Here is a 144,179-nt window from a genome sequence, read left to right as displayed (position 1 = left end):
AATTTTGGAAACAAAAATTTTGGTTAAAAAAAAACACAATTTTGAAGTCAGAAAATAGAAAAGAGGAATTTTTAATCACAAAATGATAAAGTTTCGACATTACACTTCTAAATTCATTCAATATTTTGTAACTTTTGACTTCCTTATTTAATCTTTATTATTTGTTATTTCTTTCTATCGCACAGCCCACTTACGCATTTTATTTTCTTAAAATCTACCAAAATATATCTTAAAGGAGAATGTGAAAAGTGTTTTAGAAGCGCTTATTGTTGTAGAAATTCTATGCTATTTGTGAAAAGACAGAAATTCGGCAGTATAGGTGTTTCTTAAAGCTGTAATTGTGTTCTCATTTGTATCTTGTTATTTTATTTTGGAGTTATTATTAAAGCCTTGTGGGCTGATATTAAAAAATATTTCTTTCTTATTTGAAGCCATAATTTTAATATTTAATTTTTATTCTACTTGAAATCTTAACTCAATAAAAAAGAATTGTGCGTAGGTTCATAAATTTACCAAAAACGTTTTAAAATACCAACCATTTCCCAAAAGAAATACAAAAAAAATCTTTTCCTCTAACCGAAAAAATCTTTCATGATTAAGAATAATTATAATTATTTCAGCACTTATGTCAGTTTGTCAATCTCAAACCAAGCAAGCAAATGCTTTTTTCTTTCCCTTAAGGAACTAACCTCATTCCATAACCCAGTTGTGTGTATTTAGTTTTGTGGTTGAAAAGAGAATAAATTATTTCGATGACTTGGTTGGTATATGAGTACCTACCTAAGTATAGTGATGGAAGTCATAATGAATAGAGAACATCCTCGCTCTAGTTGTGAAGTGTTTCTTTGGGGCAATGCCCATCTGTAGTTTGCAACAAAAAAAAATAAAATGTCCTTTCAAATGCAAGATGTAAAGAATTAAGGACACTGAGGGATAAAACAACGAATGCAATAGTTGTCCTGGTGGAGATACAAAAGTCAGAATATGCTAAGTTTCTTTTGCAGTTGAGTAGGCTCAGTGTTTTGAATGATGCACTAAAAAATATATTTAAATGTATATTATGCCAAAAACCTTGACTTCATGTTTACAAAAATAAAAAATAAAAAGGTACTCGAGAAACTGAAAAATTAGAACACAGAAAGTGGTTTTGAGTTGAAATTTTACTTTTTTTCATTTTAATGAAGTAAATTTTTGGGCCAAGGATTATTTTTGTTGAAAATGTCATTTTTGTAAAAAAAAAAAACACAAGCTGTTAGGTAGGCATGCAAATGAGCTCCTCAGAAACTTGGTATCAATTGAATGCTGGGATAAATAGTTCAATCAATAGGGACATAGGGAGTTGTCTTAACGTTTTTGAGCAGGGTCAAGTACCTAATATTTTAAATTTACTACTTAGACGATCAAGTAGACGCTTAAATTTAAAAAATCTTCAAAAACTACCAGAACTTTCCAATTTTGCTAGCCTTAAAAAACTATTTTTAAGTTCAAACGATTCTTAACTTTTTCAACATCGACAATTTTCTTTCCTCTTTATGAGTAATATCTAAAGAGATAATCAATTTAACTTTTTTATTCAATTTAACAAACCAAAAATAGCATAATTTTTGCTTTTATGTTAAAAGTAGCTCTTATCTCAGAGTTATTTATAAAAAATAAAAATAAATAAAAAAATATAAAAATAAAAAACATTTTGAAAATCATAAATTGGTATGTCATTTTGAAGAAATAATTAATTAACACTCTTAAAAACGAAATTTCGAAGTGCTTTTCAACATAAGAAATAAAAAGAAAAATGCCACTATTATTTTTAGTCATAAAAGTTTTAGCTTATGTTCAAGCTTGATATTAGCCATTCAAACAAGTTTATATTTACACCGAAAAAAAAAACCAATATCAATTTAACATTTTTTAAATATCAAATTAACATTTCTTAAATATCAGCCAAAAATGCTCTATAAAATGTGTTTAATGATATTTAAAATGTTAAAACAACATTTTTATTATCAGGATGATATTTAAATGTCACATTTTGGAATTTTTTTTTGATATTTTATTATCATTTTTTCATATCAATTTCTCATTCCAAATTATTGAAAAATATTAAATACAAAATTCTTAATGTGTACTAATTTAAAGGCGCGTTGTGTTTTTTCGAAGTAAAATGTATGATTTACTGATAAAATTTGATCGGCACTAAGATTTTACTTCACATAGTTTGGGAGAAAATAACAAAACAATTATATCACCTATAATAGAAAAAATAATATGATCATTATTTTGTAAAGAATATTCCCTTTCAGTAATGTTTTGAAAAAAGAAAGAAAATTCTTTTAATAATAAAAATAATAAAAAAGAAAAAGAAAGAAATAGGTTTCATTATAATAAACTAAAACGTAAAATCTAGTCAACATTGATATTTTAATTGTCAAAGTGAAATTTTCACTGTCCACTTAAACGTAAAAAAATGTCAAAATGATATTTTAATTGTCAAAGTGAAATTTTCACCATCCCATCTGAAATTAAAAAATGTGAAAATGATATGATAAAATATCAAAATTGATATTTTAATTGTTGGACGACTTTTGTCACTGAAAAATGTTAATTTGATAGCTGTTATTATCAATTTTTTTTTTCGGTGTACAATCAGAGTTGTAAAAAAATATTTTTTTTTAGGTATTTGTTTTCTATTACAAATTAAAAAGAAATAATATTTATTGAATTTAAAAAAAAATTTGCATTAAAAAAAATTGTACTACATCTGAAAAATATTTGCATTGCAAATTCAATTTTTTATTGCAAATAAAAATATTTTACATAAAAAAAAATTTATTGCAAATAAAAAATTTTCAAAAATTTGGACTAAAAAAAACCGAAAAATATTTGCATTGCAAATTAAATTTTTTATTGCAAATAAAAACATTTTGCATACAAAAAAATGTATTGCAAATAAAAAATTTTCAAAAATTTGCATTAAGAAAAATTGTATTACAACTGAAAAATATTTGCATTGCAAATTAAATTTTTTATTACAAATAAAAATATTTTGCATAAAAAAAAATTTATTGCAAACAAAAAATTTTTAAACAAAAATTATATTACAACTGAAAAATATTTGCATTGCAAATTAAATTTTTTATTGCAAATTAAATTTTTTATTGCAAATAAAAATATTTTGCATAAGCAAAAAAATTTATTGCAAATAAAAAATTTTCTACATTGAAATTTTTAATTCAAAATGTGTGTGAATATTCGTTGAATTTAGTTTAAATTTTGACTCTTGAAATATAATAAAAATAAAACATATGTACATAAATATGTACAAAAATTTGCATTTAAAAAAAATTGTATTAAATCTGAAAAATATTTGCATTGCAAATTAAATTGTTTATTGCAAATTAAATTTTTTATTGCAAATAAAAATATTTTGCATAAGCAAAAAAATTTATTGCAAATAAAAAATTTTCTACATTGAAATTTTTAATTCAAAATGTGTGTGAATATTCGTTGAATTTAGTTTAAATTTTGACTCTTGAAATATAATAAAAATAAAACATATGTACATATAAATAAAATATTTTTGGTTTTTTTTTTTTCAAAGCAAACATTTCAAAAAAATATGTTTTTGGATTTCAATTGATATTTTGACAACCCTGCTTACAATTTTGTCTGTATTCCAAGGAGCATTTGATCTATTCGAAATTGAATATTCACTAAAAATCTACAGCACAGGGGGATACTTTAATACAATTTTTCAAAACCCGTTTTCAAATTTAGTCATGTGTACCAAGTGAACACAAGCCTTTTTCTCACGGGGCTTGATTAAATTACTTTGTTATCGCTTTAATTGTAGCTCCACCTGCACGACTGTACAGGACCAAAAAAACAATCTTCCATTATTTTTACGTTAAGGTCTAAATCATTCAAGTGTAGTAGGTTTCCTGAATCCTGATAGTTGTTGGCATTATATTCGACTGCGGAGAAAAATAAGAATTGGAATTATTTAGTCTTTGAATTAATTTAAAATCTCTTCTTTTTCATTTCCCACCCGTGACATAAAAAAAATACAGTTTCTATTTTTAAAACTATATTTATTCTGCCATATAGTACGTATTACGAAAGTCAATGTTTATTTTGTACTTAGAATTATGTTTATAATTTAAAAGAGTAACAATAAATTCAATGAACAAGCATCACTTGGGTAACAAAAAAAACCCGTCACGATGGAATACCTGTACTCAAAAACATAGAAATATTGATTTTTAAATGTTGTTTCTGAGCTTAGGAAGTATAATAAAGCGTTGAGTGTCCACTATTTTAAGTCTTTACCCAGTCTATTTTTACAAAACTCACAAAAAAAAAAAAAACTAAAAAAAACTTATAAATTTGTATCTGCATCCAAAAACTATTACAAGGTTACATTATACATTTTTAGGCATATACAACTTTGCACTTTTTTATATTGTATTTCAACAATCACTTAACCCCAAAACCTTTATCGTCATGTGCATCAACCCATTCGAAAAAATCCATTCCACTGCAATAATCTCTCAATGCCATATTGCATAGACAAGAAAAAGAATATTGACACTTGCTGTGGCTATGAATAGAATACTGCATTTAGCGGCAGAAAAACGAGTCAATGCCTAAAAAACTTCAATACATATATATCTTAACAAAAAAAAATGCCACATTCTCACGAAACTATGTACAAACCTATGAATGTATATAGCGATTTTGCCAACCTGTTCAAAGCCTTAACTCTTACTTTTTTTTACTATTTTCTTTTTATAAAAATTTCTATAAATAATTTAAAACGAAAAAAAAAATACAATGCAAATAAAATGATAGCGCAAAAGAGTAAAGTGGAAGCGCTAATGTCCTTGCTCCGGTTATTTTGTATAGAAATCACTAGAAAAGAATTCACCGTTTCATTATTCTCATCCTCAATTCGCAATCTAAAGTGGAATGGGTGCGGTGTTTTCTGTGTGTTTTTTTTTTTATTTTTCTGAAATGCGCTTTTCCACTTTGTGGAACATAATATGACGTCATTGTCAGGACGCAAAAATCTATTTTTAACCCAAATAAAGTTCGTCGAACTATTTAACTATTTTCTTACCCGGTTTTTCTATCTCATTCTTTCATTCACTATAATATAGCCTTCATATATTTACACATACATATTCAATTCACACCGACACAACACAACTGCAATGAACTAATTTCAAGGATGCACTACTATGCGGCAAAAAGGATGTGTCAATAAACTTTAACGCCGTTGCTCTGATGGTTGGCTTGGTGCATTGCATCAAATACATTTTACACATATATAAACAGTACATACAGATAAATATACATATGTATTTATATGTATATAAATTTGCCGGTATTTCGGGCGCAACACCGAGATGCAGGATTGTAGATAAAATAGCTTCTAGCACCGGTACAAGGACATTATGTTCGTTCGTTCTATCATCTTTATCATCATCACCCAAAATCGATTGAAGGATATGAACTAGTTTTTTTCATATTTTTATAAAGCTGCAAGTATGTATTCCTTTATGGAAGGATTTTCGTACAAAGCTCAAACAATAATTAATATGCATTTTGAAAAGAAATTGATTGGAATTGGAATTCCTCTCTACCTATACATTATGATTAATTTGGAACTTTTCAATTCATCTATTTTCAATATCATTTTGATGCTCTAGAAAGATTCTATAGTCTCTTTGTTTCATTTCTATTTGAAAATGCTATAAGAAGGATATAAGCAACGTCACACTTTGAACCACTAGTGTCGAAAGACTTCATTGAGAGTGATAGACATTGTATATGCATACTAAAATAGTTCATTGTATGATACTTTAGTCAGCAGAAGATAAGTCTTCATTGCTTTCAAAAATGTTACCTTATTTAACCTTTTACGTCATTTTAGATCCTCGAAAATTTGGATTTCAAAACAATTATTTTAAGCTAAGGCCTTTTCTTAAAAATCAAACCTGAATGAAATCCGGGTGGGCTAGTGATTATCAGATTTGTTGCTGTAAATTTTACAGGAACAAATCCGATAATAAATCTTCCGTATGAACTTTAGTATTAGGAATTGCACTTCGACCTTAAGTTCTTTTGTTTCTAACAAAATGAGTTAATGGAAATTTCCTTTTACAACTCAATTTTGAAGTGAGTTTAATTTAAAAATCCATGTAAGCCTCAAGTGTACCTATTCTGCTATGGATGTTTAATCTCTCCAATTGGTATCACTACGTCTCGACTCTCGAGGTCATGACCAACACCCCTCCACCAAGAACACAAGATTGACGTAATTAATTTAAAAAATTTTAAATTTTAAAAACGCAAAGCTTAGTTTTTTTTTTTAAGTAGGTTGATTTGAAAAAGTTCAATTTTTGAAACCCAAAAAAAGAATGAAAAACTATTACAATTTTTATCTGTTTAACATTTTTATCCAGTTCAAAAAAATGCATATATTTTCCATGTGGCACAATGGTACTATTTCAAAACTGTTCTTTCTTACTTAAAAAAAGAACAACCTTTAACCCAAAATATTTTGATGCGCATATTTTATTATTGTTTTCTTTGGTACCTACATAATCGCCTATACAACATTTTATAAGCCTACATCTTGCCTATACTTTTCTGAAGGTTTTTGGGTTGCTTAACTCGAATCCGCAATCAGAATTCTATTAGCTTCCGTTCTTGAAATATAACCGTTATAAAAAAAAACCTCTTTTTTTGCATTTTAAAAACCTTTAGAAAAGTACATTTTGGTTCTTGTGGCAAAAAAAGTTTAATTTGGTTGGTCAGTGCTGTTTCTGAGTCAAAGACCACTCATTAAATTTTAAATATCTCGGGCAGTAAAAGAGATATCGGAAAGATTAAAATATTGGAAGAGTAAAACCAGTTCTTATAGGCACTGTTACAAATTTTTTTCATAACCTCGAAAACAGCCAAAATGACGTTTTTCGACATTTTCTATTTCAAAAACGGAGGCCAATAAAAATAAGATCAGCACATCGAAAACATATAGAAAAGTATATTTTGGTTCTTGTGGCAAAAACCTTGTTGACTCTGGCTCTTTAAATAAAAGTCTCTTCATAAAAAGTCTAATAAGTTTTGACTTGATGTCAAGTCAACTCTGGCTCTTTAAATAAAAGTCTCTTCATAAAAAGTCTAATAAGTTTTGACTTGATGTCAAGTCATTTTGGTTTTAATTTTATTAGATCGAACATTAAAAAATACCTTGAAATCATGTATAATGTTTATAAAAATGTTTCATTATCTAAACTATTAATGCAACAAAGTGAGAGTGCAACATAGGAAAACTATTGTATCTTCCATTTCGGATGGAATTCAAGGTAACTCAAAATAACTCTTAGGTATATTGATTACCTTCTACCAATGAAAATTTCACGCTTTTATTACAAAGTGCAAGATTTTGTTGCTAAGGCGTATCATTATATAAAAAAAATAATATAGAAATAAATATTTAAAATCGTAAGAGTTGTTGTAAATTTTTTTTTGTATATTTCTTTAAAAAAAAATTAATATTCTATTCAAAAATAGTTGAAATAGTTGATACCAAGTTTCAAAAAATTTCATAGGCTCATTTTCAACACACTGATTAAAAAAATCAAATTGATTTTAAAAATCGAAGTGTACGATCCGTTTTTGAGAAAAATAATATTTTTTTAGAAAATTCGAACTACAAGTACATGTTGTTGAATTGTTAATTATAATAAGATTTTCTTGTTTTTTTTTTTTTTTGTTGTTTATCAATGGATTCTTATTTGAAACATAGTTTTCTAATATTTTTTTCTTTTTTTTTTTATTGAAATTTTTATTGGTAAATGTCCAGGTTATTATCCCGGGCCTCAAAAGGATTAATGTACCAATATATTTTTTTTTATAAGAAACTTAAAAGCATGTTTTTAAACCATTATCACAGTGAGCCTGAACAAGTTTAAGGTTGACCTAAAATGACGACAAAAACTAAAAATGAGGCTTTGTACCTGAAGGCCTCAGCTCTAGTACGATAACTTGGGCGCCGAGAATTGAAAACGGTTTTTTGTATAGAGGTATTCAATACAATCATTTTTTGTTATGGGAGGGGGGGTCTATATCACCCCTTTAGGCTGGAGGGGCAATTTTCTAAAAAAATAATTTAAAAAAATATTAAAAAACAACGGCAACACTTACAGTTATCAATACCTTTTTCAAAAGCTAGAATTACAATTAATTTGAGCTTTTAAATCAAGTTAATTTAATTAGTTGTTTTCGAAATAATCGATTTCAAAGTCAACATTTGTGAAAAATAAGTATGAACAAATACATGGAATACTATTTTTGTCAAGATTATGGATTTCAAAACGGTTAAAATCGATAATGCAAACTACCTCAATTAATTCCTTATCAAATACTGAAAACCATATGTTCTTATGCCTTCCTTCTAGTTTTTGAGAAAATTAAAAAATAGGAAAACTACTTATTTTCGCGTAACGTACGTTCCATACAAATTTTCCCATTCTTTTTTAAAAAAAATAATTTTTTTTTACATTTCTTTATTAAAATAAATTTCAATTATTCCTTTATGAATTTTTAACCTCCAAAGTTTTAAAATTCTAAACAACTCTAACAATTACTTGCTTTCATTATTAGACGTGGAACTAAGTCGTGCATTTTATTATTTAAATTTAAATGGAACGTAAATACGTAATGGAACGTAAGTAAGTAAGTAAGTAAATACGTAATACTACCACATTAAATTTATATATAAAATATCACGTTCTCTAAAACCAAAACACTCAATTAGTAAGTTTTATAATACTTCTTTTGAAGCAATTATTTTCATTTCATCTATTTATATAAAAAGAGTCATTCAAAATTTATAAAAAGGTTATTCAAAACAAAAGGTTAACATACCTACCCAAAAAAAATCATTTTATTTAAAGGTCAATGGTCATTAAATCACTATGATAGCCTGATGGGAGCCTTTTTGTCGTAATTACCATCACCATCACATTCGTGTATATAATTAAAAAAATTGATTCCGGTACAACAACTAGCTAATTAGTAACTACGCATCATTCATTAATTTTTCATCCCCAATTATTTTTTAACAATTACTCCCAACATCGGCGACATCATAGCAAAGAAAGGAGCATTGTTGAAATCGCTTAGGTATTAAAGGTCATTGTCTGATGCCTGACCACAAAATTAAAGAAAGTGTAGAAATGTATTAAATAAAAATTTAAGCATTTGTCTACAAGATTGTAAATAAAATTAACCGATTTTTTTGGAATTATTGTGTCAATAAAAGGATTTTATATTTAAACATTCTTTTGCATTGCTATAACTAGGACTTAATTTTAACACTATTTTCATATTCTGTCCAAAAATAAAAATATTCACATCCTTGCACTTCAATCGTGCACATTTCTTTTAAATTATTATCTTAAATAGACAAAATGCCTACACACAGCCTAAAGTCTACTTTTGCAAGGTTGAATTAAAAACCTTGACATTGCTGCCAAGAAATTATTATGAATTAAAATGAATAAAAAAAGAAACGTGACTTCTTAAACCCTTTTAACGTTATCGCTCCAGTCACATTTTTTTTGACAAAGAAATCACAATTCAAGAAAACATCATCACGACAAAGTTATTTTCCACTCAATGTGTTTCCACAGTCAGACAATGTGTGTTGAAAAATTCTTGGAAAAAAAATAAGATTTAATTCTTAACCTTTGACGTCATTGCACAACCAACTATGAAGTACGCCTACTATCAATACGGTGTACATTTATTAATAAAACCTATAAAATCCAAGTCAGCGTGATGCATGTTCTTCACTTACACATACCTATTATAACTCTCAGGAAATTCTTTCCTTGGTGGCTTAATGCAACCATGGCAAAAGAAAAGATTCTTTATTTAGATTTAAAGCTACACGCTTTTAAGAAACACTTAAGTGTACACCAATTTTGAAAAGTTCCCCATTTCACCGATAACTTGATCATAGGTAAATATTAACTTCTACTAAACTTGACAAAAAGTTTGATTTTGGGATAACCAAGGATCAAAAAAGTCAATTAAAAAATTGTGTAAAAAGGTGTTTTTTCGCGGAAAAGAGGGAGGGGATGAATGTCAAAAATACAGTGAAAATGTTTTTAAGGTATTTTTTTTATGCTGAATCTAATGACATACAAATAAAGTCAACAGGTAAAATATAATCGAACCTCATTTTAGAAACATGTTACACTGATTTTTTAGGTGTTGAATTATGGTATCATAACAGCTGACATTAATTTTGTTAATTTTTTAAACTTGTTGAAAAAGTTTTGTCTGTTATAAGAACTGAGAATCTATATAGTCTAAAAAATTATCTTTAGTGAAAGGGTGTTTTTTTTTTTAAGAACATAAAAACCACAAAAACTGGAAAAAATGTTACCCCAATGAAAACTCGTTCAAATATTTCATTTAAACAGAAACCAAGAATCTAAGCAGTCAGTCTATAAAAAAGTTTAGGTAAAAGGGTGTTTTTTTAGAATTAAGAAAAATCCACGAAATTTATTAAAAATGTTTTGTTTTATTTCCCATGGGAACTACGAATGATATAAGTTCATACATATTTTTTCTTTTCATTTGGAAGGGTTTTTTTTAAGTGTAGAGAAAATGTGTTAATATTGGAAAAACTAAATTATAATAGTGAATCCCTATTGAAATTCAACAATCACGTTACTTTTGTGATTGGAAAGAAGAATTCAAACTTATAGGACATGTAGGTTTTGGCCTTATGCATACATGTGCAAAAAATTGGAATCGTTTAGTGAGTTTTGACTGAATAATGGAAGAAACAAGTTTTTAAAAAACACCGTTTTTAACCGATTTTCATCGTTTTTTCTTTTTTTTTTTCATGACCATGACCACGACTAAATGTGTGCGAAGTTTCAATCATTTTCGTATACACAATTTTGAGATAACGGTAAAATAAAATTTTAGAATTCAACAGGTTATAACTTTTGACCAAGAGCAGATAGAAATTTTATTAAACTTTTATGAAAATATTGATACAATTACCTTTCATTTGGTATATAACACATAACGGTAGACTAACTACAAGCTAGACAATGTTAAATCAAGAAACTTGCGAAAAACCTCAAAACACCAGTGGAGATCTGTTGCCCCCCGAACAGCAGCCGCCAGTGTGGGAAGTACTGTAATCTCAGTCTGGAAATTCGACATGGTTGACTTTAAAAAATTCTAACTTCTCTTGTAGGCATCTTTGACATGAGATTGATACGTCATATGAAAGGTGAAATAATAAGCTTTCACATGGTATACAATTTTTTATAGGCTGTCAAACAAAAAAAATTGATTCCATAGCGTGAGAACATAAAAATAAATGTTTTTTGCTTTTTTTTAATGAAATTTGATCGAGTTAGCTCTTTTTGTAGATGTCTCATATACCTGATCAATATATATATTTTGAGCTAAGACAATAAGCTTTCAAATGGTATAAAATTTTGTATAGGTTGTTAGGGAAAAAAATGGAATTAATGACGTGAGAAGATAAAAATTCATGTTTTTTTTGCTTTTTTTTGATGAAAATGATTGTTTTCAATAAATTATTTTTATACTTTTTGCGCATTGTAAAAATTTAAAAATGGTTTTATTCTTAAGAAGAAATACTTGGCTTTTAATTTGCATAATTTTTTTTTGTGAGCTTATAAAATAAAAAAAATTAATATAATGAGAAAATAAAAAAGGTATTTTTTTTTTTTAGCTTTTTCTTGTAAATTATGATTGTTTGAAAAAAGTAAACGCTTCAATTGACTTATTTTAAACAAAAGCACACAACCTGTTTTCTGACGACGTTATCACGTAAAATCATCGTCCGTAAACCGGCTTTACAGACAACCCCTTTTTTTAGCGAAAACAAAATTGATTGATCAACCTAATGAAATTTGAAATTTTCATTCGGGATAGAAAGCAAGAATAAAGAATTTTTATAAAAACAAAATTAGGTGAAAGGGTGTTTTTTCGAAGAGACAGTAAAAACTGTACCTAATTGGTCCCAAAAAACAATGAATCGTGTAAAACGTCTAAGAACTTAAGTATAAACGTTCATCGAAACCAAAATTAAAATTAATCATTGCCTTTTGAGGCATATTTTACTGTCTCTTAAAAAAAAAAAAACACCCTGCAACCGATTTTTTTTATTAACTTTTTTGATCCTATTTTCAATTTCCAATTTTTTTGTATTTGCTGATTTTTTTGGCTATTTTACCTGTACCCTCTATTCTTAAATGTAAAAATGTAATTTTTCAGATCTGAAACACTGATAAACTGACATTATGTTATAATTGTCCTGCTGCAACTGGAAAATGACACCGTCTTACCCGAACATATTTTTTCAAATAAAATTTATCGACTTATATTACATGAGGACAGGACTAACAGACAAAGTAAATGCCAATTATTGAAATCAATCGGATTTACTGTGGGTTTTTGTAATTGAGTTGATTTATCATTTTGATATATTATGTTCATGGCTTATAATTCGTATCCATCTGGACGTCAGCACACATATGAAAGTAATCACCTGTTAAAACTGTCATCAATAGTATACTCCATGACGTCGAACTCATAACCAAAATATTTTGCTTCTTTATCTATTATTCATATCCAGACATAAAACTAATTGAAATGGAACTGTTAGTTGCTTAGCAATTGAAGCCATTGACTTGGATGTAACTTGTATATGCATATTCTTCGGGGATTAAAATTGAAGGTTATAGTAATTTTTTCTCTAGCTTTATAACTTAAACTCATTTAACCTGTTGAACTATAGCAATCCCGATTTGACTCTTCCCACATATTATGAACTAGAGTTTCCCTAAGAAATCCTTCAAACTGAATAACTACATACATCCAAACTAAAAAGAAAAAAAAAAACTTTTCAAAAGAAAATTCTATTCAAAAAGTGAAATGAAATTATTACAAAGTATAAACAAACTATGAAAACGAAACTACCAAGTATAGGGATACCTTTGGGATATTTTAAAAATTTTTTTAACAAAAAAAATTATGGATTTCATTTATGAAACAAATCAAAATATAAACGATAGAGTTATTGTCCAACTACCATTTCAATTTCTATAAGATCTTCTTAAAGTTATTTCGGTAAAGTTTCGATAAGGTTTCTTTCTAATAAAGCACATTTACAAGGTTCAGTCTTATTAAGGTCTTTAAGAAGCTATAGGAATTTTTGTATAAAGCTGATAGAGAGCTGTCAAAGAATTCTTCGGGAGCGGGTCATAATTCTGCTTGTCAAAATTCTGTACGACAAAATTCTGTGGGGTCAAAATACTGTAATACCATATTTCTGTACGTCATTATACTGTAAATACAAAATTCTGTACGTCAAAATACTGTATCAACAAAATACTGACATGCAAAATTCTGTTTTGTAAAATTCTGTACGGCAAAATACTGTATATCAAAATTCTGTAAAAATGCTGTAAAAAATATCGTTTTGATAATGTAAAAAAGTGCGCGCGCACTTTTTTACATTATCAAAACGATATCTATAAAGCTGACAGAAGGGGAGCGGGTCATAATTCTGCTTGTCAAAATTCTGTACGACAAAATTCTGTGGGGTCAAAATACTGTAATACCATAATTCTGTACGCCATTATACTGTAAATACAAAATTCTGTACGTCAAAATACTGTATGAACAAAATACTGACATGCAAAATTCTGTTTTGTAAAATACTGTATATCAAAATTCTGTAAAAATGCTGTAAAAAAATATCGTTTTGACAATGTAAAAAAGTGCGCACGCACTTTTTTACATTATCAAAACGATATTTTTTTACAGCATTTTTACCGAATTTTGATTTACAGAATTTTGATGGACAGAATTTTGAAATACAGTATTTTGACCAAATAGAATTTTGCTACACAGAATTTTGTTCCTACAGCATTTTGCACATACAGAATTTTGACATACAGTATTTTGGCATACAGTATTTTGAATACAGAATTTTGCAACATACAGAATTTCGACCCCAACCCTGACAGAAGGCTTTTAAGGAAATCTTTCCGAAGTTCCTACTTACACTTACTTTTATTAGCTTACTTAACATAGCTCTATCGAAGTTCGATAAGTATTTTTAAAATTAAGTTAGCCTTATAAAAGCTATAACTTCCTAGTATACACCTGGGTATGTCTGTCGATTTTCTACACTGACAGACAGATAACAATCGATTCCCTTTTCAATATCGGAAGTATGTACTTAAAAATTAATTTAAAGACTTCATTTTACCGAAGGTCACTAATATAATTCACATAGTAGTTATTTTTTTAACAATAATAAAGACTAAATTGCATAGTTATAGCTGTTTAAATCAATATCGATTCAAGTTCCAACCTTCCTCAATCGAAAATTCGGTGCCGTGAAATAACGCCGAGCGAAATAACGCCGAATTCCAATATTCGGCGTTATTTCACTTTACAAGAGCGAAATAACGCCGAATTTCAACATTCGGCTTTATTTCACAATGACAAAGTGAAATTACGCCGATTCGGCATTATTTCACTTTTTTAGTGGGGCAAATCCTGCTAAGTGGAAAAATTTCAATGTAACCACGTGTAGTCAGTTTGGTATTGATATGCCATATTCTTGGCAAAGGGACATAAGGACCATGGACTTTTTATTTGTGGGACTTAAGTCCGAATTGAGTAAGACATAAGTTCCAAATTAATTGTGGGCCTTATGTCAAAATCAGGTTGGACATAACCCCCACAAATAAAAGATGGGCGTTATGTCCCACTAACGAACAATTCACAAATTTTAAAATTATCTCCCAACTGGATTTGGGATAGTTACAAAATTCGATTTTGCACTTATGTCCCACCCTATTGGCACATACGCCTATCCAATAGTGTATCCAAAGCAGGACAGCATCTCCCCAGCCTCTAAACATACTTCACTGTTTATACGCCTAAGTCCTGGGTATTATTATTGTATTTATGTGTATACCAAACAACAAAGATATGTTTGTGTTATAATTTAGCAAACGCGAAGCGGAAAAAAATTTGCTTACATGAGAATCTATTTAATTTTCAGAACCCAAACGCGAAGCGGAAAAAAATTTTGCCCACGGGAGAATCAATTTTGAGGTTTGAAAATAAAAATTCGCGCGAATTTTTATTTTCACACCTCAAAATTGATTCTCCCGTGGGCAAAATTTTTTTCCGCTTCGCGTTTGGGTTCTGAAAATTAAATAGATTCTCATGTAAGCAAATTTTTTTCCGCTTTGCCTTCCACCATAATTAAAACAGGTGGGATTTATTTGTTTCTTATCTTTGTATTGTGATTAATTTGACCGCCCTATTCGCGAGATAATTTTTTTATGTCCCACTCAAGTGGGATTTAATTCTTAAATATAAATGTCGGACCACTCAAGTGGAACATAACTCCCATAAATAAAAAGTGCGCGTTATGTCCTTGGGCCTTATGTCCCTGCGCCACGTTTTTATCACATCTTGAAACTAATCTAGGAAAATGAATAATTAAGACGCACATAAGAGCCAAAACTTTTTGGAACCTATACCTCGATGGGATGGACATAAGTCCCAAATTGGTATTGGAGCCATTGTGCCCTAATAAATTTGGGCCGTATATGCCTTTGAAAATAAGAAAAAGGGGAACATACCCTTTAACTTGCGTTTGCTTTTATGCTCACTTTTCTAACATTCGGCCTTATTTCTCAGTTGGGACTCGGCGTTATTTCACTTTGACTAAGTGCAATAAGGCCGAATGTTGAAATTCGGCGTTATTTCTCTTTTGTAAAGTGAAATAACGCCGAATTTTGGAATTCGGCGTTATTTCGCTCGGCGTTATTTCACGGCACCGAAAATTCCATTTAAGAATCCCCACCTATATATTTTGACATCAGACTCTCCCCCAAAAGCACTGTGTTCTGAGACTAAATATTTTTCTTTTTTTTCTTTTCTGAAATTTCTCAGAGGTAACCCTGACAAAATTGTATTTATTTGTAAAATTTTTTGAATATAAATATAATTAACATTTGACCTCGAATTCTTCACAATACGAGTATATATTTGAAGTTAATTATGTGGAAATTTTCTGGAAAAATGTTTCTTTTGAACAAACAGCAAGAAATTGTCTGTTTTTTTTTTTTTATTGAAAAGAGAACAGTTGAACAAAATTTTAAATAAGGAAATTCCATGGAGACGCTTAACAGAAAAAGAAAAGTCACCATAATGTACATATACATAAACATGGGTAATATGATAATATGATTTTATTTGTTATAAGAATAGGTAGGTAGGTATATGTATATGTATAATACATTTATGTTAGGTATGTATTGTACGAGTACATAATGTATAAAATTTTATTTATTTTTGTTAAGAAAAATCAAACTCAAATTCCATGTAACGATGGAAAAATGGAAGTTAAAAATGTTATGCTCAATTGTTCAACACATACTAGGAGCGAGGTTTTGTACATATTTTTTGTATACAAATTCAAAAAGTGACATAAAAGTCTGAGAAAATGCCTTTTGTCCAAGGTTTTAATTATAGTATTTAATACCTATTAGGTTACGAGCACAAAAAACTCAAAGTGAACATTTTGCAATGCAATAATCTTAATACTTTGGCACTAATGTTTTCATCAAGACAAAAGTAAAATCCAGATTATTATCTGGAGTTAGCATTCCGACTACGGTAACGATATCGATACGAGATGCTAAATGCGACAAATTAAGTGTATCACTTCGTTTCGTATCTCATATATCGGATGATTTAGTATTGAAATTGGAATGGGGTCGTTACTCGTATGTTTCGTATCTCGTATGTTTCGTTACTTCAGTACCCAGGAACGAAACATACGAGTAACGATACTGTTTAGAAAGTAACGTTTTCGTTACTCGTCACTGAAGCAAATGCCCGCATTTTAGTAACGAATACATACGATTTGCTACAGCTCTATTGGTGTACCAAAACAGTAAAATTATGTTTTAATATAACACTTTTTACCCGACTGTTGCAGTTATGTGTTTGACCGGTATGAATGTATGTTCATGTTCATCTGTGACCTCACAACTTCTGAACTACTTATCGTAACTTGACAAATGAGATATCATTGGAAGTGTGCTGTTTGTTCGCTAGTTATAGGCTATGTGACGTTTAATGCCCTCTGGCGGAAAAAGTCATAGACTATTAAGTAAATAAAAATTTTTTAAACATTTTTAATGAGAAATTTTATTGCGACTTTTCGACATTTTTAAGAACTGCTGGAACATAACTGCATTTAAATTGAAATTAATTAAAAAGTGATTTTGAAAGATGGTTGAATTATCTAATCGACCTGTTTTTGGATTTTTTTGTAAAAATTTTTTTTCGTGCTTTTTTAGGACTTTCAAAAATTGAGCTTTTTTTCTTCATAAAAATGTTCAAATAAAACTGATTTATACTTTATGTAAGAAAATTTTTTTTTAAAAATTTGTATAAGGCCCATTTTCGGCGAGCTTTTCCAAAAATTTTTTTTCATATTTCTTCTAATTAGACCAAAAACAGATAGTGTGCTTATGTTTCTAAGTCTACTGGAACTGGTAACCACCGGAAACGAGTTAACAAATTCCATAAAATAATAACGCTTTTTAGAAGAGAAGCAATAGAAAAAAACACCTTGAGTTCGCCTGCAAGATTTAAAAGAAAATCGCCTTATCTCAGAGACAGGTATTGTAAAATCATGGAAAATCATGCATGACTTTCAGGAATTTATACTCCCTCGTAAATGGGAAGGGAAAAATCCTTTTTGTTATAGAAAAGAACAACTTCTTTAGCAACATATTTAATATAAAAAATCAACATTGTTAAGTTCATCTAAAATTTTTTTAACCGAATTTCGGGTTACGCATTTTGATACCATTTCATTGTTATATTTAGTTATTTTTTTATTACTTTATTGATTATACAGTAGCATTGAAATGCTATTGCGTCTAAAAAAATAAACCGCAATTGACGCAATGATAAAATACATAGACCAAATCGATGTAGGTTGGATATTAACCTTCTTCAACGTAATATTGTTCTCTTCTCTACGAAATTACAATATTTAGCATAGCATAATTTTTACTATCAAAGGTATGCCACTATAATACTTATGTGTGTTTATGATTTCCTATTTTCTAGTACCAATAATATTATGTAAGTTTGTTAGGTATGGCAAGAATACTTATTCAGAGGTTATCGTAACCAACAAGCAGCTTAAATTCCTAAATATCATGACTCCATCTCTCTATAGCTACCAAGTTGTTCTTTTGAACATATCAGAATGTAATTAGTCATGTAACTCATTATGAAATACGTACATTGCATACTTGATGAGATAAATTCATCAAAAATTACCTGAAACGCAATGATTTACCCGTTTTCCGAGTAGAAATAAAAACAAATTACATTTAGATTCACTCGTATAGTCAAAGGATTCAGGTCTTCAACCTCAAAATTTCACATAGAAATGCTAATCCCTTCCTTAATTTTACATCGTCATTCATAACGATAATGTCGAAGTTCAATTCCCTTTCAGTGTTATCTTAATCCTCTGAGACTTGAGAAAACCAATACCAAAACAATTTTGAATTTCTTAAATCGCAAAAAGCTAAATAGACAGCTAAAATCCATCTTATCATCTTGAAACTTAAATTCTCCAACATTAAATAATGATAAGAACCCATACCTCTTCTCTGTTCTATTTATAGCCTATCAAAAACCAATATTTGTTCCGATCTAAAACTGAAAACCAAATTATTGTTTACAAAACACAAAAAGGCGATGATTTCGTATTTAATACATAAGCAAGTAGCCTTTTGCATTATAAATTTCAAAAACAACCGTAGGCAGAAAAGTAGGTAAATGCGTGCTTATTTAATAATCTTCTTATCTTTAAACCTTGCTTTTTGATTCAACTTAAAGGAAATTCCTACCTAGAATGAATAAAAATAACTATTTTTGTGTGTTACTGTGTTATCAGTATTTTTGATGGTTCATTTAATGAAATGTGGGACAAATCTTGACAAAATAAAACAACAAATAATCACTCCAACGCTTGTTGCATATATGAATTGTTTTAATGTAACATCATAAAGTAGTTAAGTTCCGGGCTGGATCTTAGGACATTCACAAGTAAAACATAAAAAAAGGGCGCTAGTTACTTTGTGAGTTTGTCAGTTTGTAAGTTTGTTAGTTTGTTAGTTTTTTAGTTTGTTAGTTTGTTAGTTTGTTAGTTTGTTAGTTTGTTAGTTTGTTAGTTTGTTAGTTTGTTAGTTTGTTAGTTTGTTAGTTTGTTAGTTTGTTAGTTTGTTAGTTTGTTAGTTTGTTAGTTTGTTAGTTTGTTAGTTTGTTAGTTTGTTAGTTTGTTAGTTTGTTAGTTTGTTAGTTTGTTAGTTTGTTAGTTTGTTAGTTTGTTAGTTTGTTAGTTTGTTAGTTTGTTAGTTTGTTATTTTGTTATTTTGTTAGTTTGTTAGTTTGTTAGTTTGTTAGTTTATTAGTTTGTTAGTTTGTTAATTTTTTAGTTTGTTAGTTCGTCTGCTACAAGTAAAGCTAATAAGAGTGTTTTAAAAAAGAGTCCTTTCCTATTTCGTTCAACTTTTTTTTTTTGCGAACCATCCCTGATTTGTAACTTTCCAACATACATATCTAAACCCGTTTGTTTCCTGAAAAATTATTATCTACAAACAAAAAAGTGTTTATTATTGCTGAATATTTTTAGAAAGAATTTCGACACTTTTCGCCGATATCGCATCAAAAATATTCGTGCGTCGCGTCGTTACCATTGACTTTGTGTGGAGGTTGAATATTATTTTGTATACGTTTATAGCTAATGAACCCAAAGTAAATGTATTTATTTTCACTGCCGGTTTCAAGACATTGTAACTACATAAAGATGGCAAAAAAAATATTTCCATAATAGCTCATAACTTTTTTTTTTCCTTTAGCTTTTATCAATAATTAATATTCTCAAATGACAATTTTATGTTCGTTTGTTAGAAACAGAAGCTTGTAGGTGGTAGTGCGTTAAATTTAAGGACTTGTGGACTTTTTTTTTGGGGGGGGGGGGGGTTTGATGATGCTAATGATGAGGAATTGGAAAGTGGCTAAAAATAATTATTAGGGATATTCAAGTATAGGCTGTATGTTTGCCAAGAAAGCACTTAAAAAATTATTTTTTGGGGTTTGTACAATACACGCAGTATTTTTTCTTATTTTATTGAAATGGAATTCTTAAACACGCTTAAATAAAATGACGTACAATGGGTGCAGAAAAAAAAAACTCCTTGGGGATGATGGAAATGCGAGGCAGCACTTTGTTTTATACGCATATTGCCAATAAAAATGCTCTTATCTTTTGGAAATCATTTGTGTTTATTGTATATAGATATTAGATAAGGGAATAAAAATTTTGAAATATTTCTTCTTTTAAAAGGTTTGACTCCTACACAAATTAATGAGCTGACGACTTTTGAACTTAAATCGAAATGTGCACTCAAATGTGTTTAATGCTTTTCGTATTATAATAAATGTATTCTTTTTTACGCAGGGTACAAACATATGCACGAGCAGGCAAATAAAATTGAAATATTATTTTTATTTAAAAAAAAAAATGTTTTGTGAGAAAAAAAACGTGCTTGAAAAAACACCTAAACACAGTTTTTGTTGACAATTTCATCTTCTTGGTTCCTCATACAATACATAAAGAATTAATAAATAAAAAAGATAGAGTATTCTTCGATTTTTTAAAAGGCTCAAGGGTTGTAAAAAATAATTTTTCTATGCATTTGTTTCCATTTACAAATTAAAAAAACAAATAAAAAATTTTTTTACAAAAAAAAATATTTATTGCAATTGCAACTCACAAAAAATTGCATTAAACAAAATTTTTTGCTAAAAAAAATTATTTACATTGAAAATAAGGACATTGAAAATAAAATTTGTATTACAAAAATTAGCAAAAATATTTTTCATTAAAAAAATGTTAAATTGATTTTCTGCATTGAAATAAAAATTCAATGCAAAATACATTAAAATACTTTTTTTTAATATTTGTCATTCTTTCAATTTTAACTATTTTTGTCCTAACATTAGGTTCAATATTATTAAAAAAAATATTTAATGTAGGTACACATTTTGCTTTAATATATTTTTTTTTATAAGAATATTTTTTTTAATGGAAAATATTTTAATTGGCAACACATATTTTTGTTTTGCAATAAACATGTTTTAAATTTTTTTTTATTTCAAATGCATTTTATGAATTAATATTTTGACAACACTGGTCCAGTCTTAGTCTTAAGATTTGATTTTCTTAAAATTTATAATCATTTTTGAAAAAAATTGGATTTATTTCGTTTTTACTAATTCAGAACATTGAAACTATCGACCAATTAATATAATGGAATGCAAAGATAGCGATGCAATGTCAGCGATATTCTTTAAGCAAAGTACTTCAAAGCTTTGGATGATCCCTTGAGGCCCTTGAGGGGAAATTGAAAATGGTACCTGTCACGTAACCGTTTTTTAATTGAAATATAGGTACAAGTATGTGGCAACTGGCAAGTTTAGGACTAGGAAAAAAAATTGAACTCGAGATAACAATCAACCAAAAAAATTTGAAAATTTTTTTAAAATCAAAACTAACGGTAGATACCTGCCGTATAACGGAAATAGAAAAGTAATTTTTTTTTTTCAAAAACGGCTGATTAAAATTTTTGTGTGTAATCTTACAGATAAGTTCCAACTTTTAAAATTAAAAAAATATTCATAGAACCGTTACCTACTAACGTTACCTCCCATAGAACCGTTTTTTTAGTTTCTGATTATCTCTAACAAGACTTACCCGATTTCAACAAAAGCTATTAAGAGCTGTTTTCTGAAACAAAAATTAAGAAATAAGGTTCTTATGTGACAGTTTACGCAGAGGAAAAAGGAAGAAAAATGATTTTATGTTCTACTTTAATATTTTAGTTTTCGTTTCAGCAAATGGGTCTAATTAATCGTAGTATTAAAATTTTAGAAAATTTTTCAAAAAACACATTTTTGGATTTAAAAAAAGATTACTTTCGAAAACGGGTTAGTGAAATTTCATTTTTTAGTGTAAAATATAATTATTTCTTTAAAATGGCATACCTAACAACTTTTATTTTTGAAAAAATGTTTTTATAAAAAAAATATTATTACAAAAAAAAAAAACGGCTCTAACTATCCGTTGGAATTCTTCGTCTTGTGATCAAAACACTTAAAAACCGTATTTTATTAATTATAAAAACAGATTTTATATAGTTTTTTACATTATCAGAAATATGCTTCAGTACCTAAATTCAAATTATAATTGTCCCTAGTTTTTTTTTTCATAAAAAGCTTTAAGATAAGAGCTACTTTTACCATTAGAGCAATTACGTGCGACACAGTCGGGCACTTTATTGTCTTTAAATTTCTCTTAAGCAATTAACCCAATTTCAACGAAAATTTCTATACAAAGTACTAAAATTTTCAAAAGAAAACAAATTTTTTAAATATTTCAAAGTTCTCATAAATTTTATTTTTTAAGTGGCTGTATAAAAAAAGAGGTGATTATGTTTTATTTGCATCTCAACAACCTGTATCGCACATAAAACCAATTACAAATTTATTGTTTACAAACAAAGATTAAGATTCGATATGAATTGTTCTTGTGTTGCCTCATCAACAAAAATCGAGTGCATTGTTTTGAATGACGACTACCGATGGATGTGCACAAAGTCAACTAAAACAAGCTTTTTCACAAGAGAACAAAAATACGTCTCGATGTACCCGCACCTTTGCGTTCGTCTTCGTCGGCAGACGTGAATTTATTCATTAGTTTCGAACTTGACACTGAGTATAACATAGTAAACCTAAATAAAATAAATTAATTAATAAAAACAATGACAAATGAAAGACCAATTATCGGAATCCTTTGCATAGATGTGGCAACAAAACTTTACGAATTATATGGGCCAACAGTCAAAAGTTACATTGCAGCTTCTTATGTGAAATTTTTAGAATGTTCTGGCGCCCGAGTTGTGCCTATTTGGTAAGAATAACATAAAACTTTTACAAATTATATTAATTTGTTGTTATTCAATTCTGTGTGCAGAAATTTTATAAACAAATTACACACTCGGTGTTTGCATCTTTTGCTAAAAGTTATTTTAAGAATTTTATTTTAAGTGACGTTTTGTTTTGTCAATTTTCTCTTTGAGTATTTTGACATAAGAAGAACTTTTACTTTCACAAAAGCTTTTTCTCTTTTTAAAAGCCAAAATGCTATAAAATCGTTTAGAAAGCATAGGTATTAAAAAAGCTAAGAGAAAGGTACCAATTTTTCAGTTTAAAAAGGATATAATTTAAATTTTTAAACTTATATTGTTTTTTTTTTCAGGATTGGAAAGGATGAACAATACTACAGGGACATCATGAAAAACATTAATGGGTATACCTTCTTGATTTATTTTCTTTTCAAAAATTGCTTATGAAAAACATATATTTATTTTTATTTTAAGGATTTTATTGCCCGGTGGAGCAGTATATTTTGAAAAACTAGAAAATCAAAAACCTGAACAAACAAACGAATGCGTGCGAAGTTCTGAGTTTATTTATCGGATTGCAGTAGAAATTAATAATGACGGAGTTTATTTTCCATTATGGGGAATATGTTTGGGATATGAATTGTTACTATATCATTCATCAGAAAGAAAACTAAACCGGCAAAATTGTACCAAAATGAATAAATCGATGGTATTGGAATTGGAAAAAGGTATGTACGTAAAGTCTAACTAGACCCTTTTTTCTTATCTATTTTTAATCCGTAACTTTTATTTTTTGGGCATTGTTAATTAAGTGGAAATCTATTATCTCCTGCAATAATGTTCGACACTCAAAATGGCTGAGAAACATAGAATATATGGCAATTTATTAAAAAAAATTAGAAATAATTTGTGTCGAAAACTGAAAAATTCATCTTCCAATGAATTACACTGGGCAACAAAAAGGTTTTGTTCTACGAAGTTTAATGAACTTTTTTGAAGGTTTTTGGGGTGCTGAACTCAAACCCAAAGTCAAAAATTTGTTACCAGTCGTGTTTTCGAGATATTCCCATTATAAAATATCGATTATCGATTTTTTACTTTTTCTTTTTTATGCATTTCCCCAGCTTATAGTTGTTTTGTTTCAGGAACAAAACAAAATTTTTCTAAATGTTTTGAGCTTGTTAAACTCGAATCCGAAATCAAAATTTTTCTATCAGCTCGATTTTTTGAGATTATTCCCGTTATAAAATCTCAATAATCGATGCCTTATAGTAAAAAGCTAGCTTTTTTTTCACTTTTGACTAGTACATAGACAATTACGGAGTTTGATTACTTCTACAATATGATGGTTACAATAACGGTTGAGAATTACCCAAACAAATCAAAAGTTTGTCATATGTATAAAAAAAATGTCATTTTGTCCCAAACTTGCGAGACAAACCCGCACTTTGACCAACTATAAAATTTTATTTAGGTAATCAACTCATGGAATTGTTTTGTATATCATTTTTTAAATAATTTTATTGTTAATTACCTTACTTTACCTTTGTCATATTTTGTTAAAACGAACAACAATCAATCCAATCATCCCAACACATTCCATGAAAAAAATGTTGTAGTCCCGCGAAAAATGCGATTTATTTTACTCATTTGCCTGGGCTATTCGTATTTTCTAAATCTCTTTTCTTTTTTTTTAACTGACATGTTGAGTACTTTTGTTTTTTATTAAATTTAACATTTTTTGGATACCTTACTTCTATTTAAGAAAATTTACCATGACTAGTCATAGTTATTCAAGTAACAAATCTTCGGTCACTGTGGCGTATGCGTAACATTTAATTTCTATAGAAAAACTGAAATAGTTGATTATAAAATTTCTATCGCTGACTGATCAGATAATTTAATCAAATCAATTTTAATGACAATTTTCTCATTTATTAAAACAAAAGCAATGTGGATCTAGTGCTTGAATGCTAATCTAGAAATATGTGTCCGAGTCCTACCTTAAGTTTATCCGCCAAATTCAACTGGGCTCATTCCGTGAAAAATAGCCATCTTATTCTCAATGCACTGTAACAACAACAAAAATTTCCTGTCTTTCTATTACTCCTTACTAGTTGTATAGTAGTTAATTTAAAAAACCTACAGGAACCTAATGTCCGCTGCGGTCAGAAGTCAGATCTATTTTTTTGCCAATGATGTAATTCGGAACAACCAGATAAATTTGTTAAAATTACCTTAGAAGGGTACATTATGTATGTAATTATTTTTATTTCATTTTTAAAAATTTCATTTTGTTACATGATTAATTTGTTGTAGTAAGGCGGCTTAGCATTAAAAAACAGTTCATTTGTGCGCTTTGTGATAAAAGCATGAAATTAACAAAAAAGTAGAAAACTGCAACTGATAAATCTTTCAATTTTTTCAGATTTTCTGAACTCCAAACTTTTTCAAAGTTTACCAAGGGAAATGGAAAGCATCTTGCGTACGGAAACATTTGCCTTTCATTTCCACCAATTTTGTATTACTAAAAATGTAAATACTCATTAATGGTTATTGAGAAGAAAAATATTATTAACTATCAGTTTTTAATTTACAGGATCTTTGTGAGTTTGAAATCAATGACCAATGGAAAGTTACTTCTGTAAATCGTGACGAAAATGGCTTGGAGTTTATTTCTACCATCGAACATGTTAAGTAAGTTTTTTTTTTTATATAAAATATTCAAATATATCTATATTTTTATTTTTTCTCTTAGATATCCATTTTATGGTGTTCAATTCCATCCTGAAAAAGTCATATTCGAATGGAGTCTAAGTGATAGTATAAATCATACAGAAAATTCTGTAAAATGTGCTCAATATTTGTCTAATTTCTTCGTATCAGAATGTAGAAAAAATTTAAATAGTTTTTCAAATAAACAAGAGGAAGATCGTCATCTTATTTATAAATTTCCTGTTGAATTTACAGGAATTAAAAATTCAAAATGGATGCAATGTTATTTGTTTAGTGATAAAAGCAACTATGACTGTATTTAAACTGGCTTAACAAAATTAAGTTTGTTTTAAAATTATTTATTATTCTTAAATTTAAATATTATTTATTTATTATACTAATGTATTTTGTGATATAACTGTGATACATAGTATCAATAAACTCATTTCATCGTATTCCTCGAGTATTTAATTTGAGGAACTTTTTTCCAGATTCCAGTGTTTTAAAATACCAGATCAATAATTCTTCATACATTTAAAATACAATCTCTCTTCTGAGTGATTGGTAAGAATCTGATAAAATAAATTTCTTTTGAATTCAGCACAAAAAACACAAACTTTAACCTTTATAGAATTAGCCTTCAAAATATGATTATTCTTATTAGCTTTGTCACCCTTACAATAAAATATATATTAAATAACCCAATAAGGCAGTAGAAAAGTGGTTGACCCTGATTTTCAATGAAAAAAAAAAAAAAGTATATTTGAAATGATAACCTATTCATCTTCAAAGTCCTTGCTCATATTATCATTCTACCAAAGACTTTCAATAACGTTCGACTCACCTCGATTTCAAGTCTTATTTTCTTAGAAATTTTGTATACAATTCAACAAAATCAACAACAAAAAATATTGCAAAACACAATAATAAATGGATAAACCTTTTGTAAATTCACCTTCAGATTTTGTTTTTTCTCAAAAAAATCTGTTATTGGGCGATTCAAACTACATACTGGGTCTTACATAAGATTTAAAGTAAAAGAGAGTTTTTTTTTCTTACCTTTTTTTCATATTCACCACGTTATTTTGCCACGTGAAATTTATACTTTTCTGCAGAAATTCTAAGAAATCTAAGAAGACTTTTCTGATGCAATTACCATATATTGGTATCGAATATGTGGGCTGAAATATCAGTTATATGAGCTGAGGTCGAAAATACAATTCATGGAATTTAGACACAACAGTCCAATAGGGATATAAGAATCTTTGAAAGTGCTTCTTTCTTTTATCCGAGTTATTTTTTGAAATAACGCAATCTTTTTAATAACATCGATTGAACTTAAAAAAGTCTGTAATTTTGTTTTTGAAGTCGTAAATAAAGTTTATTTTATTTAAGAGATAGTTTTCTTATACTATCTAGTGTTCCTAATATCCGTAAATAACTGTAGGTATATATTATTAATTTCAAATCACATATGAAATAATGCATATTTGATATTGATATGATTTTAAAGAATCTTTAAGTTAAGACTATAGAAAATTGAATAATATTGAAAATTAAAACAAAATTTTAATGTACCTAAATATTAGTAATGGGAACTATCGAATAAAAACACTATCAAACTATCGATAGTTGTAAAATATTCATTCATTCTATAGTTTTAAATCATTCATTCATTCTTTCATTTAGTTACTATTTTTTTCATTCGAATAGTTTTTTCATTCGAATAGTTTTTTTATTCGATAGTTCTTATTCGATAGTTTGTATTCGATAGTTTTATTCGATAGTTTTTATTCGAATGAATGAATGAATAAACTATTCGATAGTTCAAATCATTCAGTTACTAACTATACATAGTTCAAATCATTCGATAGTTCCCATCACTACTAAATATACATAGATGCAAGTTTGGCTATGATAATTGTATTGACTCTGCCCTTAAAAAATATTACTTACATAATTTAACGACCAACAAATGATAGGTACATCAGGGGCCCCAAAAAAAAATAAGTGGGCGTATACGTACTTTTTATTTGTTCTTATTTCTATATCAAAGGACCCCCAAAAATTTAGTCTTGCCCCGGGGCCCCGACAACTCAACGTACGCATCTGGTAGTGTGGATTATATCTTTAAAAAAAAATATTTAATGACGAATATATCAAGCCCATCAATGGACCAATGGACAATATTCATCACAGGTAACATGTCATGAAGATAAATATTGTTAGAGTAAAATAAAAATAACAACCATCAAAAAGTGTCCCTTTCTAAAGGATAAACATTCAAGTAACATGGATTAAAAATTAATTTATTCCAATTGAACTTTATGATAACTTTTCTCATGATGAGTTGTTTTATTATGATTTTTGCAGTGATATGTTCGGTTGATCCTCCTGAGTTTTATGTTTAAACTGATGAATGGGGACTATAATAGTATTCCTTCATTATAATATTTTCCATTTTACAAGCAATTTTTAGAAACTATTTTTGTAATCTTTATTTCGATATCAATTACCTCTTCTTCCTTTAAAAAAAATTCTTAATTCTTCTTGAGCAAGTGATTCTTAAATCTTCATGAAAACCTTTTTTATACAATAGTCAAAAATAATATTTCTCCTGTTAATGTGACATTTTTCAAAAAATTGTTATTTGAAAATATTTTTCTAATACCAAAAACTACGGTATCTACAACAACATAATGTACATATTTTCAAAAGTAATGTTCTCAAAAACCATTTTTTTAATTTTTTTTTTTTCATGCTACTCATAATAGACCAGGGTCGATAATTTTTGAAACCAAAAAAAATCATAGTAGAATGAAACCCATTGGAAAAGGAGGTGAATATGATGAAAAATAAAGGAAAAATAAATTACGGGCGAGCCGAGTTCGGGAAGTGGGTGGGTTGAGTTTTTAATGGTAAAAAATGGTATATCTCGATTTCCGGCTAAACTACAAATCCTATAGAAAAAAGTTGTATAGCAGAGTTGTAGGTAATAAAAAGATCTACAACTTTTGTATCAACAATTTTTTCAAATAACCTCAAAATTTATGTGAAAAATTCAAAAAACCGAGTTTTTGGTTTTTTATTTTTATCTTTTTCAAAAACAAAAATTTTTCTACAAAATTTGGTGAAAATTTACCTTATTATGTCCCAAATATACTGTAATTTATTTTATTTAAAATATTAATTTGTTCACCTTATTTTGACTTAATACCAAAAAAACACCCTTATTTTCAAACGAAAATTCACGTGTCAAAATATCAGCTTTTTTCAAAAAGTCGGTGGGTATTTCGTTCTTTAAAATGTCTATTTTCTGATGGTGTAAAAAAAATTTTACATTAGTATACTATAGAACATGTTTTAGTAAAATTCAAAAAATGAAAAAAAGCTTGAATTCGAAAAAAAATTTTTATCATTGTTTACAATTTTGGCCTATTTATTCAAATTTACACTTTAATTACTCAAAAAACGTAAGATTTCATGTAACATTGATTAATCTAATCTACCTACGACTTTGCTATACAACTTTTTTCTATAAGATTTGTAGTTTTGCCGGAAATCGAGATATACCATTTTTTACCATTAAAAACTCAACCCACCCACTTCCCGAACTCGGCTCGCCCGTAATTTATTTTTCCTTTCATTCTTATCATATTCCCCTTCTTTTCCAATGGGTTTCATCCTACTATGATTTTTTTGTACTTTTTAATGTTTTTGAAGGCATCGGCACTGGTCTATAATAAGCTTGTTTTAATAAAACAAGCTTGGTTTAATAAACCCAAAAAAAGACATGCATGTCCTGGCTAAACCCCTAGTCCTAGAAAAATGGTTTATACCTTTTTGAAAAGGGTGTTTAATGTAGACAAGAACCTCATCAAAAAAATTTACACAAAGGCTATATTTAATAAAATGGCCTCATAAGTCAACATATACCTATTTTAAATGAGAAAAAACTTTAACCCTCTTGGGGCGCCATTTAACGTCAAAATAAAAGTCTGAAAAAATTAGGGGATTTTTTTTTTTTATTATTTAGAAACAGTTTTTCCACTTAGGAACTTGATTCTCGAAAAAAAAAACCTATATAACGAACGTTCTAATATACATACAGTGCTGCTAAAAACATTCCGGATTTTTTTGTCATTTTCATCAATGGAAATTTTATAACTCAAAACTGGAACCAAATATTGTTTTAATATTTTTTCTAGGTCGCTTATATATCAGTTACGCAATTTCAACAAAAAATAATGATCTTTAATACATACAAAAATTTTAAAAATTGAAAAATGAAGTAGAGTCAGAATTTCGGCTGTGGAAAACTAACCGGATTTTTCAAGGATTTCGATTCTCAGTATTGAGATAACGGTTTTAAGTATCACTTTAGTAAAATTTTTGTTTGCAAAGACAAACAAAGTTGTTAGCTTTGTGAATTGAATCAAATATTAAATGTAATACGAAAAATAACGCGTTATAGACATCCAATTCGTTACGAAGTCTTAAAACAGTTTCAAGTCGAAATAAAACAAAATGTTATCCATTTGGGATGTTGCAAATTGCAACGTCAAGTGAGTATTATATCAACAAACAGTAAAAAGGCAAAAAGTCTGTTGAATCAGATCACTTTGGTAGGTCCCATCACAAAATAGCGCTAAAAACTGATAGGCGAATAAAGAGTTTTTTGATAAAATATCCTTTTGTGACTTCTTAAACGATTGGTGAGGAGCTTAACCTGCCTTAATCTGTACTTCAACATCAATTACAGTAAGAAAGGGTGTGAGAAATTTTGATCTTTATGTCTTTCGGTTCGGAAAAACACCATTCCATAATAGTAAGCATTGCCTAAAAAGGGAGGCATTGAAAGGATCTTAAGAAACACTTTAAATATTAAAATGAAAACACTTAATCTGATTGGATTTACAAGAAATCATCTGAATTGCTCGAAAACAAAACGGAAAAGTATCCTTTTCAGTGATAAAAGCAATTTTTAATTGTTTTATTCCGAGTGTGAAATGGAAGCCAAACATGCACATGTTTGAAACCAAAAAAATATACTCCCTAGCATGAACACAGCGGAGGATCAGTGATGGTTTGGGTTTTTTTTTTCAACTGCAGGCTCTGGCCGTACACGAAATTAACGGAATAATGCATCATTTAATGAATAGAGAGATTTTAAAGTCGATAATGACTCCATAAAAGCAGATAGAAGCGTCTTTATATTGGCTCTTCCTGCTAGTTATGATGTCAAAAATTCTTAAAAGCCCGTAAAATAGTAGTTTGGGGCAGACAATACTCCTGGCTTAGAATAGCAGTAACAATTATCCGACTTGAACCCGATTGAAAATTTGAGGGCTATCTTTAAGTGACGAGTAGTGAAAAGAAAGCAGACCTCAGAAACTAACGTGCTTGTGGCTTTGAAAAATGACTGGGTGCATATTTCTTGTCTATTTTATTTAATTTGACCGACTCCAATTCTCGTTGGTGCCGAGCAGTCTTCAACAACAAAGGTTACTGAACAAAATATTAATTTTGAACACTAACATTAAAAAATCCGGTTAGTTTTTCACAGCCGATATTCTGACTCTCATTAATTTTTCAATTTTTAAAATTTTTGTAGGATTAAAGTTCAATATTTTCTGTTGGAATTTTCTAACTGATATATTTACGACCTAGAAAAAATATTAAAACAATATTTGGTTCCAGTTTTAAGTTTTAAAATTTCAATTGATGAAAATGACAAAAAAATCCGGAATGTTTTTAGCAGCACTGTATGTACAAAAAAATGTAATGCACGTATTTTTATTTTCATAAAAAACAACATAAAATCCCTTCATCAAACCAAAAAAAAAAACGTATTTTAAGTGAATTGAGCTCAAAAGAAGTATTCATTCTTATTTTTTTTTATTTATTTTAAATTAAGAAAACCTAGGTTTCCAAAAAATACTCTTTTCATCAAAAAAAAAAATATATCTTGCTTAAGGGGTTATATCTAGTTGTAAGTGCAAAAAAAAACCTTCTTTTTTGTGGATTTTTTGTGAAGAGGCATTTAATTATATAAACATAAAGAATACATAACCTTATAGCAAATTTTAAAAAATATTGGGTTCCGTTATTTTTGTAGTAGATCTTCTAGACGACCTCCAAAAAAAAGGTGTCTGGCGGTGAGCAAAATTTCTCCGAAACGGCTGGAGTATTCGGCTTGAAATTTTTATACAATTTTTTTAGATACTTTTGCCAGGTAATCAACGAAGAAAAAAGATTTTTGACAATAATTCGATTTTTTAAGTCACTTTAAAATGTAAATTTTCGTGAAAAAAATGATTTTTTTCTTTGGGAAGCCGCCATTTTGTCAAAAGTCAAAATTTTGACTATTCCTTCGTTCATTACCTGCATTCGTCTATACTGAAAATTAATCTTTTGGTTTTTTTAATTTTGAGCGACTTGGATCAGAGATATCTTGCTCACCGCCAGACACCTTTTTTTTAAGTTGTCTAGGAGATCTACTAAAAAATAACGGAACCCAATATTTTTTTAAATACACAGCGAATTCTTTTAATGCATTAAATTTGCTATATGGATATGTATTCTTTATGTTTATATAATTAAATGCCTCTTCACAAAAAATCCACAAAAAAGAAGTTTTTTTTGCACTTACAACTAGATATAACCCCTTAAAAAGTTTAACATATTAGAATTTTTTCATAAAAATCCTTTGGGCCGTTAAATAATTCAACTATTCCAAAATTGGTAAATGCGAGGTGCCGTTTTTTTTTTTTTTTTTTTGTCTTAATCCTAATACCCAGATGAAATAAAACGAAATTTTCCATATAAAAATAGCAGTATGCAAACTTGAACGAAAAATTTCGATATGCTTTTCTTTTTTCAGTACGCAGCACAGTTGGTATAGAAAAATTCCACATTAACATTAAGTGGAGAGTTTTCATTGATTTGTCAGTGACTTCTTATTGTCCTGGAAATTATTCTTACTAAGAAGAGTTGACGGTTTTTTTCATTTTTAATTTATTTATTTCTTCTTTAAAAACTTATTTTCTGTTGTTTTTTTTATATTAATACATACATAAATTGGATTTTTTTTATTTTGACTTTGACATAATACTCTATTCTATTTTTTCGTTTAAGAGAAGAAGCGTAAACTATGCTTAAAAAATTAATATCAATAATCATTTTTATCAAAAAAACTAAACCGACTTCCATGGCTTTATGGGTTTTATGGTTTTTCTAATAGTTCCTATGGCCAGAACTGAACGAAATTAAAATGGGACCACATTGCACCAGCCACCAGCTATCCTATTCAAAAATAATTATCAAAATTAATTCACTCAGTCCAAAGTTATGAGGTAACAAACACAAAAAAAAATACAGACGAATAGAATACCTCCTCCTTTTTGGAAGTCGGTAAAAACTCATCTGGAAAGTCTAAAAAAAAAAGCTATATTCTAAGTTTGATGTTAACCCTTGCATCCATTTAGGCTGTAGCTCCTATACAGATAGACAGATAGAGTGACATACAGACAGACGGATTTGTAGGGCCCACTTTTGTTTGCACTCTCTTTTTACGAATGTATAACTTGTGTTAGCATCTTCCCCTTATCGTTAGTAAAAAAACAATTAACAACACTTATATATAATTTTTACATTTTTATTTCACTTATAATTTTTGGCACACAATTAATCAAATATCATTAGAATCTTGAGATCGCTGGGAAGACCGATTTTTCTTAGCCAAACTTATTCGTCGACTCATTGGACGGTATCCAAATCCAGGGATTGGTACTGCAAAATATCATTAATAAATTTAAAATTTTGAACAAAGTTGAAACTTAGGAAAATTCTAATTGGCAAGAAAGTTTTTGCGAAAAAAAAGAGTTAAGGTTATTCAGCAAGAGCCGTTTGATTGCATTAAAAACATTCAATACAAGCATAATACAAGCATTATAATAGAAAAATGTATAAAAAGAAGTATGAGTTGATGGTTAGTTAATATGATTATAAAATTAGAATTAGTTTATGTTAAAGCAGAAATATATTTTAAAGGATCCATGATTTGTTAATTTTTCAAAGACCATAAAAGCTCACAAAGATAGAAATCAACCATAGAACTGTCATACTAAAGAAAGAAAAGCTGATTGAATTTGAACTACTTGTCGACCTACTTGCTGTTTTATCACCCTCAAATAGGTATTGTTGCATAAACGAGGATCCATTCTTTCCTGTATACACAGGGTCGAAATTATATATCAAACTGTTTTCTTCCTCTTTGGGATCCGTGTACTTGTTCATATTTTTTCGTGTCTCAGCGACAAAGAAATAAGCAAAATATTGTGATGTAAGTATGCCTTCTAACATATGTGGGATGCCACGATTTCGAATGAATTCATAGAGATTTTTCTCAGGATGAAATTGAACACCATAAAAGGGATACCTGGAAAATGTAAATAAATATTAAGATTATCATAATGAAGAATACAAACAAAAAATAAAATATGAAACTCACCTTTTATGTTCGATGGAAGAAATAAATTCAAAACCATCCCAATCGTGGTTGATACTTAGGATGTTATAATTTTTGTCAAAGCCATATTCGTGGAAAATCTGTTCAAATTGAAAAGGAATTCGGGAGAATTATTATTAAATGATAAGCTATGTTTACGAGATTTTTAAAAGCATATTAATAAAGCACGTGTAGGTATATTTTTTCTATTTTTGTCAAAAGTTATTACGACTAACGATAGATAGACCATAAATAAATATAGAAAACAAGATTTTTGAAGACGCCATCAAGTCTGTATATCTGCATACCAAAAATATACAGACTAGGAAGTTGTCTTAATAATGCAGAGATAACAACTCGTGTTGATGTTTCTTACCAATGCTGTATCTTTGCGTAACCTAAACAAATTTCTGGAATGAGGTGAGCTCATTTGCCGAATTAAGGCAGTCAAAATCAATCCGAAAAAAAATTGAGTTACAAAAACTTATTTTGAATAACCCTTTCATTCTTTCTCATGCATTTAGATATTTATTCACAGGGTGTTTCGGCACTAGATCCATATTCTATTGTTTTCCTTTAAATGTTCCATTTCAGTCAAAATGCGGAATTAGATTTTCTTGTTTCTTTGTTGATGTGAGAAATGAAACTACAATACCAAAATTTTTTAGATTAGAATTTTTTCAAATGGGATTTCCCTTTCCAATGGCACAATGATTAAAAATATCCCAAAACCAAAATTGTCACAATTTTTTTTGTTTTTATTTGCCTTCATAAGAAAGTGGGAAATTTTTTTTTTTTTTATAGTTATTTCTGGCTTTTTTTTTGTCTCTGTGTAGTGGATAACAAAATTGTTTTGTTTAACTATTTCTCTTTTCGAATTTTTTGAAACGGAACAACGACACAGAACCTCGAAATTGTGTTCATCATTTTATATAGAGAATTTCGGGAATGTCCTGCTAAAATTTAGATGTCTGCTAGCCCTACTCCTTGGACTTTCACCATTTCACCTACCCATAGAGAACGATAACTTGACAACAACGCAACCTATTGTAAATGATCACAGACTTAAGCTATAATAAAACCTTTTTACCAAGGCTGGTTTAGATTCTAGTATAATTTCAATAGATTCAATAGTCAAATATATCACTGGTCAACAAATTTGTACCTTTATTATGTTTTATGAAGTTTTTTAACTGATTTGTCTTTTATACTAACTTGGCATGCCTGATTAAAATCTGCCCTCAGTTTTTTTCTAGCAGCTCCAGTTTTGTTGATACAGGTACAGATATAGAAAAAAATCGATTATTGAGATTTTATAATAATTGGAATATCACGAAAACTCGAGCTGATAGAAAAATTTTCATTTCGGATTCAAGTTCAACAAACTCAAAATATTAAGAAAAATATTGTTTTGTTCGTGAAAACAAACTACTGTAAGCTAGGGTAATGGTTAAAAAGTACATTGCAAGAAATCGGTCGAAATCGATTTAATAACGGGAATATCTCAAAAACGTGAGCTGATTGCAAAAATTCTGATTTCAGATTCGAGTTCAACACACTCAAGACTTTTTGAAAAGTTTTATTTTTTTTTTAAGCTAGAAAATGTATACAAAGTAGTAAAAAATCGATTATTGAGATTTTGTAACGGAAATATCTCGCAAACGCGGGCTGGTAGAAAATTTTTGACTTTGTATTCAAATTCAGCACCTTTCGGAAAAAATCATCAAACTTTATAAAACAAAACCCTTGTTGCCCTGTGTATTAAATTATTTTATAGCAGGTTGACCCCTATATTTTCTATTTCTATCTGACATTGAAAACGAAGTTTCTTATTAGCACCTTCAAAAAATTAGTGTCTTTATTCAGAGTGTCTACATATTAATGTAAACCTACATCAACACGTGCTTATAAACCTATGAACTTTTTTTTCTTATAATTCATCTTATATTTTATTTAAAAGCTCCAATTACCTTTTTAGTGATGCAAAACTGATGGAAATTTGCAGTAACATTCTTCTTCTTAAGCATAGATATAACCTCTGTAGGTGCACTGCCAAACAATCTACTCGTATTGTATCCTTCAAGAAAAAAAAAATATTCACATCAAATTTCTTCGAATCACATTTAAATCAGCAGTATTATCTACCTTCAACAAACTCTAATGGCAATGGTTGACGATTAGATGAACATATAGCTCTATGTTCCGTTCGGTTAGATTCAATATAAGCAATAAGTTCAAATCCAAGGCACACTCCCCAAAGAGGAAAATATGTTCCTTTTTCATTTAATTCAATAGCTGCATTGTAAATGTGATAACCTGCATCTGCATATCCTTGTGAATTATTAAAATAAGTTGCTCCACCAGGTAAAACGACACTATATAAAATTATTTTATCAATTTTGGATATAAAAGCTTTCTCTCAGATACACGTGTGTATGTGACTTTATAAAACTTACCCATTTATTTTAGTTACAATATCCTTATAATATTCAGGTGACTTGCCAATCCTGTGTACAAAAAAAAAATCAAAAGAAAAAATGCAACTTTATTTAATATTCCAAGAAAATGATTTTAATTTCACACCTTTCATATTAATTGCAACGTGAGATGCGTGTTCTATGAGTGAAAGTTTGAATGATGGAAATTTTAAATAAATGTGATTTTCTTGCGAGAATGAAAAATGTGTTTTTCTGTTGAATTAAAAATATTCTTGGATTTCTTCGGATTGTAATCACATAACAATATAAAACGTGTGCTATGGAATAAAAGTTTTGTAAATTCACATGGATTTTGTATGAAAAAGAAAATATTTCAACTTGTATTGTTCAATAAACGTTGCCAATTCTAGGCCAATCAAAATAGCCAAATAGAAAAAGTGATAATATTCGCATATCGGACTGAATTTTGGTACAGATCTTTGGTTTTAATTTCTTTTTTTTTTAAGAAACCCAGCAGCGTCATATTGCCTTTGTTTTTTACTTGCTCTATAGTGCAAGTCAGCGATGCAAACTGAGGCATAATTATGTCTTTTAGGCATAATTTTATTAGCTAAGGCATTGAGGCTTATTTTTTGCCAAAAAGGCATAATTTTTTTCTTTCTCCTCTTGATTTATATTTTAAAACTTTCTTATAATTTTTTAAATATTTTGATAAAAAGACTAAAAACTTATATTTTCTATATCTTTTAAATAAAAGTTGTTCGAAATTTTATATACAGAATTTGTTTTTACCATTTAGCTCTTGGTAGTGTTTAATTTTTCGAAGAATTTTGTTCACACTAATCACTTTTACTAGAAAAGAATCTAATTTTGTTGCTGTAAAAAGGTCTAAAACGCTTGCAAATAGGCTAATATTTTTTATTGGTGAAAAAAATTGGCCGCTAATTTCTTCAAATTATATGAAGCAACGTCTTGAAATATTCTTTTCGAAGAAAAAAAGCTCCGTTACGTGAAAAATAAGTTGCCTTTTCAATCGTCAGTTAGGCCCATTTGCTGAAACGAGTCTTAAATATTTATGTGAAACATAAACCCTTAAGTTCTTCATAGCGGTTTGCAAGAACTTCAAATTGTGTCATAAATTCCTCTAAGTTTAACATAACTTAGGGGGAAGAAATAGTAGAACTTAAGGATTTTATGTTACTTTTAAGCATTATTAATTGAGAAAAAAAGAAGTAATATTCCTTAAAAAATTATCTTGGTTGCAAAATAAAGAGCAATTTATTAGTCTTATAATAATTAACTTATTTTCATACCCCCTTATCATCAGAAAATGGTTTAATTTCCCGCACAAAATTTTTAAGCACTATTCATCATTTTTTTTTTTCATATTTTCAAAACATATTTTGACACACAAACACATTTACAGATCAAATACATTCACATGAACACATTTTTTAGAATCAGATTTATCACATATTTTTGGTCACTTTCTCTATTTTAGGCAATAAAATTCCACAAATGTTAAAATATAAAAAAAATGTATTCTAACTGCTAAATTGCTCAAAAACTGATTTAATTAATTGACATTTATTTCGATGTGACAATTAAATTTGAAGTTCTCAGCTATTTATATCATGAAAGTATATCATTGCTAGGATCAACATAAATATTTTTTAGAAACGTAGAATAAACTAAGTAGAACTAAAGAACTATGTTCGACCTAGCTAAGATTAGAATTTATGACTAGTATGAACAAATGGGCCTTAGACTATCAGAAGAATAATTTTCAATATAAAAAATTTTATTCCTAGGAATAATCTCTATCTGAAAAATTGGTCCTTAATGTATAAATTGATTAAATAAACATTTCGTTTTGTCTACTTGTGTACTTTTTGTATATAATTTTTAAGCATAAACTAAGAAATTTAAATTGAGGCATAATTTATTTGAAAAGGCATAATTTTTTTTCAAGTGAGGCATAATTTTGACTGAATGGGTTGGCAACGCTGGTGCAAGTATTGGTTTCGTGTCAAAAAAAAATTCGAGGTTTTAATCAAAACTGGAGAAGTCCGAAAAAGTGGTTTTCGTCATGACGTCCGTCGATCTGTGCGTCGCGACCGTTTGGTCTGCTAAATGAAAACTATCAAGTCAATGAATGAAAACGAGTGAATTTGGTGCGTATACACCCATTAGCTTCTTCAAGAAGGCTATTATACATGTGAGCTTAATTTTACGGTTTTTTTTTTTATTTTTAACACAAAATTATAATTATTTGCAAAGCCAATAATATGAACTTTTATTGTGCCAAATTTGAACTTTTTAAATTCAAAATTGCAAAAGTAATAGATTTTTAAAGCTCAGAATAAATAAAAAATAAATTCTCTCATTATTCAATTTCGCTTGTAAAACGAAAAAGGATGAAAATGGGAAATTTTTTATTTTTGTTTCATAATCTACAACAAAAATAGAATACAAAACAGTCATTAACTCAGCGGAGGCAGCCGGAGCCAACATAGAAAACTCTAGTTGAAAACGAAATAATGAGAAAAAAATTCACCACACTCAATTTTTTTTTTTAAGTTTACTGTTCCATTTAATACAAAAAATTCTTATAGTTTTGGAAAGAAGAGATTACAAGCTTTACAAAAATATATAACATTAATAAAGTTTATTAAAAAACTAACGAAATATCTGAGTTCAAAATGTCTCTTTTCAAAAATAGCAAAATATAAAATAACAAAATGCGGTGTTTGAAGGTTGTTTTAAGTACCTAGAATAAATATTATGTAGAATAAATATACTGTATCGCAAAGAGCTCTATTTCTATATAATAACCCCATCATTAGATTTTTGAAATTGCGAAATTCGTGAAAACCATTTTTGAGACGCTCAACCCCATTTCGTCCCATTGTGCGTCGGTGCGTCTGTGCGTCGTCAAAAAAAGCTGTACATGAAGCTGCAGCCTAAACGGGTGGACGGATTTTCTTGAAATTTGGTACAGATGATTTTTTCGTAATTTCCAAGGTTGATTTTTTTTTTGTTTTTTAATATCTCGCTTAGAACATATACCTCCCATACAAAGTGTTTGAGGTATTGCAATTTTCTCGAAAACGGCTCTAACGATTTTGATTAAATTTGACCCACGTAATACTGTACCTACGTAATTCTAATAAAACTGCATTTTTAGTTTTTCTCAAAAAATACGTATAGTGAAAATATGATAATAAAATTTTTTTTTAATCGCTGATGGCGGCTCTTCCCGTACATCGTGATTGAGTTATTACAACTTTCTCGGAAACGGCTCCAACGATTAAGATTAAATTTAACATACATAATGCTGTAAGTGATTTTAATATAATTGCGTTTTTTGTTTTTCTCAAAAAATACGGGTAACGGAAATATGGCGTAAGAAATTATAAAAAAATAATTACATATTTTTGCATTTCTTATGAAATTCCTTAAAAAATCAAATTATAACTAATTCAAAATATTTTTCCAAAAAAGCTTTGACATAAAAGGTACTTTTATCATAAGAGCAAGTACGTGCGACCCCACTCGTGCATTTTATTTATGTAGGCAAATGAGATTTGACGAAACAAATTTTGACTTCAAGATTGCCAGTTTTTCTTTTGCTTATTTTGTAGTATGCACGTCACGAAAATTTCATGTTTCGGTCCCCTGGTCCTAGAAAATGGTTCATACCTTTTTGAAAACGTTGTTTTTTTTATGTTTGGGGTGTAAGATGTTGTTTAATATAGACAAGAACATCATAAAAAAAATAATTAGGGACCAAAAGTATTTTTCGGCAATATACTTTTGGTCTCTAATTTTTTTTTTTTTTTTCGAAAACTATGATCAACAAAAGAGCCATATAAATGGTCAAAAAATAAATGGGAAAAAATTAAAACACTGATAAGAAAGGAAAAAAAAAACAGAGCTTTTATTATTCTCTTCTATTTTTTTTCTGTGAAATGGATTTTGTGATACTCAACAAAATTTATGACTTCCCAGGTCGTAGCACTACTTTTTCATTGTATACAGGATATCAGATTTATAAACGACATCAGTGTTATTTATATACGAGTTGATCACAAAATAAAAGACACTTTAAAACTGGATTTTAACGACCCAGAAATTGTTAAATGACTAATATCGAATACAAAATTTACAAAGAATACAGTATTTATCAGCCTCTTTAATTTACTAATAAAAAATCACGACATAGACGATTATTATGTCTACAACATAAAAATCTATACCTAATAATTATATTTTGATTTACCTAAATAAAAAGATATTAAGATATTGTCATCAGGCAAACACAATCCACTTAACTCTCACTCTTAATTACTATCAAAATATTATATTTTGAAAATTGACACTATCTGATGCTTAAACATGAGAAGGTCAATTCAATTGGGAATCCCCCAGCAAATACGATTGTTATATAGCTTTTAGCTGTATTGTTGCTGTTGGAATTTTATTTATTTATCAATATGCATTTCTTATTTGTTAATTAAACTCGTTCCAAATATGTATGATATATGGATATCGGCTCGATCATTTTGTTTTGTTTGTTTTTTAATTAAATCTTTTAGTTATAACAATTTAAAAGATAACACAAATATAAAATATGTATGATAAATCATTTGATTTTTTAATTTTCTAATTAACTTTCAATTTTATTTTTTAATCGAATGTCAAAAGAAAATGTTAAACCTTATCGAATTTGTTCTTCATCTTAGCATTGTGACTTCAAGAAATTCATTCAAAGTTAAGTAACATCATAGGGTTTAGATGAATTAATTCTTTGCCGCCGGGTACAAAGGGGTTAAGTTATAATTGATAGTTTGCCTGAAAATGTGAAGTTGAGCTAATCGATGAACTTTTGAGCATTGATTCTCTTATTTTTATAGAAAAGAGTTGTTCTAAATGTATGTTTTTGATACCAAATAAAAGAGAAAAAAGAGGTTATTCTTATTTCATCGAAACCCGCAAAGTGCAATTTTGTGACTTAACCCCTTTGTACCCGGCGGCAAAGAATTGTTATCACAAATAAGATTCTGTAATTGAAATTTCTCCAATAGTGTTTTATAATCGATTAAGATTCTTTAATTAAATAAATTTAAAAAAAAATCCCCTCCTAGGAGTAATTTTGTTTTCAGGAAGGTTTCTGAGTAGCTTTTCAAAAAAACCACATCTCCACCTGCATTGTTAAATGTTAGGGATTTCATATCATCAGCCCCTACTAACAATTTTGCTTCTATAATGCTTTACAGAAGCAACAATTGCATCTGTAAAGCTTTATAGAACCAAAATTGTTTGTCGGGGCTTGCACTTTTTATTGCAGACTTAAATTCCAACAGAATTGTCACTAGAAACAATAACGTTAAGAAAGTGTGGTTTTTTATGTTGAACCAAATATTATTATTAAACAACAAAAGTTAGAAGCTAAAACATAGTAAAACAGTTGAAGTTGCTTTATAGCTCAGGGAAATTAGTCAAAATATGGGCATGAAATCGCATTTTTCGCGGGACAAAATTTTTTTCATGAAATGTGTTCGGGTGGTTGTCCTTATCATAAAAGTCAATTTGTTGGGATAATTGGAGGTTGGGAACAGCCGCCATCTTGGAAAAGAGATTGGTATCGTTTTTATTGAATAGCTCCATTGTTATTCATTTTAACAGAAAATGACAAAGGTAGGACTTATTAACAATAAAATTATCTAACAAATGATATACAAAACAATTCCGTGAGTTGATTAAATAAAATTTTATAGTTGCTCAAAGTGCGGGTTTGTATCGCAAGGTTGGGACAAAATGACATTTTTTCATATATCTGACGAACTTTTGATTTGTTTGGATAATTCTTCAAGAATGAATTGTAGTACTTATAATTACCTATAAAATGAGCCCACAATCGTTATTGTCACCATCGTATTGTAGAAGTAATCTAACTCCGAAACTCTCCATGTACTAGTCAAAAGTAAGAAAAAAGCTGTTTTTTTGCTAGTATGCCGAGAAAATTTTGGGAGTAGAGGTATAACCAAAATATAAGTACGCAGTTTTGCAGCCATACGCGTGTTAATGTCGATTTCGAAGGTCTGACAACTCTAATTTTGTACTTTATACGGTTTTTGGGGGGTTAAATAACGTAAGTTTTCCAGTTAATGTGAATGGGCTAAATTTATACTATTTGAAATTATAAATATACAAGCTGATGCTCTATTATTTTTCCTAAATCTGGACACCTCAATCTCGGCTATGGGGTTAATAGAACTCACGATATAAGCTTTTTTAACTAACCATATCAGGCTTTTCAATTAAAATAAACAAACAAAAATCTAAACAAAAAAGCTTCTAAAACATAATCGTATAAACGGCTTATATATAGGTAGTTCTATTGGTCACATCCTCAAGATTGGGGTGTTCAGATTTAGGAAAAATAATAGAGCATCAGCTTATATATTTATAATTTCAAATAGTATAAATTTAGCCCATTCACATTAACTGGAAAACTTACGTTATTTAACCCCCCAAAAACCGTATAAAGTACAAAATTAGAGTTGTCAGACCTTCGAAATCGACATTAACACGCGTATGGCTGCAAAACTGCGTACTTATATTTTGGTTATACCTCTACTCCCAAAATTTTCTCGGCATACTAGCAAAAAAACAGCTTTTTTCTTACTTTTGACTAGTACATGGAGAGTTTCGGAGGTAGATTACTTCTACAATACGATGGTGACAATAACGATTGTGGGCTCATTTTATAGGTAATTATAAGTACTACAATTCATTCTTGAAGAATTATCCAAACAAATCAAAAGTTCGTCAGATATATGAAAAAATGTCATTTTGTCCCAACCTTGCGATACAAACCCGCACTTTGAGCAACTATAAAATTTTATTTAATCAACTCACGGAATTGTTTTGTATATCATTTGTTAGATAATTTTATTCTTAATAAGTCTTACCTTTGTCATTTTTTGTTAAAATGAATAACAATGGAGCTATTCAATAAAAACGATACCAATCTCTTTTCCAAGATGGCGGCTGTTCCCAACCTCCAATTATCCCAACAAATTGACTTTTATGATAAGGACAACCACCCGAACACATTCCATGAAAAAAATTTTGTCCCGCGAAAAATGCGATTTAAATTACTAATTTCCCTGGGCTATTAAGTATGTATTTGAATTTAAATTCAAACGAATATTTATTGATTCAAATGTTCTAATATTAGTTTGAAGGGTTGATGAATCATGTTTAATTAATTTAAACACGAAAACAATAATGAATTGATTTATAAAAACAACATTTAAATTTTTCTGGGGGACACACAATACATCTGTTTGTTGTTGCATAATCAGTATCAGTAGATACAAATTCCAAAAACATTTGAATAAATAATTTCTTTAAATTTTAACTCAAATACAAAATCAACGTCATTAATGTATTGATTATGTAGTTTAACTTCTTACATTTGTTGTTTATTTATTTATTTTTTTGCAAACAAAAAGACAACAGCACATTTGCCATCTTTTTGAAAACAAACTTGAAAAATAAATATAATGAGGTGTTGTTTATTCATACGGTCTGCAGGCATGTAAAATGAGACTCAGAAGTTAAATCCCTTAAAAATAAAATGCACGACTGGGGTCGCACGTACTTGCTCTTGCAGTCGAAAGCACTTTTATGTTAGTTTACTTGTAGCTTTTAAAAGCTGGCTCTATATAAACTAAAAAAATTGATATTGGGGGAGAGCCGACATTTAGGGCAAAATTTTGTTAATTAATAAAAATTAAATGCACGAATGGGTATGGGTAGCACGAAACTTGCTCTTAGAGTTAAAGTTGCTTAAATTTTTAAGACTCTTTATATAAAAATTTGGAAAAAAAAAATAAAAAAAAATTTTAAATCAAATTGCCCTCCAAAACAAGTATGCAGTTTTGATTGATATATTCAGATGCATTTTTAGAAAAAAATTTCAAAATCGGTAAAGCCGTTTTTTAAAAAACTAATTTTTTATAAATAATTTTTTGGAAAAAAAGCTTTAAAATAAAATTGGTATGCCATTTTGTAGAATTCACTAATCAGCATCTAAAAACAAAATTTCAAAAAATTCAATATTCCGTTTTCGAAAATTTGATTTAAAAAAAAAAAATTTCAATTTTTTTTTTTAATTTATATTTAAATTATATAAATGCTTCTTCACAAAAAGTTTCGTTGAAATCGAATAAGCAGTTTCGGAGATAATCAGATTTGAAAAAAAAAACGGTTCTATGGCAGGTACCGTTAATAATGATTTTCAAATTTTTTTACATTAAAAGATATACATACCTTAGCTTAAAACTAATATTTGAATTTTTTAAACAAAATCGTTGGAGCCGTTTTCTTGATATTTCAATTTTACTAAAATCGGTATATGACAAGTACCGTTATTTTTGGTCAAAAAAAAATAATTCCAAAAACCTCTCTGGAGAGTCGCCAAATAACGCTACATAAATCGGTTTATCCGTTTAGGTTGTAGATTCGTTTACAGACAGACGGACTTCCGGGACCCACTTTTTTGGCATTTTCTACCATCGTAATGTCATGGAAAAATGTTATCTCAACTTTTTTTTCTGTACCAATGCATAACTTGATATAGTACCTACATATATCGCAAGTAAAAAATAAATGACGGCTCGAAGCGACTTTAGGCACCAGAAATTGTATCTATTGGGGTAATGCAATATTATATTTCAGTAATATAATATGACTGTTTTTTAATTGTTTTAGAACCGTGTTTCCAAAAATCTTCATATTTTATAGTCTGTATTACATTATCTGGATTATTAGTTCGATTCATAAGTTTCTTTAATGTAAGGCATTTTTGGATAGGATCGTGTCCTAGAATACTAAAAACAGACAGCGTGAAATTCTAAATCATTCACTTTGAAATTGTGACCATTTTTCTAGTTTGTATTTGCCTACAATGCAATGTAAACGAAACATTTTTGAAATTAAGTTTTAGTGACCCAGATTGATTTTAAAATATTACCTATCGGCAAAAAAAAAAACATTACTAAAACTGGCATTCCCTAAATGACGATAAATTGATTAAAGTAGCGTACACTTTAATCTTTTATTGAAAGCCAATTAAATTATTGCTTTAATTTCTTATCCGAGAAATTCAATGACATAGCAAAAAGTCCATCAATAATGATTATAACTTTGATATTTAAGACATTTTGGTACAATACCCGTCATTTTATTGTGGCTAATATTAGTTAAAATAGATATTATGATTTTTATTCAATTTTTTTAATATGTAGTGGCTAAATATTGTAATAGCATAACGTCAAATTAATTCGGGAACGCTGCTTTGACACATTAAATTTAATTATATGAAAATGAAAACATTCTTAAAATACTAATTACCTACACCGGCCCACACAAAAAAAATGGTCAATACTTTTTACTGGGCCTACAAATCTTTTTATATATATCTAATCTATCTTTAATTCGAATCTGATGTGAATTGGCCAATTAACACTCAAAATTTAAGTGAATTGCAAAAAAACGAATCGCCATAAAATCGTGATGATTTTTGGCAATTTATCAAAATTTTGAGTATGTTTTGGGCAAAACTGCTATCAAATTCGGATTCAGCGCGTCTGGTAAAAAGTATTTATCACTTTTTTTGTGGACCTGTGTTATTTTTATGAGAAGGCTCTCATTGAATGTTGTTTTGACTAAAAATAAATCCTGGAATTCAAATTAACCACCTCCGAGACAAAACAAAAGTTATTCATTGGAAATTAAAATTTTTGGCAAAGTTGTCAGGAGAAAAAAGAAAAAAAAAAATTAATTTTATAAAATTTTTTTTGCAAAACTTTTTTTAGCCCAGGGAAATTAGTAATTTAAATCGCATTTTTCGCGGGACAACATTTTTTTCATGGAATGTGTTCGGGTGGTTGTCCTTATCATAAAAGTCAATTTGTTGGGAAAATTGGAGGTTGGGAACAGCCGCCATCTTGGAAAAGAGATTGGTATCGTTTTTATTGAATAGCTCTATTGTTATTCATTTTAACAGAAAATGACAAAGGTAGGACTTATTAACAATAAAATTATCTAAACAATGATATACAAAACAATTCCGTGAGTTGATTAAATAAAATTTTATAGTTGGTCAAAGTGCGGCTTTGTATCGCAAGGTTGGGACAAAATGACATTTTTTTATATATCTGACGAACTTTTGATTTTTTTGTATAATTCTTCAAGAATGAATTATAGTACTTATAATTACCTATAAAATGAGCCCACAATCGTTATTGTAACCATCGTATTGTAGAAGTAATCTAACTCTCGGCTATGGGGTTAATAGAACCAACTAACCATATCAGGCTTTTCAATTCAAATAAACAAACAAAAATCAAAACAAAAAAGCCTCTAAAACATAATCGTATAAACGGCTTATATCTTGAGTTCTATTGGTCACATCCTCAAGATTGGGGTGTCTAGATTTAGGAAAAATGATAGAGCATCAGCTTGTATATTTATAATTTCAAATAGTATAAATTTAGCCCATTCACGTTAGCTGGAAAACTTACGTTATTTAACCCCCCAAAAAACGTATAAAGCCCAAAATTAGAGTTTTCAGACCTTTGAAATCGACATTAACACGAGTATGGCAGCAAAACTGCGAACTTATATTTTGGTTATACCTCTACTCCCAAAATTTTCTCGGCCTACTAGCAAAAAACTAGCTTTTTTCTCACTTTTGACTAGTACATGGAGAGTTTCGGAGTTAGATTACTTCTACAATACGATGGTTACAATAACGATTGTGGGCTCATTTTATAGGTAATTATAAGTACTATAATTCATTCTTGAAGAATTATACAAAAAAATCAAAAGTTCGTCAGATATATGAAAAAATGTCATTTTGTCCCAACCTTGCGATACAAAGCCGCACTTTGACCAACTATAAAATTTTATTTAATCAACTCACGGAATTGTTTTGTATATCATTGTTTAGATAATTTTATTGTTAATAAGTCCTACCTTTGTCATTTTCTGTTAAAATGAATAACAATGGAGCTATTCAATAAAAACGATACCAATCTCTTTTCCAAGATGGCGGCTGTTCCCAACCTCCAATTTTCCCAACAAATTGACTTTTATGATAAGGACAACCACCCGAACACATTCCATGAAAAAAATTTTGTCCCGCGAAAAATGCGATTTCATGCCCATATTTTGACTAATTTCCCTGAGCTATTTTGAAAGTTTCAATAAATTTTTGAAAATGATCAAAAAATATGTATGTCTTTAAATTTTGAAAGAAATCGGTTTAAAATTTGACAAAATGTCCGAATATGTTAATTTTTGCAAAAATCGGCAACTTCATATTTCCGTTTTACGATTTAAAAAAAAAAAAAACTAAACACAAATTTCCATTGTTATTAGTAAGACAATTACATATACTTAATTTGATCGAAATCGTTGCATCCGTTTTAGAAAAAAAAACAAAAAAGAAGATATTGAAAAAAATAAAAAAAACAGCCTTGGAAATGACGTACCTACAATTACGGCATGACGAAAATCACTTTTTCAAACTTTTGATTAAAAGCTCGAAATTTGTTTTTTTTTTTCACCAGAAAGGAACCTACTTGTCGTATAGGGTATAGAGCAAGTGAAATTCGCTGAATAAATATAAAAAATAATAAATATTTATTATTTGATGTATTTCTTAAACTATTTTGCTCATGAATAAGTTACGAAAAGAGGGTTTTTACACTCAGAGAAAAATAATTTAAAATCAGGATTAATATTTTAAATAGTCGTTTAACTAATAAAATAGTCACATAATAACTATTTTAATAGTTACTTCGTTACTTCGATTAACTATTAAAAATTCACAAATAACCATTTTTAAACTATTTGATATAGGTACTTATCCCGATTTTAAGGTTTTAATTGAAGGAAAAAAACTTCCATTGTTATTTAGCGGATTAACCTATGCTATTGACCAGCAGTGTACCTATATGTGTGTCAACCTCTTCAAACAAATTCTAAAATTCACAACCAAAACAGATAAGTATCTTGAACACTCTTTTCAAGTGAGAGCTATCTCTCGTATTGCAATTCGTGAAGTCCAAAATAAAAATTTTGATAACCTTGTTTACACCTTGAACAAATTTCAAGAACAAATTTATTTTTATTTGGAATTTTTTTTTAGTAAAAAAAAATGTTATTCGTAAATTGTCAACCCTTCAAACTTTATCTATATCAACCAATTTTTCTAATATAAGTACCTATAAACTATAAAATTACTAACTAATTAACTATAACAACTTTCTCATGTTTATTATTTATAATATTTTATACAAATTGAAAATAAGTGTCAAACATGCATTGTTTGGCAAAACAAATAGATAAACAAATCAATTTCCAGGAAATAAAATTTAGAACAAACAAAATCTTAAAATAATACGTCAACCCCTATTTTTAATTCTTCAACAATTTAATTTCATAGAAATTTCTTATCAAACAACTGAAATAAATCAAAATTTTAAATAAGGCAAATTTGTCATTTCTATCCCTAATGTTTTTATCATGTTAAAAACAAAAGATCACAATTTCAATCCGATAACATTTAACCTACTCCTGATTCATCCATCATATTCAATTAATCCCCTTCGTGTCTGTTAAATAATAACATAAAAGCCTACAACTGTCATGACGACCCCAATTGACCCCTATTTTATTGTTATTGTCACTCGTTGTCCGTCACCAGCAGTGTTTAATTCAAATTTACAATTCAAGAAAAAAATTCAACCAAGCGTTTTTGGTTTTTTTTTTTTGTTTAAAAAACAATAACAAAAGGAAAAAAAAAACAAACATACCATATTGGCACAACTCGAGCACCAGCACCTTCAACAAACTTAACATAGGAAGCCGCAAGGTAACTAGTTAAATTTCTATCTGCAAACTTTTTGCGGGTATAGGAGGATGGTTCCATTGTAAGAATTCCCACGATCGGGATGTCATTGTCCTTGACATCATCTTCCTTATTAACTATCGAATTTGCTAATACTGGTGAACAGTATAATAAAACTACTGCCGATGCTATTACAACCACTAAAACACGTGATTGAAGCATTTTTAATTAAAATTTTACTAAGTTATAAGTCGAAGTGTTGAATACGACAATCAGAGTCGAACTGATCGTGAACTTGATCGTTTGCTGGGTATGTATAGTGTAGAACCGCACAGCGCACTTGAGGCTTGCGGGTGAACAAATATAATAACAAAAATGTATGATATCGACTTGAGAGTGCCGCCGAATGCCGATATAATAATATTTATCTCAATCACCGACAATCGATTCGAGTGGCATGCAATCTTTGGGTATGATTCGATTAGACAAGAAGAATTTTTGAAGTTTTGGGGTTGTAGATTTATGTATGATAATGATAACGATAAGATCCTAAAAAATGTTAGTCACACGTCATTATTATTGACTTTTGTGTTATCAATAATTTGCATTTATTGTTTGTTTATGATAAAATAACAATAAATTTGTTTATTATTTTTAAGACGGACTTTCGACTGTTAGATTTTTTGTAAAATACACAAAATAAAGTTAGTTATGAAGAAACATATCTAATGGTTTGTAAGTACCTAAAGAAATGTAAGATTGTAACGTTTAACAATGAATCAGGGTATAAGCAAGTATCAAGCTGCTTTAATTGTCTTGATGTAAGAAGGTAAAGTTTCAATCAAGGGGATTTTTTTATGAACTTTCTTTGCATATTAGCAGTTAATGTTTAAAAATTGTTTTTTTCATGTTGAGCACAGCTTGACAAAAGTGCATAATCATAAACTGCAGCAGAAGATAAATAGCTAGTTCAATTTTCTTTAACAATCTACAAAGTGCAAAAAGAAATCCCCATTTTCGTTGAATTAATTTAAAATTGTTTTTTAAATTAAAATAAAATAAATTAATTTTATGTTGGTTAAGGGTACAAAGTTGATAAAAAAAAGTGTATCAATTCGTTTGAACTGGGTAAATTTCTTTTGTGACGTTTGACAATTTTACATTGAAGGACGATTAAATAAACACATTCATAGAATATGTATTTTGTTTAATAAATTAAAAACTAAAATGTAAGCACGACTGTGTCGCATGCGTTTGCTCTTACGGTACAGTGGAAGTTTCTAAGAGGTATTGCACCTTTTTTATGTAATCATCCTTTTAATCATAGTATTAGTTTAATTTAATTATGTAAAGTGAAAATTTGTTCTTAAAACAACGAAAACACATCTTTAAATGGTTTTAACCACCAAGCGAAGTAAATATTATTTGATAAATTTTATAACACAGAATTTTTGCAATTTTTTTTAACCGTTGCAACCATTTTATAAAAAATATAAAAAATTTCAAATCTTGAAAACCGTTCTGAAGAAATTAGTTTTTCACACACAAAACAGAATTTGGAAAAATCTCATCGAAAGAAGATAATAAAAAAAAAAAATGAACTTTTTGAACATTAATTTTTTTGAACATCGATCAAGTCGTTTAGATTAGCGACCTATTTTCAATGAATGCTTTTGTTGTTTTTTTAGTTTGGAATATTTAGATACTAATTTTAGCCCAGTTTTTTTTTTACATAACTCAGTAGGTTCCTTCTCATTTTTTGCATAGTTATTTTTTAATAAAACTAAAAATGATTAGCTACTGACTGAGTATATATTAGAAAAAGCACGGGTTTTATTATTTTTACGTTAAAACCAATTTTTTTTTTTTAATATTTATATTTTAAAGTATAAGTGTTAAGTGTTTTTTTATGAAAGCTGAGAGATTAATCAAAAATTTAAATAGCGACCCTCTGTTTGTACCAAAATTTAATACTAAAAATGTGTGCACTATTTTTGTCCATCGGATTTGTTAACGTCACTTTTTCATGATTAGTTTTCCACATGGGTTAGTAGGTAAAATCTACACAACATTTTTTCGCCTGTAGATATTGGTAGTACAATAAGCAGCAATATAGTTTTAAAAGTCAGATTCTTCCACCATTTGGTCAATGATTTAGTATGTTTTGTTGAGTAAACTACCACCTCCAATGGAACGAGGCTATTGTACCTACTATGTAATTGCGTTTACGGAATCACCCACTACTAGAACTTTCCCCACTTTACTCTTTGAAGGTGTTAATGTTTGTTCTACGATAGACATATTTTTTGAAAAATTGTCAATAAATTATTTAAAAAAGGCAAGGTTTTCAATGAACTGTATGAAAACGCAAAGCTTGTCATTGGTATTTTTTTTATACATACAACATTTCCTGTGCTATGCTTGGATTTAATGATGGAAGATTTTCAAACTAAAAAAATTTCTTATTGAATCTGGGAATGAGATTTACCTGATTGACGTCAAAAAATGTTGTCAAGCTTTTTTGGTTTGAATTTTTCTTTATCCGAGGCCAATCATATGCACTGTTCTAGGGCCATCTTGCTTGTACTCTTATTGGTAATTTGTTATAAAAATTTAACCGCCTACTAATTTGTTTGATAACACTGGTCTGCAAGGAAATCCTCCTTTAAATAAAACTATATTTTTCTAAAGGATTTTTGTATGCTGATTCCGAATCCGAAGTCAGAATTGATCTCAAACACCCATTTTTTTGCTGTTTTCGAAGAAATATTTTGGCATAATGTAATATTTTTCAATTAAAATTGTTACGGTTTATAAAAGAACTTATTTTTTTCTTTCAAATTCAGTTTCAATCTTCTCAATATCTCTTTTCTTCTCCGAGATATCTTAATTTAAGTAAGTTTAGTAGGTTTGGCATATCTTATCATAAAAAAAACTGATCTTTTTAAAATTAATACATATATCTTTCTCCCTAGAACAAAAATATACTTTTCTAATGGACTTTAGTGTGCTGATATTGAATCCGAGCTCAAAAAATTTCGGTCAGCTCTGGTTTGTGAGATATAGTAGTTTTTATTGAGATTTTCTAAGAAAAAACTTGATTTTGTGATACTTTAATGCGAATATCTTAAAATCCTCACGTGATATAATTATAAGAAAAGTATACTTTAGTTTCTAGGAGAAACAAATTTGAAGCTTTACAAGGCAGTTTATCGAATGGTTTATTACAAATAAGATATTTCTAAATAGATATTTAGTATATAAAAATTACAAAACACGTACAAATTTTATTTCATGTATTTTATTATGGTTTTCTTTACATATTTGACTTTTTAAATATAATGGGCGTTGATATTTTACATTTTCCTTAATTAATGTGTTTTTGTTCATGTTGGATTTACTAAAAAGTAAAGGATTTCGATATTTCTGCTTTTTTTTAGAAATCAGTATTTTAAAATATGAGTAAACATTAATGTAAAAGGACATATTTGGTGTCAATCGATAGGCCATATTATGAGGAATAAGTCTTCCAAATTTGAGCTCAATGCTACAAATAGTTTTAATTTTGCAGGAGTTCAAATAAATCTAAAAGGGTGATTTTTTAGAAACCACTCACATTTTTCAAAAATCATTTTTACAAAAATGGTACCTGATAGAATTTTTCTGAAACCAGATTTAGATTCAAGAAAGTCTAATCTTTGAAGGAGAAAAAAAGTTAAATTTTGCAGACCAGTGTAATCATGCCTTTTATCGAAGACCTAACCCTAATACATACGTTTTGTTCTACCAATCTTAACCAGGCTAAAAACAAAAGCACACCTATTATCACAAACAATAATTAAGGTTAAACATTTCAATTGTGAAAATGCTGTGAGGTGTGCCTAATTAATATTACATAACAAAATTTATCAATGAATTTTACCTAAAATTTTTATGTGAGTTTAAACTCAAACAAATTTATTTATTCAAATGGGTTTGAAATACGTCAAATAAATCTGATTTTTGGCTTAAAAAAAACTTTCCATTTTTTTTTTTTGCTTAATTGAAACTATCAGTACGCAATGTTTTTACGTTTAAATTTTAAGGATGAATCATAAGTTTCTTAGAAAGCTTAGGAAATTTCCATTCATACATACATACATTGCAGATTGCCTATTTGGATTATATCTTATTATATCTTAGACTTGATCTTGTATTAAATTTTTTTTTAAATATTTTTTTTTTTATTAAACACATTTTTAAAAAAATACAAAGTCTCAAAATAATCATATCAGAAATTATTTATAAAAACATCTTAATAAAAAATTTGTTTATTATCAGCCGATTTGATTAAACAATTTGTATCACACTAATAATGCATAATTAATATTTAGTTTCATGGGTTTATGATATGATAATATTGATTGATAAAAAACATTTTATTCTTTTACAACAAATTATTGAATTAATTAGTTTCTTAAGAAAAAATAAACATTTGAATTTTGAACGCACCTTTTTCTCTGGGTTCAAGCTTCAACTTTAATGTAGGTACCCAAATTTTTTTATAAGTTTATTGGTTTTTCGATGTAATCGGTCCAGGATAACAGAGTCGAAAAATTCTACATTTTGTATATGTATAACTTAAGAATAATTTCAAACTCTTTTCAAGATAAAAGAACTAAAAAAATATGCTTAATGAATTAAATGAATACCATCCTTTTCAATTTCATTGGCGTTGAAAATTTCAACTCCGAGAAGCGTTAGTCAAAAGTGCTCATATATGTGTATATGAACTTTGCTTACTCCTTTCAGTTCCACGAGAAGGTTTCGGGCTTAAGCTTCGCCCGAGTAATTAAGCTTTATTCGGGCCCATAATTCATGATCTGGTTCCTGGGTTGGTTAAATAATGTAAATCAAGTGATTAACTTCTCAAATAATGGAACAATGTTCATTTAACGTTACGATATTTGAATTTAAAAAAAAAAGTTACACATACACCACAGTGACCCTTTAAGTTAATCCCCAATAAAAATCATTTAATCACTGATTTGTAGGTGAAACAATTTGACTTTTGTTGACCATTCATTGACTGTAAAAATTATAGGCTATAAGTTTCTAAATGTGAATTTCTTAGTTGTATATAATTGTTAACCCATTAAAAACAATTATGTGCTACATTTTTGGCACGATGGATTCACGAATAAGAACCAAAACCTAATGGACAACAACCTTCAACCATTATTTTGTGCTCTAAATTAGTTTGCAGGAATGAAGGGGATTTACAATTTTCCCGAGTACAAAATGTCTTCTTGACAATGACTCGTAGGCTTTGTCAGCTACTTGGTAAGTGGCAGTACCACTGTAAAAAATTCAAAATTGTAAAGGCTGAATTTGTTTTTTTACCCATAACTTAAAGCAAAACAGTCCATTGCACAAACGATTACGCTTGGAGTACTACTGTCATACATACAGGGTGTCCCACAGTCACCGCCCCAAATGAAAACCATAGATTCCTGAGGTCATTTTAAGTCGAAAAACTTCAGAGGTAATTTTCTCGTTTTCGTCCCGTTTTCGAGTTACCACGGTTTTTATGATTTTTGCTCTCTTGTCCTTTAACTGGCCTTATCTTTGCCAAACTACGTTTGATTTGAAAGATTTTTTTTACAACCAATCAAGAATTCATTACAGTTTAAGTTTGTCTCAAAACTTTTTTTTCTGCGGATAACCGTTTCTCCGCCATTTTGCATCAAACACAATTTTCTTCGTTTTTTAAGTTGTTGTTTACACTTTCATATCAATTAAGTAAAAAAAAAACGTTAATAAGTATTAATTTTTTGGGCTTTTTATTAAAGCCCAGTTAATTTCCATAAAAAAAAATAAGTTTCATTTCATAAAAAGGCTACTGAAAGTAATTAAAAAAAAATAAACAAACTGAGTGAATAAAAAAAAATAATTTTTAAATAAAAAATTAATTTAAATGAATTAAAAACTTTTTCTGAGCTATTGTGGTTAAGAAAAGAACAAATAGACAAAGCTCAGAAAAAGTTTTAATTCATTTAAATTATTTTTTATTTAAAAATAATTTTTTTTTTATTCACTCAGTTTGTTTATTTTTTTTTTTTATTACTTTCAGTAGCCTTTTTTATGAAATAAAACTTATTTTTTTTTTTATGGAAATAAACTGGGCTTTAATAAAAAGCACAAAAAATTAATACTTATTAACGTGTTTTTTTTACTTAATTGATATGAAAGTGTAAACAACAACTTAAAAAACGAAGAAAATTGTGTTTGATGCAAAATGGCGGAGAAACGGTTATCCGCAGAAAAAAAAGTTTTGAGACAAACTTAAACTGTAATGAATTCTTGATTGGTTGTAAAAAAAATCTTTCAAATCAAACGTAGTTTGGCAAAGATAAGGCCAGTTAAAGGACAAGAGAGCAAAAATCATAAAAACCGTGGTAACTCGAAAACGGGACGAAAACGAGAAAATTGCCTCTTAAGTTTTTCGACTTAAAATGACCTCAGGAATCTATGGTTTTCATTTGGGGCGGTGACTGTGGGACACCCTGTATATTCGTGTTTATTAATAAATAATTACTGGTCCAGATGGCCTTCATGTGGGAAAATATTTTTTTTTTAATGTTTGATAAGCAAATACTTATCAATATTTATCATAATGATATTATGACAACAGGGACCCATTTTGCCGAAATTAAGTCATTTAATGGCATAATCGTATATCATGACAATATATGGGTTAAAATCAGACACAATAGTGTTGGCGATTTTGTAAAATTTATAGTTGGTACTAGCTTTTATACAAACCTGATTTAACTAATGTCAATCATCCAATTGTACCTATATACCTTTTTTAAATTAAAATAGTATCAACATAAGTAACAACGTGAAGCATGTAGGCACCGGCGGATCCAGGGGGGGGGGGGCACGGGGGCACGTGCCCCCCCCCAGAACTGGTTCATACTTAAAGCACATCAAATTATAAGAGTTGTTAAACTATATGAATAATAACAGAAATAACTTGGGTGAAACTCTTGTCTATTTCTGGCTGAAAATGCGAATTTTATTGTTTGTTGCATCCCTTTCCCATGAAAAGCTCCACCTCACAAATAAATAAACGACTATTTGTTGAAGGGTAAACACGAATGTTTTTTCGATTAAAAAAAAAGTGAATTTTCTAAGTGTTTTTTTTTAACTTCAAAGTGATTTTGGTGAAAAATTTTGATATGGACATCGACAATCAAGGTATGAATGGTATTCTAAAAAAAAATTATATATATATGCAACTCTATTTTTTCATACGGAGGAATTGAAGTTCACACTTAAAAAATGTGCACTTTTTTCGTTGTTTTTTTTTAACATTAGTGTTTTTAAAATACCGCAACACTTCACAACATTGCCTATATATTATTGAACTGCTGGATATGTAGAACAAACTTGCATTTCAGAAGTTTGCAAAATATTGCACCCCGAAAATAAAGACCCCTTGAAAAAAAAACTCCTCAAAAGCGACCCTTACTTATAGAATTTTTATAAACATTATGTTATTGAGAAAATTTCTCCAGGGATACCTTTAAGGCCCCAACCCGTAGGATCCGTTGCGTCCGTTCCGTCAATCCATCCGTTGAAGTTGAAGGATGGGACAGAAAGGGGTGACCCATAGAATACGTCGTATGACGAATTGCTTTTTGACAGCTCACTTCAAATTCCAAGGTGTGTTCTATATTTTATCGCTGAATGTGCACTAAGGAAGTTCTGATGCAAGAAATTTTTAACTATTATTGTTGTTCTTTTTTTTAATAAAATAAAAACGACTAGATTTCTTGTAGGTACTTGCTCTTCAGTTAAAAACAATTTTTTATAACAAATTATGAGTTGTAGGTATGACTTTGGCATAGTTAAATTGAACTCAACAACAGAATGTGAGCATTTAATTGATATAATTTATTAGATATATCATTAAATGTTACTTTTATTACATTTTCTACACAAATATACAATTAAAGTTCACAATTCATAAAATCGGAGAAGAACACAGTTCTTAGTTCTGAAAATCCCCGGTGTGCACTCAGAAACAGAAAATCGAACTGATCTATTGTTGACAACCAATGTCAAAGGATACGACGGATGAAAAAGTAGAAAGTTGGGCTACTTCTTCCGTCGAATCCGTCCGTCTCCGTCCGATCCGTCGCTTATGGGTCGCTTCCCATAAAAACGTGTGTATTTTATCGAGCTGTCAGTCAAAAACTTCGACGCAACGGACGCAACGGATTCTATGGGTCGGGCCCTTTAAAAATATGTAAAAAAAAATAGTGTCCCAAATTTCAAAAGAATAGGCGCATTAGTTTTGAAGTTATGAGGGGCACCGGCTTTGAAAACATTAGTTGTGGGGAGAACGATTTAAAGTTTTGAACTCTGGACTAAAACGTTCGTAAGCGAAGTATTAAAATATCCATAACTTGGTCAATTTGGCTCCAATAGACCTACAATTTGAACACAATATTCTTGAGATATAAAAAAATTTTAGGTAATGCAAATAAAAAAAAAACAAAACTGGGTTTCCCGGGGAAAAAGTATTTTTTAGTTTTTTTTTTTTTGTTATTCTTTTAGAACTTCAATATTTATTAGAATGAAGATTTAAGTATTTGACTTAAAACTACTAGGTCATCAAATAATGGTATAAATATGTCCATGATATTGCAAAATTTTATACAAAATCAATTAAAAAACGTAAACATTTTTTTTCTAAATTTTATCTACTCAATTTCTCAAGAACTATTTAATGAAACAAATTAAGTCTTTAATATAGCACAGGATTGTACATGATGCATTTTCTGATTTTTTATATTTTTTTTTTCTCCCGGCTAATCAGGAGGTAAGTAGGTAAGCACTTAAGTGGCTTTTACTGTAACAAGAAAATGAAAATTTTTCCTTCCGAATAACTTTTTTGTCATTTGGTACCTATTTGATGTGGAAAATGTGCCAAAATATTTTTGGCCAGGTTTTAGACCAAAATTCCGCACTGTGCGTCGTTAAAATTCGCTGCTTGTCAGTCAGTAGTCATTTTATTTCTAACTGTTATTTTTGATTTTTGTTGCCAATCCGTCCCTTGTGCCCCCCCCAGAAAAAAATCCTGGATCCGCCCCTGCATGTAGGTACTTTAGTAACTACATTTGTTATTCCATTCATAAGTGACACCAGCTAGCTACATATGTAAGTCCCCCACCACACGTGTCGATTAAAATTGGAAATGAACTCCCAGTCAGGTAAGTGTTGATTTTATCAACGTCATCATTGTCTTTCTACTTTTTTTTGTATTTTTTTAGTATAGTAGGGATATTATGAGATGTAGTAACAAAATAAATCAATTAGCAGCAATTAACAATAAACGCAATTTACTATATTAGCACGACAAAAAATTATTACTTAATTTTTGTTGAAAACGTTATATTGTTACAGCATTTAAAAAAAAGAAAAAAATATAGAAATGTAAAAGTTCTTGTTCTCATTTTTATGTTCATATCAGTTTTAATTAATATGTAAGTGCAAGTTTATTGTAGATATTCTGATCAAACTTTTGAGATGGAAATTTATCAGTTGCCTTCATATTTCCGCAATTTAGAAACTATTTCAACAGCTTTGTTTTTTTTTTTTTTGACTTTAATAGCTATCTACGAAGTACTTTTTATATATTTTTGAAGTGAAAACTTTTTTAGTATCGTAGTGATTTGAAACAAGATGAAATGAAAACGCGACAGGAAGAATCAATCGATTATAACTTTTTTGTTTTAATAGATAGATAAATGAAATTTATGCTGTATTATAGGTAATTAAATAAACTCTAATTGTACAAAATTGCAATTAATTTCATATTCAAAATCCTAAGATAACTGTGAAAAGATGTTCTTTTTCTAAACACGTTATTTTTTTTTTCTAGAGCACATAAAAATTTAATTTAACTTTAATACGTATGCTGATAATAAATCCTTTCATTTGATATATCACACATAACGGTGCATGCTCTACAAGTTACACAATCTTAAATTGAAAAACTTGAAAAATACCTCAAAAAAACCTATTTATCACCAGCCACCATTGTAGGAAGTACCGTAATCTCAGTTTGAAATTTCGTCATGGTTGGCTTTAAAAAATTCTTACTTTTTTTGTAGACATGGTAGAAATATGATTGAAACGTCATATAGAAGGTGAAATAATAAGCTTTAAGATGATATAAATTCTATTAAAAGTTGTCATTTAAAAAATTGACTTAATGATGTTAGAAGAGAAATAAAATAGTTTTTTTTTGCTTTTTGATGAAAAGTGATTGGGTTCAAAAAATTCTAGATCTTTTTGTAAATGTTGTATATACATGGTCAATATAAATATTTTGAGCTGAAACAACACGCTTTCAGATTATATAAAATTTGTTATAAGTTTTCATAGAAAAATATTTATTTAAAGGTGATGGATGGAATAAAAAAAGGTAGATTTTTAGTTTTTTTTTTTTTGCAATGATGATTAAGGTTTCATACATGAGAACTACACACATGATTTTTTTTTATTTTTCTAAGTACATTAGTGGGAGGTTTGTTCCTAAGAAATATTTGGCAAATGTAAAATAAACAGAAATAACTGTTCAAAATTGCAATATTTTTATTTTGTTAAGTTAAATACAAAAAAAAAATTGCACTTGAGTTACTTTTCTGCATAAACAAAATTAAAAGCAGATTTTTCTTATTAACAATCTTAGATTATGTAAACAAAATTAATACACAGAAATTGTATTTCATTTTATTTTGCCTTTTTCTGGCCGTCCTGATAAAGGTTAAAAGTGAATGTATTTCGTAATTGTCGTTAAAATTATCATTTTCTTGATATTCTTCATTAGGTAATGTGTGTATATATTTGCCATTTCTCGCAATCCCTTATATATACGGTGACGATATTTCTGGAAGCGAAACCCGGGACAGATAAAAATTCGTTGGATCGTTTTGAAAATATTGATTTTTCAATAAAAAATTTAATTTTTTTAAATGAGTTTTCATAATTTTTTAATTATTTTGATATCAAGATTGCCTAAACGATTTTATGGGAGCGTTTTTGTTGAAATCATTTAAGTCGAAATCAGAAATCAAAAAAATGGTTTTATAATAATGTCTGTTAACAACTTCTAAGAAAATATTATTTTAATCAAAATCGGGAGAGCTGTTTTTTAACATTTTAATTTTATTTTAAATGATTTTGAAATTGTATGATCTTTAACACAACTTTTAACATTTCCTTAAAAGTTTTGAAACTAATCTGGGTTCTTTACTCTTCCATATGTTGTTCTTTATTCTAAAACATTTAACCTGGTGTAGCAACCTGACAAACAGACGCTGGAACTAAATAATTGACGAACATTTTAAAAAAACTAATACCTAGTCTGGAGGCGAAACGAAAATGTTCTTACAAAACCAGCACAAAGAAATCGCAAACGAAAATTTTGCTTTTCATGGCACAATACGCAGCTTAGGTAACGAAATTCTTACCTGTGCTGGAATATATGGAGATTTTTCAATTGTTTGTTACTCCCATTTATTTGTCCAGGCAATTTTTCTTGCAGCAAAAGTTTTTTGACTTTGGAGACTTAGAAAAATTTTCGTTTTGCTTCAGCAGCGTATTTAATTTTAATTTCCAGACACTGTTTTCTTGTTTTCCGTATCTACAAAGTATTTAAAATATTGAATACAAAAATCAGATAATGTTCAAATACGGGACAATCACGGGACAAATTACAAAATACGGGACACTTATACGTCCCGGGTTTCTTAAATAAAAACCCGGGCCAAGCTGTAGAAATACGGGACAGTCCCGGGTAAACCGGGACGGATGGTCACCGTACTTATATACCAATCGTTCGTGAAAGCACCTTTGCCATACAGTTTATTTGATTTTAAAAAAAAATACAAATTTAGCGAATTTAGGCCGTGAGTGAATTGACCGAATGCCACGAGTAAAAACGTTGCGAATAGCGTTTTTGTACACCTGAACGTCGTCGATTTACCGGCTTGAAATTTTTTTTATACAAAAAACCTGTCGTTTGTCGTTTTTTTTACGAGAGCTTTTAAGCCTAGTACGCAGCTGAAGCGAATCTAAAATTTCTATGCAAAAATAGTATAACGAAATCTTGAAGGAAAAATTTCGTTTTGCTTTTCCTTTTTCAGTACGCAGCTCTAAGGAAATTGGAGAGTTTTCACTCATTTGTCACTTACTTTTTATTGTCACTCCAAGAGCAGTGTTAACGGTTTTTCACCATAAGGTAATTCATTTATTGTTTTAAAAATTATTTTCTGTTGGAATTTTTTTATTTTGACTTTGACAGAATGCTGGATGATATTTTTTCGTTAGCATTTTCGTTGTCGACTTTGGAGACTTGGACATTTTTCGTTTCGCTTCAGCTGCGTATTGCTTAAAGCCTAGAGTACGCAGATCAAGCTAAATTTTAGCTGAACTTTTTTTTTCTCCAACCATCAGCTAAATTCCTACCTTTATTTTGACATATTTGTGGAGAGTACTAGAATTTTGTTTTACCCTGTATCCCAGAGATAACAAATGTGTCGTGAAAACAATTCGAAGCCTCCAAAGTCAACAGCAAACATGATTACGAAAAAATACCATCGAGTCAAAGTAAAAATAATAAACAAAAAAAAGCGCTGTTAGTTTGTAAAATAATTTTTTAGACCAAAAAATAAGCTTTCTGTATCATTTGTTTTAATTTTCCAGCCCGAAAAAAACTTTACAAAAATGTGTTGAAAATTTTCAATTTTTGAGCCAATTTAGTAGGCTTAATACATAAATTATGTTTTGAATGCTTCCATTTCAATCATAGCGCATTCTGATCAACAGATGTCACTCTACATTGTATCCAAGTTCTAAACCACTTACGATATCACCATACCATTTACGATATATTTGACAGCGCGTCAAATTCAAAATGACAGCTAATTGACATTTTAAAATTAAATTCAAACAAATTTTCAACAGAATATGGGTAAATTTTTTTTAATTTTCTTATTAAAAATAATTAATAAAATAAATATTTATTACAGATACCTTACACACATTTGAAGAAGTTAGTGCGTTAAAAAAATTACGTAAGTTTTCCCAAAAAAAAAACAATAGAAAAAAAATTCAAAGTTAAATAAAATCAGACCCGACGCCCACGATGCTTTTTCTCCAACTTGAATTCAATTAAAACTAATTTATCCAATGTAATTCAATTAAATTAATTAAAAATATATATATATTAATAGGCGAAGAATACGAACGACAGCTGAAAATGTTCGGCGTGGAATTGTGCGATTTACCAGACGATTGCATGACCAAACTAAACGAATGCATACAACTCAAAATGGCAACAAAACTACACGATCTTAGCATTAATTATTTAAAAGAATTCTATTACACAAGGAAAAAAGAACAAATTGATCAACGTCTTGCCATAACAAAAATCCAGACAGATATAAATGATCTGGAAAAACAAATTGAAGCAGAAACTCTGGAATTGGATCAATTGCAAATGTAAATCGAACCTACTTGTTTTTTTATCATTTTTCATGATAATTCTTTTTTGCAGGTTTACAACATTAGTCAATAAACGTTTAATGTCAGAAGCTGAAATGGAAAATAATAAAGTTTCAATTGATAAAAAGATGCAAGATATGATTGCGAGACAGGTTAGTATCTATTTTTGGGAATGCTTTGCAAATTTTCATTCATATTCTCCCTATTTTTTTTAGAAGTCCTTTATGATACCTGAAGATATAAACATTGATGAATTAATCAGGAAAATTGAATTGCTTGAGAGTCGAAAAAAGAATACAAAAAATACATGAATCCCAGATTAATCTACAAAGAAGATATACCTATTTTATAGTGAATTAAGTTATTTAGTTGAAACATTATTTACTTACAAGACTGTTTATTTTAACTATGCAACAAAGCAAATAAAAATTTTTATTATTTCATACATTTTCTTTAGAAATACAAACATTTTGAATTGCTTTTAAAAATCAACAATCAAAATGATTGATTAAGAATTTGAGGAAAGGAGTTGTTTTCGAAGACAAATAAAGATTCTAAACGAGTTGATATAACGTAAAGTATAGTTCTTTTTAATTCTAATCCGAAGATAAATTTACGGACTAGAAACACTGTAGCGTGTTAAACTTAGTCGATGGGCTGATACACCACATAGGCTTGTGTATTTCGCGAACGAACTAGTTCATCTTGGTAAACTAGTGAACTTAGTTCATTTACCTAGTTCAATTTAGTTCGCGAATAGCGAAAAAGATTTTTTTCAACAAACTAAACAGCAACCTAGAGCAGTCGTAATATGACATTATAAAACAGCTTGCGCTCACCTTACATTATCATTTTTTTAAATATATTTTTTGGGTGAAAGGAAGTCCCATCTATATAGGGAATTTTCAAATTTGGTCCTTGTCTTATACGCCGACAGTGCCCTTTTTAACCCGACAGACGCACATAGGAGTATTTGCAGTAAAAACCTGGTCATAAGTCGATTTTCTGAAAATCAAAATTGACACCAAAAAGTTTGGCAAAATGGGTGCAAAATAAACATGTCGTCGCCTCAATAAAATATTGTCGTATGTGCAAAATTGAGGTTTTGAGATTTGAATGCAGTTTTGCTAATTGATTTTTTCTCTTTCATTCTGTGAAATCCGTTTTTCGATATCTGTCTTCGTTTCCGAGATAATCAGTATGCATTTTGTCGTATGTGTAGGTTTACAAACATTTTTAGTATCTATTTGTCGTAAGTGCACTGAAAACGTGCACATACGACAAAAATTATCACATACTACAATTTTTTCATACAAAATCTGTGTTTTCTTCGTTCGGTAAATAATTGTAGTATGTGCTATTTTTGCTACACATACGACAATATTTTACTGGAATTTCGGTAAACGTTTGTCGTATGTCCCATAAGGAAATACACAGACTAGTGTTATTTCAGTCGCAATCAAGATGTCGAGCAGGGCTGACGAGTCACCTGCGCCAAGTTTATCGGAGGTGCTTTATGCGTAATATGATAATGCATACTAAACAGGGATGGGACTTTGCTGCAATTGCAGTAGATCTACTGCATTTTTTTCAAGAAACAAATCTACTGCCTTTAAATAAATCTACTGCACTTTTTGTTTTAAAATAAATCAGCGAGTTTCATGTGAACAAGATTTCACCCGAAAAAATTCTATTTTTCAATTTAACTTTTATCCTATTATAAGTTCCGTGCGGAAAGTTGTTCACGTTCAGAAAACTCACCGTATTTGGAACTTTTTTTCAGGTAATGAGTGAGGTAGTCGACAGGTCTTTTCTAACTAAAATTTTAGTGACGCTCAAGGAACTAGTTTTGCCGAAAATGTAAATTCCACTCGGGGGAAACTTACAATACCTAGTTTTTAAATTCTATGTGAACAAAAATGTTTCGGGTTGAAAATTTCCACTTGAATCTCATGTAAAAATGTTATAACCATATTATTTTTGTTTGATCGTATTTCTGAATGCAGTCACTGCATTCATCATTTTAGTTTTGTTCTGTTTTTGTTATTTTTTCTTAAAAAAAACAAATGTTTAGTTTTTGTTAATTTTTATGAAATTGGATACAAATATAAAAATCTACTGCGATAAAAATGAATCTACTGCGTAATTTATTCAAATCTACTTCGACATATTTTTCAAAAAGTCCCATCCCTGATACTAAATGCTTAAAAAGTGGTTTTATGATTTTATTTTATTTAGCATGAGCAACGAAATATTGGATGATGAATTCCTCGATGTCAATCCATTAGGTTCGCCCAATGAGTGCTCTGAATCCAGTGACAAGGACTTTTCAGCAGACGATGAAGATAACGGCGATCCCACGTACCAGTTAGAAAATCAAAATGAAAACTCGGCCCTCCGAAATTTTTATGAAGCTGCACATGATATTCTTATGTCTATACTCCATCCACATCTAAAAATAATCAACCCAACGATCGGAATCTACCATTCTAATTCAAAAAATTGTTCAAAAATAACATAAAATGTTTTATTTTTTCTATGAATTAAATGTGATTTAAGTTTTTTTTCTGTTTGGACAAAAAAAAGTATAGGTATTTTAAGAACGGCCATTCCACACGGAGAAGACACAAACATTGACTTTGTTTTCAGTCTATCTCGTTGAAGAAGCAACCTTTTTTCTTGAAACTTGGTAGGTGTTAAAGGCTCATGATAAAGTTGATGTTCTAGAAGTTTCACGAAAAACTAATTTAACGTAGCCAAATTATTCACAGATAAAGCGGTAACGGAGAAGACGCGTACAAATCTTCTCCGTTACCGTCTTTGTCTGTTAATAATTAAGCTATTTTGAATTCGTTTTTCTTGAAACTTCTAGAACTTCAACTTTATAATGTGCCCTTAAGACCTACCAAGTTTCAAGAAAAAAGATTGCTTCTTCAACGAGATAGACTGGATAATAAGCGTGAAAATGTCCTAAAAATGCCAATGGAATGGCATAAAAATATTACTTTTTCTGTGAATTAAATTTTATTTTAAGTTTTTTTCTTTTGTTTAAACAAAAAAAATATATTTTAAGAATTAAGAGTTAAGTTGCTCTACTTTAAAATAATAAATTAACGTAAACCGTTTAAAAAGAAAAAACCTTGTTCTATGTGCTTTTTTTTCGCATCGAAAATGTCGTATGTCGTAAACAAGTGTAGGATTAAACTTTGTTTATTTTTTGTCGTATGTGTCATGAATTTGTCGTATGTGTTTGACTAACAAATTTTTTTCTGTGAAAACGTTACATACGACAACGGCATATTGGACAAAATTGACTATTATTTGTTTCTGGATTGGAATATTGAAATAATTCTAACGCAATTCAATAGGCAAATGTTTTCTGTATATACCATGATATTTTTAAAAAAATTCACCGTACAGTTTTCGAGAAAAAAAATTCTGAACTTTGATTGCGTTTTCCCAAAAGTAGCCGAATGTAACATACGACATTATTTTATTGAGGCGACGATGTGTGTCAGTATGATGCACTCATTTTTTTGTTTTTCGATCGTGTCTTGTTAAAAAAATGAGTTTTAAGTTAACTGTTACATCCACCTCATTTTTTTATGAATGCGAAGTATTTTGGTAAGTGTTATTCTATATGCGTTATCGAAGTGTTGTGATAGAAATCTAAAAAAATTTAAATGGAGAATTCTTCTTCAGTTATTTATTAAAGATATTAATAAGGTTTTAAAAATGTTAGATGATTTTTTCTATTTTAATTCGGGCTTAGAACTAGTATCTAAAAACTTGATATTTTTGGTAAGTTATTATTTGAACTTTAATGATTTTGTTTTAGTATACCCCGTTATTCTGCGATTAATTGAAACTTATGAGTTAGTTTATACATTCTTTAACACAATGCAACAAAAATTGGGTGCTCTTTAGAGAATCGAGGGTCAATTAGTTTTTCACTTTCTGATAGAAAATACTCCTTGCTTTATGCAACGTTTTTTATTTTTAAATGTGATCTTAATTAAGGTTGGGGAAGAGAGAAAAGAAACTGAGAATTGCGCATTAGGGATGAGGAAAAAAATTTGAGAAAAATAATGTGGACAGGCGGAGTATTTTTTTTATAATTTTTTTAGTTTTTGGTAAAAACATAAAAATAACAAAAACTGGATTTATATTGTATTTTCTTGTAGGAATACTCGTTTTAAACAGAAATAATAACAAAAACCACAAAAAATAATTATGGCCAGGTTTTTGATGACAATACTCCTATGTGAGACGTTTAAAGAATAGGGCATATGAAATTGCATCCAATTCCTTGTGGATCGAAATTAATTCTTCTGCTCTACCTCAAGATTTAGATGTAAAACAAAAGGCACAAGGTCGCTTGTGCCAGTATCAACGCTTCTTCTTCAAGCAAGACTTTATGCGGTAGATTACCGTTGGTAAATCGTCCTACATTGCCAGCAAATCGAAACGTTTAATGTGTAGCTTCTTGATTAGGAAGACATATCTTTACGTTTAACTTCTTTTAATATAAACTTTTTTTTTCGTAAAATGCAAAGGTCATAAGAAACCAGCGAAAAAATTTCACCCAAAATATTTTTGTTCGCCTGATAGTCTAAATATTTTTTTTTTGATTATCTTGGTCTTCAGCTGAAAGAAAAACAAATTTTCGCTCAAATCTTTAATAAGGGAAAGTGATGAAATTCACTTCTTCATTCACTATAAGGCTTAGTAATATTAAGTTTCCTTATCAGCTTTTGCTGAAAAAGTTTGAAAGTATTCAAAATTATTATTTGTTTCTCCTTAAACCAATTTCTTGCCTTCGATAGGATATGATCAAAATTCATATAACAAGTACTTGTTATATGATTTTTGATATGATCGTCAATATGAAGTATAAAATTTTTCATCATATTTTGAAAAAAACTCAAAGTATTTTTGAGTTCACTCCACCCACCTTGCACGAGTAGGTACTATATCGGTTGGCATTGGCTCAAAAGCAGTCCAAATCTAAACGCTACCTTTAATGTTGCAAATCACATCTGGACGTTATCTATATTATCTAAACTAAACTATGTTTCATAACTCAACAAAATTTTCTCTATTCTTCGGTCCATTTCATTTGAATTTCAGAAAAAAAAAAACATTGCCGACTTATGGGTTGCATTTAAAGACGGTTTCTTTCATTTTTATTAAGCGACGTTTAAGTAGGCTTTTTGTCTAACGTATATGTAAAGGTATGGTTAAAACAGACAAGTTAGAAGCCCTATTTTGTTATTCGATTCACGCAAGTTTTCGAATCATATAAATAAAATCACGTCAATTTGGTTTTTTAAAACTTCTATCTTTTGATTGCAAACAAGCTTTTACATGCTTTTGAAATCTTTAATATGTAATTACTATTTGGTTAAATTTTATTTTGATCGCATTTTCAAACCTTCTTGTTTCAAATTTTCACATGAATCGAATAGCTGAATAAAGCAATAAGCTTGCACGTAGCTACATTTTTGAAAAACAGTTTGCTCTTGACGACTTCGTAGGGTATCGGACTTGACAATATACAGTAGACTTAGCACCACATATAAATGAAATAAAGGAGTCTGATGATCAGATTGGCATCCGTGAAACAGTGCTGTAACTTTAGCCATAAATACTTGGTGGTAGCACCTCCAAGATGTTGTTCAAAGTTTATAATGGAATTGACGGAAAACAGCAGCCTGACTGAAGTATGGAAACATACGAAAATTGAAACTTTTTATACAGTCCTGCTAAAAAAAAACTGGACTAAAATATGTAAACAGCGATTTTGGCCTTTTTCTTGCTTTCTCTGACACAAAAAATTATTCTACGTGGCACGTATAGGCGCATACACAAAAAATGATTTCGTTTTTAGTATAAGTTTTCGCTTTTTGTGAATTCTGAAAGTGGAGATATTACGAGTAAAAAACTAACTAACGTTTCAGTACTGTCCCAAATGGTGCAAATTAAACTTTAATATCTGCTGAACAAAAAAAGCATTTCAAAATTAACTTAAAATCATTTACCAGGTGATACTTTCAAGCAATTCATCGCTCCACGAAAACTAAAAAAAAGCACTTAGGGTTTATTACGTAATACGAAACGAGCGCCAAGTAAACGATAATGAAGTAAACGAAAGTCACGACAAAGAGCGATTATTTAAAAGGAGAAAGTCGTTTAAAACCAAAAAAAATATTTCTTGAGGCTTACATGCGTTCTAACGGCAGACGTAACAATATTACAGTTTAACAGAAACCAACGTCAAAGTTAATGGTAGTCGTTAAGATTAGCGAATATTGTTGAAATAAAACGATTATCGTAACACTTAATAGGATTTGAACGATAACGAAGTATTTTCAACGATAAGCATTTTACATTATAAATGCAATTGCAATTATGTAGAGTAAACACGTAACCAAAAAAAAAAAAAAAATAAAATCAATTAAAATTCGGTAATATTTTTTATAATATGTTGTAGCATTTCCGGTTTTGTTTTTATTTTATTTTTCTCATTTACATAATAGTTTGTATAATTTTTTTGTTTGTTGTTGCTTAGATTGATTTACAATTTGTTAATAATTGAATGTATAATATATGTAAATGTTATGTTTTATTTTTTGTTTTATTATTTTTTGATTATCTATAACAAATTTTTAAAATGGTTTTGGTGTATTTTTTTTTTTTTTTGTTTCTTATTTTGTTTTTTATGATGGAAACGATTTTTTTAAATTACAACTTCGAGTAAAACTTTAAACAAACATATGACAAAAAATGGAATATTACATTTGAATCAGTTCCACTATTGCTTTTAGAATGAGTTACATCTTCTCCATTTCTGGTGTCGGCACTACGTGTTTTTTTCTTATATTTTTTTATATTTTGTTTTTTAAATTGTAAAATAAAAATAAAAATTGTTTAAACAAAAAAAATCGATAATTTTTGTATTTCTTTATTTATTGGAAGCTTTGACGAAGATTTCTTCAAATAATTTTCGTTTTTCTTGTTTATTTTAATAATTTTTTTTTTTTTTGAAATATTTTTCATTTTAATTTTATTCTATAATCGTTCTTTCTTGCATTTTGATTTATTTTTTTATATAATATAATCATAGTTCTTGTTGTTGTTAGATTGAAGGGCGGGTGTGTTGTGGCAGACAAACAAGAAGAATTGCGTTCTCCTTTTAGCGGCTGAATTCGGGCGCATCGTCTTGAGTGATGTCACCGTATTTCCAGATGGCCAAGTGAGCTGCCAAGGCGGTTGCTTGCGCTTGCTGGTATTGGTCTACCAGATCCTTGAGTTTGCGTTCACGCCTCTTTTCTGCCAGCAGGAGTCCATCAGCAACAAGGCCTTTACCAATGTCAGCGTTGGTAGTTGGGTCGTGCACGGTGGCCAATGGAACGCCGGTCGATGGTCGCAATTCAACATTGAGTTGAACCTTGCGGTTGAGAACGTCTTGGGCGAAACAACGGAGAGCTTCTTCCTTGTCGTCCGCGTCACCAGGCAGGAGAACCAAAGCCAATGCGTATTCAGTAGCGTAGGGTTTTTCGCTGAATCCACTGGGCAAATTTGCCAGGCGGTTGAAAGGCACATTCTACAAAGAAAAGAGAAACAAAAAACTTTAGCAATTTTATTTTTGAAAAATAAAAAATTGATTTTGTTTCTCTGAATTATGTCGTCAGACTCTCTTATTTGACCCCCCAACCATCAACCACTCCATTTAGCTTGCATTATGAACCAAAAGTTAAAACTTGCTTCAAGACCGTTGTATCAAAAAAATATTGACACTGACCTCTCAACATGCTCAACAAGGTAGTGCAAGCTTTATAGGATTCCGGTCGCTATAAAGCACGACAGTCAAGGTTTACTCTCATGACAAGAGATAGCCAATCGAGATTCAACTTCCAAGACACATATTTCGTTGAGAATTTTTATTTAGCAAACTTATGACTCATGTATTTCCTTTTAGACGGAAAAAGATCTAAGGAGCTTGCATACATACAAAAAATGTTAAAAATTTACCTCTTTATTTCCGTAATCAATGTAACAAACGGTAGCGGTGCCATTTTGGACACGTTCAACCTTCGCCCTGTACCACTCGTTGTCAAGGCTAAATTGAGCAGCGCACAAATCGTTACGCTTGGGCGTGTAAGTTCCGGCAATTGGTGGATTTGATTCGAATTCGGTGCGTAGCTTGGCCATCAAATTGTCCAATTTCGAGGCAGAATCAACGTTTTGGGCAAAGAATGTCAATTCGGGTGTAATTTCAGTGACAATTACGGTCTCATAGTTTACTTTCCTTTCAACAACTTTTTCTTCCTTTTCTTCTTCTGGTTTCTTCTCCTCTACTACCTCTTCGACATAATTGGCCCAGATGTTCTTCTTGGCAGCCTTGGCACGATCCTCAGCGTTTTTCAATGTCCTGAAGTATTCTGACTTCTCAGCACTGAAATGCACTTCAGCCAAACCTTCTTCGACGAGAGCAACAGACAAGTTGACATTGTTCTCGGTCCACAGCCAACCAATGACACTGCTACCGGCCTTGTCGGTGGTCTCAATGTGCACACTTACGTCACGTTGCAAAATGCGATCGCGGGTGTAAGTCAAAGCCTCGTCACCGAAGGGTTCTCCCTCCTGGGCGGGGACTCCGTTAAGTGCGGGTCTTGATGAACGAGGACAAGAGATACCAGCCAGAAGGAAAGTCACCAGACAGCTATCCTTGGGAATATAAATGCGCAGACGTGAGCCACTAGCAACGAATTCAACAATACCCTCGGTACGAAGAGCACGTTGCCATGATGGCAAGTATTGCTGCTTAATGCGGGAATGTTCAGTGGTGAGGTCGTTGATGCGCAACATGGCGCTATCCTTCTTGCCATGCATACCCTTTTGACCCTTGATCGCCTGAGCTTCAGCGCTAAACAACTCATCGTAATGAGCCGAGCGTTGATCATCATCTTGACGATAACGCACAACAGTGGCTAGACCCTTGCTCACCATTGCCTCGGCGATATTCTGCCCACCGATGGTAACCGTGTAGCAGTACTTCTCCGGGAAGTTTTCACGAGCTGGCGAAATATAATCAAGGGTGCACTGCACTTTATGATTGATCAATTTCTTGCGCAGGAATTCACGTGCCTCGAACATAAATGGAATTTCATACAATGGACGGTAGTTTTTGCTACGTGGTTGGGGCTTGATTTCACCATCGCCATCAACACCGCTGCGAGCAGTGTCACGTGGTGGGCGGATACTTGAAAGGAAGACTTTCTTCACTTGGCCATTGGGTAATTTGACATTAATGGCATCACCATTGAACACTTCAACAACAGTACCGGTGAAATCTTTTTCCTTGGAGTTAAATGCAGGTGCCTTGGATTGATAATCCTTCCATAAACGGAGGCGGTTTTCTTTAGCTTGACGTTCGGCAGCTCTCAATTTGTCAGCACCTTAAAATAAAACAAAATCATTTAAAATAATTGTAGAGGTAGCATTGGACGAACAAAACTATAAATTTCGTCGGAGTGAAATGACGTCACTGAATATAAAAATCTGAGTGCTCAAATGAATTTTAAATTTGTGATCTAAGGTTGACGAAATGCCTTTTATTTTTTTGTTTTATTGTAGACGGGGTGAAATAATGCACATGCCACTTAACAGCATGTGAATTTGGATCCGTCGTTTTTCTTGCAATCTTCGTAGGAAATCTGAGACAAATAATTTATCTCACATTTTGAATTAGATTGCGACTTTTTTTTTCATTTCAGAATTTTCGTCAAAATATAAATCCCTAAAAAGGTCCATGCTTTGAAATTCACTTCAGGTAGAGTTAACTGAAAGAGAAAAGAAAAGTACAGATATATCTCATTCAAGGAGACAGTAAACTATGTGAAGGAAAAAACTTGGAATGTTACCAACGAATATTCTTTGTAGAAGAATTTACAAAAATTACTCATAAACAATGAAATACAAAAAAAAAATCAATTCAAGTCCTTGAAATGATAACTCCTAGTCCCAAATATTTTATAGAGGCATTCCGCAGAAAAAAGATAACAATTTTGTTGTTCTATTGTAGACGGGGTGAAATAATGCACATGCCACTTGATAGCATGTGAATTTGGATCCGTCGTTTTTCTTGCAACCTTCGTAGGAAATTTGAGACATATAATTTATCTCACATTTTGAATTAGATTGCGACTTTTTTTCATTGCAGAATTTTCGTCAAAATATAAATCCCTAAAAAGGTTAATGGTTTTAAATTCCCCTCAGGTATAGTTTAGTTATAGAGAAAAGGAAAAAGCAGATATATGATTTAAGGACATAGTAAACTATATGAAGGTAAGAAAGTTGAAATGTTAGCCGCGAATATTCCTTGTAGATAAGGAGAAGTAGGTACAAAAAACCATGAAACGCATAAAAGAGGATTCAATTCAAGTCCTTGGAATTGGAATGATAACAAAACAACTAGTACTAAACATTTTATAGAGGCATTCCGCATAAAGAAGATAACAATTTTGTTTTGTTGTTCTATTGTAGACGGGGTGAAATAATGTACATGCAACATGACAGCATGAGAATTTGGATCCGCCATTTTTATTGCAATCTTCGTAGGAAATCTGAGACAAGTTATAAATCTCACATTTTGAATTAGATTGCGTATTTTTTTTATTTTTTCAATTTTCTGGAAATATAAATTCCTAAAGAAGGACTCACGCTTTTATAATTGGGCTCAGGTAACATTTACCCATTATTATTTCAAAGAAGTTCAAAGAAAAGGCAAATGAACACATTGAAAGTTAAAATTTTAAAGTAGACAATAAACTATTTACAAGCCGAAAGACAGTGGAAATGATCATAAAGTGAATATTCTCTGAAGAGAAGAAATCACAGGTATAAAAGATTTTTGAAAACTTAAGACTTAAAAATACATTCAAAAATAAAATAGGATTCTCATACCAAACCTTTAAAATGCTAACAAGTAGAATTTCTCAGAATCGGATTTTAGAAAGGGAAACAGCAGTATCCTATTGTAATAGAAAAACTATAAAGATGCTACGGAAAAGAGGAAACAATTTTTTTTGTAGACGGGGTGAAATAATGCAAATGCAACTTGACAACATGTGAATTTGGATCCGTCGTTTTTATGGCAATCTTCGTAGGAAATCTGAGATAAGGTATAATCTCACATTTTGAATTAGATTGCGTATTTTTTTTTTAAATTATTTTCTCGTTTTCGTTCAAATGTAAATTATTAAAAAGACCTAGGGTAGTTTTAATACATTTTTCCTTGTAGAGTTCCGAGAAACAGAAGTTAGGTAGGCAGCTGCTGAACTCATTAAAGCAGACAATTACCTGTCAAAGCCATAGGTAGAGAGAAAGTGGCAATATTGCTAATGGATTAACTTTTGTTAAAGAGAATCAGGAGAGCGCTATGTAGCCGACATAAGCCATGTCTTTTCTTCAACTCAGTATTTATTCATTTTTCATTTTAAATGCACAAAAAAGCAAAGAAGTATACATATGTATTTGTTATATTATTTTTTGTATGTAAATAAAATACAAAAATGAGTAGATATCGAGTTGTAGAATAAACTCAGCTAATGTTCTTTTTGAAAGATAAATAGAATTAAACCTGGTACAAAATAAGAGTAAAAAACTCAAGTGAAATGTTTGAAAAACAAAAAATGTAGTTGATTTTGACTAATAGAAAAAAGGAAACCAATTTTCGGATTGTAGACGGGATGAAATCATGCCCATTCAACAAAATAGAATGAACACTCGGAATCCATCGTTAATCTAGCAGTCTTCGTAGAAAATCTGAGCCAATGTTAATTAAATCTCTGATTTTGAATTTAGATTGCAAAATGTTTCGAATTTGTTTTGTTCAATTCATTCGAAAATTATATTTCCAATAAAGTTTTGGTTTTCAAAAGTCGAAAGCAGACATGCCGAAACAATCGGTCAAACAAATTTTGTTTCACGAAAAGTCCCGTCTCACACCACAGTCGTTTTCCATGAAATAGTATGCATTACCACCATGTTTGCTTTCAAAATCTAGCCCCAGTGTTCAATTCAATTTTAATTTTAACTCTCAGGACATTTCAGATTTAATTCTTTTTTCACTTCAATACATCTAACATCCTCCTCAATGTTTGGCAAACTGTTTTCATTTACATAATTGTTGAATTTGAATGAAATTATATTTGTAGGCGAGATGATATGATGGAACAAACAATTAAAAAAGTATGTTCACAAGGCATTTCGTCGTTTTTCTGGGCAGTTTATTTAAAGTCACAAAACAATAATATTTTTGGTTAAACAACTAGATCGAACTGCCTAAATAGAAATAGTTGATACTTATAAAATATGAAATTTTAATACAAAGTCCTACGCCAGAGACAAATCCAAAGGAGCTTAAAAAATGGAAGGATATACTGACAACTTTTTTTTTTTTTTTAAGTTCGATCAAACGATTATTTCAAAAAGAAAAATGCATAAAAGAAACTACACATCATTATATAACAAACTTAAAGCTGAACTAGATGAAAAAGTCCAAATTTGAAAAAATGAATTCAGTCATTCAGAGTTACGTAAGAATGGAAATTTTCACATCGACCTTCATTAGAAACCTTTTTCGTTAAGTTTAATCAATTTATAATTTTATTTTACTTATAGGCGAGATGATAAAATGGAACACACAATAAGAGAAAAAAGCATGTTCTCTAGGCATTTCGTCGTTTTTCTTGGCAGATTTTTTAAAGTCACAAAACATGAATATATTGGTTAAACAACTAGATCGTACTGCCTTGAGAGTTATCAGTCAATAAATATTTATAATAAAAATAAAAGAAAAACAAAAATACATATATTTTGTACTTACCACCCTTCATAACAGCCATGCTCCAGTCAACACACTTGGCAAGACCCTCTCTCAACAAAGCCTCAGCAATGTTGCCCTTGGGATAGAGAATAGTTCCAATAAAGTTGGAATTATTGACCGATTCCAATCGAATTTCAACTTCACGCTGCAAAAGACGCGACTCAACAAAGTAACGTGCTTCATCGGCAAATGGAATTTTCACACTCAAATCAGGTTTACCCTCATTGTCGAGTTTAACACCGGGACAACGGATACCAGAGATCATCAAGGTGATGTAATGGAAATCGGGCAACAAGAATGCACGAATTGTTGAACCATCACGAACATGTTCAATGATAGCCTTCACAGGTTTGCCACCATAGATATCAACAATATGGGAGGGGTTCTCTTGAGTCCATTTAATGTGTCTGACATGTTCAGATGGCGGACTGTGACTCCATTTACCACGACCAGCAGCTTTGGCGTTATCTTCCAATTCGATAAGACGCTGCAAGTCTGGTGTTTGGCGGCCTTCGCGACGTACACTCACTAAACCTTCATGCACCATTGTCTCGACAATGTTTTCGCCGGTTTCTTGATCTTTTCCCAACCAAACGTTGCCATATTCGCGGGAAGTGTTTGGTGCTTTTTCGAAGGTAAAACCAACTTCTTCACCAATCAATTTTTGCCGGAGGAATTCACGTGATTCCCATGCCCATGGGTCGTCTCTTGTTTCTTCACTAAAATTAGAATCAAATAAAATTCAATATTAATACCAAAATCACTTTTAATTGAATAGTAAATAACTTACCCTCCAGCTCCGGGCCTTCTGGCGAGTTTAGGGGCTAATACGTGGGAGAAAGTAACTTGCTTCTCTGGTGGTGGAGCTCCTTTAGCTGCACGAATAATCACAGTATCGCCGGAAAGAACCTTTAATTATTAAAAAAAGAAAAAGCATTAATGATATAACTAATACCAAGAATAATATTAAATTTAGAAAAAAATTAAAATATATAAGTATTTACCAGTATCAGAAAAATTACAACCACACCTCATGGCTATTTTATTTGAAATGAAAGATTGAACGAAAATGGAGGTTATACAGAGCCACATGGTTATTTTTTCATGCTCTATTGTATTCCATGTGTAGGTATGTGATAAAGAATGAGCAAGAAATGTTATTTTGCTATCTATTGGTCTCGTTCCAATATTTCAGAAGTATTTTGTCGGGGTTGAAATTCGACCACATTTCCATGAGACTCGCGTACGATGATTACGAATTACGATAGAATTAGTATGAAGTGTGAACACTAGTTTATTAAACTGAATAATTTGGGCAAAATTCAAAACTTCTATTTAATGACTGAGACAAATAATAGCATTTTATGCTTTTGTCAGTATACTTGCATCTTCGAAGTATGTTAAAAATGAAATTTTATGTAGGTAGTAGTACAAAACTTAAAAACTGGTTTAGTCGACTATTGAGTTCTTTTCAATACGCACATCTGGAGATATTTTTGTTGTTGTTAGTCCATTTCAAATTACAGCTGCAGTAAAAACATCTGTTTTTGAAAAAAAAAAAGATTTCTGGGTATCCCACTAATTTTGGTGTTCTCAATCATCCTAAAGAGCTTGTATTATATAAATTAAAAATGGTAACCTACCTGTATTTGTTCGTTCAGTAACATAGCGAACGTGCAAATAATAAAAACAAATTGTCTTTATAACCTCAAACACTCATACGCATGGAGTGAGTGATGATTATTAGAACAAATCTTTTAAAAAAATTCAAGTAAATACTTGTCAACTGGTTCGGAATGGGATGATAGATTTTGGGACAATCATGTGTTTTCATATTCTGTTTCCACTCTTTTATAAATGTTTATTTGAAGAGTTTTCAAAGATCTTTTAAACATAAGCTCCACTTTTGCAGCGATACGATATAAATGATAGCGACAGCTTTTTTATCGGCCCCTGTCTGTGCGTTAACTTGAATAAATTTCCAGAGTCAAACAAGGTGGACGAATTTTCTTGAAATTTGGTGGAGACGTTTTACGGAATTTTCTTGGACACGTTTATATAGCGTGTCATAGACTCTTGAAATATATCAAATATTTTTGATTATGGTAGGACATATTTTTTTTTAGTGACGAAATGGATACTCTGACAAGCCCACACACTTAACAAATCAACTTGGAAATGGTGTTAAGTTTACGAAAATTCGTTAAACACAGGAACATGGTACGAGTAAACTAGCGGAGCCCTTGAAAATTGAAAGTATCACACTACCTTTAATTTGGGTAAGACTTATTTAGTGGTTGGGCTAAACCAAAAACGCGAACTTGAACAATTACATGAACATGACACTCGAAACTACTATTTCGACTATCTACGGCCCCTTTGAGAATGATCAATAGCATTATCCTTTCAGTCGTTCTTGAATCGTAGAATAAAGTAAATAAATAATTTTGTGACTTTTTATTGCAATTACTAATGGGGTTTTCCATGGGTAATTCAGATATCAAATCAAAAAATTGATCATGGCGCATTGAACACGATTGGAATTGATTTTTTTTAGTCATTGTTTTAGTGTTACTTCTTGTGCGTATTAATGTGTGCATAAATCAATTTTTTTTTTTTTTTTTGCTCCATGAAATGCAAGACCAGAGGAAATTTGTGTTTGACAGATTTAAATGAAAAATAAATTTATAATTATTTTACTTGTGGAAAACCACATATTACATAGTGAACATGATAATTTGTCAAATACGTTAAGCGACCGAAGACACTAAGGTAAACTTGATTCGAGTAGGTAACATATTAGAATTTATTTTTACTTGTAAAATTAATTTAATTCGAAATTAAAATGCAATTTGAATGAATTAAATTAAATTTTTAAAAGTAAAGGTAAAATTTTAAAAAAGTAAATACAGATACATATGTATTTATAATTTTGCTAGGCACTTCAAGTATAATTTCCAAAAAAAGCCTATTTCTTATGGTATCATTTGTATTCCTTTCCGAAAGAAAATGGCAGTTTTCATAAACGTCTGTCTTGCATTATACTTTATACAGTCTGTCGTCAACGTTTAGCTATATAATATTTTTTGCTGCAAAAAGAAAAGGATTGTATTTCATCGCAATGTCTGAAACCATAAAATGGTTTCGTTATCAATTTAAATTAAAGCAATAAGTTTTTTCTTTTAATCATGAAGTTTTTGAAAAGTTTGTATATTAAAATTGAATTGAAGTGAAGCATTCATGTTGACTACAGAGATTCTGCGTATTCTGTGTATTCAACAATCCATTTTAACGTAGATTTTCAGCGTTTATGAAAATACCCGCTATTTTACATATGAATGTGAAATAAAAGCATCTTATTAGTTAATTACATATCTGACAAAAACCTGATAAGTTGTTCCAAAATGAAATTAGATTTAGTCACCATTTTCCTGTAGTCAAGTAGAAAAAAACAATACGATGACTTATCAGAATTTTTTTTGTGTTCAGCGATCGCCACAAGATAATAAAATGATAAACAGCTTGAGAAGAGTTCGTCAAAACTACATCAATTACATATTTATTACATATTTTGTATAACGTATAGAATTTCCCAACAAACAAGAATCAATTTGTTTCGCTTTTTTAATTTTCATAAAATTAGCATGACTCGTTGTGATCATATCAGTGTAAGCAGCCCAGCCACCAGAAGTTAAAGGTGACTGACACTCTAGTCACTGACTGCAAACACACCTTTTTTCTCCATCCCCCATACTAATGTGTATTTTAAAAACCGGCCGGTTGTTTAACTTCTACAAACAACAACAAAAACAAAAAACTCTTTCGACTTCTACCTTGTTTATCTAATCAACAAAAACTTGCTTCATATATGGACAAAAAAGAAATACATACCTAGTTTTTTATTTAAACAGAAATCAATAATGATGAGATAAAATTTTTATATTTGTGTGAAAGGAAAAACGTGGCAAATGCCATTTTAATTATGTATATGTACAATGTACACCAAATAAGAAACCATCGATGCTTGTCAATATATAGCAACAGAATATAGTGACAACGTGGAGGAATACAAGCAGCCTATGGGAACGTGAATTCTATAAATATACAAAAAAAAAACTACCTAGAAGAAGAAGAAGTGTATAAACTTGTTTGGATTGTTTCTTCATTCTCCACACAACATATCACCACAAAGAAGACGTCATCAAATTTGAGTGAAGAATATATAAAGTGAACATGTTACGACAAGAAGATTACATTTTTGTTGTTGTTATTGTTCATGTTGGCTGTGTGCAAGCAAACGTATTCAAAGCACCTGACCCATAAATTGAATTTGAGAAATGATTCACTAAAATTCAAAGTTTTATAGAATGTTCACTCGTTGGATTAGAGAGAAACCAAGGTTGTGGAGTGGATTTTTATTGGGAAATTTATCTGCTTCACTTCTTGTGAAAGTTTTAAACTTGATAAAGTATTTAATTTTGAGAGAATGGGGGGGGGGGGGGGGGACCAAGAAAAAGTGGTTATCTGTATCGGGTTGTGGGAACAAAAGAAACAACATCAAAGAAAAGAAACAATATTAAATGAAAAATGATACTCTGCCTTGGTTATGGTTGCATTTTCTTACAAAGTTAATTATTCATAATAACTTAATTAATACAAATTTCTACATTCATCAGGGATTTCAAATAATTTTTTTTCTCTAAGTACGCTTCACAAAGAATTTTTGGTTAATAAACATCTACGTTATATCACATTGTAGAACATATATTTCCTTATATTAGTAGTTCTCTTCAGATAGACCTTGAGCTAGGATCAACAAACAAAGGACTTCTTATTAAAATGTGTTCCATAATTAACTTTCCACACAACGTTAAAAGTTAAATAAATGTTATTGCCCTCCGCTAAACGTTCGTGGACGGTAAATGCAGCACGAAAAAAAAAAAATAAACCAAATGCTACGAACCGTGGATAACATCAGCTCAACAAGGAAAGTTGAAAAATGCATTAGAAAACAAACTATTATTATGAATAATGCATGATATGTGTAATTAAAAATAAATAGGATTTTTAAAACTTTATATTGGATGTTGTTGTGAAATATATATAATTAATAATAATTTTAAAAAAATAGTCATACACATACTTTAGAATTAATCAAGTTGTGGTCGCATGTTTCATGCAATCTCATGCATTAGTATGAAGACGTTTTTAACAAAAAAAAAAAAAAACGTCATCAATATTTTTTTCAGCATTCAATTTTTATCGAATAATGTTTACTCGATATATTTTCATCCATAATATCAAAACATTTTTTAATCAAAACATTTCGTTTCAGCGTTTTCACGTTTTAATTAAAAGACAATAAACGCACTAATAAGCAATTTTAAAAATCTCATGTAATGTAAACATGCCATGTAAACACGTTAATATGAAACTACACGCCACTGAGAACCGAATACGTTTAAATTTATACGGTTAAATCGATAAAGTTAAGTAATACTTTTAATGCCAAAACAAGATGATTGGTATGTTGAATCAAATGAGTCCGAAACTCATACCATATCATCACTGTTTAAGAAAACCAGCGGTATTTTATTTCTTGTAAATGTCATAAGTCATAATTTTATACCCTATTCACAAGAAAAGGAGGGAAATTTTCTTTTAAAAAAGTCATCTAATTTTAAACTGTTTGAATTTTATGTTTTTTCGATAGGCCGAAATTCGAGATTATCGAAGTTTTCTGGTGTTCTTAAATAGAGGGAATCAAGTGATAAAAATGTTATATTGTTGCAGTGATGACAAAAACCCAAATGGGATAAGACGTTTGTTGCTAACAATTTCTTTTAATGAGAATGCTATTACATATTTTACCTTATCAAAACCTAGTCATACTGGTTAAAATGCACGGAGAAGTTTTTTTTTGTTTTTTAACAGTGTTTGCGAGTTAAAATTTGTAAATATTTAGTGTCTGTTATAAAATTGATTGTTCTAACTTTGGTCATTAGTTTACATTATATTTACAATAACATATTTTCTTAAAAGGATGCTAAAAATTGTGGGTACAAATTGTCAAATGCAGTATTACTGTAATACTTTAAACATATTAATTTATTAACTGTAGTTTTAAAATTACAAATAATTAAAGTTATTGATTAAATTACTCAAAAAATTACTAAATTAAATGATGTAGTTGCATTTAAATATATAAAATGTATATACCTACTCTTAAATAATCTGTTTATGGACTTTAGTTCTGTCCAACGAGATCAGAACGACAGAACAGTTTTGTGAGAAACGTCAGAACAGAAAACACATTTGACAGTTCACACGAATCTACTCTAACCTTTTCTGACTCAAAAGCAAGAACAGTAAATTCTGTTCTAAACCGTTTGAGACCAGCGTCAAAGAACAGCCAAATAGAACAGTTCAGAACAGAAAAAACCTCACTGTTTGGAACAGATCAGAACAACGTCATTCAACAGACATTATTAATAACAAAGAAGAGTTTTTGTTGATTCATTTTCATTTGAAATCTAGATATATGCTAATTACGGCAGTAAACAGATTTAAGTAAAAATGTAGCATGCAAAGTTATTTTTTGAATCAATTTTCGGTCATCTAATACTTCAAGCAGTAACATATTATGAACCTATGTCCTCTCTTCCACAGTGGATCTAAGGTCTTAATAAAGTTTGTAAAATGATAAGAAAACAATGTTTCCATGAACAATTTTTCTCATACCACTTAAAACCAAATTAAGTCAAGTTTTTCGTAACAACAGCTTGAACGATGTTTACTAAAATATTCATTGTTATCAATATCAATACTTTTACCTGAATACACCTTTTCATACAAGTTATGAAGGGCAAAAACGACCCAATAATATATGACTGGTTGATTTTTCTTCAGTTAACTACATTTTAATGAAATTCTTCAATAATGATGTCATTTGGAATCGATACTAGGAAATTGAATTGTTTGAAGTAAATGGTAGGTAATTAGTACAGAATTATATGTCTTGTTTGACAACCTTTCACTTGTCCATGCCACGAATTATTTTCTGATATCAAGTGTTCGGTTTTGTTCATAAGAAATGACATGAGTATCCAAATTAAGGAAATTTCCTTTTACTAACTCTCCATATAAACAAAATTTGTAGTATTCTTGAAAACTAAATAAATTGTGACTGCTTTAAAACTAACTTATAACTGACTTTTAATGAAGATCCTCTGAAGGTCAATCTTCTAGGAACTTATTGTGTAATAAAACTGTTCTCGGGTTGCTCGAAAAATTGCAAAATTTTTCTTTTTTTTGTGTAACAATATTAAGTCATATGGCCACATCAGAATCAGTAGGTACTTCTTTGAAGCAGAATCAAATTAAACTACATACATATGTTTGTTTATACATTTCGAATAACCTGACTTTATTCACTAAAAATAAACAAGCATACATTTGCTTGTACAATTTAATTGAAATAACATTATTTACATTCATAGACTGCCCAAAAGTTAAAAAGTCTATATTATTTTCACCTAACTTTCCTCTCATGTAGCCAACCGGATCTACTATACACATTACTTTTACTTAACAAAACCAAAAATCATTTAAAAATGTATACAGTTTATATACAAAAGCAAACTGCTTGCGTGTTCATTAATAATCAATAGGCCAAGTGGCACTTCAAAATAAAAAAAAAAAAACCATACATAATACATACATCTACATGCTATTATCTGAATTACCTTCGTAGGTACTTAATCTCATTATTATAAGTCCAAAAAAAAAAAAATAAAAGAATATAAAAATATCTACAATCAATTTTGCCATTCAAATATTTAAAAAAAAGAGCAAATATATTGTCTTCAAAAAGGGACAAAAAACAATGCATTAAATTAATAAAACATAATTGCAACGAAATAAGTATCTCCCAAACAAAGAAAAACAACGAAAATGATGATGCACACACACACAAAATGTATAAAGCACCAACAACATCAAGTAGTGTCTCCTTTCTCCAAAACGTCTTTTGGCCAAAGCCAAACTGGCGATGTGGCATGGCCATCATTTTCTTTCCATTTGGAAGAAATGATTCGACAACTACTCACGGCTATGCCAGGGGCAGCCAGCAATGAAAAATGTGTTTTCTCTTGCAACAAATAAAAAAAGCTGTCCAACAGGTTGTGGATATGGATGATTGTTGAAAATCGAAAAGGAACATGAAACCACTCTACTCACAAAATGATATTCAAATAAACTCCCCCTTTATCCAAAAATACAAAAAGGTGTTTTGACAGATAAAAAGTCACCCTAACAAGGAGCAGTAAGAAACATTTGGATAAGAGAAAAGAAAAGTTTAATTTAAATCGATTTATCGCCGAAGTTTCATTATGACCAAAAAAGTAAGTAAAAATACATTCGACAAGACAAACTACCAACAACAACCAACACCATTAACTGAGATTGATTTGGTAGCAAGATATAATAATGACACCACCTCTAAAGTGGTGATGACACGTTTCATGCAACTACCTATTTTATGAAAGAGCAAATCGATAACAACCAAAAACCAGCGGCGTTACAGAGCAAATTCCTTTCTAAATTTTTGATTAATAAAAAAGTAGCCTCAAATATTCCTCTTTTTTTCCTTCTGGGTCATTTTTCTAGATGGCTTCTAGTATCTATAAATAATTGAAGTGTGGGGACAATAATTTTGAGAGAGCAAAAAGCAAAACTATGTATCGGCTTGCATGAGCCGGGTGGGCTCGTCATTCTTCTTTCCATATGGATGATTAAAAATTGTCTCAAATAAAGGAGCTATCGAATTTTACAAAAGACCACTTATTCATGAATTTTGGAAAAAAAAGAAAAAAATTATTAAGGCATTAAGGAGTGGTGTTTGTTTAAGTTTGCCGAAGAAGAAAAAAGAAAAAAAAAAACCAAACAGTGGACGAAGAAAAAAAAATTTATAGGTTATGTACGAATGTGCCAAGTTGGCAGCTTCGTGGAAGTTTTTTCTTCTTTCTGGGTACCAGCGCCCATCTTCTTTGACTTTTCCATACAAAAAAAATATGTTAACTTTTGGAATTTCTAACCGATTTTCTTAATTTACTAAAGAATTGATATATTTTACATTATTTAAATCAATAGAGAAGTTTTAAAACTATATATTAAATTTATGTTAATTACCTGCTTAACAATTCCTCTACGGAATTGTGGTGGTGGATTTGCGGGAGCAGCGGCTGCAGTTGGTGGAGCACTCATATTTTTGCGGGTATATTATATTCCTTTTCGATTTGATAAATTAATTAATTATCAGTTCCAGACGTCGTTAGTTGATGTTTTGGCTGATAGAGAGATTTTTTTCTAGTATATTTTTTTTGATAAAAAAAAAATATATTCACACGCGACAGTCGATTCTCTTGGCAACGAACGATTCTCACTCCGTAAAATTAAAAAAATAAATGAAAATTTGAAAATCTTTGAACGAAGAAAGTGAATGGATATATATATATGGTTGGTCTTGTTTTTGATGTTGCTCTCTTTCGCACTTTTTGTGATGCGTTTACGCCACGCAAATTAATTACGACTAGAAATGTAGTGTTGTCTTTGTTTAACATATGGAATTTTAATTTATTTAAGTGCAGGTGATAAAAATTAGGAATATAGTTGTTCTTTTTACACGCACTACGTGGAAGGCAAAGGTAGCAGATAAATGGGGTGTGTTCGTAAATAGAAAAGATTTTGGGTGGAAATGCAATGATGCGTGGATATATTTGTTTTGTCAATGCGGAAGCAGGAATGTGTACATGTAGAACAGAATGAAGCCAACGTATTTTCATATAATAGATTTGTTTTTTTATTACAACCAGTCTTAAGTGGACAAAAAAAAACCCATCGGGACTTAACTGGATATCTTGGTAGCACTGCATATGGAATGTTCCGAAATCAGCAGACGCAAACACAATAAAAGCCCTGTTCCATTGGATGTGGTAGTTTACTCGTGAGTAGAAATCTACTAGAACAACTACACTTTCGTATCTCCTCGAGTAGAAGATCGTCTGTTATTTGTAGTACTAGATCTACTCATGAGTAAACTGCCACCTCTAATGGAACAAGGCTAAAATTTAATTACATATTTTTCGCTTTTGGGTTTTTCTCGTATTTTTCTTGTATCTTTTATAAAGAGATATAAAAATGTATGCCAGCAAAACTAGCATACATTTTGTCATTTGTCAGTTAACACACCTAATAGGTATGTTATTTGTTGCAACTAGAAATCTTGGCAGCACCAGCATAGATGGAGTTAATATAATTTTAGCTTTTTGGTTTTTCTTGTATTTTTCTTGTATGTTTTAAAAAGAGATACAAAAATGCACAGTACACAAAATAAAACAATATCTTCCGGACGTTGTCAAAATTTGAACGTCAAATTTGACAAAATTTGAGACCTTTGGTCAATTATTTTTTCACTTTTAAATTACTTACAAAAAACGTACAAAAACGGAATAAACCACGCACACAACTAATTTTTTAACTGACCATTTTCGGACAAGAAATACAGAGAAAATTTGTTTTAAAATGTATAATTTTTTTCAAATGACATTTTATTAATTAACCCAACTAACACAACAGCTTGTATAAATTGAAGTCTCGCAGGTACTCCTTTTTTATACAGCTTGTATTGAGCTTGCTTCAGAATTTAATTGCTTATAGAAGTTCGAACTTGTTTAACAACTTCTAATAAGTTTTTTAAATAAGATTATGTTATTGTAGTATGTGTTTGACCAATTCTTTTTTAATACTTATTTATTATGTTTTATTAGGCTCTTTTGGTCTTTTTGTTCTTTTTGTTTTTGGAATGCGAATAAATAAAAAAACTTTATTTCATTCTTTTACCCAACGTTTCGTAAGAATTCCTTACTTCTTCAGGGGATTTTTGTTCTTTATTCAATATTTGTATTAAATCACATTATAATTGTTAAAAACTCCGTATTGCATCCTCCCGACAGCACTGACACAAATTTGTGTTAACAAAAAAACTCCAAAACACAAATTTGTGTCAGTGCTGTCGGGAGGATGCAATACGGAGTTTTTAACAATTATAATGTGATTTAATACAAGTATTGAATAAAGAACAAAAATCCCCTGAAGAAGTAAGGAATTCTTACAAAACGTTGGGTAAAAGAATGGAATAAAGCTTTTTATTTATTCGCATTCCAAAAACAAAAAGAACAAAAAGAACAAAAAGACCAAAAGAGCCTAATAAAACATAATAAAAAAGATTATGTTATGTTTAATTAACATAACCGAAGAAAGCTTGTTTTCGGATAAGCCTATTTAATGAATTTATATAAGATTTACAGAAATTACCAAGTTTTGTATTTGATTTTTGGTTTTGATATTGAATAAACTAGCTCCGACACTTTTTGGTTTTGACATTGAATAATTTAGCTCAGACAATTTTTTTTTGACATTCTGCATTTTAAACTGATTAAGTTTTTGATTTCATTAATAAATATACTAGGATGGCTGAGTGGGTAGATTGATGGAGTGCCACCAAGTAGATAAGAAGTTCGATTCCTGGTTGTGGTAAAAAAAATTATATACTTTTAAAATTATTGATAAAGCCTTAACTACATTGGCTTAAAAAGTGAAAAAGTACAAAAGTGAAAATTTTCAAACGCATTTTTGAATAGTTTTTCGGGCTAGAAAATTAAAACAAATAATGCAGAAAGCTTATTTTTTGGTCTAAAAAACAAATTGTATACTCTTTTTCACAAAACAATTTCGCTAAGCAGAAAAAAAATATTTTCACTTTTGTACTTTTTCAAAAAGTGGTGAATGTAGTTAAGCCTTAATAGATATACAAAAAGCAAATGGAATGTAATATATAATTTCAGATTAAAAGATAAAATTTATGATTTAAAATCAAATCAATACCAATTAAAAAAGAAAGTTCTTTTTTGTTTTTGTAGTTTTTTTTTAAATTTCGATAAGACATGTATTAAAGAGCTATACAAGCTCTTCAGAAGCTATCTGTCAAATCTCAAAGCTTCGGTAATAGGCATGAATGAGTCACAAAAACCTCACAGGTTCAAGATTTCGTTAACTAAATTTTGTATGAAAAATTTCGTTTCACTTCAGCTGCGTACTAGGCTTTAGCAGCGTACTAAGCTTCAGTACGCAGCTCTAGCTAAAAATTGGAGAGTTCCCTACTAACAATTTTGCTTCTATAATGCTTTACAGAAGCAACAATTGCATCTGTAAAGCTTTATAGAACCACAATTGTTTGTCGGGTTTTCACTAATTTGTCACTTCCTTTTTACTGTCCTCTGATGTGCATTTTTCTTGACTCCAAGAGCAGTGTTGACGGTTTTTCAACTTTTAATACATTTATTTCTTGCTTTAAAAATTATTTTCTGTTGATTTTTCTTGATTTTAAATTTTTTTTATTTTGACTTTGACAGAATACTCGATGATATTTTTTCGTTAGCATTTTCGTTGTCGACTTTGGAGACTTGAAAATTTTTCGTTTCGCATCAGCAGCGTACTAGGCTTAAAGCGAAACGAAAAGTTTTGAAGTCGCCAAAAGTCAACACCCAAGTAACAATTTTACTTGCATAAGGTCCATTTTCTTCGATTCGGCAAGCTATAGTTTGTATAAGTTCAGTTTAAGGCTTACTTACGCAAATCATCCATTTTGGAAACAAAGGAGGTCTCCTTAAGGCCATCTGGAAGTGTTTAGAAGAAGCCTTGTAAATATAAGTTAAAGAAGACCTTCATAAGACCTGTTTGAACCGTTTTAAAGAAGCCTTCTATTTTAAAGTGACAGAAGGCTTTTATAAGACCTGTTCCAAGAGGTTCTTGTAAGTATGCAATGTTTACATCTCTCAAGTATGCACTGTTTTTCACCAATAAGTATGCAAAGCTTTTATCCTGCAGATATGCAATGTTTGTAACACTTTAGAAAAAAACATTGCATTTTTATGTGAGGTTTCAATTAGCTCCCTTTTTGCCACTCATCTCTAATATTCGAGTATGGTCTACTGGTAAGGTGCTGGCTTGGTATGCAGAGGTACGTGGGATCGATTCCTGGCGGGGCCATTTGTGAAATAAAAAAAAATGTGTTCTTTTTCAATTAAAATAAAATTCTTCCCATTTCAGAACGACAGGAAAAGCATTGACATGGCCAAAAAAGAAGAAAAAACAAAATAGAAAAAAATTTAAAGAAAAAAAAAATCAATAAAATCTTTTTTTTTTTATTCATAAATTCAACAACTTATAACAACCTCCATAAGGCCTTATTATAACATCCAATGCAAATGATAGTTTCCTTAGCGAAGCTATAGTTTCCCTAAAATGTTTCATTGTTTTGTAAAAAGGCCTGCATAAGGTCGTTTTACGCTGTTCGTCACAAGCTATTAGCTTGTGGATTGCCTGTGGAGGAAGGTCTTGGGGAAATTCGGTAATGTGCGCCAAAATGATTTGCATAAGACATGTCCTTCTTCTTAAACAAGTCAAAAAATAGCTTGCATTGACCCTTATGAAAGCTAAATTGTTACTTGGGCAGCGCTCATGTTAACAAAAAAAATACCATCAGGTATTAGGTGTGTTTTTTTGTTTATCTATATAGATTTTGTGCAAAAAAACGACATCGGGGTTTTTGAAATCCATGCAAATATTTGGCACCACTGTACATACACTTTGGCAGCTCACTGTCAAAAATCTTGCTTTTGTTTTTTTTTTATTTTAACTCCGAAGTGGGAAGGCCATTACATCCATGTTGGATGCAAAAAAAATATTTCACAAAAAAACAAAAACCATTTGTAGGCTATGGCATCCATGTTGGATTCAAAAATTTTTTTTTTCTCAAAAAACCAAAATCATTGGTATATTCTTAGCTACATTTTAAGACCATAACCATTAAAATTAGTTGCGTCGTTCTTGTGTTATAGGCGTTTGAAGGTAACCATATTAAATTTATTTTCGATTTTGTTAAAATCAAAAGTGGAAACTTTTTTATTTTTATTTCCAACTTTTCGAAAAAACTTTGGTAATTTTATGTATGTATATGTTCAACAATCTTATCAGGATCCATTTAAGACTTTTATCTGAAAAGTGCATTGCGTATATACCGAAATATTAACATTTCAATGCAACTATGTCAAACAAATTTTTGATTGTTTTTTTCTATCAGAGCTTTTTTCAAACCTCATTTTCTCCGCTTTTTTTTTTTGTAATATTTTCAGATATTTCTCAATGAACACAACAATTAAACTACCTTGGCACTACTGTTTTTATCGGGAGAAAGTAAAATCTGGATAATTATCTGGATTTTTCAAAAATCTATACAGACAAAGTTTTTGTTGTTTTTAACACGTAAATCGTTTCGATTTCAAAAATCTCGATGTCGTTTTTTTGCACAAAATCTATATAGATAAACAAAAAAACACACCTATTATAGCAAAGTAAAAATTATGAAAATACAAATAAAAAAATTCAAGAAAAAACATCAGAAAATAAGTTTAAAAGAAAAAAACAAAACAAATTTAATTACGTTCAAGATTTCGTAAGCGAAATTTTGTATGAAAAATTTCGTTTCGCATCAGCAGCTTAGGTACTACGCTTGAAAAATAAAAAGCAAAACGAAATTTTTCGTTCAAGATTTCGTTATCGAATTTTTGTATGGTGAATTTCGTTTCGCATCAGCTGCGTACTAGGTTTTAAGCCTTAAGCCTGGTACGCTGCTCGCGCTAAATTTTAGCTGAGATAAAATTCCCATACAAGTTATCGATAACTTGTATGGGATCCATTTTATCTCGGCTAAAAATTTTCGATAATTTGTATGGGAGCTAAAATTTAGCGCGAGCAGCGCACACTGGGGATTTTGCGGAAAAAAGTCCAAAATTTTAAGTACCACGGAGAACATTTTCAATACTATTTCTAAATTCTAGAATAAAATCTGAATCAAAATCAGAAAGAATTACTAAAATCGGACTTGTAGTTTACTTTTTAGAGCTTGGTTAAGGGACAAGTTGTTGAAAGTATAAAAAACGAAGTGAAAATACCCTGAAATTAAAGTTGTGTAATTTTTTTTTGCTTGAGCCGACTCATACACTTTTATTTTTTCGTAAAGATGCCATAATTTGTCTATTGTTAATCGAAGAAATTATTAATTTTAAAGATGTTAATTATTTTATATAATTATTTAAAGAAAAGAGAAAAAAATGGCTTAATTTTTTCATATTTTTGTACATATAATTTTAGCTACACTTGCCTACAGTTAGAGACTATTAAAAACATTTTCCTTATGAAATTACCTTTTGATAAAGGCCAAATTTGGGTGCCACCAAGTGCCACTGCGTTTTTTATTGGCAATTGAAAACTTTATTTGGTCGCAAAAATGATTTTCTTAAAAATTACTTAAAATAACAAAAAAAAATATTAAAAATCAATGGTAACACTTAAAGTTATAAATGATACCTTTTTTAAAAGCCAGAATATTACGCTTAATTCGAGCTTTTAAATTAAGTTCTTTAAGTTTATTGTTTTTGAAATAATCGATTTCAATGTCAAAATTTTGAAAAAAAAAAAAAAAAAACATCCAATACTATTTTTGTCAAGATTGGGGATTTGCATACAAAATTGAATTATGAAGAAAACTGCCTTAATTGATTCCTTACCAAACACTGAAAACCATATGTTTCTATGTCTTCTGGTTTTCGAGAAAATTGAAAATCTGACAAAAAGGAGATTTTCTACCTTTTTGTCAGATTTTTATTTTTTTGGCTGCAAGCTAGAGACCTTTATCCGAAAAGACAAATGTAGAAAGTAAAATTAATTCGCAACACTTTTTGAAGTGAAAACTTCTTTAGTATCGTTGTGATTTGAAATCAATTGATTATAACTTTTTTGTTTTTATAGATAAATTAATGAAATTTATACTGTGTGATTGATAATAAAACAAACTATAATTGTACAAAATTTCAATAAATTTCATATTCAAAATCCTGAAATAACAATGAAAAGAATTCTTACTTTTTTTTGTAGGCATCGTAGAAATATGATAGAAGCGTCATATAAAAGATAATAAGATTTCAGATGATATAAAATTTATTATAAGTTGTCATTTAAAAAAATTGATTTAAAGGTGATGCAAAAAAAAGTTAGATTTTTTCCATTTTGTTTTTATAAGAAAAATGATTTTTAAAGTTTCATTTCTACCACGTGTGAATTGCACACATGATTTTTTTTTTTATAAATCTACTTCAATAAAATTACATTTGATTTTCTGACTTTGCTTCAGAAAGATGAATTTTCGTTATACATGGGTATGTACCTAGCTTAAATGTTTTATAATAATGGCAGTTTTTAGCATTTCATAGGAAGATCTAAGCAGAAAGCTCATGGAATGTCACAGAATAGATTTAAATTGACATTATTATTGAAAAATACAGATCATCCGAATTCTTCGCCCTGCCTTTACTAAGAAGAATCAGAATCATTTAAGTGAGTAATGGCTCTCTTAACAGAATAAACTATTGAAAAATGTGTGATGCCAATATATTTTAAATTGTATAAAATGTGATAGAAGTGGTTTTTTGAGTATTTTTTAACTATAATTCGGGTTTTTCATTTTGAGTGGACGTGGAACTAGACAACAGTATAATGAGTTATTCGTTTGCATTTAATGTAATTAAAATCGGTAAGGTGGTTCCAATAATACAAACAAATAAAAAAAAATGCTTTAAGTATATGTAGGTAAATTGTAAGTAATCTAAGAACAAAATCTGGATCCTTTATTACTCTTACAATATTTTTAAAAGGGCGTGGCAGTGGATGCAAATGAATAATAATGATTTCTTACGACTTAAGGCGTCATTCCTGAAAATTTCATCCAAATTGATTCAGTGGTTCAGTTTTTATTGAGTTTTTTCCGCACTCCCATACAAATTTCCCCAGTGTGCAGCGTACCAGGCTTTAACTATAATGACCTAAAAAGTGAAAAAGTGGGAAATTTACAAAAGTATAATTTTTTTATTTCTTTCTAGGGATATTTGTTTTTGGGAAAAACTACAAAAATTGTTTTTTAAACCAAAAAATAAGCTTTCTACATCATTTGTGGTCGGAAAAACTGTCACGAAATGATTTTGAAAATTTTCACTTTTTGACTTTTTGCAAAAAGTAGCCGTTGTAGTTATACCTTTAGTCGCCTGCGACTTACGTTCACACGAGTCGAAGAGCTTGGTCGCAAGGCAAATATCGACTCGTGAAAAGTTCCCATAACTATTGATATTGCTGACCTTTTAGTAATTCTATAATTTTTTGTGCATGGGCTTCAGGTCAAATGAAACAAATATTTTCTTTTTGTCACAACGTTTCGTCCATGAATATGGACATCATCAGGTGAACAATGATTTCTATTTAAGCACTGGGAAGTTCGAACATTTGTCCCTGTCTTCTCTTTCTTTTTACAGTTACCATTTTGACGTTTTAAACTCGGCGAAAACCAAAACAAACCAGCGAAAGCAAAAAAAACAAAAAAAAGCAAAAAATACAGCATAGAAATATATCTTAAATTTCGTAATTTTTTCGATTTTTAGACACTAGATTTAGTTATAGTAGAACGTTATTACCAAAAAAAAAACACTTGAAATCGATTTGTATGGAGTTTTTTTTTTGCAAAAAACAGTTCTTTAAAATTGCGCGCGTCCTTGAAAAATTTGGTTTGTTTTGGTTCTCACCCGGTTTAGGAGATATTTTTTTTTTATTTTCTTTTGTTCGTTTGGTACTGACAGATGAGCGAAATTCCGAATTGATAAATATTTTAAAAAATGTTTACAAATTGTTCACAATACAGCAAAAACTTACAATAATTATTAGGGGTATTCATCACGATCTGGTGCAACAGGCCTAGTAAAAATGTAAAATTTTATTTTTTTACAATAAGGGTATTCACGATTCGATGCAAATGGTCTTGTATCGTTGTAAAAGTGTAACATTTTCTTAAAATAAAACAACCAAATATACAGACTACAATTTTTTTTACACTTTTACACTTTTGCTATACCCCAACCCTATTGCTAAAATAAAATACAATGCTGCAAAATTTGTCTATTGTAGTTGTAGTAGTAGAAAACCAAATTTTGCATTTTTACACTTTTTTGTTACACTGGATCGTGAATACCCCTAATAGATCGTGAACGCCCCTCTTCTTATCTATAGTAAAATATTGAAGCTTGAATGATGTTTTTTTCCTCCACCGTTGCTTCTTCTTTTTTCCATTTTTTATAATTTAATTCTTTGTTTTGTTCGGGTTAATTGATTTTCACTAATTATTTTACATCAAAAGAAACTAAATTACGGGACATGAGTAGCGACAAACATTATAAACAGAATAAAAAAGACAAACTGTTTATCCTGGGCGACGCGACGGTGAGCTGCCATCTGTCAAAAATAATTTTACTCCATTGTATTTTTATTTTGCAATAGGGTTAGGGTATAGCAAAAGTGCAAGACCATTGTAAAATTTCAATCCATATATTTTGTTGTTGTAGTGTTGTAAGATTTTACACTTTTGCACTTTTGCAATGATACTAGACCAGTTGCATCGGATCGTGAATACCCCTATTTTGTTACATTTAAATTAAATAATAGGGGTATTCACGATCCGGTGTAACAAAAAAGTGTAAAAATACATAATTTTGTTTTCTACTACTACAACTACAATAGACAAATTTTGCACCATTGTATTTTATTTTTGCAATAGGGTTGGGGTATAGCAAGAGTGTAAAAGTGTAAAAAAAAATTTAGTCTGTATATTTGGTTGTTTTATTTTAAGAAAATGTTACACTTTTGCACTTTTACAACGATACAAGACAATTTGCATCGAATCGTGAATACCCCTAATAAACTATTTTACAACTACACAGTAGGTGTGTTTTTTATTACCGCCGGGCTTAACTGGACAAAAAAAAAAACGCATCGGGGCTTAACCTGAAATCTTGGCAGCACTGTATATTGAATGTTCCCAAAACACAAGACACAACAACAATTTACCTAATGTCACTGTCAGTTGTCCTTTTTTTATAAAGCACAAGTTCGTGAAAATGTATCGTCTTTTTTATTTAATTAAAAACCCATATTTTAATTGTCTTTTCTTTTGGAATAATACACAAAAAGTAAAGTATTATTTTAGTGAAACTAGATTTTTGCTACTTCTAATGGCGACTGGACCATTCATTTAAGTGGACTGATCAGGAAGAGGAGGATTCTTTGGTGGTTGTTTTATTTATTTTTTATGTTTTTATTTTTTTTTTTTGAAGAAAATTATATCCATTCATAATAAAAATAAATAAAGTATTAAAAAATCAATAAAGAGGTAAAAGCTTTGTTATTATTATTTTATTTATTATTTAAGCCTGGTACGCTGCTCGCGCTAAATTTTAGCTCCCATAGAAATTATCGAAAAATTTTATCTGAGCTAATACTACGTTTCCACCTACGCTAAATCCGAGATTTAGCTAAGTAGATTTAGCACAAATCTCGAGTTTTATTCTAAATCTCGGATTGAAAGTAGGTGAAAACCTTAGATTTAGGGTAGCTGAACCCAAATCTAGGTTTTAGCAAAGTAGATTTAAAATAAATCTCGAGATTTATTCTAAATCTACTTAGCTAAATCTCGGATTTAGCGTAGGTGGAAACATAGTATAAGATAGATAACATACAAATTATCGATAACTTGTATGGGAATTTTATCTCGGCTAAAATTTAGCGCGAACAGCGTACCAGGCTTTAGGATCACAAACAAAACAAATAAAAAAAAACACCCCAATCATTTGGGAAAACCAACCATATTAATTTTTCGTTCATATAACTCAAAATCGCTAAATTTTAAGATAGGACACTTTGTGTCTGAAACGACGATAAGTGAAATTTGAGTTTCTATTTTTGTCCTCGCATAAATATTTTACTACACAAGAGTTTCCGTGTATCTCCGGACACTGCCCATCTACATCCTCTTTTCTACGAACACACCCACCACTCTGTTTTTTGAACACATCCCTCACTGTCTAAAATCACGCCGTCCATAGCTATTTCGTGTCGCCATGATGTTTCCTGTTTCTTTTCCGTCATCGCAGTCAAGCACGAAAGGTGAGATTTTTATTTTCTCTTGTGATTTTGTTCAGTAAACACGTGTAAAATTTTTTGTCTCACCAATAGGAATTGCATAAAAAAAAACTAAAATCATTCCAAAATCAATAAAAATATTTTTTAAAAATGCTTCCACTCGAGGAATCCTGTAATTCACTTGGTAATTATTGAACATTAAATTTTTCACGTGTGTTTTATAATTTAAGTTCTGTAACCAAAATCAATATTTTCATTTTTGACACATGAAAATTTTGGTTATGGTTAAAAATTGTATTTTCTATAAAATGATGAATGGTTTTAACGGAAGAGTTCTTGAAGACTATAATTCACCACCCAATGCTGAACTAATCACTAATTTTATGTATTTTGAAAATGCAAAATTCATTTTTACTTATATCTTGGTTTCCTTTTTGACATATTTTCAGACATTTCAAGATGGCCACCTCATCGTCGCACCTTAATTGGTTGATTGTCCGCAACAACAATGCTTTTTTGTTGAAAAAGACCGACATCAAAAAACCCTTCAGCACTGTAAGTTTAAACATTTTTTTATTTTGGAAAATGCAACGAAAATGCAGGCAATTCAAATGATGTTTTTTAATTCACAATGATAGTTGATAAACACGTGATAATAACTTTACTAATACTGATGCAAATGCCATGTGCAATTTTCGTTTAAATTTCCTTTAAAAGTCTATTCTCCATTCTAACCTCAAAATTTTGTGTTCATCTTTTAAGGAACCAAACAATCTGACAAACATTAGTTCGTACAGATACAGTGGTTTGGTACACAAGAAGACCCTTGGAGTTATTCCAGCCAAAAAGGGCTTTACAGTATGCATGAAGAAAGGTAAATACCAAAACCGCCCATCAAAGAATAGCGTTCGTGTGACCATGAAGGCCGGACCTAGGCGCTCTTTGAAAAAGTTGAGGAATTTGCTTACCGGCAACAAGTACCGTTCAGATTTGAAGCAGGTAAATATATAGTTTTTTTTCTATTAGATTATTATTCAATTTTTATGTTCATGATGATTTAAATTATTACTACACACCAAGATCTCTGAAGGCTTTGAAGAATCTTACCTAACTGAAGTTTATTTATAGTTTTAACAAAATTAACTTGATGGTTGAATGTATGAACTAATTTGTTGTTTTCTTTTGTTGATTTTCAGGCTGCTTTACGCAAAGCTTCAGCTATCTTGAGGTCACAAAAGCCAGCCCCAGTCAAGAAGACTAAGAAGGCCGAATAATTTCTAGATACAGCAGTTGTTTTTACCAATAAAAGATAAATACATTTTATAAAAAGAGTTGAAAATTGTTTTCTTATTCTTAGTTAGTTGACATTTTGTTCAGCCTTGAATCGGAATAGCTCTTTTGGTTTTGAAATTGATCTTATCTTGAGTTGCATCTAGCATGTTTGCATTTTCCTTCGGGGTGCGCTTCCGACACGTAAAACTCCGATTCGTAGGAAATCGGACAAATTTCCGTTCGAACGGATACCTCGATAGGGCCGATTGTTCCTTTTTAGTTTAAATTTTGTTTTCTTTTCTCTTATATCGATGCAAAAGCTAAAGGCAACCAAAATTAGAAGAATTTCTCCGGAAACCCATTTCCTCGAGAGTTTTCATTCAGAATGTGGTTGATTATAAATTAAAGAAGGTAGACATGGCTTGTTAGGAATGAAAATCTGCATTGGGAATTATTTTTGGAAAATCAATCAAAATTTGAATTCTGTGGAAATTCAAGCATATTGAGACCAAATTGGGGAAGGGTAAGGTAGCTTTTGCAAAAACGTTCCCAAGAATTTAGCTTTTCACAAAAAGTAATTTTTGTTTGGATGCTGGATGGTTACTTTTGTGACGTTTGCCATAGAAATATGTCCTTATCGATGTCTGTTGTAAATGGAGGTAAGTAACGTAATGTTTGTAGTGTCAAATACGTGACGTAAGAATCTTGCGTTATAACAAATAAGTAACGTTACGTTACTTGTATTTGTTGAGAACAGGGGTGTTATATAGCTGGCTGAGAACTAAAATGTTCTATGTTTTATGGAAACCCCTCCAGACATAGAACATTATAGTTCTCAGTTTTAGAAAATTATGTATGCATTTTGTTTTTGATTGAATAACTAATTCGGAAAAAAACATCAACATTATCTATATTCTCAGAAGATTAAGAAAATAATCGTTTTTATTATTCTAATATTAGTTCTTATTCTGGTCAACAGACCCAAGTAACATCGATGGCTTTTGTTTGTCGGTAGGGAGAAAAATAAGAGATAAAGCATGAAGTCAGAACTATAATTGTCGGATGCGTCGGACAAAACGGATGGGAACAGCGCTCGCAACCGCACTCGACGGATGAATTCATCCGTCGAGTGCGGTTGCGAGCGCTGTTTTAAAACATGTCAAAAAATCAAAGAAAACACCAACAAAAACGTGAATTTTACATTTTTAGCTTCCGACTGCTTCCTCCAATTGAATCATTTATTTGCAAAACATGATAAGTCCATGATTTTAAATTTTTCAGGAGAAGAAAAAAACGTTCTATTTTCTTTTGATATGCGTAGAAAAATTTATAAAAAATATATTCTGTAGAACTCTTGCCTAGCTACAAAATACCGTTTCGTTTTTAATTTTTGGAGCGATAGCTCAAAAGATAAAAAATAAAAACGCTTTTGGACTTATCATACTTTGAAAATAAACGGATGTGAAATTAGTTTTTAAATGGATATGCAATTTTGCTTTTATAGTCTATTGAATAGACCCTTTTGGATGGAACAAATTCGTTCAAGAGTTTTTATTGGCGATTATGATTCCTTGGCATACAAGAATACTCCAGCCAAAAGTGCTACTAAATCCATTGGTGCATTTCTGAGAAAACGGCAACACTGGTCGGTTTTCAGTTTTTTTGATTTAACTCGAAAACCAAGCCTGACTTTGAAATGGTTCAAAGACACTTTTCATAGAAAATTAAATTTTCTGTCAAGTTAAGATGGTTAAAAAATTTTAAAAATTATTTTTGACTAAAATTCTAACCTAAAATCAAAGAAAAAAAAGTTAAAAAATTGACAATTTTATTTTTTTTACTAAATCAAGGGGCATTTTGTGTATGTAGCCGGGACGTCCAAACTTTGTACTAATGAAATAAAGTAGAGGTTAAATCCTTTGATAATATGCAATTTTTAATTTTTTTTGTCAAGGAACAACTTAAATGTACCTATTTAAAAATTAGCACTTTTTCTAAATTTTTGACTTTTTTAGTTAAAAGCAAGTTTTTAAAACTCGATAAAATCGTATTAATTGGTAAATTTTAGACTTTTAAAGTAAACATACTTCGAGGGATTGATTTAATATAAACTAAATATGACAAACAAAAAAATTTGCATCCTTATGGCCTTTTGTGCAATTTTGTGTATGTGCATTTTTATAAATTCGGGTCGAATGGATGGACGGGGAGCCATTAGCTTTGGTCTATTGCATAGAAGAACATTTAATACAAACCCTTTTACTGTTTTCAATGGCCTGAAAAACAATTCTTGTAAAATCCGCGACCAACGAAAAGTTTCTCTTGAAAAACGAAAAAAATACTCTAATGAGTTTGAAACAAAATAGCTCAGGCAAATTAGTAAAACAAATTGCACTTTTCGCGGGAGAAATTTTTTTCATGGAACGTGTTTAGGTGAATGTCCTTATCGTAAAAGTGAATTTTTTGGGATGATAAGATATCGGGAACAGCCGCCATATTGGAAAAGAGGTCGGTGCCGTTTTTATTTAATAACTCCATTTTTACTCATTTAAACCAAAAATGTCCGAGGATAAACTTATTATCAATTAAATTTTATCTAAAAAATGATATACAAATGAATTCCGTGAGTTAGTTAAATTCAATTTTATAGTCGGTCAAAGTCCGGGTTCTTCTCGCAAGGTTAAGACAATATGACATTTTTTCAAATATCTGAAGAACTTTTGATTTGTTTGGGATTTTCTTAATGAATGAATTATAGCACTTTTAATTATCTATGAAATGAACCCTTTATCGTTACTGTAACCAACATAATGTATAAGCCATCTAACGTCGAAGTTCACATTCTACTATCCAAAAGTGATAAAATAACAAGTTTTCTTCTATTAGACCAAGCAAATGTTTGAAGTGGAGGTATAACCAAAATATAAGTAAACAGTTTTTTAACTATATTCGTCTAAATATTGAATTCAAAGTTTGAAATCTTTAATGTTAACCTTTATATAGTTTTCGAGGTTTTAAATGAAGTGAATTTTCCAATTAATGTAAATAAGCTAAAGTGACACTATTTAAAATTCTAAATATATGAACTGATGCCCTGTCATTTTTCCTAAACATGAACACCTCAATCTCAGCATTACGATAAGTATAACTCAAGATATGAGGTGTGTAAGCCGTTATGTTTTCGAGACTATTGTGTTTAATTTTTGATTGTTTATTTGAACTATTGAAATCCCAAATATGTTCAGTTTAAAAATCGTATATTATGACTTCGACGTTTGGTTGCTTCTACAATGTGATGGTTACAAAAACAATAAAGGGTTCATTTCATAGATAATTAAAAGTGCTATAATTCATTCATTAAGAAAATCCCAAACAAATCAAAAGTTCTTCAGATATTTGAAAAAATGTCATATTGTCTTAACCTTGCGAGAAGAACCCGGACTTTGACCGACTATAAAATTGAATTTAACTAACTCACGGAATTCATTTGTATATCATTTTTTAGATAAAATTTAATTGATAATAAGTTTATCCTCGGACATTTTTGGTTTAAATGAGTAAAAATGGAGTTATTAAATAAAAACGGCACCGACCTCTTTTCCAATATGGCGGCTGTTCCCGATATCTTATCATCCCAAAAAATTCACTTTTACGATAAGGACATTCACCTAAACACGTTCCATGAAAAAAATTTCTCCCGCGAAAAGTGCAATTTGTTTTACTAATTTGCCTGAGCTATTTTGTTTCAAACTCATTAGAGTATTTTTTTCGTTTTTCAAGAGAAACTTTTCGTTGGTCGCGGATTTTACAAGAATTGTTTTTCAGGCCATTGAAAACAGTAAAAGGGTTTGTATTAAATGTTCTTCTATGCAATAGACCAAAGCTAATGGCTCCCCGTCCATCCATTCGACCCGAATTTATAAAAATGCACATACACAAAATTGCACAAAAGGCCATAAGGATGCAAATAAATTTTTTTGTTTGTCATATTTAGTTTATATTAAATCAATCCCTCGAAGTATGTTTACTTTAAAAGTCTAAAATTTACCAATTAATACGATTTTATCGAGTTTTAAAAACTTGCTTTTAACTAAAAAAGTCAAAAATTTAGAAAAAGTGCTAATTTTTAAATAGGTACATTTAAGTTGTTCCTTGACAAAAAAAATTAAAAATTGCATATTATCAAAGGATTTAACCTCTACTTTATTTCATTAGTACAAAGTTTGGACGTCCCGGCTACATACACAAAATGCCCCTTGATTTAGTAAAAAAAATAAAATTGTCAATTTTTTAACTTTTTTTTCTTTGATTTTAGGTTAGAATTTTAGTCAAAAATAATTTTTAAAATTTTTTAACCATCTTAACTTGACAGAAAATTTAATTTTCTATGAAAAGTGTCTTTGAACCAATTTAAAGTCAGGCTTGGTTTTCGAGTTAAATCAAAAAAACTGAAAACCGAGCAGTGTTGCCGTTTTCTCAGAAATGCACCAATGGATTTAGTAGCACTTTTGGCTGGAGTATTCTTGTATGCCAAGGAATCATAATCGCCAATAAAAAGTCTTGAACGAATTTGTTCTATTTTTGCTCTGGAGCTCGGGTCTATTAAATAGACTATTAGCCCCAGTCTATCAAACAATTGTATTTGAGAATAAAATACAATGTCCGGACTGCTAATTTAACTTTAAAGTAGCTTTAAACTTAAGATTTTCAGCCATTAATCTAATATACCATTTACATAAAAAGAAGCTGTTGTTTATTTTCAAAAGATGATAAGTCCGGGACTTATTCTGTTTTTGATGCTAAAAAAATATTTCGCGTAGCTGTAAAATCGGATATAGATGGAGTAGATAGTTGATATTTTAAAGACAGACGTGGTTATCCCTGGAGTACAAATTTAGTCAAAAAAACGAATTTTGAAAAAAAGTGGACTTATCATGTTTTGCAAATAAATGATTCAATTATAGTTCTGGCTTGAGTTGGTGTCATCATTGTATATATATTTCCATAGTACTATCATGAAGTGAAACGATCTTAGGAACTCTAGTGGTGACTTGAAAAAGCAGAATTTGTATGAAAAAAAAAAAAACACACTGAGCGCCACCTCAAAAAAGTGGCGACATGAACTAATACTAAATTCGACTTCATGATAGTACTTGTACTATAGAAATATATATACAATGGGTGCCGTACTATACATGGACTGCTAGTCGTGAGAGTTTGATGGTTCGACGATTCGCACCGCGATGCCAGCTGCCTAAAATAGAAATACCTATTTCAACTTTTGTCAACAAAATGTACAAAACCACACAGTTCCAGTTTCCAGAGTACCCAAACAGGAATTGGTTAAAAATGTTGAAAAAAGTAGAAATATTTCTGTTTTAGGCAGTACGAGTACCCAAACAGACCTAACACCTAATGTTTGTTTAGATTTTCTCCAAACCAGAACTTGACATAAGCGCAAGTTATACATACAAGCAATACTTATACTTTTGGCCGCTTTTTCCACTTTGGCGCTTGTGTCTTGAAATATTTTTTTTGTCAACTTTTGTATGGAACATTCACACGACTAGCAGTCCATGTAAAGTATGTCAATGTCAATGGTTGGTGCATAAAAAAATATGAGCGAACAACAGATGGAAATAGAAAAATTTTTCTTTTTTATTAAAAAAATATGTATAAATGTGAACATTTTCGAATGCATTTTATTATATTTTTTCCGACACCAAAATCTAAAATAAAATAAAATGACGTTAGAAAGAAATAAAAACTTACATATCGACGGTTAAACTTTATAACCTCGTAGGTCGAAAAATTCGAAAAAAATATTATTAATGCAAACAATTCAGAAAATTCAGAGCTATCTTTTGGTATATTCAGTTCAACAATGTTGTTTTGAACATTTTTCAGGAATGACGAAATTCAAAAGCTCGAAAGAAACACAACATATTGTTTTTTGATTTCTGAAAAACTTGCAAAAACGACTTACGAGGTTATGAAGTTTAACCGTCGATATGTAAAAACTTATGTAAATTCCCACTTTTTGAAAAAGTGGTCGAAAATTCAAAAATTAATGTTTTGCTGAACAAAACACATTAAAAGGTTAGTTTAAACTAAGTTTTCTTAGAATATTGTTAGAATAATCCTACTATTTTTGTAAAAAAAATAAAAAATTTATTTTTCCAGTTATCTCACTATTTTTGAGGTTATATAAAAAAATTATTTGAGTAGAAGAGTTGTAGATCTTTTTGTTATCTACAACTTTTTATTTTAACTTTTTTTCAACTAACTTTTTTTTCGCCCACCTACCCTCTCTCCACCAATTTGTTTAGGTGCAATTAATTGCAGCTATCAGCCCTATTCTGCTATTCGATTCACGTGAATCGAAAAATGTCCTTCCTTTATCACGTCAAACTGGCTTTGAAAAACCTCTAACATTGCTTCCGTCTGTTTTAAAAGTTTTAAGGAAATAAATTTGCTTAAGTTTTATTTTAGCCCCCATTTAAACGCTTCTTATTTTAGACTTTCACGTGAATCGAGTAGCAGAATAAACCGTATACTTCATCTGAGGCGCGGTACGCCCGCAGCATAAACAAAAAATACCAAGACTGGAAACTTTCGTACGTCTTTCCCCCCAAAACCCTTTTGTGTACATTGCTGTCTGTGAATATATGTGAAAGCCACCACGTTCGTAAATGACGTTAACACGCACACATTTATAGATTCACGACATTCACCACACATCGGACACGAACACAACGATAGGTTCACGACATTCGCCACACCAAGCAGCTTGTAGGCAAACGTCAGTTGACCGCCGAGTTTCCAGTCTTGGTATTTTTTGTTTATGGCCCGCAGTTTTGGAGTATGAAAATTTACTTTAAACTTTGTATATAAATAAATAACTATATTGTATTTATTTTAAATGTTATTTAGTTTTTATTCAAACATACTTTTTTTTATTTTTTATACATTTCTGTTAATTTTTTCTTTTTATATATTATATTTTTTTTTATATTTTATTATATATTTAATTTTACATTTTTATAATCGTCTTAATTTTTTTTACAATCGTACCAATGTTTTTTTTCGTATGAGTTTTTTGATCGTTTACCGAATAGATAGTGGCACTGGCAAAAAGTAAGTTAAAAGTAAGTAAAAAGTAAGTGACCAGAGTTAAGTGTTAAGAATTAAACGTCAAGTGTTAAGTTTTAATATAAAGGCTCGTATGCAATAAAAATGAGCTAAAGCTCAGTTCTCACTTTTCAGTACATTTTCTTGAGATCTTTCTCATTTTCTTGAGATAGATCTCTAGAAAATGTACTGAAAAGTGAAATTGAGCTTTAGCTCATTCTTTTTGCATAAGAGCCAAGGTGATAAGTGTTTAATGATGAGTGTTAAGTGATAATTTTAAGTGTTTAATATTTTTATTAAGTGATAAGTGTTAAATGATATATTAAGGGCCTTACTAATAATCAAATTTAAAGCTCGCTTTAATTTTTACCTTAATTCTACATATTTCACAATACCAAAAACCAATTTAATAGTCAGGTTAAAGGCTAACTCTAGGTTAAATTTTGTAGTTGAGTTTCCCAACTATAAATTTTAATCTAGCATTAGCCTTTAACTTGACTATTAAATTGGTTTTTGGTATTGTGAAATATGGAGAATTAAGGTAGAAATTAAAGTCAGCTTTAAATTTGATTATTGGTAGGGCCCTAAGTGTTAAGTGACAAGTTTTTTTTTTATGAAAGCCAAATCCGCAATCCCTCCTTAAGATATACAATGTTCCATAATTTCCACTCACAATATTTCATCCAAACAACCGGGTTGTTTTTTACCAATTACGAATAAAACGAGGAATAGGCCTACTGGGGAAACCTCGATAAAAAAAACGCATTTAGTATTCTACCCCATTGGGTGATGTGGAAAAGGATACGTCTAATTTTAATTTAGAAATATATTGATCTTGATTCAATTAAAAAGTTAATAACTTTTGAATTTGAATTTTTGAAAATCACCAATTTTTTTGGGGGTATTTTCGAGTGGGTTTTTATTTTTAGGACTTTTAGTAATTTACATTGTATATGAATTATGAAATTCGAATACAATGTTATTAACTAAGTCAAAAATAGCATTTAAAAATTTGATTTGACTTTATTTTGCATGTAGATAATATAACCTTTCATTTGATATATCACACATAACGGTACATGCACCACAAGCTTCACAATCTTAAATTTAAAAAGGGCAAAATGTCCTGTTTAGATACTTTTTAAATTTATCCTCAGCCAACCCAATTCATATACCTACAATGCTTAAAACCTTAAATTAATTTTTTGCTTTGAAAAAAATACAAATACATTGTAGCTACCTCAATTCCAAAAATGAAAATTCAAATAGGTACCTACAAACCCAAAAATAGAAAAAAATGCAATCATTCCTTCCAATCCTTTACTTCCTTTATAATTTCAGAAATGCAAAAAAAATTTCAATGCAAAAAATCAAAACAACCAAAAACATAAAAAATAATTCTAAAAATGAAAATTCAAATGTACCTAAAAAGCCAAAAATAAAAAAATTGCAATCATTGTATATCAATACCAAAATTGATGTAAAATGTTGCAATCCTTTAAAATTAAAGAAAAGCAAAAAAAAGCAAAAATCAAAATATCCTACATCATTGTGTGATTGTGTCTGAAAACATATACAATACATACAAATGAAATGAAAACTTGCAACATGTCATCAAATGACCTTCTTAAAATAAAAAGAAAAGAAAACACACGAATACATTTTTTCTGTCTATTTAATATGTGGTAACACACACAAGTTGTTGTTGTTCATTCAAAACCTTACGTATTGAAGGATATACACAAACCTCTTCTTATATTATTACAGTTTTCTCATTCCCAAGCACAAGAAGAAAGAAAATGTATGAAAGAAAATACCCCTCTTCAAAAGAATGGGAACAAAACAAAATAGAATAAAATACAGATTTTTATTTTTGGCTCCTCCCTTTTTCTGCACAAAGCTATTGACGTTTAAAAGAAAAAAACTGCAAGAATACACCGCGACTAGAGCGCCTCCGGTGGTTTGGGCAAGGAACACAAAATCTTGAGTCATTGTACATTGTATATATATTCTTATAGTACTCTCATGAAGTAGAATTTTCTATTTTGCGTCGCCACCGCTGGGACCGCTAGTTTATTTTATGTTTGAACCTTATGCAGAAAATTGAAGTGCAGATCTACCAAAAGATGTCGCTAAAGTATTTTCATGGATTGATAGTACTATAGAAATATATATACAATGCTTGAGTGGTAATAGTACTATGGAATTTATATACAAAGAATGAATGTCAAAGGAATTAACGAGCAGCACCATCTAGTGCTCGTAATTGTAAAACAGTTTTGTTATGGTATGAGCTAAAGTGAATTTCCGTGAAGGGGAATTATAAATTAAATCATGTGAGTCCGAGTCGTTATACATTTTTTGTACCATTATTAAAGATGTACCTGTCATATAGAACAGTTTTTTTTTCGATTTTGTAATGAGAGCAAGTACTTGCGACCCAGTTTTCAATTTTATTTTTTGTTCATTTAGGCATAGTTACCTACATGAAACTACTAAAATAATTCTTCCACCTCGCATGGATTTCTTAGTTTTCGTACCTATACAGTTAAAACTTTCAAACTCGTCAATGGACGTTTTACACATTATTTTGTCCAGCGCTCTCTAGATCTTTATCGCTCTTTAGATCGGATTACAAATTATGAGCAGTCCAGTCAAGACATGAAAAAAAAATTATAATTTACACCAAACTGACAAAACTTATAGTCCGGTCAAATTAGACTAAAATAAGGGGGTGAGGTTACATAAATTCCCAGCAAGCTGAAAATTGGTAGGATTGTTGGAAATACCATCATAAATAAAATTTAAAAAGTCCTCATCGATCCGAGTTGTGGAAAAAAATTTACGGGGGGTCAAAGGTCAAAAAAATGGGTTTTTCACGATTTTTAGCAAAACGAAAAGTCTTATCAAAAAATTTTCAATGCGAAAATTGTAGACCAGCTTATTATCTATAAAAAGTGTCATGACACTTTTTTTCCTCAGACCCACCGTTTTTGAGATATAACGATTCAAAAAGTTGAAGTTGAGTTGTAATCGTCATAATTATGCACACGTTTCCACGCCACCTTTGAGTTAGTGTACCTAGCGCGTTTTTTTTAATGTGGTTTCCCCGGTAGGCTTATTCCATGGATTTATTGGGGTTCATACAAAAAAAAAAAATAGGTAGATTTATCCATCTGTGTCATAGTTCTCTTCCTCTTCAACTTCTTCTTGTTCTTGGTCCTGGATGCAAGTTAATAATGACACATCGCTTGTCTCCTAGTTGGTGTCAAATGAATCCTCAATTGTTGGTGATTCAACATTGGAGCACGACCGGTCTTGACAATTTGTGCATGCTACAGAACAAAACAGTCCAACTTTTTTGCAACCACATTTAGCACTACATCCCTTTTTACAGTTGCAAAAAATTGTGTTCAGCCGTTTTTCCGGTGCAGGTGGGAATAATGTTGGAACAGGTTCTAGTGCATTGTTGACCAACTTCCAACCCCAGTCTTTTGGGTCTAGCTGATAACCAAGCCACACCTGAACTTGGTAATATACCCGAAAAAGATGTTGTTTTTGGAGGAAAGTTCGTAAAAACTAAATCGCGTATAAGCCTAATCGCGAATTAGCCTAATCGCGAATAAGCCTAATCGCGTATGAGCCTAATCGCGTATGTGGGGTCTTAGTGTATTTTTACTTGTCTTACATCTTCAGTGGTGTAAAACAGTGATGCACTTATATACATTTCTATTCTAAACAAAAATTCCCGGGGAAATAGTTTTGGAAGAAGGGCTCCCAATCTTAACCATGGGGGAACAAAATTCAAGCTTAAAGAGACTGAGATCTCGGAAAGTTTTCAGTTGGGATCCCTTCTCCAGAAAACATATCCCCCGGATTCTTGTTTAGAATAGACCTGATTATGACGATTACAACTCAAAATTTTTGAATCGTTATATTTCAAAAACGGTGGGTCTGAGCAAAAAAAGTGTCATGACACTTTTTATAATATAATATGATAATAATGGTCTACAATTTTCGCATTGAAAATTTTTTGATAATACTTACCGTTTTGGTGAAAATCGAGAAAAAATCGTTTTTTTGACCTTTGACCCCGAGTAATTTTTTTTCCAGGTCTCGGATCGATGAGGACTTTTTAGGTTTTATTTATGATGGTGTTTCCAACAATCCTATCAATTTTCAGCTTGCTGGGAATTTTTGTAACCTCACCCCTTTTTACTTGCTCTATAGGGCAAGTATTGGTTTCGTGTAGAAAAAAAAAATCGAGGTTTTAATCAAAACCAACATTACGATAATGGAGAAGATCAAAAAAGTGGTTTTCGTCATGCCGTCCGTCGGTCTGTGCGTGTGTGCGTCTGTGCGTCTGTGCGTCTGTGCGTCCATCTGTACATCGAGCTAGGGCCTAAACGGGTGGATGGATTTGCTTGAAACTTGGTACAGATGATTTTTACGTAATTCCCTAGGTCCGTTTTTTTTTATTTTTTTAATATCTCCAATTTAACGCATATCTCCCATATAACGTTTTCGAGGTATTTCAAATTTCTCGAAAACGGCTCTAACGATTTCGTTTAAATTTGGTGTGGGCAGTACTCTTATTGATTCCAACAAAACTGCGTTTTTAGTTTTTCTCAAAAAATGCCAAGAGCGGAAATATGGCGTTGCCGTTTTTCAAAAATTGACATGTTTTTTAAGTTCATATATTTCATCAAAGCATAAGTCAATTTTTTCAAAATTTACAGACATCATAGGTATTGAAGTGTAAAATGTAAAAAAAAATTTAAAAAAAAAATTAAAAAAAAAGTTTTTCAAAAAAATTTTTAAAAAATTGAATTTTTTTAACTTTCGATTTTTTTTTTTTGTTTTTATTTTTTTTTCTTCACAAAATCTTAAATTTTCAATAGATATTTAAGATAAAGATGCTTTGAACTACAAGAGCAAGTACGTGCGACCCAGTCGTGCATTTTATTTTGAGTCTTATTTGACCAGACTCATGGTACCGATAACTTCCTTATAACTCTAGGTATGACAAAACTTTTACCATTTTGAAATTCCTCTTAGTTGAGAGTATTTTTAAAAAAGGTGGCCACCTAGGTTCCTTTGATTTATTTTGTACCACGGTAGTTTAAAATTTTTCATAAAATACTTTTTTTTCATTTTGCTCGAAAAACAGATTTCAAATTTTTTTTAAGAAAAATGTGCAATAGCTATGAAGTTTTTAAACTTAATATGTACTCAGCCAATTATTGTAAAAAATTATAAAAAAAAGAAATAAATAAAATTCATTCATTTGTGGTTGTAGTGAACGAAAACACAAGATGATAAAATTTAAAATACACTGAACGAAAAAAAGTCAATATTTTATGAACTGGTTGCGATAGCACTTTTTTATATCTGTTTTTGGAACAGTCATAAGTGTAGCTATCAGCCATTTTAGGGTTGTCCATTCCCTATCACACACCCTGTTTATATTCAGACCTATTCTAAAGAAAAATTCCCAGGGAAATTGTTTCGGGAGAATGGCTCCCAATCGGAAAAATTGAGAAAATTTCCTTTTTTTTTTGCTTTCTCCATATTCTTAACCATTGAAGAACGAAATTCAAGCTAAAAGATAGTAAAATTTCAGGAACTTTTCTGTTGGGAGTTTTTTTTTTCAAAATATGCCTGATTATGACGATTACAACTCAACTTCAACTTTTTGAATCGTTATATCTCAAAAACGGTGGGTCTGAGGAAAAAAAGTGTCATGACACTTTTTATAGATAATAAGCTGGTCTTCAATTTTCGCATTGAAAATTTTTTGATAAGACTTTTCGTTTTGCTAAAAATCGTGAAAAACCCATTTTTTTGACCTTTGACCCCCCGTAAATTTTTTTCCACAACTCGGATCGATGAGGACTTTTTAAATTTTATTTATGATGGTATTTCCAACAATCCTACCAATTTTCAGCTTGCTGGGAATTTATGTAACCTCAAATGTCTAATTTGACCGGACTATTACTTGTTTTCCTTAAGTACAAAATACAATTTTTTTATATTCTATTTTTTTTTTTTAATTTTTTGCTTAAAATTAACAATAAGCTAGAGCTATACAAGGGTTATCTTTTAACATTATTTCATGAATAAAATACAATTATGCAAATTAAATTTTCAATTATAAAAAAAAAAATTAAAAACCTAATTTAGCATAAATTTTCAGAGATTACCAAACTATCTATCAATAGAGCTACAATATAACAAGTGATTAAGTAGAGGCATCATTATCAAAAACGAGGGTTTTGCATTTCCATTTTCCTTCATCGTCAATATTATCACATCAAAATAAAAAAAAAAAAAAAAATACGAATTTAATGTTTATTTATTCCCTTTTATCAATAAAGAATAGAAGATGAGTTATGGATGGAGAAAAAGGTTGCAATTGTGTTGTCACTCAGTCCTACTTGTCATTTGTGTATGGAAAATTTCAACTCGTAGGGCTTATAAATGTCTCATAATTAAATAGCGCGGCAGTTCTTCTATTTTCATTTTCAATCAGCCCTCAGTCCATCAGCTTTTGTGATGACATTGATTAATCATCTCTCTGTCGAACGAAGAAGAGATACATCCCAGTTAAATTGATACAGCGCCATACTCACAAAAAGAAAGGGGTTTTATAGATATGAAAAGAACTCCCTCAAATTCTATCCTGGAATTGTGGCATTATTGGTGTCAAACTGGACGGCAGGGGCTTTTTTGTGATGTGAAAATCCGCAACACCGGACAGACCCCTTGGCTATTAAAAGCTCATTAAGAGGGTTAAAATAATTCGCCTTCATTTCTCACCAGCGAGCGATTTCTCCGCTGTGCCAATCTTTCACAATCGTCGTTTACTAGTACGCTAGCTTATATTTTTATGAGAAAGTGTTAGTCTTTCTTTATTAAGTTCTCAATACTGAAGGACGATGACGTTGATCCTTTGATAGATGTGTAGCTGGATGGTTGTTGTTGTTGGGGGACTTTGGGGCTGCTACACGAGTTATCTGATTGAGTTGATTGGGTGTCTAGGTCAAAGTCTCGACTATGATGTTGGCCGGCATTGAAATTGACAGAGGACGAACTACAGGAGGCTGATGTGGATGTGTTATTATTGCGAAAAAGGATGTTAAACGGAGCTATTGAAGCTAAATACTGTCGGTGTAGTTCAGTAATGCGGTCGGTGTAATTGAGTGCACTAAATTGATGAGCATCTAAATCAGTCGTTGGATTGAAAGATAACTGGAGATCTGACTGATGGGAGTTTGGTGAGCACATAAGGTCCTTTGATCAAATAAAAATTAAATTGAACATTATTTTTTATTGGAAAGAAAATTTTAAAGATTTTAACTGCTTACATGTTCACCGCCAAGCAATGACTTGGAGCTTTGTCTTTGCCGTCGGGTACGCCTTCGGCGGTAATTGCCCTGTTCGAACATATCATTGGCAGATGAGTCCAGCATCCAATAGCTACCTTTACCCACGCCATCACTTTCATCGATGGTGTTTTTGTCACGGGGAACTTTAACAAAACAATCGTTTAAAGAGAGATTGTGACGAATTGAATTTTGCCAGCCTTGTTTATTTTCTCGATAATATGGGAATCTAAAGAAAAAAATATTTATTTTTTGTTAAATTAAGAAATTGCGTGTGAATTCATAATTTTTTGTTTTTAAATTATTTAGTAATTTAAAAAATGCTTAAAAACATAACGTTCTCATCTCAATGAACTTGCATGTCTCAAGGAGGAAAAACTTTAAAAATACATATCGTAAAGAAATTTTGTTCTTATTTCGCACTTAAGAAGATAGATGTTCTTAAAAGGACCAAATTAAGGGATACAAAAAAAATAAATCACAACTTTTAAGCGATTTTTAAATTTTAATATTAAACTCTGGAGATGGAAGATCTTAAGACAAAGCATTTTTTTTTTTCAAAGTTACACGAGTCGTGATTTATCTGTTTTTTTTTGTTTTTATTTTTGGCAAGGAAAAACATTTATTTTATAAAAATTAAAATTTTCAAAAAAAAAAAAAACTGTTTGGTAGGTGTTAAAATTTTTTTTTTTTTTAATTCATTCGAATAAAACAAACGAACGGCTGGCAGAGTTTTATTTGTGAATATTGAGCATATTGAACTGTAAAATACATAGTCCTCTTTTAGTTCTTTGAATTAGGTGTTTTCTTGATTGTTTTATTTAGAGCTTAAGTTTAGAAGAAAAAAAATGAAAACCCTATTTTTCGTTTTTTTTTCGAATGTATTAAAAAAGTATCTTTTATTTTTATTGCTTCATTTGGTTAGAGAAATTAATATAACATATTTGTCCGTTTAAAAAATATTCAAAAAACAATTTTTATTATAGAAAACTTTCATTCCAAAAATTATTTTTTTTCAATAATTCATATAGCAATGTTTGTTCACTTTGAGTAAAGGATATACAAATCATTAATCATCGTTTATTCTACGTTTACTAAATATTCAAAAAACAATTTTTTATAGTAACTTTCATACTAAATATCATTTTTTATAAAATCCCCAAAAAAGAAATATTTTTTTTTTTAATCAAAAATTCAAAAATTCAAACGGCAATCGTTTTTGCACCTCGAGAATAATGTACCAAAAATAGTTATTTGTCATTGTATACCATACGTTAGGAGACATTCAAAGTGCAAAATTTGCACTGAAAAATTCAAAAGTCCTCAAAACTCCCAATCAATGTTTTTTTTTTTCAAAAATTTTAGCCTTAAACTTGTTTGTTTTAAAAAAAGTAAGAACTCTAAATAGAGACCATGTCATCAAATTTTTCATGTTTTTAATTTTTATAATTAAAGGTTTTTTTTTTTTTTGCGTATGAGAAAGAAAACAAAAACTATGCAGGTCTCTGTAAACACCACAATCAAAATTTTGACAGTTAGTAAATCCGTGATAATTAAATTAGACGAAACTAAGAAATTCACTATGGTGTATACGTAACAATTTTAACGCAAATGTTTTTGCTTTATTTAATTATATTTATATAAATAATAATAAATACATATCGTCGGCAAAATTGTTCTTAATCCACTTTTTATCGAAAATGAGATAATAATGTAGTTTTACTAATTTGAGGGTGCTCTTTCCAAATTTGAAAACCGTTTTTGTCAAAAAATTTCATTCCGCAGATAACATAATTTAATTGGAAATAGAACTATAAAAACAGAAAAGTAGCCTTTTGAAAAGGAGCCCGAGTATTCTTGATTGTTCTAAGTTCCATCATATTTTGTTCTAAGTCCACTTTTTATTTGAGGAAAGTTCGTACTTGTATTGGAATTGTCCAATTATGGGTTTTTAGTTTTAAAAAATATTTAAAAATAGTATGCATCTACTAATGAGGTAAACTTGTACGGTTTACTCAAAAGAAAAGAACAAACTTTATAAAAAACATAACTTGAATGGCGAACGAGCAGAAAAATGTCTCTTTAAACCAATTTGAAACTTAAAAATTGTCCTCTGTAAAATTTGCCTTTTGTGACTTAGAACAATTTTGCTTTATATAAATATAATTGAATAAAATAAAAACATTTCGCACTGCAGTCCACAACAGTCAGAATATTACCAATTACTCTTAATGCTGAGAATAAGTGGCAGCCTAATACAAATTTGCTTGGAATTTTCATATACATGATAAAAAATCGCAAAATATGCACATCGCAATATTCTGGGCTAAAGGGTGTTTTTTTTAGTTAAAAAAAATAAGACTTTTTAAATGCTAGCATTGCACCCAATGGAATATGTACGTATTTTTCCAAACTTAATACAAATGTTAAACATGCTATGAAAATCAAAAGTAAAAAAATTATTACGGAATATTTATTTTTTGCACTTAGAAATAAAAGTATTTGGCAGTATGTACTGGTGGAATGGAGTCCATAGGAACGCAGCTCCGAAAAAAAAAACAAGTGGCTATGGAGTTAGAGACTTAAAACGTATTAAAAGTTTTCATGGCAACCATTAAGTCAGGTCTGCATTACACACCGACACCATGTATGTAAGTGTGTGTCAAAACAGGGCTGTTCTTTTATTTGAAAATTTATTTGAAAATTTAATTTTATTATTTTACATAGGTATATATCGATTGATTGATTGAACCATGAACATTTTAGTTGTAATCTAGAAATCATCCAAGAGGCGACTGAGTTGCAATTCTGTCCTCGACATTCCAACGATTTCGTTATTAATGGTTTCTTTTTTATTGTATAATTTTCAAGTAGGATTTATATTTTTAAATTGAAAATTTAATAATTGTCTTATAGGCAAAATTCTTGTACCTCTCTATTTGGTAGTTTAAGTTTCACAAAGTGTTGAGAAAGCCGCAAGTAAGAAATCGGACAGTTAAGGACTTCAAATAAGCTTGAATCAGGTTTGTAAGTATATGCGTTCTGATATTGAATTCAAAAGTGCTAACATGCAAAGAAATATTTTATTTTCTAAAAAGTGTAAAAGTGGAGTTAAAAGGTGTAAATTTTAAGTCGACCGACGCTACGATATATTTTTTTTTAAATTTGTATTTTATTTAAATTACATGCGAAAGTTTGTAATGTTCTAATTTCTTAACGGTGGAGTGAGACAAGAAAACGTTATATGTATTACAATTTTTTTTCAAAAATAAGCTCGTCACAAGTTTGTAGAACGTAATACATAGCTAAGGAATCTAAAACCTGCTGCAGAAAGGAAAGGCCTGGAAGAAATAAAGAATTGAACCAACGAAGACTCCCACCTCAAAGTTATTGAAAAACCTCAATACAAACAATATCCGAAGGTGTTTTAAAGAAAACGGTTTCATATATTCTTTTAACATCGAATCTAAAAAAAATCTAGATTTCGGTATTAACGGTACAACAATATTTCGTAATAAATTATGTTGCAGAAATCTGAAATGTTATCGTTTGGTGTGAAAAGATTCATAAATGGGTTCAAAACTATACCAACTCGTTGTAGTTTTTTGCTACTAGTCCTGCTTTATGGCACAGGGTGTTAGACAATTGATGAAAAAGGTGACTCTTGAGTTGAAACTTGAATCTTTCAAAAAAGATAGTTGGTTTTTTATACCTTCATATGTCCGATAAAAGCGAACAAAATATACCTAATAGTTCACATTTGTGAGCTGTTCCTACACATAATGTCGATTTAGCGATGTTATTCAAAAATATAATGAAAGACGTAATAATACTTTAACCGGACAGCTGAAAGATGCACCGTGAAAAATAGAGACCTACCCTTTTCAGGTAGAACCAGTCATAAGTCGGTAGATTAGTAAGAATAGTAAGTAAGTTAGTACAAAAATCGAATTCGAGACATCACTTAAAAAAGATATTTCGAGATAACAGAATGTGAACAAATGGTTTCCGTATCCTGTGTCCAAAATCTCAATCTGCCTTAAAACCATTCTTTTCAAAAGGGTGTTTTTGGCTTTTCAAAAAAAAAAAAACAATTTAAACTTACTTATCCATAATAAATTTATATATCCCACTTAAGGTCAGTCTTTGATTAGGTGCACTGCTAATAGCCATTGCAATCAGTGCAATATACGAAAATGGTGGTTTCTCCGGTCGATGGGATGTCTTCAATAGCGAACTAAATGGCAAGGGCCATAAACTATTACCGTGCATACGAAACAAAGGATGTATTCCGCTATAGTAATAAGCTGCTTCCGGAATAGATGTCGAACACAAAAAGTCGCCACGCAAGGCAGGACTATTCAAATCGTCCAAAGAACCAATACCCGACGGACAAGTTGCGAAATATTGCGGCGACGGAAGCATTTTTTTCGAAAACAATTTTTTACCAAATGAGATCAGAAGAATGAAATGAAATATTATTAAAGATTCCACGATCGGTTCCGTTTGGAAGTAAGACGAAGACTGATTATCTGAGGGATGGGAAATTCCAATTCAAGCAGAGCTATATGAAAAAGTAACAGTAAGTAAAGTATAATATCTCCAATGTTATGCAGTCTCCTCCTCCCCCGTTGTGTTAAGGACAAGTGAATGAGATGTTTCTCTTGGAAAAACAATAATGCGTTGTATTTTCGTCTTCTAGTATTTGTTTTACAAACAGAAACAACCACCCTCCCGATCTGAGATTTGATGGGTTTTGCCTGCAGTCCTAGGAAAATTGTATCTCTCTATAATAGCTGCTAGCCAGCACACCACCAATGTGAGGAGATGATCTGTGATCGTAAAAGACACACATGAAAGGCAAATATTAAACCGCACTGTGTGCCATAAAAAATCCCGCCGAACATTTTTGAAAAACAGAGATGATGGATTTTCTTTATTTTGATTTCTGTTTTTTTTTTTTTTTTTTTTTTGAAAAGTTGATTTTTTTGTGTTGTTTTTGTTATTCTTGTTGTCGATTGTCGAAGAGCGAGAGATTTTCTAGAGTTTCCGAAATTTTCAAATAGCCATAAAAATGCCGTTTCTCCTTGGGTATTTGTTTTAAAATGCGGCTTTGCATCTTTCATAGTTATGGCAGCATGCGGTCAGATAGTAGTGTGGAGGAGAGTGGCGATACAAGCAATCCCACTGCGTGTGTATTTGCTGCTTAGTAATAATGCACGAAGAAAATTTTGAATTTTCTTTTGATTTTTTGATGCTCCTCGCTAAATATTTTGAAAAATAAAAAATTTGTATCTAAACAAATAACGGTGTATAATAATGATTGTTGTACACCAGTGCGGTTTTGAGAGCGGGTGTAGGTACTTTTTTTTTTTTTTTTTTGATTTTGAGGTGGAATACTTCAAAGCAGAGCATTTTCTTAATGACTATAAGATTCTAAATAAACTGATTCGAGAATATAGCTTTAGGGGTTTGGTTTTTAACTAAGAGTCGAAATATATACTATATATTGGATTTATCAAAGGAGAGCGTTTAGGAAAATTTCAAAAGAACATTTTTATTTGTGAAAAACAGATAAATAGAATCATTTTGAATATAATAATAGAATCGTTTGAATTTTGAAAAGAATTTTTTTAGATGAATTTGGGATAGACAATTCAAAATAGAGTGTGATAATGTTATACATAAATACAGAGGACTTCAAATAAGTGTTTCAACTATTCATTTTTTGTTAATTTAACTATACAATTGACGACGAATAAATAGTTGAGTCACCACAATATTACCTGATTTCCTCATAAAAAAGCGGAACTTCTTTTTTAGTAGGTTTTTACTCACTTTTTTACAGGTGAGATCTGTACTAGAAGTAAGTATGCCATTAAATACCAAGAGTTTTAATGTGAGCACATAACTATCCTCAACTGGTTTGAGATAAACCTAAAATGACATAAATGAAGAATGTGATGGTTTTTTCTTTATAGATTTATATCGGGTACCAGGTGAACACCGGCATTTAAGAATGAAAAAGCAGGGTTGCCGAAAAAAAGTTGTTTTAATCATTGGCTTCCTCTTCCTAGCCAAGTTTTTATACATCAAGTGTGTAATCGATTTTTATAGAGTCTCAGAATAATCCTAGGATCGACCGTAAAGTTCATTTTAGATAGGTACAGCTTTTTACATAATGCACAGAAACAAAATGTACATACATATTTAGCCATACAATTTTGGAAGCCTTCAAACAAATACATAAATATAGCTTTTTTTCCCAAGAGAGTTTATCTCGTTACATAAACTAAAATATACCACTCACTTAATTGCAGATCAACAGTACATGTCAACATTATGACAACTCATCATGAGCTTACCATGAAAAAAGTCATTAAAAAAAATCCGTCTGTCAGGATATCGTTCTGTAAAAGAACCTACAGACCAAACTTATAGGTCGATTCACTTCACTTCGAACTTGGTGTTTAGCGTGTTTTAAAGACTAGAAATAAAGATTTTTTTAAATTAATTTCTTTGAACTTAAAATAATAACGATCGCTACCACATACTAATTTAAGAAAGGTTTTAATTTCTTGAAAACGGTTCCTAAGATTTTGATAAAAAATTCTAAAGCTATTACAGTACCTACACATAAAAAGGTTATATCTTCCAAGAGAATGTTTTGACAATTTGGCGACCAATGTCAGTTTGATGAAAAGTGACAGCTTCAGTAATTCTTAATTGTTTTAAATTACTGACGAAAAACCCACAAAAACCAAATAAACCACGCACACAACTAGTTAATTTGAATAAAAACACATCTTTAAAAAAAAGAAAAAAATTCTTTGCTGTTATATGCAAAGCAGGCCTGTAGCCAAAATTTCATTTCGGAGAGGGTTTGGTTCAAAATCTGTTATGAAAAAAACGCAATAATTCTCGCGGATTTTGACCGTACAATGGAAATGAGTTAGAACATGAGAAATACAAAAAGTAGAAATAGGTAATGAGTAATGCTAGCAAAATTGGAGATTGTAAGACATAAATGCTTTTAAAACAAAACAAGTTCTTTAAATTTAGTAAAACAAAATGTCTTCTATTGACAAAATTACTATTGGGAAAATTTCCTCTAGGGGTTCTGAAATTTGAGAAATTTTGAATACATCTTAAAGAAGAGATTAGATTTGACTGTGTTTTTTTGTTGTTGTTTTAAAGCAGAAAAATCACTTTTATAAAAACGGAACAAGAAAAGGGTCATTCACTGTTTTAATTTTTATATCGTGGGATTTTTTTGTTTATGGAAAATAAATCCTCTATAGTTTTTATAAAGTATTGCAGAGTATATCTGAAATAATTTTTGGAAACAGGAGAACACTTCTTTACCTATTCTTAAAAGAAATTTTTATCTGGAATTCGTTTCAGAGGAGGCTCCAGCCCCCTCTGGCTACGTGCCTGTGTTGAAGAAACAATTTTATGATTTTTTTGCAATTATAGGCACTTTTGCCAAATATAGTACATTATGTAGTATATACAGGGTGTCCCACAGTCACCGCCCCAAACGAAAACCATGGATTCCTGAGGTCATTTTAAGTCGAAAAACTTAAAAGGTAATTTTCTCGTTTTCGTCCCGTTTTCGAGTTACCACGGTTTTTATGATTTTTGTTCTCTTTTCCCTTATCTGGCTTTATCTTTGCCAAACTACGTTTGATTTCAAAAATTTTTTTTACAACCAATCAAGAATTTATTACAGTTTTAGTTTGTCTCAAAACTTTTTTTTCTGCGGACAACCGTTTCTCCACAATTTTGCATCAAACACAATTTTCTTCGTTTTTTAAGTTGTTTTTTACACTTTCATATCATTTAAGTCAAAAAAACACGTTAATGAGTATTAATTTTTTGTGCTCTTTATTAAAGCCCAGTTTATTTTCATAAAAAAAAAAGTTTTATTTCATAAAAAAGGCTACTGAAAGTAATTAAAAAAAATAAACAAACTGAGTGAATTAAAAAAAAAATAATTTTTAAATAAAAAATTAATTTAAATGAATTAAAAACTTTTTCTGAGCTATTGTGGTTAAGAAAAGAACAAATAAATAAAGCTCAGAAAAAGTTTTAATTCATTTAAATAAATTTTGTATTTAAAAATTATTTTTTTTGTTAATTCACTCAATTTGTTTATTTTTTTTAATAAATTTCAGTAGCCTTTTTTATGAAATAAAACTTATTTTTTTTTAAGAAAATAAACTGGGCTTTAATAAAAAGCACAAAAAATTAATACTCATTAACGTGTTTTTTTGACTTAAATGATATGAAAGTGTAAAAAACAACTTAAAAAACGAAGAAAATTGTGTTTGATGCAAAATTGTGGAGAAACGGTTGTCCGCAGAAAAAAAAGTTTTGAGACAAACTAAAACTGTAATAAATTCTTGATTGGTTGTAAAAAAAATTTTTGAAATCAAACGTAGTTTGGCAAAGATAAAGCCAGATAAGGGAAAAGAGAACAATAATCATAAAAACCGTGGTAACTCGAAAACGGGACGAAAACGAGAAAATTACCTTTTAAGTTTTTCGACTTAAAATGACCTCAGGAATCCATGGTTTTCGTTTGGGGCGGTGACTGTGGGACACCCTGTATAAAAAGTTTAAAAAATTAAAGAAACTTAAAATCTGCGTTCTGAACCGCACGGCATGTCGGCATGTGTAAATTTCTCAGAATTAAATGAAAACAGAGTAGATGTCATGGGGATGGCATATTCAATTAAATGTTCACTTAATAAAAATATATAATATATATAATAAAGATTAACTGTTTTAGAAATATTTTATGCGTAGAAAATAAAAATGTGATATTGAATGGAGAAACAAAAGAACTGTCGTGCAAACCGGTTATCTTTTATTTCAATATATTATAATAAATGTTGTTTCGATTCCGATTTTAAATCCTCAATCTAAGTTTTCTTCTTTTAAAAAAATTGGAAGAATTTCATGCAAGGAGAATGATACTTTGAATTGTTACAACAGAGAATAGTGTAGGTACAGTGCTGCTAAAAACATTCCGGATTTTTTTGTAATTTTCATCAATTGAAATCTTATAACACAAAACTGGAACAAAATATTGTTTTAATATTTTTTCTAGATCATTAATATATCAGTCAAGGAATTTGAACACAAATTAATGTTCTTTAATACATTCAAAAATTTAAAAAATTGAAAAATGAAGGAAAGGCAGAATTTCGTCTGTGCAAAACTAACCGGATTTTTTAAGGATTTCAATTTTCGCTGTTGAGGCAACGGTTTTAAGCGTCACTTCTGTAAAATTTTTGTTTGCAGTGACAAACAAAGTTGTTAGCTTTGTGAATTGTATAAATTACTTAATGGAATAACGGAAAAAACGCATTATAGTCGCAAAATTCGTAACTGAGTCGTAGAACACTTTCAAGCCGAAATAAAACATAATGTTATCCCTTTGGAATGTTGTAAATTGCAACGTCAAGTGAGTATGATATCGTCAAAAAGTAAAAAAGAGAAAAATCAGTTGAAGCAGATCACTTGGGTGGATGCCATAACAAAATATCCTTAAAAAGTGATAGGCGAATAAAGAATTTTTTGATATAAGATCCCTTTGCGGCTTCTTAAACGATTTGTGAGGAGCTTAATCTGCCTTCAACATCAAGTACAGTAAAGAAGGCTTTCAGAGACTTGGTCTTAATCTGTCTCCACTCGGAAAAAGGCCATTCTTTAATACTAAGCATTGTCTAAAAAAGTTGGCAATTAAAGGATCTTTAAATTTTAAAATAAAAATACTTCATCATGGTTTTATTTACAAAAAATCATCTCAATTGCTCAATAACAAAACGGAAAAATATGTTTTTCAATGATAAAAGCAATTTTAACTGGGTCTATTCCGATTGTAAATTGGCAGCCAGGCTCTCAAACATGGACATGTTTAAAACCAAAAAAATATGCTCCCTACCGTGAACACAGCAGATGATCAGTGATGGTTTGGGGGTTCTTTCAGCTACAGGCTCTACCCCGTTACACAGAATCAACGGATTTATGGATCATTTTCAGAATGGAGAGATGTTAGAGTCGATAATGGCTCCATAAAAGGAGAAAGAAGTGCCTTTACATTGGCTCTTCCTGCAAGTTATGATGCCAAAAATTTTTAAAAGCTCGTAAAACAGCAGTTCGGGGTAGACAATACTCCTGGCTTAGAATAGCCGGAACAATTTATCCGACCGAACCCGATTGAAAATTTGTGGGCAATCTTTAAGTGACAGGTAGAGAAGAAAAAGCACACCTCAGCAACTAACGTACTTGCAGCTTTAAAAAATGACTAGGAAGATATTCCTAGTTCTATTTTAAATAATTTGGCCGAGTCCAAGCCTCGTTGGTGCCAAGCAGTTTTCGAAAACAAAGGTTTCTGAGCAAAATATTAACTTTGAACATTAACATTAATAAATCCGGTTAGTTTTTCACAGCTGAAATTCTGGCTTTACTTCATTTTTTAATTTTTAAATTTTTTGTATGTGTTAAAGATCATTATTTTTTGTTGAAATTGCTTAAGTGATATATGAACGATCTAGAAAAAATATTAAAACAATATTTTGTTGCAGGTTTGTGTTATAAAATTTTATTTGATGAAAATGATTAGAAAATTATGTGTTTTTAATGTAATTCAGGTGAAATCATTAAAATCATCTTTTTGCAAAAGAAAACTTTTAAGAGATTTTAAATCCATTGTTCATAGTTGCTCGTTATAAATATGAAATTGTTTAACTTTAAGTTGGATAGGTTAACATGTTTCTTAAAAATACTATACAAAAATTTAATATTTTAACGAAACCTACACATTTGTTTAAGGGCAAGAAAAATATTGTTTTGATCTTAATTCTTTTATTATATTTATTCAAATTGAAGATTTAATTAAAAAGTGCTTCATTTATTTTGTTTGTTAAATTTTTTCATATAAATTAAATTAATAAAGGTGCAATAAAAACTTGCAAGGCCTTAAACATGTACACATGCAAATTAAAAGAAAATCCCCAATAGTAAAACCAAAAAATAATACCAAGAAATAATTTACTCACACACTTCACAGAATCTCATTGACCCACCTACCTGATTTAATTTTTAAAAATACCCCAACCTGATGAAAGACATTACTTACAAAAAAAAAAAGAAAATATATTTTTCCAATAAAAATTCTCAACAAAAAACCATCTACCATTTTATTCGCAATAAACAACTTTCAAAGTTTATTTATAAAATATTTGGTTAAATTATATCACCGACCACCCCCTGTGGCGAATGGAATACAATTCAAAATAATATAAAGAGGTTTATTCTACTTAACTTGACTTGACTTAAAAAAAAAAGGAAAATAATAAAATAACACAAACAATAACGAAGAAAAAAATAAGAAAGAAAAATCATTATTCATTTTGTATACCTTTTTATTTTGTTTTTGAAAAAGATCAAAAGATCAAAATCCTATGCGAAATGTTTCCAATATATTCTTAAATAAATAAACTGTATTGTAAATAAATTGGCCAAGAAATAAACACAACATTCAAATCCGTAGAAAAATCATTCATTATTCTTCCTCTGAAAAAAATATTTATCTATAGCAAAATAGAATAAAGCTAAATAACAAGTGAAAACACACACAAAATACAACAACAACAACAAAATTTGAACATTGAAAATATTTTCGGAAATATACTGTCTGACGCATAAATTTTAGATTCTGGCATCTATAGCAGATGAAAAGCGTGCGGCCGCTATATAGACTTGAAGAGGAGAGACTTCCCACACGAAAGATAGATTCTATTGGTGGAGCAAGTTTCTGGATATTCTCTTATTTTTACTGGGGAGCTATTTATGGTGATCTCCATTATGAAATGAATTTTTTGAAAATGTACTTCGATGCGATTGGCTTAAGGATTTTTCAATAATTTTAGTTGTTTTTTTGGGATGCACTGTGGGAGTGGTTCCAGTTCCAGCTAAAAAAAGAAGTGAGATTGGGTAAAATTTGTTCAGTACGAATATAAATTATTATTTTTATTAAACAATTGTTTTTTGAAAATAAAATATGATCATAATTGAATTTTTTACTTGCGCAAATTGCGTTGTACCTGATTTTGAAATTTAAAAAAATTGCTTAACCATTTATTAAGGATACCCGCCAGAGAACTGTATTTTGATATTTTTGATTTTATCATAAAAAAAATTTAAAATTAAATAAATTAAATAAAAATACAATATTTTTTTATTGAAAAAAAAAAAAAAAAATATATGTGTGAATAAACTGGACCTTAGAACATTTTTTTATGCTTAAACATAAGCACCAATTTATTCAGACTCTATTAAATTTTAAAACATCCTTTGAATAAAGGAAATTTTAAAATTTATAAGCAATTTTTAATGGGGACTTTTAATAAAATGGAAAGTGAATAAGTTAGTTCTAAATGTAAAATACTTGCTAAATCTCAGCGGAAAAATATTGATGTAGAGTAGGTATCACTACAAAATGTAAAACAAATATATTAAAATAAAAGCGATAACAAATCTCCGAAAGACATGAAATGACAAAACGAAAAGCAGAACGGAATTTTTCGTGTACGATTTCGTCGTATTGTTTTTGTATGGTATTTTTTTGTTGGACATCAGCCGCGTACTTTGGCTTTAAGAAAGAAATTTTGGGAAAGAGTTACAGTAGAAATAAAGATGGGTTCCGAAAAAATGTCGGTTAGTTTTGGTAATTTCGTTTGTATGGACTAAAATATTGCACCATTTTGTTAATTTTTTTATTTTGTTAAAATAACAAAAAGGACAAAATTTTGTAGCACTTGTTGTTCCGTCTTTCTTTCTTAAATTATTGGGTAAATCAGAAAAACACTCGTAGGTATACTTAAAGTCCTAGCAACTACTAAAGGAGTTTGCCATATCATATTCATTTTTATGAAACGCAATTATATACCACTCTTTGATGAACTTTTTATACTTCCAAGGATTCATTGGAACAAATTCTTATTTTCCCAAAAAAAAAATTAACTTTCTAGAGTCATACTCTTTTTCAGGAAATTCAACGGGAAAAAATTTGGCACCATTCGTTTTATCATGCTTACTTCCCCGGGTTCAATATTTCAAAAGTTGAATTGCAGATTCGTACTTATTTTCATAAAACACAGGTAAACAATGACACAAAACTCGTTTTGAAATCTTGAATGTTAAAATCCAAAATTTGCTTCCAATTTTATACCCATTTTGAAAGAAATCTTATTCAACAACGAAACAATGGTTTTTGCCACTGTGTATAAAAAAAAATTCATGTGTGCAATTCACACGAGATAGAAGTGAAACCTTAAAAAAATCTATTTTCTTGCAAATTAAAAATCGATAAAATCTACCTTTATTTTATTTCTTAACTATTAAATCCATTTTTTAAATGACAAGCTATAGTAAATTTTATATCATCTGAAAGCTTATTATTTCACCTTTTGTATGATGTTTCAATCATATATCTACGATGTCTACAAAAAAAAATAAGAATTTCTTAAAGCCAAGAAAAGAAATTTCAAACTGAGATAACGGTACTTCCTTACACTGGTCATCGGCAACAGATCTTCACAGGTGTTTGTGGTATTTTTCAAGTTTTTCATTTTAGGATTGTGTAACTTTTAGAGCACTAAGCGTTATCTGTGATATATCAAATAAAAGGTACTATTATCAGAATGTGTATTAAATTTAAATACAATTTTTATATGCTCTAGATCAAAAGTTATAACGTGGTTAGAAAAAGAACATCTTTTCACCGTTATCTCAGGATTTTGAATATGAAATTAATTGAAATTATAGTTTATTATACTACCTATCTACAATATAAATTTCATTCATCTATCTATTGAAACAAAAAAGTTATAACCAATTTAATTTTCGTGTCGCTTTTTTGTTTCATCTTGTTTCAAATCACTACGATACTTAAGAAGTTTTCACTTCAAAAACTTTGTTGTGTTTCTTCTTAAGAGTTATTGTAGAATTTCAGCGAAATTCATTTCACTGTGCAAGTCGAAATCATTGAAAAGTGCTCTGTTGACTGTTTCCCCCTATTTCGGACCTGAGAAATCGATTGGCATCATTAGTGAATAACGTTTGATCCCAATAAATAGCAATATAAACAAGAAAAATGACTTTAAACCTGGCAAATGCTTAAAATTATTGAAAAAATTAAAAAAAAAATTAGCGATAAATCGAAAAACTAATGATGCCAATCAATTTCTCAGGTCCGAAATAGGGGGAACAGTAAACAGCGCACTTGTCTCAAATTTTTTTTTGAAAAAACTTGCACAGTGTTTTCAGCACTAAACTTTTTATTTAAACATTTTAGTTTACCAATACACAGTGAGCCTGAACAAGTTTAAGGTTGACCTAAAATGACGACAAAAACTAAAGATGAGGCTTTGTTCCTGAAGGCCTCAGCAATAATAATCCGTTTTTGCCAAAATCGGAATAGCTTCCTTTTTCGAGATACCCCCCGTAAACGTGTTTTTTTCGAGAAAAATTCATATCAACGCAAGGCTCGAGTACGATAACTTAGGCGCCGAGAATTGAAAACGGTTTTTAGTAGAGGTATTCAATACAATCATTTTTTGTTATGGGAAGAACGGCCTTTGTCCCCCTTTTTAGACGGGAGGGGCAATTTTCTAAAAAATCATACAAAAAAAGTAAACACAGAATTAAAGTTTTGGTCGATTGTGATATGCAAAATGTAAGCTTGGTCGTTTTTATTGTCCAATTGTCGTTTTCGGTGTTTGTGCCTTACGTTTTAACTTAGCGAATTATCATTCAAAAATCAAAGTTTGTTATCATTTTTGATTAAAATTCAATAAACAGTACAAAAATCTCAAGTGTGTTGTAAAATTTTTAACAATCGTTGAAAATACACATTGTCTTCGAAAATTTGTTCCTTGATTTAATACATTTTTTTACGATCGTTTCCTCAGCTCTTTAAACTCGCTGACTTTGTTTCAATTATATTTAACGATCATTTTATTTATAAGTATTCAATTGCATTTCAGTCCTTAAAAAAATCAATGTCTGACTGGTATGTGTGTTTTTGTCTGTGTGCTATTAAACTGCACAAAGTCAGATATCTTAAAAAAGGATATCCCATGGTTTTATGACCCGCGGAAGAGTTCGGATTTGAATTCAATATGCTTTGGTTTTTCTTTTTTTTTTTATCTATTTACAAGTGTGCATATTTAAAAATACATAGAGGCAGTGTACTGAATAAAAAAAAGTGCACCTACCGCAGATATCACCACCACACAATTACAATACTCGTTTTTCCTCCAGAAAAAAAAAACGTAAATAATAAAAACAAAGTAACAGTACATTTGGTGAATTGCGTATTCTTTTTAAAAACAGAGAAAAGTCGTAAAATTTTCAAGAGTCTCCTATATATATTTTACGACATTTCGTCGATTGTGATTGTTTTTATATTCTTTCTCAGAAAAACACTGAAACAGTAAATATTGAAAGGCGTATCATCAAAGTGTTTTTAAATACCATATATACAAATTATTTTCAGTTGGCGATAATTTTTGTTTTTGAAATTAAATGCCTATGACTATTTGCCCTAAATAATGTATTTGTCTTGGAAAAGAATAAAGTCATAAAAAATGCATTTGCATTTTATGATCTTATAAGTGACATTCTTTGTTTAAATGAAAACCGATATCATATATGGAAAACTAAACAAGTTCAAAATTGTGGGTTATTTGAAATAAGCAATAAAATTCGTTAATAAACATAATTTGTAGGAACAAGGAAATAATGTTCAATAAGATTAAATAATTGGTTCTAGTTAAATTTTAATTTAATTCAAATTTAAATTTACCTCGGTCAAAGGAATAATTTCGTACAACATTCAAGTAAATTTTTCTTATACCTACTGTACAGTGTACACTGAAAAAATATGGCAGTACAAAATACGGTTTATATATCGCAATTATTCAGGACTTAGGTATGATCCCTCTGCACCGAAATCATGAAGTTTGCATTCTTGTTAGTAAATACCTGATTTGTAGCTTATAAAACTAAAACCAGTGAAAAAACTCGTTGTCTTGAGAGTTGGTTTGCGGACGATAATAATTTTACATGATGTGCTTTGGATAAAAAAGAGGTTGTCTGTAAATCCGGTTTACGGACGATGATTTCACGTGATAACGTCGTCAGAAAACAGGTTGTGTGCTTTTATTTAAAATGAGTCAATTGAAGCGTTTACTTATTTCAAACAATCAAAATTTACAAGAAAAAGCTAAAAAAATACCTTTTTTATTTTCTCATTATATTAATTTTTTTATTTTAAAAGCTTACAAAAAAAATTATGCAATTTAAAAGCCAAGTATTTCTTTTTAAGAATAAAACCATTTTTTAATTTTTACAATGAGCAAAAAGTATAAAAATAATTTATTGAAAACAATCATTTTCATCAAAAAAAGCAAAAAAAACATGAATTTTTATCTTCTGAAGTCATTAATTCAATTTTTTCCCTAACAACCTATAAAAAATTGTATACCATCTGAAAGCTTATTGTCTTAGCTCAAAATATATATATCTATGAGACATCTACAAAAAGAGCTAGATTTTTTGAACTCTATCAAATTTCATTAAAAAAAAGCAAAAAAAGCATTTATTTGTATGTTCTTACGCTATGGAATTAATTTTTTTGTTTGACAACCCATAAAAATACAATGTGAAAGCTTATTATTTCACCTTTCATATGACGTATCAATCTCATTTCAAAGATGCCTACAAGAGAAGTTAGAATTTTTTAAATTCAACCATGTGTTTTGAGGTTTTTCGCAAGTTTCTTGATTTAACATTGTGAAGCTTGTAGTTAGTCTACCGTTATGTGTTATATACCAAATAAAAGGTAATTGTACCAGGAAAAAAATACAAGTTTAATAAAACTTCTATCTGCTCTTGGTCAAAAGTTATAACCTGTTGAATTCTAAAATTTTATTTTACCGTTATCTCAAAATTGTGTTTACGAAAATGATTGATTGATCGCACACATTTAGTCGTGGGCATGGTCTATCATTGCTCCATATACTTTATTCCTGTATATATTAAAGAAAAAAGATAAAAATAAAAAACAATGAAAATCGGTTGAAAACGTTAAAAAACTTTTTTTTAAAACTTGTTTCTTCCCTTATTCAGTAAAAACTCAGTAAACGATTCCAATTTTTTGCACATGTATGCATCAAAAACTATTCAAAAATACCCCTTAAAAAAGAAGGTGTTTTTCAAAAATTCATATTTCGAAACGCAGAGTGTTGAAAAAAAAATTATATCAAACGCTTAATTTTTTTTCTCTCATCTTTCACCTGGCACCTTTAGAATTGTCAAAAAAATGTCCCCTACCCAAAATCATCATTTTGTCATAGCACCAACACGTGTACAACGTTTAAACAAAACGTTATAGCTTAGTTTCAAAATTATTTAGAATTTTTTCTTAAATGAAGATATTTTTAAATTAGTCTCATCTATCTATTGCAAAAAAAATCAACTCTCTGCAACTCTGTGTTTAGGTTTTGGCCAAAACTTCATCTTTCCGTTTTACCCCTGTTTACCCTATTAAATGATGGAATTTTAAAAATCCTTCATTTGGATTAAGCTTAAGGTTATTATCTTTCAAATAAGCTATAGAAGATTTTTGTATCTCTAATAGTTTTTTTTTTTTAATTTTGAATTTAAATTTTTGCCGCACTGTGATAGTGCGAGAGTGGAACGGGAGAAAATGGCGTCACTATTTTGTGGTGGCTGCCATGGTCCATCGATTTATAAGACGTTATCACGTCAAAAAATGAAGTAGATAAAAAGACAAACTTCTTATACTCTACTCATACAAATATTTAATTTAATTTTCCCATCTTCAGATTACGAGCAAAATCTTAAATTATTTAAATAATTTTGCATAATTTAAATAATAATTTAATAAGTGACAAGGTAAAAATATGATTAAGTAAAGTTGAATAAATGCATCTAGAATTTTTTCTCAAATATTTCTTTGGTCGAAAGTGGTTTTAAAAATTTTTGCAATATAAGGAATGCTTGAATGCGCAAAAAAACTAGCGCATAAGAAAAAAATTCGTTTTAAATGTCTAATTTTTTTTATAACTCAAATTATCGTAATAATTTCTTTTGATATTAAAACAAAATTTCAACAACTATGATACTCTTGTAACAAATTTATCTATTGATTTAAAAAAAAAATCAACCCTCAACGACTCACCTTATAGAAAATATTTTTTTTTTAACCATCTCATTTTATCCTTATTTATGCTATTTAGGGCCAATTTATTGAGCCTCCATTAAATTTTGAAAGGAGAATGGGCAAGTTTGTATGAAACGTGGACGTTACGCGGCCAGGAATGAATTTGCTATTTTTTGATGTAATTAAGGTTTACATATATTGTGCAGATGTTTTATCCCTGCGACGTATTTCAATAACGGATAAAATGCATTTTTGCATTTAACACTTTATATATGTCTCAATGTTAAAACTCATTTGTGTATTTTAAGTGCAAAATATTATTTTCTGTCATTTTCCCTGAGTCTGAAGACCTTTATCTTGAATATCCAACCACTAGAACCCAAACTATAAGCATTTTAAAACAACAAATTCAAGCCTATTTTTAGAGTTTTGTTGTTCAATTTTTTGTTACTTTGAATTGTTTGAAAACTTTCGAACCTGAAATGGTTGTCTTAAAAATCTTATGTTATGAGTTCTATTGGTCGGATTTTCAAGATTAATGTCTTCATGCTCAGGGAAAATGACAGAGCATCATATTTTATATTCCATATAAAAATATAAATCAGTTTTTCCTTCATACATTGAACAATGCATTAACAATACTAATACTGCATTATCTTGCATTCTTAACGCAATACAGCGAAACGTCCATAGTAAAAGTTTTTCCTGGACTATAATTCTTTCATTTGATACCAATTTTATTGATGGCCGCTCAACGTCCAAAATGCCCATTCTCCTTTATCGCTTTAGTTAACGGCCTAGTTAAACTATTGTCGCCTTTAAGTATACATCATTAAAAATTCATTTAATTCACTCTTCTTTAGTTAAAGTCCTTACTTTTAATGGAAACTTTAAATTTAAAACTCTGTTAAAAATATCCTAGGGATTTTTTATTTTTTTTTTGAAAAATAATCTGTCAAAAGCTACAATTTTGTCAAATCAAATAGATTTGAATTTGAAGAAAAACCATAAAAACTATGGCCCGTAAGTATTTTGCAGCTGAAAACGCCAGGTGAAAATGCACGACATTGACGATATACCAGTTAATAAAGAATGCTACAACCTACAATTGAAGCCATGAGAAGAAGAAGGAGTTAAGTGAAATTTTTAATTTTTTCCAGCGATGTCAAATAACAACTTAAATTTAAGTGTTATCGGCATTCATCTCGTGTCATTAGTTTAGAAGTAAGCTTTAGATCTCTTCTTCTCATGGGTTCAATTGCAATGTTTTGAGATGCTAATATTATGCAGCATCTCAAACATAGAGGAAGGAATACCTAGAGACGCGACTTCGGTTGGTTTTTCTCTTCCACCCTACAAGCTGCAATGAGAGGAAAAACTCCACAGTGCTTATATGTGGTAGTTTTCCCGTGCATTTTAAATGGCACCAACACATTCAACTGTGGAGTTGAGCTCAAAACAATTAAAAACAATTTAAGTGCTCAGTAGGAAATAAATTCATAAAAAAATAATATAATAAATTCAAAACACGAACCTTTTTTTTTATTTCTGTACATATTTATTGAAAGGTGGGTGTCTGGAGTGAGCTATTTGAGCTATTCAAGTTCATGTACAAACCAAAATCATGTTTAAATTCAAAATTTGTGAGGACATCTACTGGTGAAAGGAAGGTATTAAACGAATTGTACTCATTGTATATATATTCTTATAGTACTCTCATGAAGTAGAATTTTCTGTTTTGCGTCGCCACCGCTGGGATCGCTAGTTTATTTTATGTTTGAACCTTATGCAGAAAATTGAAGTGCAGATCTACCAAAAGATGTCACTAAAGTATTTTCATGGATTGATAGTACTATAGAAATATATATACAATGTTGTACTTTTCACACGTATTCACAGATAGGAAAACAAGAGAAAAATAAGAGAGATTATCTGAAATTAAATTTGCGGGTGTTTTAGGTAAGGGGGGTACGAGTCGGCTCTCTAGGTATTCCTTCCTCTATGATCTCAAACCTGATTAGTTTAGAAGTGGAGTATATAATGTAGTAGATCTAGTACTATATGTGTGGAGTAGACAAAAAATGCATTCATTTCTTTGAATTTTGTACTTATTTATGGTAGAAATGCATATGTGTATACCTTCAAAAAATTCTAGTCTGGACTTTTATTCATAATTGTGATGTTTTTTTAATAATTCTTTAGATCATTTGACATTTTTCAAATAAAATAATAATCAAACAATAAATGAAATGACATTTGACACTAATGGAGAGTGAATAAATAGAAATTCTGTTTAATACCTCCATTTGCTCTAAAAATCCCTCTTAAAAGGTCGAATTTGGTGTTTTAACTAAAACGACTTTTAAATTTAATGCTCAATTAGTTAATGATGAGAAACTTCAAAAAAATCCTTAAAAGAGACTGAATTAAACGAAATTGGTTTTTAATTTTAAAATTCCCTTTTTTAATGGCGATTTAAGTTTAATTGAGAGTCAATAAATTGGGCCTTAATGATTGAATTTTTAAAAATCCTTTATTAGTAACGAAGAAAAATAACAAAAATAATAATACAAAAATAATTAAATTATTAGTAGTTATTCAAGTTTAAGATATGTATATTCTTCAATTACGCTATAGGTAGTAGATTTTTGTATCTCTAATAGTTTAATTTTAGTTTTGAGTTGTAATTTATAGGAAGGTACCACTCTGCTAACAACCTGAGCCGGAACTGGTGAAATTTTTTCGTGGATGCAGCCGAGGTCATCGATTTATAAGACGTTATCACTTCAAAAAAAAAAAAACTTTTAAAAAAGTACTTGTTATGCATTTTTAAAAAACTCACGTCTTTTTATTCTTGTTGCTATGTTAAACTCGAACGAAAAGACTCCTAAAAATATTTCAAAAAAACTATAACGAATTTTTGAAATTCCAATACGAAAAGAAAACAAAATCGAATATACCTAAAACATATTTTTTAATCCTCAACAAAATGCGTGCGTGTGACAAATGAGTGTATTTGTATTCTATACTATATCCACATGTGTGCATTGTGAGTGCGTATGTTTTTAAAAAATCCATCTTCACAGTTGATTCAAAATATTTATTCAGCTATATTGTTATTGTAGCCTGATAAAACACTATCTGGTGTGCATTAAAAATCCACAACAATTCCGATGACACTCTATAAACAATATGCACAAAGTACCTACCTATTGTGTACGGAAAATCACCGAATGAACGCCCTCAATTGAGTGACAGCATCTAAATACAAATAATATACCTCACGGTAAGTATCCCATAAGGCAACAATAACAGTTTACTGCCCTCCCCAGCATCCCCTATTTCACCATGGTACAGAATATTAAATATTGTATCTTGAGAGATAATCTAAGTGCGGATGAGCATCGATGTCATCATTCTCATGTGTGTCTGTCAGTTTCTTCCATTTGTCATAAAAATACATCAGAATCTCCACTCCAACCTAAGAAGTCAACGCACGTCAGATAAACAAACCGTAGATCATCATCTGTGGCCAACAGATTACATCTATCCACACATGCACTAGGACTCTTCTCTTCCATCAAAAATCTGTGCCTACTTTATATAATATCTTACCGCTCTCTCACCCTCTTCAGCATTCAGCTTCAAGAAAACTCTTAGGGTTTATTTTTATACAATTTGTTTGTCGATATGAAAATTTATTTCAAAATATAACGCGTGCAACGAATTGCCTCTGCCGCCACTGTCGCACAATCGTAATTAGATAGGTCGCGCTCCACTAATGTTAAATTGTCTAATTAAGATTATTTACAAGGTATCAAACGTGCCCTTCGGCCCATCATTAAAGCATCTTGGGGCAATATTTAAAACATTCAGTTCCACATCACGGTATAATTTTTACCTTTAAAAAAGTATTATTTCCTTCGGAGTTACAGTGGATTTGGGTTTGGGTAGCACGCATGTGCTTAGGGTTAATCCACGTTTACACTACCACTAACTGAGGTGACATTTTATGGTTCTGCGACATTTTATGATCCTCAGCAATGCACTAAAATTGTATAGTGTTTCCAACTTAATTACTATTTCATGGAAATTCCAAAGACTTTCTATGAGAATTCCGTGCTTATTTTTTTGTATATTCTTTTTTTTTTCCTTGTGAATGCTGACAAACTTGACAAAATAGATCACAATAACGATAATGACTTTTGTGCGAGACTAATTTTGATGAAAGAATTCCAATGTTTTTCGATTGATTTGTTATGTATATTTATTTAAAAATAGCCAAGTGTTGTTTGGTTTATTTTAGGCTTAGTGTGTGGACAAATTGTTAACAATCGTATAAAATTTTAATGTGGTTTTAATCCAATTAATAAAACAAAAGAATAAGAGAGTCATTGACATCGAATGCATATAAATTAGAAGAAGTAAAAATATTTTGTGTTGTAGAAAATAAATAAAATTAGATGGAGAAAAAAATAAAATGAAAAAGAAATTCCGAGCGAACAAGAATTTTAAAATTAATTACATATTTATTTATAAAAAAAATTTTTTAGGTTTTATTTAAGATTTTTCGCTACAAACGTTTGATTTTGTTGTATTTACTGAGTTATTATTATGATAATGCATATAAAATAATTAAGTTTAATCTTTATTATATTTTTTTTAAATAAATAAATAAATAAATAAATAAATACATAAATAGATACATATTTCAACAATTTCACAGTATTTGACAAGATCAGTTCTATAGTTTTTTTTTATTTATTTATTAAATTATTTATGAAAATAGTTCTTCTGCTGAAATATTTTTGTAGTTATTTAAGGCTTGATTTTAAAAGTTCATATTGAGAGGAACAACATAAAAAATGCATTTCAAAGTTTTTGTGCTATCTATCGTTATTACGAAAACTAGAAAATATTACTAAATCATATTATCAAAAATAGGCAGAGTAATCGTCTAGTATTGGTTTGTGTTCACAACCAAAAGTGTGGAATCACTCTCTTGATTAATACTTATGCAGTAATTTCTCTCGATTTGTGGTATTGTTAAAAAGCTTGATTTATTTTCATTTTATTAAGATTAAAACCTTCATATTTTTACTATGAAGTCTCAAAAATTAATTTTCAAATAAATTTTTTTTTAATGTTTAATCCAAATATGTATGTATATATTTTTCAGTAATATTTTGCTTGAAAAAAAACCATTAGTTACGTAAACCACTAAGATTTTGTGAAAATTAATTTTGAAAAAGAACATAAATAAAATGCACGACTGGGTCGCACGTACTTGTTCTTGGAATTCAAAATGCTAAAATTTTTAATACTTATTAGTTATTACATATTTATACAAATTTGGTAAATGTATATGAAAATAAAAAAACATAAAATTCGTTCTTCAAATGAAAAAAAAAAAAACTCTTTAAATGAAATCGAACTCCAAAAAAAGTGTGCCGTTTAATTTCTTTCATTAAGATGTATTTTTTGAAAAAAAATTTCAAAGTCGTTAGAGTCGTTTTTTTAAAAAAACTTGAAAAAAGTTGGTATGCCATTTAGTAGAAATTATTATTCAACACCTAAAACCAAAATTTCAAAAAAAATTAATGCCTCGTTTTCAAAAACTCGATTAAAAAAAAAATCAAATTTTTTTTATAAATATAAATTTTTTTCTAAAATTTAATTTGGGAGAAAATCAGATTTGAAAAAAATGGGTCTATGGAAAGTACCGATAATAACGATTTAAAAAACAAAAACTTTTTCATGAACTAATACTTGAATTTTTTTTACAAAAATCGTAGAAGCCTTTTTTGATAAAATCTTTTCCAAAATTGGTATCTGACAGGTACCTGCCGTTATTTTTAGTCCAAAAAAATTAATCCCAAAAACTCCTCTGAACATTATCCAAAAACATACCAAGTTTGAAGTAAATCGGCCCATCCGTTAAGGCTGTAGGCGCTCCTACAGACCTACAGACATCCTGACAGACTAACAGACAGACTGAGAAGGACTTTCGGGATCCGCTTTTTTTCGCTTTCATCGTAATAAAATGGAAAATTGCTATCTCAACTTTTTTTTTACGAATGCATAACTTGATAGTAGGTACCTATGAATGTTTATCGCAAGTAAAAATAAAAAAATATGGCGTTTTGACATTGCACAAGTAGTTTCAAAAAAAAAAAAAAATTAACACAAAAGTATAAAAAAACGCGTTTTTGATCTGTTAATATTCAAGTATTTCAAAACCGTGAAATTCCAGTGAAATTTTGACTTCAGATTCACACAAAAATACGTTAGGAAATTTCAGTTTTCGCAAAAATGGGGCTAGGTCAATCGTTTCTTTGGTTCTAAAACCCCCGTTCTTGATTTTTTTTTCAAAAAAAATGGAACATTCCGAAATAAATCGGGAAAACCCTAGAACAATTTTCAAAAAAAAAACAATTAAAAAAAGGTTGCTAACTTCACACACCCAAAACTCCTTATAAAATATAATTTTAGCCACCAATTGTATTAAAGTCTTTGCTTAGCCTAACTTTTCATTTCTCTTACTTTCATTCATGAAAAACTTTTTACATCAAACTAATTAAATACTCACAAAAGTAGATCGATTGGGCTTTTCAAATGACAAAATATAACACCGACAACGACTTGACAGACTTATTGCTCCCAACAATTAGCCATAAATTAAGAAGATAAACTGACACTTTGATAGAGGTCGCTAGCGATCCAAAGAAACAACGACTAGAAGACAATCAGTACGTATACAATACCTTTTCGTGGTTAACCTCGAAGCTCTTTCGACACATTGCCTTGATATACTTATTGGAAAGAACGCTTAATCCTGACATTATCCGTTCTGACAAAAAGTCGATTATTATTCTCTAGCCTATACCAGTTACCATTACTTTCTATTCCCGGGAAAAACAGATATAAAATGGAAGGATATTTTTGTAGCTTAAGAGAATATAGACTTCAGGTGCAATAATCTCCTCTGAAGTCATAAAAATCCTAAATAGCAACTCCTGTTATATTATATATGTCAGTTGATGGCAGACAGTTTTTGGTGTTAAAGCTGTTGTCTCTATAAATTACCTAAAGGACCATCGGTCCTAATTAAGTAATTGAAGGCAATGGCTGCTAGATTTATTGCGAGTTTCTCGTTAATTCCACCAGGAGACACAAAAGGCAATCAAAGAGAGGGTGTATGTGTGTGAGTATCAGAAACGCACTAAAAGGTGATAAGGTGTTGCTGCCAACTTCGCATTGATTTGCAAAATATAAGCTGTGTGAATGACAAGGTCTGTATTATTATCTGCTGCCTCCAGGGTAGAGCTCATGCAGGCACATCATATCATATAGCCAAAGACTCTCTGTGTGGTATAAAATTGTAACGTGTGGTATGCTCATGGCTGGGGATAATAATAAGCATATTCCGGGAACTAACGATGTTGTTATGGTCGTTGTCGGCAGCAACAGTAACAGCAAGCAAGTAGGTATAAATGTCCCAGACCCTGAAGCTCACGGAAGCACGCAGGCAGCCATATACACCTGCTTCTGCTTGTGCTATTGATGAACACTCTTAATAGGTTAGCACATACTCATAGGAAGCATAGGTACCTAACAGGTGTCAGCCCCATCTCTTTGCTAATTAAACCCGAGAAATGGGCCCTTAGGGTCGATTTCAGTATTATTCCATATAATATTGAAAAACAGAGGGTTTGAGGGTAGCAGAGCAGCTATATCGTTTCACAAATACAAAACAAGGAAACGCATGAGATTTATATGCGTAGGTAAAAGGCATAAGGGCGCGTACACCTGTACCGGACTTGTTCAGCAGGGATATGGTTTGGTTTTTGATTTCACACTATCACACTACGAGTGGGCGGCCCAGTTGATTGGGAATTGAGGAAGGAGTCTTTTGTTTCGAGTTTGGAGTCGACCGGATTCGGAGAGGTGGAAATCATTTTGCCAGCAATCGCGTGAAAAACGTGCGTGATGTGGGATTTTGTTTCAGTTTTGTTTGCTTATTTTTTTTTTTTTTTTTCACTTCTATCCTGTGTTGAGATCCTGGTGTTTGAAAAACTGACAAGGGGTGGTTTTTTGTAAATTTTTTTTTTCTCTTTCACTTCACTCAACAGTTCGAACTTAAAGCATTTAGCTCTATAAGTCTATAGACTCACTCGGCCTATACAACAAACAATATGACTGATGATGTTAACAATGTGGTGGTGGTGGACTTATAACGCTTCTGGCTGAATTTTTTTTTAATCAAATAAAAAAAAAAAGCGCCCATCGCAGTCGATAAAAATCTATACACGCAACTGAAGTGTGTAACATATGTTATTTATTAAAAGTAATGAGTTGACAGGTCAACAAATTTAATAGAACATCAATTATTACATTTTAATATCATATTTTTTATATGTTTTATGGAGAAATTTTATTATTACATACATTTTTGTAGTGGAATAGAGGAGAATGTGTGTAGTAGGCATTTGGAGGTGTTCCTGGTCAAGGGCGTGGTTCACACGATATAGAGATAGGAGATATTTTATTGGATTGCGACTTTTTGGCTGATTGATAGTGTCTGAATGATTTTAGTTTAATACATTAATGGCTTTAGATAAAAGCACAGATAAAATCATTATTTTGCGATGATGTTTGTTTAATAGGATGAAAAGTAAGTGTTTTTATTTTGATGGTTAACATAATAGAATTGTGCCTTAGGGATGTTTCAGGATGTATAACATACATAATATTAAAATATGAAATCATGTATTTACTCGTATAAAAATACATAAAAAATAGTCACAGCATGGAAACAAATTTTAGAATAATTCACTGTGTTCGAAAATGGAACTTTTTTTTCAGACAGAGGGCTCTCTTATCTACTAAAGATAATTCGAGTATGCTGAACACGATGGCATACTTAGTTTTTCTGGATTAGGTCAAATAAGAAAGATTTTTGCGTTTGAAATTTTTTTGCACATGCCAAAACTGAGGGTATAAAACACCATATATTTTCCAATTTTTGATTTGATATCGATGAAAAATGATGGAAAATCTATTTTTTCGGAAGTATTATTCGTAAAAGAAGTTATTTGAAAAAAAATCTGTTGAATGACATTTAAAATCATTAGTTGATGTCAAAAAAACGTCGATTTTTCTTCAATTTTTCTTATATTTTTCGTATTACTTAAATTAAAATGCATCACTAGGTGCCAACGATTTGATCTTGTATTTCAGGATAGAACATGGCTTTGTTTACAAATACGAATAGGCAGTACCTACCTTTAAGCTTAAGAGTGAAAAAGTAGCAGTAACACACTGTTTTTTTTTCAATTTTTTAGTTTATAAAATAAAAAAATTACAAAATGTTTAAATGCAATACATATGTAAGGGAAGTGGGGGCAAAATCGTTTTCTTCGATGTTGTATGAAAAAAAAAAAAAAAATAAATAACAAAACTGGCAAAACTTGCAATATGAAAAAGTGGCCTTTGGTATAATCGACCATGTCTGAAAGTATGAGCATGTTTGGTTGAAACGCCGAAAAGTTACGGCAACTTTTGTGATTTTTCAACAAATCGTTACCGTTTATTTTAAAAGTAAGTTGCACTTTTAACCGTGAGATAGTTAAAGTTTTTAACTTATTCTTTATAATGAAAGTTAAATAATCAAGAGTATTCTTTTGTGAAAGAATGAATCCTAAAGGTTTGAACCTTAAGAAAAAAAAATATTCTAGAATGTCAGGTACGATCGGAAGGGGGAAAACGCCCATGGGCTCAAGTAGCTAAGAAAATGAATAAAAAATAGATGACCGTTAAAGGAGTCAAAACAGATAAGCGACAGGCACCGAATAACTGTAAGTGATGATTGTTCTGCAGCTGCTTTAAAAATCCAAATCAAAAGGCTGATGCTTTAAATGCCCTTTATATGTACCAAATGGTCGTCCGACAAAGCATGCATGTGCTGTGGTGGAAACCGATGAAGATAAACCATACGAGTGTGATTATTGCGAATAGATTCCATTTTCAAAAAAAGAAACAGTCATACTACCAACAAAATTTGATATTACATAAAAACCCGCTTAAGAGAAACCCTCTTAAAAGAAAAACCCGCTTATCTGAAACACTTTTCTGATCTTTAAATATTTTCTTCAGTTAAACGGGGTTCGTTTATATGAAAAACCCTCTTAAGTTAAAGATGGACTGTGACAAATATATTATGTGTTGTGTATAATCTCAAATAATGCAGATGGAAGTAATAGTATACATTTTTTTTATTTTAAAACAAATTGAAAGAAAAATGAATTTTTGAAAAAAAAAAATTAAATAAAAAAAATACCATGCCTGATTTTTTAATTAAATATCTACATCTATATATGTTTAATATTCCAGAGTACTAACACATAAAAGGTGTGTAAAAAAAAATGTTGAGTTTTCGCATACATTTGTACCTTTATAGTTAAAAAATGTAAGAAAAAGAGAAAGAAAAGTCGACCTTTATAGTTAAAAAATGTAAGAAAAAGAGAAAGAAAAGTCGACGTTTTTTTGCCATAAAATAACGATTTAAATAGTTATTCGACAGATTTCTTTTTCAAATAACTTTTTTTACGTATAATTCTTATAAAAAAATAGATTATCCATCATATGAGAGCCCTCTGTCGGTTTTTTGAACTATCACAGTGTTATTATCACAACCCAAAATATAGTTGTACCACCAAAAATATGTGCAAAAGGCTAATAATAGCTTAATTGGCATGAATATCTTTTTTGTTCAAAAAAAAAAATTATTGTAAAATACAAGAAGCAGTCGACATTTGATAAAAAGAATAATTTGGTTCGGTTTTCATTATTTAAAACTAACTCATATAAGGGACATTTAAAAAAAATCACCAACACTAAATTTGTAGATGTCGTTTGTTATGTGTAGGTATTAAATGAGTTATTATATCTTTGAATTTGCTAAATGGTAAATTAATCTCGATATCGCTTTGTTTTCGAATTTTAAATTATAATATGAACCATTTCGTCCCGTTTCTGCTTGAACCTTGTAAGTACATTTTTTTAAAAGATTTAATTTTTGTGTTTAACATTGCTCTAAAACTTACAGAGAGAATAGATACAAAGGTTTAAGTGTAAAAACAACTCAATCAATATGTAATAAACATAACTTGATTTCCCTTTGTTCAATTCATATTTTAAACTTTGAGAAATATGTGTATTTATTTTAAGAACTGAACAAAATTTGCTGTGTATATACGTGGTTCAGGCAGAAACGGGACGATTTGTTATTCAAATAATTTTTTATATTATTAACGAAAAATTGAAAAAAAAACTTAAAAAATATATTTAAAATCTGTTTTTTAAAAAGCAAGAAAATATATTTTTAAATGTTGAAAAGAACTTTTAAAAATTCTTGAAGCCGGTTTTTTAAAATACATATGTATCTAATTGTATAATTGTGTAATAATATATAAATATTGAAAAAATGTATATTCGAAAACTTTTCAAAACAACTTTTGCTATGCCAGTAAAAAGAAATAATAATCAACCTTTAAAAGCATAGTTTTAAAAAATTCATGAAGAAAAATTAATAAATAAAAATGTTACTTTTTTTAAGAATCCAAAAATATTTTTTTTTTTTAATATTTTCCTTATTTTAAAATTGAAGGTACTTGAAGGTTTTTGCAGAAATTTTTTTCTTGAAATTGGACAAGTGGTTTATGAGAAAGTCAGAAATAAAAAAATTGTTCGATGCCAGGTACCGTTAATAAAATAGTTCAAAAAATATTTTTATATTTTAAAATTCAGATATTAGTCCGGTCAAATTAGACATTTGAGGTTACATAAATTCCCAGCAAGCTGAAAATTGGTAGGATTGTTGGAAATACCATCATAAATAAAATTTAAAAAGTCCTCATCGATCCGAGTTGTGGAAAAAAATTTACGGGGGGTCAAAGGTCAAAAAAATGGGTTTTTCACGATTTTTAGCAAAACGAAAAGTCTTATCAAAAAATTTTCAATGCGAAAATTGAAGACCAGCTTATTATCTATAAAAAGTGTCATGACACTTTTTTTCCTCAGACCCACCGTTTTTGAGATATAACGATTCAAAAAGTTGAAGTTGAGTTGTAATCGTCATAATCAGGCATATTTTGAAAAAAAAAACTCCCAACAGAAAAGTTCCTGAAATTTTACTATCTTTTAGCTTGAATTTCGTTCTTCAATGGTTAAGAATATGGAGAAAGCAAAAAAAAAAGGAAATTTTCTCAATTTTTCCGATTGGGAGCCATTCTCCCGAAACAATTTCCCTGGGAATTTTTCTTTAGAATAGGTCTGAATATAAACAGGGTGTGTGATAGGGAATGGACAACCCTAAAATGGCTGATAGCTACACTTATGACTGTTCCAAAAACAGATATAAAAAAGTGCTATCGCAACCAGTTCATAAAATATTGACTTTTTTTCGTTCAGTGTATTTTAAATTTTATCATCTTGTGTTTTCGTTCACTACAACCACAAATGAATGAATTTTATTTATTTCTTTTTTTTATAATTTTTTACAATAATTGGCTGAGTACATATTAAGTTTAAAAACTTCATAGCTATTGCACATTTTTCTTAAAAAAAATTTGAAATCTGTTTTTCGAGCAAAATGAAAAAAAAGTATTTTATGAAAAATTTTAAACTACCGTGGTACAAAATAAATCAAAGGAACCTAGGTGGCCACCTTTTTTAAAAATACTCTCAACTAAGAGGAATTTCAAAATGGTAAAAGTTTTGTCATACCTAGAGTTATAAGGAAGTTATCGGTACCATGAGTCTGGTCAAATAAGACTCAAAATAAAATGCACGACTGGGTCGCACGTACTTGCTCTTGTAGTTCAAAGCATCTTTATCTTAAATATCTATTGAAAATTTAAGATTTTGTGAAGAAAAAAAAATAAAAACAAAAAAAAAAAATCGAAAGTTAAAAAAATTCAATTTTTTAAAAATTTTTTTGAAAAACTTTTTTTTTAATTTTTTTTTTAAATTTTTTTTTACATTTTACACTTCAATACCTATGATGTCTGTAAATTTTGAAAAAATTGACTTATGCTTTGATGAAATATATGAACTTAAAAAACATGTCAATTTTTGAAAAACGGCAACGCCATATTTCCGCTCTTGGCATTTTTTGAGAAAAACTAAAAACGCAGTTTTGTTGGAATCAATAAGAGTACTGCCCACACCAAATTTAAACGAAATCGTTAGAGCCGTTTTCGAGAAATTTGAAATACCTCGAAAACGTTATATGGGAGATATGCGTTAAATTGGAGATATTAAAAAAATAAAAAAAAACGGACCTAGGGAATTACGTAAAAATCATCTGTACCAAGTTTCAAGCAAATCCATCCACCCGTTTAGGCCCTAGCTCGATGTACAGATGGACGCACAGACGCACAGACGCACAGACGCACACACGCACAGACCGACGGACGGCATGACGAAAACCACTTTTTTGATCTTCTCCATTATCGTAATGTTGGTTTTGATTAAAACCTCGATTTTTTTTTTCTACACGAAACCAATACTTGCCCTATAGAGCAAGTAAAAAGGGGTGAGGTTACAAAAATTCCCAGCAAGCTGAAAATTGATAGGATTGTTGGAAACACCATCATAAATAAAACCTAAAAAGTCCTCATCGATCCGAGACCTGGAAAAAAAATTACTCGGGGTCAAAGGTCAAAAAAACGATTTTTTCTCGATTTTCACCAAAACGGTAAGTATTATCAAAAAATTTTCAATGCGA

The 144,179-nt window shown here is 29.9% G+C and overlaps 6 protein-coding genes and 1 non-coding gene across 8 annotated transcripts; 4 read left to right on the top strand and 3 right to left on the bottom strand.

The window, feature by feature from the left end:
• Window positions 1–22,769: 22,769 nt before the first annotated feature.
• On the top strand, window positions 22,770–26,212 carry LOC129910843 (gamma-glutamyl hydrolase). Its single transcript, XM_055988429.1, has 6 exons — window positions 22,770–23,164; window positions 23,513–23,563; window positions 23,634–23,887; window positions 25,588–25,694; window positions 25,759–25,856; window positions 25,918–26,212. Exons 1-6 carry the CDS (start codon window positions 23,016–23,018, stop codon window positions 26,195–26,197), a joined length of 939 nt encoding a protein of 312 aa, XP_055844404.1. The 5' UTR covers window positions 22,770–23,015; the 3' UTR covers window positions 26,198–26,212.
• A 7,307-nt stretch (window positions 26,213–33,519) lies between these two features.
• On the bottom strand, window positions 33,520–50,049 carry LOC129910841 (gamma-glutamyl hydrolase A). Its single transcript, XM_055988427.1, has 7 exons — window positions 49,718–50,049; window positions 36,840–36,890; window positions 36,529–36,758; window positions 36,354–36,460; window positions 34,387–34,484; window positions 34,046–34,314; window positions 33,520–33,665 (listed from the first exon to the last, which is right to left on the bottom strand). The coding sequence occupies exons 1-7, from the start codon at window positions 49,972–49,974 to the stop codon at window positions 33,565–33,567; spliced, it is 1,113 nt and encodes a 370-aa protein (XP_055844402.1). The 5' UTR covers window positions 49,975–50,049; the 3' UTR covers window positions 33,520–33,564.
• A 12,641-nt stretch (window positions 50,050–62,690) lies between these two features.
• Window positions 62,691–63,758, top strand: LOC129910852 (augmin complex subunit wac). The gene is made up of 5 exons (XM_055988440.1): window positions 62,691–62,782; window positions 62,841–62,885; window positions 63,045–63,312; window positions 63,368–63,467; window positions 63,531–63,758. The coding sequence occupies exons 1-5, from the start codon at window positions 62,779–62,781 to the stop codon at window positions 63,624–63,626; spliced, it is 513 nt and encodes a 170-aa protein (XP_055844415.1). The 5' UTR covers window positions 62,691–62,778; the 3' UTR covers window positions 63,627–63,758.
• A 6,546-nt stretch (window positions 63,759–70,304) lies between these two features.
• On the bottom strand, window positions 70,305–85,673 carry LOC129910839 (staphylococcal nuclease domain-containing protein 1). Its single transcript, XM_055988425.1, has 5 exons — window positions 85,397–85,673; window positions 76,998–77,116; window positions 76,208–76,926; window positions 71,350–72,776; window positions 70,305–70,921 (listed from the first exon to the last, which is right to left on the bottom strand). The coding sequence occupies exons 1-5, from the start codon at window positions 85,469–85,471 to the stop codon at window positions 70,511–70,513; spliced, it is 2,751 nt and encodes a 916-aa protein (XP_055844400.1). The 5' UTR covers window positions 85,472–85,673; the 3' UTR covers window positions 70,305–70,510.
• A 10,584-nt stretch (window positions 85,674–96,257) lies between these two features.
• LOC129910854 (60S ribosomal protein L28) lies at window positions 96,258–97,671 on the top strand. Of its 2 annotated transcripts, none has more exons than XM_055988442.1 (4): window positions 96,258–96,364; window positions 96,790–96,895; window positions 97,103–97,339; window positions 97,537–97,671. In XM_055988442.1, the coding sequence occupies exons 2-4, from the start codon at window positions 96,800–96,802 to the stop codon at window positions 97,612–97,614; spliced, it is 411 nt and encodes a 136-aa protein (XP_055844417.1). In that variant the 5' UTR covers window positions 96,258–96,364; window positions 96,790–96,799; the 3' UTR covers window positions 97,615–97,671. The 2 variants fall into 2 exon arrangements, with proteins under 2 accessions (XP_055844417.1, XP_055844418.1); XM_055988443.1 differs by lacking the exon at window positions 96,258–96,364 and adding an exon at window positions 96,414–96,524.
• On the top strand, window positions 96,639–96,715 carry LOC129912846 (small nucleolar RNA CD11). Its single transcript, XR_008771941.1, has one exon. It is a non-coding gene; the product is annotated as a small nucleolar RNA CD11 (small nucleolar RNA).
• A 13,250-nt stretch (window positions 97,672–110,921) lies between the features above and the next one.
• On the bottom strand, window positions 110,922–116,587 carry LOC129910842 (fork head domain-containing protein L1). Its single transcript, XM_055988428.1, has 3 exons — window positions 116,234–116,587; window positions 112,111–112,357; window positions 110,922–112,036 (listed from the first exon to the last, which is right to left on the bottom strand). The coding sequence occupies exons 1-3, from the start codon at window positions 116,551–116,553 to the stop codon at window positions 111,644–111,646; spliced, it is 960 nt and encodes a 319-aa protein (XP_055844403.1). The 5' UTR covers window positions 116,554–116,587; the 3' UTR covers window positions 110,922–111,643.
• Between the last annotated feature and the right edge of the window lie 27,592 nt (window positions 116,588–144,179).

The sequence above is a fragment of the Episyrphus balteatus genome, chromosome 2 (genome assembly GCF_945859705.1).
Source record: "Episyrphus balteatus chromosome 2, idEpiBalt1.1, whole genome shotgun sequence".
Taxonomy (NCBI): domain Eukaryota; kingdom Metazoa; phylum Arthropoda; class Insecta; order Diptera; family Syrphidae; genus Episyrphus; species Episyrphus balteatus.
Note: the sequence above shows the minus strand (reverse complement) of the source record. Positions and strands in the feature narration are given on the sequence as shown.

Bases quoted from the DNA above. Each gene is read 5' to 3' on its own strand.
- LOC129910843 (XM_055988429.1), top strand. From the start codon at position 23,016: ATGACAAATGAAAGACCAATTATCGGAATCCTTTGCATAGATGTGGCA. The intron at 23,564-23,633 runs GTATACCTTCTT...TTTTATTTTAAG, and splicing joins ATCATGAAAAACATTAATGG to GATTTTATTGCCCGGTGGAG. The intron at 23,888-25,587 runs GTATGTACGTAA...CAATTTTTTCAG, and splicing joins GGTATTGGAATTGGAAAAAG to ATTTTCTGAACTCCAAACTT.
- LOC129910841 (XM_055988427.1), bottom strand. From the start codon at position 49,974: ATGCTTCAATCACGTGTTTTAGTGGTTGTAATAGCATCGGCAGTAGTT. The intron at 36,759-36,839 runs GTAAGTTTTATA...AATTTTATATAG, and splicing joins ATTGTAACTAAAATAAATGG to TGTCGTTTTACCTGGTGGAG. The intron at 33,666-34,045 runs GTAGGTCGACAA...GATATTTTGCAG, and splicing joins TGAGGGTGATAAAACAGCAA to TACCAATCCCTGGATTTGGA.
- LOC129910852 (XM_055988440.1), top strand. The intron at 63,313-63,367 runs GTAAATCGAACC...TCTTTTTTGCAG, and splicing joins GAATTGGATCAATTGCAAAT to GTTTACAACATTAGTCAATA. The intron at 63,468-63,530 runs GTTAGTATCTAT...TATTTTTTTTAG, and splicing joins AAGATATGATTGCGAGACAG to AAGTCCTTTATGATACCTGA.
- LOC129910839 (XM_055988425.1), bottom strand. From the start codon at position 85,471: ATGAGTGCTCCACCAACTGCAGCCGCTGCTCCCGCAAATCCACCACCA. The intron at 77,117-85,396 runs GTAATTAACATA...TAATAATTAAAG, and splicing joins GTAGAGGAATTGTTAAGCAG to GTTCTTTCCGGCGATACTGT. The intron at 70,922-71,349 runs GTAAATTTTTAA...TTTTCTTTGTAG, and splicing joins TTGATTACGGAAATAAAGAG to AATGTGCCTTTCAACCGCCT.
- LOC129910854 (XM_055988442.1), top strand. From the start codon at position 96,800: ATGGCCACCTCATCGTCGCACCTTAATTGGTTGATTGTCCGCAACAAC. The intron at 96,896-97,102 runs GTAAGTTTAAAC...TCATCTTTTAAG, and splicing joins TCAAAAAACCCTTCAGCACT to GAACCAAACAATCTGACAAA. The intron at 97,340-97,536 runs GTAAATATATAG...GTTGATTTTCAG, and splicing joins ACCGTTCAGATTTGAAGCAG to GCTGCTTTACGCAAAGCTTC.
- LOC129910842 (XM_055988428.1), bottom strand. From the start codon at position 116,553: ATGCTTCCGTCGCCGCAATATTTCGCAACTTGTCCGTCGGGTATTGGT. The intron at 112,358-116,233 runs GTAAGTTTAAAT...TTTTTTCTTTAG, and splicing joins TATAAATTTATTATGGATAA to ATTCCCATATTATCGAGAAA. The intron at 112,037-112,110 runs GTAAGCAGTTAA...ATTTGATCAAAG, and splicing joins CATTGCTTGGCGGTGAACAT to GACCTTATGTGCTCACCAAA.